Genomic DNA, 110,011 nt, shown 5'->3' on the forward strand with positions numbered 1-110,011 from the left:
CCACCAGGTGCGGTTTGATGAGGTCATCAATCGCACGCTGGCAAACATCTCGGGACCCCACAAGCGATTCCGGCGTATTTGGTGAAACACAGGCATTGCTTTAATGGGTTTTCATTATCAAAGGAAAAACTGATAACGATTCTCACCGATATTACATAATTGTGCTGATATTGGGCCGATAATATCGGTCCGCCGATATCAGACATCTCTAATAATAAGAGTCAAATGTATCAAGCCAGTAATAATACAGAAGTAAGCTGTTGTAGTAGGGAGGCGTAGGTTTCATTTGCTAGCTAGTTAGTTAGCTAAGCTGCAGCTAGCTGTCTGTGTATCAAATGGATGGATAGCAAGCTAACCTATGCTAACATTAGCATACTAGCTAACGTTTGTAAACTATCTAACTAGCTCACTTAATAGCTTATGATTTTTAAATAATGTGGTAAGTACTCACTCTACTAAGCTATACGTAACAATTTTTTGGCAACAGTTAGCTCCTTTTGAAACATTTTGTTTCCTTTTGGGCACCATGAAGGCAGAACGTCTTTGATGAAGGTCACTTCACAAGCCCAAAGAATGAACAAGGCAACATAGCTAAGAGGTGGGCAATAACTGGTCCGTCCGTGTTCATTCTGGTTTATGATTGGATGTTGAATCTACTGGAGATGGAACATTATAACTCTAACTCTGTTTGTGTTTTGGGAGCTAGAACCTTTTTATCCTATGAATAACAGGGACCTCAGGACAGACCACTGAGGAGCTGGTAGGAACCACTGATCCATACCGGAGACCATGGTCATGGACAGACCACGGAATTGGCTACAACCCCTGCTGCATTGTTGCCCATCAAAAATCATACACCTTTCTTTCAGTGTATTGGTTTGGCACAAGTAGAACGAGCTAGCTATTCATTGTAATGTTAAATTATGCTAATGCCCTATTCATTATAATGACAAGTTATATGCTAATGCACTATTGGGTATAATGATAAATTATATACTAATGTGTTAACACTGTAGAGACATAACGTGAGGATATTAACATGGAAGTAGTTTAGCATGAGCATGTTAACATATCCAGAACATCAGTCAACTAGTCACTATAATGACACCATGACGATTGTTATGAGTTACTGAGGTTGTTATGGTTTGCTTTTGTCATTTAATACATGCATGCACCTGATACACAGTGAGGAACAATACTGCATGAAATATCCATGCACATATTTGTATATAGTGTGGAATAAAATTACTTAAATGTTTTTTTGAAATGTTTTTGCACTTGCTTACTGGTAAAGTACAATGGGCTACTCATATCATATGTGGTTCAAAGCCCTGATCTGGATTTTATTTACTTTTTAAATTGTAATAACAATAATAATAAAAGCCCACTTTGTGTGCTGCTGAGTTTAGTCTTCTATACTATTTGAGTAACATTATTGTTTATGGATAACCAGTGAAAACTTTCATCACAGATAGACAAATCATCATTGTTTCAAGGGGGTGAATTTAGTGCAGAGAGCAAAAATGCATCTTAAAACTAATAAGTGAGCCGGCGAGATGACCAGAAAAATAGAATGAGGGTGGATACATGGATACAAGTCAGAAAACTCATTGGTGGAGGAACCAGATTTATTGATATTTCCAAGAGAGCAACTAAAAGCAAGACTCTGGCACGTGCTACAAAACGGTTTTTCCCTAATGAAAAGTCAATGAAGGGAAAGTGGGAAGAGTTCAGTCACGAATTAGTGGACTTTCAGAAAACTTGTTGATGTTATTGTGAGAGACTTATATGAGACACACAAATTGCAGTTGTTAAGCTCCTATTTGTTCACAAAGACCCTCACCAGAGATTAAACAGGGGAAGGAGCTGATAAACAGATGAGCAAACTGAAAACACACCAGTCTGGACAAGAGAAACACACAATGGAAGAGCAGCTGACACAGAAGACAAAACAATTAGCATCAAATACACTCAGTGGAAGATGATGAGCAAAGCACTGCCACAATGCCAGCTATTGTCCCTATTGATCTTACATCTTTGTGTGATAGATCAGAGGTAATTTTTGGTCCTTTGACAGGTGGGCCGTTTTTAGGTGACCTTGATGATAGACTCATACATCCCTGCCTACATCTCAACTCCTACTGATGCTGAGACAGCTTCTGCTAGACCCCCAAGTCCTGCCAGTAAACTTTTGTATGTGACTGAAACTTCACAGAGTGACTTTCTTAGATGAACTGACTGCCCAATTCAAGGATGAAGCAATGAGCTACTCTCTGAAATACGTATATGCCACCTTTTGGACAGAATTTCTCGACTGTGCTGCAGATGGGACAGATGTTAGGGTACCATTATTATCCCCAAAATGGCAAGAGAAGGAACGGAAGTCTGTTGGCAGGATATTGGCTGAAGGACCATGGGTATTTTCCATTTTGGCTGGCACAAGCCTTTACAACAGCAGTCATATTTGGTGAACAGACCGTTTCATCTGATTTACTGGTTGACTCCCTGATGTTAATATTGAGAGTGTTTGTGAATCTTAACATTAGAAGGTACTTTGAGGTGTTTTTGTACTAAAATCACAGGTTGCTCTATCGTTTTGTACAGCTGTCTTCAAACAAATTGTGTCTTTACTGTTGATTCGTGTAGTTCAGTGGTCCTGCTACTGCTGTTTGTTATGGGATGCTTGTATTATGAAAGGTTAAAGTTATCAAATGTGTGTAAACTAAATAAAAAAGGAAGCATGCCTTAATTAAAGAAAACATATGCTTCATTTGTTGAAAGTTTAATGACAACTGTACTTCAACATAAATTTGTAGAGTGACATTTCACCTAGCTACACAAGCAAAGTTGATCTGTTTACATGTTAGAGAGTTGACATATCACCAACTAATTTTAGATACATACAACATAGTCCTACATATCACCAAATTTTGTTACATGCAATTGTTTGGATTCAATTGACATACACTAACTTCAGACAAAAAACAGGAAGGCATATTTCCTAAATGCTTTAATAAACAATAACTAAATATCAAAAGAGAAAAAACTTTCACTGCTCAATATTATCAGGAGTTCTGTCTGTAAGAGCTATATTCGAAAGTCAACATAGACACCATTGAGGACAAGATATTTTAACCCATTTGATTTTTAGTTTACAATGGCTGCCCTTTTTACAATGCACCTAAGATTTTCCATGTTTTCACATGTGATATGTGATGCTATATTTAATATGCAGCAAGAAAGAAGAAGTACAAAGCCCAAATGGGAAATGTCCAATTGTAAAGAGTTCAGCTTTTCACTGTTTAAACACAATACCATGAAATTCATGGTCCATAAGATTTCCCACCCTAATGTGGATGCTTACATCTAGTCATTTGTTCCAGTAGAGCACGTTGTGATCATTAAATTTGAGCTGGTATATGACCATGTAAGAACACATAAAGCTCAATGGCTTCCTCTGGAAAGGTGGGTGGATAAAGACTGTTTTCTGCCATGGCAAGGCAGCAAAAGTCAAACACTGTGCTATCACAGGGATATGGTCCTCTCTGAAGGATTGAACCTTTTGCTGGGATACCTCTTTGAGGTGCTCTCTGGCACCAATTAATTGGGGTAAGTTGTACATCATCACTGGGCACCCACCTGGAAACACAGCATTTCTTCATGGGCAAATTCAAAATAAAAAGTGAGAAAATCAGTTCATACATTTGCAATACCAACTGCAGTATATATTATTATGCATTAAATTAGCCAATAATGTAGTTGAAATCAGCTCAACTTTAAACATCTGTAATAGTAAACTGTAAACATTAGATATATAGTAAAACACTGATAGGTAACATTTTACTGCATCATACTTCAGTAGGCTACTAAAGTAGGCTACTTTAGATATTATTATGCTTATAATACTATCTTTTTACTTCAGGTTTTGAAGTAAAGGTTTTGAATATAGCTTACTTTGTGTGTGATTCACAGTATAGTGTTAGTTCCAAAATCAACTGGATATTTGTGGTACATCTTAATACTTCAACCACTGGACACATGACACCTGCGGTCAAGCCAACCATCTCTTGTTTTTGCATAGTCAAGCCAGGTGCTCCAACATTTCAAGTGCGCCCATATTGCAGTAAATACACGGAAATGACTGAGAAAGTCACCACTAGTATACTACACCATGTACAAACTCCCGGTCTTCAAAATAAAAACGTGAAAGGCGATAAAAATGAGCCAACGTTAGGTGGGTTTGACTCATTAGGTCACATGACCTGGAAGCTATTGATCTTAAGTGATTTTTTTCATTGAAAATAATATCAAATATGAGTAATATTAAAATTTAATGAAATTGGATGTGTCTTAACATGCCAGTGCATTAAGATTGTAATAAATGTGGGTTTTACCTTGGGCAGTAAATGCCACAAATGTCAGGACCCTTGAATAAACACAGAGGAGGATGGCATACAAAGGAAAACAATCTTTATTAATCGACAGTTAAAATAATTCATAAAACTGATGGGGAGTTACGGCCAGGTAGGGATGACAGCCACGGGGGAACACAGCAGGCTGCCTTTAAAACCTGTATTTTTGCAACTCAACTGAACTTCTGCGGCTCAAGAAATTTTCAATATCAAATTTTCTTGAGTTTTAGGGTATGTTTTAGCAAAAAAAAATAGCTGTCAAAGAGGGAGGGGAAAAAAAGTATGTATCGCCAAGAAATGCAATGGGGCTCTCGGACTGGTGAGTGCTTGAGCCCTGATAATAAGGACAAGGGATCCAATACGGCTCTCGTGCTGTTGAGTCCTCAGGCCGTAACAATAATGCCAAGGTATGCAAAAGGGCTGTCATACTGGTGAGTAGTGACGGGAAGTTGAGATCTTTTAATTGACTCAGATCTTATAATCTTCTTCAGTAAAATGAATAAATCTTTAAATAAAGTCATTTGTTCATTGGAACCAGTAATGACTGAAAGGGCATGTCTTTCAAACACTGAAGCGCAACATGATTTGTTTCACTTGGCATATAATACACAAGTTTGCTTTTGCTAAACTATTGAGCGCCCTTTTGGGCCATAGCCAATTGAAGTTGAAAGTATGGATTACGTAGGCGAGCTCTCTGCCTCTCATTAAAAAATTCCCTTTATTCACTTTAGCCTACTTTGTCACTGAAGAGCCATAGTGTATAAATTTGTTCCAATGGAAAGACAAATTAAACATCCATCCCATAGCTAAGATTAACTTTCGTGCTAACCTCAGATAGCTCTCCTCACCAGTAATAACAGCATTGGTCACGTCACTGCTGTAACCACATGATTAATGAACAAAAGACCCAAAGACCAATACTTATGAGTCGGGAACAAATCACTCACTGAGATGACTTGTTACTTCTGAGTCATGCAAAAGATTAGTTCAAAATTAACAAATTGTTCACGAAAGACACATCACTACTGGTGAGTTCTCAGGTCTGAAATAAAGCTGCAAGCAACAATAAACAGGCCATTGACACCTGCGCAAGTCAGAGACCTTTGGACTCGCCCCCATGCAAATGCATTAAAACTTTAAATGTTTTGTTGTGTATGACGTGTGTACAACATATTCTTCTTCTTCACAGTGGGAGTCTGAAGAGGTGCACAAAATTTGGGGCAGATTTGTAATTTTGAGTTATAGGAAATTACTGTTGAGTGTCTACTCTGTGACACTAGAGAATATCCACCAATCTGATGTTTTATCATGTCGTAGTGTAGGATGTGGAGAAGAAACTGTAAATATAGTGAAAATCAGATTATGTTTGTGCATTATCCTGATATACTGCCTCTACTAGGTGGTTTCCTTGTTGTCAATCAGTAATAATAGATAGGTGTGTTCAGGATGGTGCCCTGATCATGCGTTGCAAATTTGGGGCAGCTTGGACAATGTATGCTTGTGTCATGAGGACTTACTCTCTTATGGCGATTCTTCAAAATTGGCACCACACCATATTCCTGAGGAGTATAGGGAAAAAAAGATTTTCTATCTTCTAGGTCTTGAGATGATGCTGAGTGAATATGAAGTTATTTGGATGAAAACTGAAGGAGGGGTTGGTTAAAGTACAACGCGTGGAAATCGACACAATCTGCCAAAAATCAAAAATCTAAATTTCGAATCAAAATGGCCGACTTCCTGAGCGAAGGGCTCAAGACCATGCCAGCGCCATAGTCAAGATCCAGAGGTATTGCAGCAAACTAATGATTGGTGCTGAAACTTCACTTGTTTTATTCAGTCATACATTGCCTTTCTTTCTTATAGTTAATTGAGAGAGCAACATTTGGCAACACCGGAGGACCCTCTGAAATACTAGACAGCACTCAGAACATTACATCTTACATTACTGAAGCTTGCCTGCAAGTATCTGTGCATTCAATTTCATTTAATATAACATTTTCTAAAGCTGGGCTGCTGCTGAGTCAGAAGAGGGGTAGAAAAACACAGTAGAAAAAACATGTGAACAACAAAATCATTGTCAACTTTCCTCTCTATGACTAAGCATTCCTGATGCGAGGCCCCAAATAACTGATAAACCATTAACTTAAAAAAAAAAAAAAACTCAACTAAAACTAAAAAAAGCAAGATGTTTCTGTGTTCATCATAACACCATAATAAGTTGCAAAGCAGAAGCCAGAAAGATCTCTTGTTGTATGTTTATACTTTTGAACAAAAACATCAGCAGATTAAAACAACACCAGAGTATTTTCTTTTATTGCTGTTATGGGATTGAATTATTGTCATTGTTAGCCCTAACAACCTATTGTAATTGGTTTACTGAGATCCTGTGATTTACCATGTCATGGTAAATGGTGAAATCCCAGAAAATTATCTCTTGGAATATGGACATGAGGCAGGTGAAGGTGTGAGATAGATGGTGAGTTTAGGGTTAGTTTAATGTTCTAAGGAGGCAGACTATGTTGTCAGATATCTTCCTGCTATAAATTAAGCTATGCAATAAATATATAATGTTAAATATAAAATAACAAATATAATACAAGTAAGGTGAATTTATTTGTGTTTGTTTAGAGAGAGACAGTCCCTGCAGAAGAATTAGAGGTTGAGATTTAGAAATCCTGACTTTTTAATATTGTTTCAGAGTTCATCTCATCATACACCTTTTTTTACAATCCAGACTTGCTGTTCATCAATGTGTTCCTTTCAAAACCTTTTACATTAATTTTGCTACGGATACTGCAATAGAAACAGAGGGATTCCCCTCTTAGACATTTTAAATTCATTCAGTCCTGGCGTCCACTGCAGTGGACATCTAATCTAAAATCTAATAAAAACTCAAGTTGATCCAAAAAATCTGACTCTATACTATATATAAGAGTGAAAATCAGCTGGATAAAAAGTTTTTCGCTAAGTAGAAAAAATCGGGTCTGAAGGGGTTTTAATTTTAGGTAAATAAGCGGCAATCTTTTGTGACGCAGAGAGTGTCAAATGCTGCCGGGACTCTCTCCGCTTTAACTAGACCAGCTCATACGTACGTCATTTGATAGTGAACAGGCACGCGCGGAGTTTCTAAACACGTTTGTAAACAATATGGCGGCAGTGGAATTGGTTCTGTTAGCTTACTGATTCGACACTGAGTTGTCAGACCTCGTCATTCTGGGCGAAGCGCGTCCACAGCACCGCACCTAAAGCACCAGCGGGTAACGTTTCGTTTCTCACCGGAACACAACGAACAAGACCGACGGGCTGACAGACAAACGGTAACGCTCAGTTGCTAGCACCATAAGCTAGCTCTAGAAACACCCAATGCGTACTATTGGACAGAAACCGGGTGACTGTTCATCGGTATGTCTATAGCAGATGGCCCATTCACTAAGCCTATATCTGTAGTTAAAACAGATGGGATCGTCCTGAGAATATTCTAAACCTATGTTTGTACACCAAAAGGAAAGTGTGAGATAATCTCGTAACACTGTTCCGCTAGGCCCTCTTCAGTGCATGGGCTCTCAGTCCAGTTCTGGGATGTCTGGTGGAAGAAATTCTTCCGGTGACAACCCAGCTGAGCGGTCTGAGGCAGTGGGACCGAACCGTAGCAGAACGGCAGACAGGCAGCAGGTGGGCGGACAGGCAGCAGCTGAGGAGGACGTCGACTTGGCTGAAGTACTGGCTTACCTATTGAGAAGGTGATCTGTCTTGTGCCCTTATTTATCTAAATTGTTGAGAAGTTATTGCAATAATAATACATGCCGCCAATGAGCCAAAACTCACTGGAGAAGTTATAGTTCTCTGGACTCAGACTCCCAACAAAGCAGGACGTTTACTGAATGAGCAGAAAAACAGGATATGGCAAACTGTACGTCATGCATTACTTTATACAGGTCATTTGGGGTAGCAGAAGCTGGTAAGGCTCTGTATTTCATTTATGTAATGTTAGTTAATCACTTTACATTTCTTGTGCATCACCATTAATATGTAATTCATATAATTTATTTTGTTGTACTCATGATATTTAAGAATAGGGGACTGCCCACACAAAAAAAACAACTATTCTGTTACTTGTTGTCAACTCTTCAGGTGTTCACAATACAAGAAGCAGTGATGCACAGTGTTATGTTTATTACTATATTACTCCGTAAATACCAGCTGTAAAGTTGGGGTTCAGTTGCTGAAAACAATGGTTATGACTAGTAGGGCCTGAGTAATAACATAGCAGATGAGTCAGAACTTAAAGGCCATAAACTATGTAGGAGTGAACATCAAGCTACCCTGGAGCAAGCTGCTATTCCTCAATCTACCAGGGTGGAACTATTCACCAAGAGCAGAACAAGACTGGAGCTTTACCTAAAATCTGGTATCTGTTGTGCTGGTAGTCCCATGGCGCACCCAATCTTGGCTGTTCAGTCTGTCCGTCAGATCTGTGAATGTGATTGTTCAGCTTTTAGCTGCTGGTTGTTAGGCACATGACTATCAGTTGTATAATTTGTGTCAATTGATATGTCAACAACTTAATTGTGTATGTGCAGGGGCCAGGTTAGACTGGTCCATGGCAGTGGAGCTACAGGGCTGCAGTTGGTTCAGTCATACTCTGACTCTGATGAAGACAGCGATGGAGCATGGGAGGGTCGTCTTGGAGACCGCTACAACCCACCAGGTAGCCTCAGTGCTGACACTGTCTATGGTCATAGGAGGGAAAACAAAGTCACTCCTCAACTGAAACACACAAATTCAACAGTTGCACACTTAATGTAGCAGAAAACCACAAATGCTTACCCTGACTGTTTGTGCTGCACTGCTAGTAGACAACCAGCCCGACACTCTGGAAGTGGACCAAAGTGAGATCCGAACTCAGATTCTACTAGCCACCGCCTCCTCTGCCCTGAACGGCAGACACAGTTTTACCTACCTACTAACAGAGGTCAGACCACTAAAATCCATCAGTGTATATATATATATATATATATATATATATATATATATATATATATATATACTGATGGATTATACAACATACATACATACATATACATACATATGGCAACATATGTATGTATATATATGTATATATATGCAAAGACCTGAACAGAATGCAGATTCTGCTTCCCATCAGTTTCCCATCAGTTTCATGAGTAATATGTGAATAAAAAAAGCTGCAAAAGAAACTGATTTCAGTCATTGTTTTCAGTCTGTTTTCTAATATGTTGCTTTTTCTAATGAACTTTGTTTATTAGAGGGAACAAGGCAGATGTAGAGGCTCAAGTTTTTCTCATGGGGAGTGCAGTCGTATCCGCACACAGTAAGCTGCCCAATTTCGGCATGTTGGATATTTCTGAACAGATTAGCAAAGGAGAGAGCATGAACGAGTTAGTTCAAGGCCTTTAAAAACACTCTCAGCTAAGTGCCATTTTCTGATATATTTATTTGACTTCATACTATTTAACTTGTATGAAAATAACCTAGACATGTGAACCAGAGTACTTTCTGTCAGGTCACACTTAACCTTGTGTTCTTTTACAGTTTCCTGCCAAACTATGTGTCCCAAAAAGATACATACCAGCAAAAAGCCTTCTGTGGAGTGTACAGTGAGGACGGTAACATGTTCCTCTCTGCCTGCCAAGGTAAATGACTCCACACATGCCAGCCCAAAGTAACAGTTCAGTTATGAGACTGGTTGTTAGAGTTGGTTTAAAAATGCTAAGAAATCAAGAGGACCATACATGCAGAGACTATCTAACTGAATGATTGTCTGGCTGACTAACTGAACTGGCTGAAACCAATTGACAATAGACTAAAAACAGCTAATACTAGACTATAAGTATAAATACAGAGATTATGAGGTCTTGAATATGAGATTATTAATGTTAACATTTCGTAGTCTGTCATCTGTGCCATTATCAACTCTCGAAAAATTACATTACACATGATGGAGAACTCCTGTAAACACTGGGTGAGGAGCTGGTTACACCTCAGTTAGAATACCTCCTTAGAGTTTTATTAAAAACTTAATTTTAACCCACCTGTTTCTGACAGTACATACTGAAGGTTTATTTAATATAGGCATGATTTTAAAATGTTTTTTGTTGTTGTTGTTGCTTGCTGCAGACCAGAACATACGCATGTATGACACCACCAGGGGGCGTTTCAATCTACAGTACACAGTCAAGGCACGTGATGTGGGCTGGAGTGTGCTGGACGTTTGTTTCACCCCTGATGCGCACCATGTTCTTTACTCCAGCTGGTCAGACTACAGTAAGGATGAAAGCCTTTTCACTATATTGGAAAATAAGATATTATCAAAAGAGTGTTTTACTGCACATCAACATCAACTCACAAAGAGCTACATATTCAGGTCCACCTACAGGCCATTAACATGATATGAGTTGTTCCAATTCAAATTATTGCTGAATGCTTTTGCGCGTTCAATTTGAGTATGTTGCTTTAATTAGTGAGACTAGGTTTTCCTATACAAACCACCTATATGAGTAAGGTGACACCTGCACTGTCCCGATCTCCGTTTAAGCACTTCACATAATAATGTTAATGTAATGTTAATTCAAACAACTTATTATTTAGTTGGTTAGACTGTAAACTACCTCATGAATGTTTCTGTCATAATTTATAATAATTTTAACACTAATGATATTAAGGAGGGTATGTAGCCAATTTGAAAATAATACAACTATGTACTTCAGAAAAAAGAACCTGATCTCTCTTTTAGGGAGTCATACTGACATTGTGATTAGCACTAGCCTTTAGTAACTAATAATTTAATCATTAAATGTTCTGATGACTTGTTATCTATATATCACAGTCCAGAAGTTTGTGGACAGAACGTTCCTGATTAGGCGGTGATCCCCCTTATTTGAAACTGTTAGGCTGTTTTTCTATTATGTTATTATTATTATTATTATTATTATTATTATTATATCTGTCGCAAAAGGCACAAACATTAAACTGTTGTTCTGTTCTTAGGCTGGCAGCAAAGGTTGACACAGAGCCAGATCTCTGTCTATATACAAGGGAGAGCTCTCATAATGTGACAGATGCCTGTGATAGCTGAACGCTGTTGCAATATACTATGTAACATCATATACTTCCTGTTTTAAATCACCATGTTTACCTTTATTATGATTCAGTGTAAACAAACAAATGTATTTATAGCAGCTACACACAGCTAAGTCTTTGTCATCTTTCCTCATCAGACAGTATGTGGTTTTATTCATACATGTTTTATCCTTGTGTCTTCCCTACAGTTCATTTGTGCAATATAGAAGGAGACACTGAAAACCACACTGCCCTGGACCTCAAGTTAGTGTTTCCCTCATAGTAACTAATAACATTTGAAAACAGGCAATCTCTCACTGTCTCTGAATGAATTATCCTGTCAGAACCATCCTTTTTTTTTTTGCTCATCAGCCAAATCAAACTCAAAGTACAACTTACGCTAGCATTATGTGGCTGTATCAAACATTATGGTGTGGCATCACATAGGGTAGAGACCATAGTTGTAGTGTATAGTTGCACTATTAATTTGCATGCATGTGTGCCTTTGTAGTCCAGATGAGAGGAGGTTCTGTGTGTTCTCCCTGGCTGCATCCACAGATGGCAAAGAGATCTTAGGCGGGTGAGCCTCGTTTACATTATTTTTCAGGACATTGAGTAAACCAGTGGTTCCATGGCCTTACAATCCTTACCTGTCATACACTTTAAAACACTTTATTCTGTTAGCTCTCTTGTATAAAGTCACCAACAATGCCAGTTACTGAAGATGAACCTTTTGTATCTATTCTGAACACTACTTGTTTTGAATTTATTCATCTTTCCTCTTCTTCCAGGGCAAATGATGGTTGCCTTTATGTTTTTGACCTGGAGCAGAATAAACGCATGTTGAAGGTTGGTGAATCTTTTCCATTTTTTACCAATTGCTCCCTTATGCTGCAGTAAAGACCAGTTAAATTGTATCAGATCACTTCAGATTAATAATTCTGTTTGGTCATATAAATTAGCTTGCAGTGAGGAGGTCTGAAACCTTAGGCTGTATGTAAAGATGAGTGTAGGCACTATGATGTCACACTTAAATGAAGAGCAATTTTGAAACTTGTGTCGCAGTTCTGTGGTCACCATCTTCCCAACTCTGACAAACTCATTGATCTAAAATTGGCAAACAGGATGGGCATGTTGGCAGCTGAAAGGCAAAATTAGCTCTAGAGAACCAAACCATTTTAGAAGACTATAAGCATGATTATTTCATTTGTAAATTTTGGCATTTTTACATGGGACTCCATGAGGATTGACTCATTTCGTGAGCCAAGTTCAAGTGGCCATTTGATGTTGGTTTAATTTCTCAGCCTTAGACATTACAGCTTGGATGAAAATCACCAACCCTTTATGTACAAAAACTCTGTATGTCTGCCACTCTGACTTCACTGATAACAATGAAAAGCAATTGCAGGCTTGGTGCAGCACGGTGGTACAGTTCCCATACCTGGGTTCTTTCTGTGCAGAGTTTGCCAGTCCATCACAGAGCCATCAGAGACTGATAGAGAGCTGAGAGCTAAGCTGACACCAAAACAGTCCGCAGCTGTGACAGCCTGGCTCAGGCCTGGCACAAGGAGAAATAAAACACACAAATGTAGCACTCAGAAACTAATATAACTCACATTGACCAGAATATGAAATAAAAGGTGCTGTGTGAAAGTAAGACAGATATCAGTTTTGTTAGATGTGTATGGACGAGTGATGTTAGGTCCGACACATGCTGGATGGTGCAGCAAAACAAAGGTGGCCAAGAAGGATGCAGCAGGTCAATTTGGGAGAGAGACTTATTCTGTCCTTATACTTTCTGGAAGATCCCCAGTAAAGGCAACAATCCAGACTCCTACCACCCAGCATCTTACTCCCCTTGTCTGTATAAGAAGCATAGTAGAATAGGAGCATAGGAAGATAAAACAATATCTCACAGATGTTTAAGAGCTGAATGATTTTTAAATTTCACCATATTAGTTTTAACTTTTTACTGTCAGCTGATTATCAGGACACACAGGTGCTGTAGCTCTACTCATACTGACTTCACCTCCTGTGTCTTTTATCATTCCTCATTAGATTGATGCCCACGAAGATGACGTGAACACAGTGGCATTTGCGGATGGTTCATCCCAGCTGCTGTTCTCTGGCAGCGACGACGCACTGTGCAAGGTGTGGGACAGACGAACACTCCGGGAGGACAGGCCACAACCTGTTGGACAGTTGGCTGGACACAGAGATGGTATCACCTTCATCCACAGTAAGGTAAGCATCCTGCTGGTGCCATCCATTTCATGTCAGAATTAGCCCAATACCCACACAATATATTGGTCTCAGACTAAAATATTCTTGACCCCTCTTACTGTGTCAGGGTGATGCACGCTATCTGATCAGCAACTCCAAGGACCAGTCAATCAAGTTGTGGGATGTCAGGAAGTTTTCACCCAAAGAGGGCCTGGCAGCTTCCCGTTTGGCTGTCACCCAACAAAACTGGGATTACCGGTGGCAGCAAGTTCCCCAGAGAGGTGAGTTGAGGAGAAGGGAGGGAGATATATTGTGAGGACCCCTGAATGTGTCTATATGTTTACCTGCTGTGCTTTTGTCCCTCTCAGCCTTGAAGAGACACAAGCTGACAGGCGATACCTCAGTGATGACCTACCGTGGTCACGGTGTTCTGCACACCCTCATCCGCTGCCGTTTCTCCCCAGAGTTCAGCACTGGCCAGAGGTTTATCTACTCTGGCTGCTCCACTGGAAAAATCATCAGTGAGTGTCATTACAAGCCTGGAGTGTATGTGTTGATATTTCACAGGTGATATTCAGCTGAACCTTGTGTGTGCTTGTGCGTGTGTGCAAGTACAGTTTATGACGTCCTGACAGGCAGCGTCGTTTCCAGATTGTCAGGCCATGATGCCTGTGTGAGGGATGTAAGCTGGCACCCATATGAGGACAACATCATCAGCAGCTCTGTGAGTGAACTTTTAAAACTGTTGGACTGAATGTACAAGAAGTAGAAATTGGGTTTGTGTTTGCAGTGTTACCGCAGTCTGTTCTGAAGACTCATAAGGTTTAAGGTTTTCGCATCTCCAAATATTTAGACATGATGATGACTCCTGGGTTTTAAATGTAATATTTGTGGTGTTGCCACATCGTCATTATTATTATTAGTAGTAGTATTAGTAGTAGTAGTCGTTTTACTATTATTAATATTACCAATTAAATAATAATAATAATAATAATAATAATAATAATAATGCATCTAAGAGAATTATAAAAATATGAATGATGAATGTCACAATAGGCGGTTAGATCCACTGTTACTGATGGACTGATCACAGTTTAAAATCAATTACAGATTGAATTAGCTAGAAGATAGTTTTTCCGATTCTTTGGTTGCAGATGAGCAGTAAAGTCAACAGGGAAAGTAATCTTTTATCTCTGTCCTTCCTCTTTGTCCACAGTGGGATGGAGCAGTGCAAATGTGGGAGCACAGACAGACCCATCCTCTGGAGGAGGAGAGAGAGAGGGAGAGAGACTAACAGCAAGAGAAAAGTAGGTGATGTCAGAGGAAGAAACTTGACCACAGCCTGGCTGAGCCTGGGACAACCAGAGGATGGCAAAAAGCTCAGAGAAACTGGGAGAGATGCCTTCTAAATTCATTGCTGGGTATAAATTACAGTGTAGAGGTCATGAGGTGGCATCATAGACTATTGGTGTAGAGGTCAGAGGGCACTCTGGGACTGCCACTTCTGGTTCCTTCAGATATTTTCCCTCGGATTATGAAGGCCAATGCTTTTTCTGTTTGGCCGGAAAATTTTCTTTGAAATTGTGCTGAAGCTACAGCATTGCACTTACTTAATGAGTTGTTGACACATAATGGTAAAATAGTTCTATATAGTTGTGATGAGACTGTATAAATGTATAATCTTGTGATGGGATGTGTTTAGGGTGTATGTGTATATTCACTTTGGTGTTATAAATTCAGGGCTGACCCAAAACTGGTGCATATCCTCAAATCATCATTTATTTTCCAGCTACCACAACTTTTAACTTCTGAGAATCTCCCACTGATCACACAGATGACTTATTTGGTGGTCTAAAGTTTTTGATCCTGAGACAGTGCTTGCCACTGAAAACCACATGTTGATCCTTTGGAAACAGTGTTTTGTTTGCAAATATAATTGTTAGATAAATTGAACAGATTTTAATGTGTTAGAACGTCAACAGGATGAGGAAATGCGGATAACACACGCTTATCTGTTTATGCAAATTTCAGGTGTTTACATTAAAGTTCATGTTTCTCTCTCATTCACAATAAAACCTTTATTTAAATATTCCATGCAGAACCTGCTCTGTTGGTTGTCTTTGAAATCATACTTAAAGATCAATAGGGTTAGGGTTATGGTCTCATTGCAATAGGTGTTGAAGAAAAAAAAAAAAGGCCCCATTTCTGAATTCAGTGCATTTTTCCTCTGTTTCCCGTGTTGTGTTGGGTTCGTTGACAGACAACAACGACCATTTTGAGTTTGCTTTGCATACTTTACTGGAGCGTATTATGCAGTACATTTCCATACATGTAATACGCTAACCGTGTACCCTGGCCTGTGGCTCGTGAGCAACAGTTCCCGCCCCCATGATGTCATCGTCATGCCAAACGTTTAACTGATAACGCCACAGCGCGCACACTTGGAAACTTTTCAACTATCATATTAAAATAGAGGCAAGACCCACTTTACAATCAAAAAACATTGACTTTTAAAATGTGTTACTTGTCAATTACTCTGGAAATCGGTTTTCATGATTTTTAGACATTAACTGTTGAGAAAACAGTTTAGTTTAAACATATTTGACAAGGGGTCGGCTCCCAGCGGATCTTCAGCCTCCTTGTAGTGGCTCCCTTTCGCCTTGACAAAAAAAAGGATGAACACGGATAACGGTTACTTTATATATATATATAGTACACTTATCTTGGATTTCAATGTGAAACTTTAACATTGAATTTTAAAACATTTTTAGAATTTTTCAACTAAAATATGTCACATCCACGTTGATAGCTCTCGCCTTTCGCCTACCAACAGGCGGCTTCTTGAGTATGCGACCCTTGCAGTAAGCTAACGATGGAAAATCCCAAAAAAGAAGTCTCGGAGGAAAATAGAGTTTTATTCTGCATGAACAGATTCAATTGCCTTCAACAACAACAATACAGGATTGGCCGTGTGCTTGATTTGTAGCGAGAAATTAGCGAGCAAAACAAAAAAATCCGACATTGAAAGACATTTTTAAAACAAGCAGTCGTATTCGCTGAAAAGTACTGTTGCGTTCCCAAAGTGAACTCGCACATTCGTTTGATTAAGGATGCAGACCAAATCAGTTTCACGTGTTGTATTATAACATCTAACAGCAAAATAGACTATAGAAAAAGAGATCGTCGACAGAGCTCTGGACCAGACTATGTCTCCCTAACCTGCATAGAACTCCAGCGTCAGCTCACGAGGTCTAATGTTCTATCTTTCCTTGGCCCAGTTTATGTTACTGTTAAACAAAGGAAATGACGTATGTGGCTGTTCCTCTGCTCTCACACTTCAGCCTCGTGATATCTGGCTCCTCTCTCGCGATCAGCCCCTGGCGGCCGTTGATAGTCCCTGTTTTTGTGCAAAAAGAACAGACACCAACCACAATCCCCACAGCCCCAGTGCATCTCCTTCATTCAGTCAGCAATTAGTAGAAAGTCACAGTTGCATCATATGCTGAAAATTGATACTTCATAAAAGATGTTTTTCACTCATGTCTGTAGATTCTATCCCCATTACATTGTGCTGCTGTTACTTTCTTTATTCATATAAATGTCACTCTTTACATCATCATAAGCAGTTCATTAAGTTCAAACAATACAATCACCAAAGAGTACAAAAGCATGTAAGAAGCTTTTTCGGAACTTCTGAGAAAAGTTGAGCAGAGCAAACTTACTTTCAAGAAGTGGATCACCTCTCCAAGCACTTCTACAGCTGATAGTTTTGTGGCAGCTCAGGAGATCGTAAGGAGGGGGAAGCCTTTCACAGACGGCGAGTACATGAAAGAATCGTTCATAAACATATCAGGGCATCTATTCTCCGAATTCAAAAACATAACGGAAATTGTTCAGAAAATGAGAGAAATGCCTCTCCCCGCAAAGACCGTCAAGGACAGGATCATTAAGATGGCACCAAACATCACAAACAGGGCTGTCAATAGGGTGGTTCGGGAGGTTTCCCGAACGGCCGGTCTGTTCCCAGCCGGTGGCCGTTGAGTTTGTTTTTTTGTTTGTTTGCTTGCTGTGTTTGTTGTTGTTGTTGTTGTTGTTGTTGTTGTTGTTGTTGTTTTACCCAAAAGCAGCGGTGGTTAAGTGCAGCAGTCTGCCCTCACAGCTCGCAGCAACAGGGAGGTGGGCGAGCGGCCCTTCCCACTTTGAGCATATCGTTTTTCCTGTAAAAAAAAAAAGGAGAGGAGAGGAGCGAAGCCGAGGAGTGATAATAAGTAAACACGCCTTAAAAAGGCAGAAAAGAGATGAGTGGAGTGAGTGGAGCAGGAAAGTGTAGGGCCAAAAATACAAAAGAAAGCTCATACAGGATGCAGCCAAATGCGCCAAATTGACAGGCCTTTTCCGTGGCGGAGAGGTTGTCAGCTTTGCCACTGAGGCAGGTGACAGTGACGACACAGGAGCGAGCAGCAGCATGGCAGGTAGCACGCACTGTCTATATGGCCCTATCTGATCATCCCAGACCACAGTGTGTGCGTGTGTGTGTGTGTGAATGGATGTGTTCAGGGCACACAGAAGTCAGTAGAGTCTGAAGTAAAAAGGCCTCTCCAACCCCCTAACCCTAACCCCTGATCACAAGTAAGCAAATTGATGACATAAATTCAGCTCCAGCATATTAAATTTTCTGTGATGAGTCAAGTGATGTAAACGACAATGAGCAGACAGCACTGTTTAAACAGACATGTGAACTCATACCGTTAAACGGCCAAACACGGCCAAACGGGACAGAACATTTGTGAGGCTGTTGTGAGCTGTCTATAAGTTAAAGACATAAACACCACTCACCTGTTACCCAGTATGAGAGGAGCACAGAAGGGCTTTGTTGACTTACTTCAAAAGCCGCTGGATCGAGACCTGATGACGTTTCACTGCATCTTGCACCAAGAAGCACACATTTCCCCCTGAATGTGTGGAAGCAATGAACCTCGTTATTAAGATAGTGAACAAAATAATTGCAAACAGGTTAAACCATCGACAGTTTTACTCACTGTTAGATGAAGTCGACAGCGCATATTCAGATCTCTTGCTGCACAACAGAGTCCGGTGGCTGTCCATAGGAGAGGTTCTGAAACGCTTCGCTGCTTGTCTTGAACATGTGAAAACCTTCTTGGAAAGCAAAGGCATCAGCTATCCCGAGTTGGAAGACCTCGATTAGCTGGAAAGGTTTTACTTCATGGTGGATATAGCAAGTCACTTAAACACGCTGAATAAAAATCTCCAGGGAAAGGGAAGCACGGCCCTGCAGATGCTGGAGAATTTTTGGCGTTTGAGCGCAAGATGACAGTGTTTGCCGGGGATGTATAGAGAGGTGCACTCTCTCACTTCCCCACCCTGAGAGAATTCAAAGAAAAGAAAAACCACATACATTACGATTATTTACATCGTGCAATTGTGACAATGCAGGTTGCTTTTGGAAACAGATTCAGCGAGTTCAGAAAGGAAAAAAACAATGTCCTTCCACACCGCTGGACATCGACACATCCCAGTTGCATATATCCGCATTCACAGTAGTAAGTCAGCCCTATCTCAAAATTGAACTGGCCGACATAGCAGATAAAGACTTGGGTGTCCAAGTTCAAAAGTCTGAGAGCGGATCGGCCACTCTAGCTAAAGAGCACAAATTGAGTGACATTGACAACCTCCCCAAACCAGACAAACTTGTTTTTGAAACATGGAGTGCATGCAGCGAGCTTCATAAACAGGCGAAAATGGACTGAAATGTGCTTGTCACAAACATTCCTAATGTAGGAGCCACATTTGTTTATTTGTCTGTCTTCGGGTGTTGGGTCAGGTCTTCACAGGTGGCAGTATACCATTTTTCTATATAAGCACGGGTGCTGGTGATGGAGGAGGAGTTTGGAGGTGGAAGGTCATGCGGTTTTTACCGCTCACACAGCCGGTTTCTTTTGTTTGGTTTTCATCATTGTCCCAACGTTATTATGTTGACTTTTTTAAAGCTGCTAAACCTACACATGCACACTGCACTTCTGTTGGGTGTATTCCATTGTTGTAATAGATAAAATTTTAAAAAAGATTTAAACTTTTAAACGTTTATAAGCTGTATTATGTTTTTCTTCAGTGGACAAGGGGACAAAATGGTTCTTTTGAAAGTAAAGGTTGCAGACCCCTGCCATAGATCATAATATTTTACTACATGGGAATGGTTGCTTGGAAGAGTTTCAGTCGGGATTTTGAGCCCATCACAGCACAGAAACAGCGCTGGTTAACATCTCCAATGATATTCTATTAGAGTTATGGAGTCCCACAGGGTTGGGTACTTGGACCAATCGTCTTCACTCTTTATCTGCTTCCTCTAAGCAACATTATCAGGAAACACAGCATCGATTTCAACTGTTATGCAGACGACAATGAAGCCAAATAAATCAGTCATATAGTCAGACTGCAGAAATATCTCTAAGATATAAGTCTGAATTACCCAATTTTTTTTACTCCTTAAGTCTGACAAAACTGGACTTATTGTACTTGGCCCTAAGCACCTCAGAGAAATGTTCAGTCTAATCAGTCTAATCAAATCAGTCTGGACAGCCTTACTTTGGCTTCCAGCTCCACTGTAAGAAACCTTCAAGTAACTTTTGACCAGGACAAAACAAATCAGTAGGGCAGCTTTCTTCCACCTGAGAAACATTAGCAAAATCAGAAACATCCTCTCTCAATAGGATGCAGAAAAACTAATCCATGCATTTGTAACTTCTAGGCTATACTACTGTAACTCATTACTATCTGGATGTACAAGCAAATCACTGAAAGGCCTTCAGTTGATTCAGAATGCTGCTGCACGAATATTAACTAGGAACTAGGAAAAGAGATTACATCTCTCCTGTGTTAGTTGGCTGCCAGTAAAATCCAGAGTACAATTTAAAATCCTTCTGTTAACATATAAAAGCTCTTAATGGCCAAGCTCCATCATATCTCAGAGTCTTAGTTCCTTACTGTCCTAGTAGACCACTCCGTTCTCTAGATGGAGGTTTACTTGTGGTTCCTAGAGTCTCCAAGAGTAAATCTGGAGGCAGATCTTTCAGTTATCAGGCTCCTTTTCTATGGAACCAACTACCAGTATCGGTCCAGGGAGCGGACTCCTTAGCAATTTTCAAGACCAAGCTTAAAACTTTTCTGTATGACAGAGCTTATATTTAAAAATTTCAAGTCTGTCTACTGTTTAGCTATGTGGCTATAGGCTTAGACTGCTGCAGGAAGGACTGACCCACCCCACCACCCCTTGCATGCACTGACAATAACCATACTTCTCAGAAATCCCCATTTCTCCAGGTTTTAAGCATGTGTACTGCATTCACTAACCACATTTTCCCAAAGTCTCTGTCTCTGCCAGTTCCTCTCCTGTCTCTGCGTATCCTCATCCTGCAGGTGATGACTCATTGCCATCTCATGTTCCTACAATGCCTGCTGCTCCCATATCCTCTTGAATTCCATACAGCATCATCTCCATGAACTTCATGCAGCATCATGTTCCTGCCTACACCTGTTTTCAATATCCCCTTCTCCTGCTCTCATTCTCTCCCTACACTACCCTCACCCACCGTGCCTCTCTTGCTCTTGTTTAGGACAGGTCACCCAAATTGGGGATATCTGGTCACCCTAATCTCAGATGATCTTCTGAAATAACACAAAAGTAAAATGCCAACATTTTTATGCAACTGCTATTTTCCCACCAACTGAGGTGAACAGAATAGTATGGGACCGATTTCAGAAAAATATGCAAGCATTAGTACTCCCTATTTCTGACACACAAGTGCTAAACCAACCATTAAAGCAATAGTATACAACTTTGGCTACGGCATGCAGGTTACTTAGGGGGAAAACCAGAGGACATTTTCTCCATAAAATATGACCCACACTGTAAAAAATGTCTGTAGAAATTATGGCAAAATAGCAACAGTAAAATACTGTAAAAAATGAAAAATTGTGTATATCTGTAGTAAATACATTGAATTACTGTAAATAACCTTAGATTTTATGGTCTTACTAAGTAGAAAATACTGTGAATGTTATAAAAATTTAGCAAAATTCACTGTAAAATACCATAATGTCAGAAGCATGTAATTACCCTGAAATTGATGGTCATGATTTCACAGATTTTGCTGGTGTTTACGTTTAAATTTACAGTACACAACCATTAAATCATACCATAATTTCCACAAAGTAAATTGTTAAAAAAGTATGGTATATTTAAGCAATACATCAAAACAGGCTATGGTATGTGCTCATTATATCACAGTTAAGGGGCATTCAGGGGCCAACGCCAAGCACATAATGCAATAGAAAACTATATATGTTGTATTATTGTCAAAACACAGTGAATTAATAAGATCAACTTTATTGTCTCACAAAGTGGGAGATCTGTCTTGGGCTCTTCACCCATGCTGTAGCCATTAAAAAGACCAGATTCATGAGAACATAGGCCTACAACAATCATTTTTATTTTTTTATTGCAACATTGTTAACACATCCTTTTTAAATAATAGTATATTTTATAGTGTATCTTTCTTTTGTACAGTGAAAAGACAATTTCTATTTTTATTTTATTCTTGTACATGTACATTTTTTATTATATGCAAAACATGACAATGAAAACGTATGTCTACCATGTCAATAAAGCTTTATTGAATTGAGGAGAGAGAGATGACATTCTGAGTTAACAAAAGCTGGAAATTTTGAATTTCAGTTCACCGCCATTTCTCCGCGCCCTCAAGAGCGGTCTCTTCTCCAGGTAAGCACATTCACAGCTCATTGACGTTTCTGGCTGATGGTTTTAGACTGTCCGGTAGAACACATTAACGTTAGCTAGCCGCAAGGCTACATTAGCTCTTACTAATTTACTTTCAAGCAGAGGAGTTCTGGTATATCTTAAAAGTTGTTAGATGTGTCACTATCTGCTTTTTGAAGAATAGAACAGTCGTTTAAGGGGTCTTAGAAGTCGCTACAACTAACGTTGCTAAGTTAGTAATGCTAGAAATATGTTTTGCTGTAATTTCTTTGACAAGTCGGTTGAGACTTTGAGGGGTTATGTGCTTCATTGCAGGCTTAATCGAAATGAACCACGTTGTTATTTAAGTGCAGTGGAACCGGTTGCAAGCAGACATTTAAGATATGGAGCGTTTAAGGTGCATTTTTACTGGAGGCACAATGTATCTCTTCCTACTACCATGACTGTCGGGACGGCTGTTAGCGATTTTAAATGCGCGATGGCGTTGTGTGAGCGCCAGATACAAAAGATCTGATAGCTCACTTGAAGGAGTATATTGTGGAAGGACGTGCTGTGAGATGTCCAGTCAGGAGATGCACAAATCAGTATCAGTGACTTATACAGAGAGTCTGCTTCATAATCATCATCTGTTCAAACTGAATCAGATAACTTTGGCGCTCAAGTGAATGACACAAGTACAGGGACAGGTAAAGATAAGGGTGATATGTATATATCAGAGATATCAGATTTCAGTGTTCTTTTTCTCAGAAATGTCTCTTTATTCTATTTGAAATTACAGGGTGAGTTCCTACTGCCTGCTTTGACCATACAGAACATTGTTGAGGAGATACAAAACATACATGAGTTGGGTCAAACATATAGTTTGAGTAAACTTACGGCCCATCTAAAAAATTACATTATCAGATGAGGGCCAGACCAAAAGGCTGAACTGAATTCTACATAATATTAATTTTATTTCTTACGTTTTTGATATGTTGGTAAAACTGGTAAGAGTATACGTTATGAGCAATAAAAAAGGTTTTCTTAGGAGAAAATTACATTTACTCAATAAAATTTCCCAAAACAATGGTTAACAAAATGTGAACGTTTTGCACCCGCCGTGTGCTGCTCAAGAACTTAAAAAAAAAAAAAAAGTTCAACTATGTGGAGCCGAAGAAAATGTTTTTAGGAAGAGATGAGAACAGAAAAGATAGGTTTGCCTACTATGTGCCTGTGAGAGAGACTTTGAAATGTCTGTTAGAGTCTGACCTGTGGCAGAAATCAGAGGAGCATTCAACTGAGTCTCCCTCAGATGTTCTAAGTGACAACAGTGATGGTCAGATATTCAAATCCAAGGCGTGAAAGTTATGGTGCTCCTTCTTCTCTCCTGCTTCGATGAAAAAGAGGAGAACCTCTTCCACTATGTGGAGGATACATGTCTGGCAGAAGAAGTACAAGTGGAAAACTTTCCTGTGACACCATGCATCGTTGTATGTGGTAAATTGATTTTCAGTTTTAATCTAAGAACCTAAGATTAGAAGGAAATATTACATAAAATGTGCTACTGTAGTCATGATACCAACATTACCAAGTTTAGTATCATGATACTCGATACCTAATATCTGTGTACTGTGCGACCCTGTTTGGCTGGTTATTTGGTCAGGGCTGTCTGTATTTAGGCTGCAATTCGACAAGGGTGAAACAAATACTGATGATCATTTCTTCCTGGAAAGTGACTGTTTCTACCTTTCACACTAATACAATAAAATAAATGAAATACTCCTGATGACCTGCAAAACTATATTCCAGAGCGCTGGTTTCATTTTATGTATAGCTCATTGGAGCTCAGTTTAACCACAAAAGGCTAAATTTATCTCTGTGGGTATCATGCTCAGGCACTGCATCAATCTAACCTTTGATTTGTTTCTGTTTTCTGGCTGCAAAGAGGATCATGCCACTCTACAGTGGACACCTGATGGACAACATATGAGTCTTCAAGCAGAACTGGTGACTCCTGAATGCTTTAAGTTCCAGTTTCATGAACACCATGTCCATGTTAAGAGCCCTCTTCAGCTAAGTCTGGGCTCAGTGACTCATTACTGTTGATCAACCCAGGGCAAGTGGTTCCTTTTTTCATGATGTTTTCTTTCTTCCACCATGGACTATCCTCCATATGTATGGACACACACTGTCTTTTCAAGATGTCAACACTGCCTTGTGGGTATACTGAACAAGTTCTGCTTTTCACAGAGAATGTGTATATGCAAAGAGACGTGTTTAAAGTTTATCAATTGTAGTCTGTACTTTGGTTTACAATGGGCTTAATTGGTTATTTCCTTTATAATTTCCAATTTCCAGTTGCTGACTGTAAAATCTACTCCAACAAACTGTAATTCCATATGTGTTGTACGGTGAAATTCTGGCAACCACAGCTGCCAGTAATTGACTGTAAAGTTGAACCTTGCAATAAAATACTGTACTATAGCTTACAGTTTTACCATGTTTTTTCACTGATAGACTGTAATTAGGCTTACAGTATATCTTTTATTTTTAAAGGAATTTACCGTCTACTGGTTTATATGTTTACTTATGTTTACAGAAAATTACTGCAGACAGGTTTTCATTATATCAGGTTTTTTTTTTACAGTGCAGTTTTACTAAAGTTGCTGTTTTGTACAACATATTAACGTGCATGGTTAGTGTTGCTTTAACAAACACTACATATATGAATAAAGTATGTGTCTTCACATACAATAATTGTGATGTCATGACCCAGTGATGTAGCGGAATAAAAATGGTGCACAGCCTCAAACCAAGGTGAAGCCTGAATTTGTGGTTTCCTCTGGTGCGCTGAACAAATACTGGGACACTGAGTGAGCGCTCTAGCCATGGAGCTGTCATTTAAAAACTCATTGGCCAATGGCGATGCACCTCTTAAAGAACCCGCCCAACCGAGAGGTTTGTGTCAGAACCGCAAGCAAAAAATCTGGAAGCTCAACGGAGACAGCTTGGTGCGAGAAAAAGGGAACTGTAAACAATGTCCAAAGGACATGGAATGAAAAGAGTAAAAGACCAATACTTTACAAAATGACACAGATAATTTGTTTGTAAATCGTGAGTTTTCATTTCGAGATTACTTTTTTTTGTTGTTTTTGCTTTGGTGAGTTTTACTCTAAAATTTTTGTATTTTTGTTTGATATTTCTAAAGTTTAGTTTGAATATTTTGGCTCAAACGTAATTCCATAGTAGATGTCAAAAAAGAAAAGTGAGAACACAGAAAGCAACTTGCATGAGAATAAGTGCAAGCATTTCCGTAAAACCGTGATCGAGAAGAAACTTGTAAACAAAATGGAGGTGCTTCGATTCTTTAAGCTGAATATGCTTTTTAAGAAAGTTGTCCTGGAAAGGGAGGGAGTTAACATTCCAACATACAAGGCTCACTTACTCAATGCAAGACTTAAAAAGTCACATCCTTTTTTGAGATTTCAGAAGGCATCTACAACCTATCAGGTGTTATAGCCTATTTTAATGCATTTTTAGCAGCAGGGAGGAAGTTAGCTGATAGATACGGGGTGTATCCATGTTATCACAGTTTAATCGGTGAGTACCCCATAATACTGTGTGATCATGTTTGCTGATTTTCTTCGCGTGAAGTTCAGTGTGCTGTACTCGCCCGTTGATTGTACGTATAGTGAGTGTGCTGCGTTATTCAGTGGGGGCCGGTGTGTCTGAGGGCATTTGGAGTATTTGATCAGTTCTATTCGGCCTACTATGAACGTGCTGTTGTCCTATGATTTGATTAAGTGTATTTTTTTGATATGTCGTTGTAAGTGTGTCTTCTCGGCTGACACCGGACCATGTCAAGGAAAAAAGGCGGGGGCAGCAATAATTGTATAGCTTATGCAGTTATTTATCCCCATGTTGAGGTTCATTACAATATAAAAATATGAATTTCCATTGGAATTCCATTCCAATCTCAATTCCTCCGTTGAACAGCTGTGCTCAGTGAAGCTAAATCCGATAGGCTAAAAACGGCCCTCCTCGAAATCTTAAGTGTTCTATTGGTCAAACTATTATAATAGACTGCGGCGTTTCCCTGCATATTAAAAAAAAACTTTAAATTATAATTGTGGACAAATGTGCAATAATCGAGTGGCAACAACCCAGATCTGATGAAGAACAAAATAAACTTTACAATTTTACAAATCCAGGTCATCCCTGCATAAGGATCATTATTTTGTAAAACTTGCGCAGATGAACGGCTTCGGCTCGCTACCTATATGTAGAGGTGTTGCAACGTTTCCCAGGACATCCTCATTCTCTGCTTGTGCTTCCTGCTGCCGGTGGAGGAACTGTCTGCCTTTTCCTCCCAGACTGTCCAGGCACGTTGTAGAATAATTTAAAGTCATCTACCTTGTGTGTGTAGTTCTGCCTGCTACGTGAACGTTCCTACCACTGCGTTTGCTTGCACACTTACTTGGGGTACTTGAAGTACTTGGGGTGGAAATTATTTTATCACGGATGGCGCAGACTCAGTGTGAGCTGGTATACCAGAAGACAGACTCATTGTGTCCATGACAATTAACAAATAGCCACAGTTATACCCAAAGTAAGATGCCTATAGTATTTTAAAAGGTAAGAGGGTCTCTCATGTGAGCAGAATCTTGCAGATGTAAAATATCATATGCAAACTCTGCAGAGGGGAATACCAAGGTCCCCTCATTAGAAGTCAATGTTCATGAAAAATATTAGGTTGAATTACTATTCAGACAAACTGAGATGAGACAAGTAAAATCTGGATGCTTTATTTTGTAATCTGAACCAAAACCCATTGACTCTAAGAAAAGGGATTCAGCTAGAGTGGGTTCTGTTACATGAGGAGACACAGTTGTATTTGCTCTGGTGTCCTACTCAGTAGATTAGAGCCTTCCCGTCTCCTCTGGGTTTCTTGATCTTGTCATAGTTCTTATTAATTATGTCAAACAGCACAGCCTGAGGGAGAGATAAAGACACAATTGTGTGATTTAAGAAGAATTCATCATCATTACCTAAAACACTGGCTATCGAAGATTATCCACATTGGCAGGACAACATAAACGGTATTGAGGTATTAGGTACATTCATCCTTCCTCACAGCTGAAACTGCTGGAGTAATTTATAGATTTTTGGTATCCAGGGAATTTACAAGAGATGACTGGCAAGGTTCAGCAAATGTGTGTGGACATGACTGTGGTTATATGATCCTACCGTGTTCACGTAATCACACAATGGGAGAGCAACAAACAGTGTTTCTTACGTATGTGTTGCGGATGTCCAGGACCACCAAGCGAAGCTCACAATACTGATACTGGTCCAGTTCATGGACCAGCTGTCTGTAGTCTCCCTAAAGTACAAACAAACACACTAAGTTTACAGGGAAAAGCAGAGATGGCCATCAGTGTGTGTGTGTGCATGTATGTATGTATGTATACACACATACATATACATACTGGTATATATGTATACCAGAAGACACACACACATACATTATATATATATATATATATATACACACACACACACACACACACACATATATACACACATATATACATATATATATACATACACACACACACACACACACAGAGAAGACCCCAACCCACAACTGAAGACAACATACTGACCACGTGAGCTTGTTTGGAGGCTTTGGCCACAGCATCCCCTCTCTCACTGTAATATCTGACAAAACAGAGGACACAAAATTAATGTAAATGCTTCTCAGCAGGCTATATTCCAGGTGCCAGTTCAGTTTTATTCGAGTTAATCTTTCCCATTGTTAGTGTTATTACTCCTTTTAAAATTAAAGATTAACTTTAATATTTAATATTTAATATTTAATATTTAATATTGATGATGCATCTGTTTTATGGTGCCTTAGCACACAGCATATTCTGAATATTAAGAGAAAAGATCTGTAACTGGTACAAACATAAGCATAACATAAAATATGTTCTTACTTTGAAATCTGGGTTTGGAAGCCTTCGATTTTGGTGCGAGTATTGGTCAGCAGCTCAAAGACTTTTTCCTGCCAGACAAAAACAAAGCTCAGCTTCACCTGAGAGGAACACCATCAAAAATCAATGAGACTAACCTGCACAGCCACACCAAAATTATTCCCATCCTCAATTTTGGGGATTTGGAGCTGTACCCACATGGAAACCTGAACAAATGACAAGAAAATCACCATGACCATACAAATCATACATCATATTTTAGTCTGATTCAATGTGTATTAAGTATACCAGAAGACTCACCGTGTTGAGTTTCTCCTTCAGGGTCTGGATTTGAGGCTTCACCTCCTGCAGGAGACTCTCCACCCGCTCATTAATGCAGATTGGACCACAGGGAGGCCCTGAAGGAGAAACATCACTTAGTAATAGTCTGTCAGACCTTTACCTGGGCTCTACAGCCAGTGGAGGGAGGAAACACAAGGAGGAGACATGTCTAAGGTATTGTTAATGATCTTGTCAAATGACAAGGGAGGTAGGGGCATGGCCTGTGTCCTGAAATTGTGACACACACTGACATCAGAATCCTTGTGACCTCTTAGTCTCCCCGTCTTTACCTGCACCCTCCTCTTCTTTCTCGCTGTCCTTCTTTGTGTCATTTGCTTCCTTCTGCAACAGAAAAAAAGACTTGTCTGCACTGGCACATTGCTCCAACCAGATTATGGCAGATGTTGAATGATCCCGGATACACTGGACTACTCTGGACACTGGAAAATACCTGCAAGGTCTCACAGGTCTCTGACTTCAGGAAAACTAGCAAAACCTTCATCCAAACCATTTGCACTTCCCCAACCAATTGTCACCATAATGCCAGGTCTATTATTGTTATACTACATTATTCCTGTCTGATTTTCCTCTGTTATGATGCACATGTGCTTTGGCAGTTGCGCCCTCAAAATAAAATCAGTGTTTGAGTTCTTCATAAGGCAGAAGCTGAAACATAAGGAGGGACTAACCTCTTTCTTCTTGCATTTGGCCTCTTCTTTTGATGGGTCCGGAACTGGGATGTCCAAAGGAGCCTTAACTGATGCTATATCATCATAGCTGAAAGATGTCTGACAGATAAATAATTCAATCAGAACTAGGCCATTCTAAATCTGTCCCTATCCCCAAAGACTCCTTAGATGTTACAGACCTCAGTCTATGTGATAAAATAGATTGATACCTTTAGCAACATCTGCAGATCCTCCATTTTATCAGGAAAGAACTTGGATACAAGGTCCTCTGCCTGTGGTAAAACATCATCATATGATATATTATATATTTCAGCCGAGCTGGAATATATGTATGTCACATGTCATTCTCTCAGACATGTGCAATGGGAAACTGTAAATCACCTCAGTTGTGAGCTTCAGGCAAAAATCATCAACCTGCATAGAAGAGAAATGGTGAGTTATAAATGTCCCAACTTCACAGACAAAAGACCTCAGACCTCGAAGACCCGCCGTCTATCTCTAGATGTAATGGACTAAAACATTTCTTCACTGGTTGGTTCGGTAAACTAGCTCTAAAGGCTCAGTGTAACATGCTAACACCCAGCGGCCCTCACCTGCTTCTTCGAGCTAAGGTGAATATCCATGGACGCCATGAGTAGTCCGGGGGTCCGCGCAGTTTCTAAAGATTAGTGTGAAGTGAATTTACGCCTGAACATAAACCTAGACCACTGGAAGACGCTTTATCTTTTAGTTTAGAACGAGCACGACGTGGGCATTACTCCACTCAGCAACAAAAGGGAAAATGAAAGTTCTCTGACTCTTCCGGACTTTCCCTTTAAGTAGCGACAGTCCTGTTGCATTGTGGGACTTGTAGTTTATTTGATGTCCCATCTCAAGATCCAGTGATAAGCTAGAAAATTCCTTGGCAGAAATTTTGAGAGTGACTCGGGGGGCTGCTGCCGGGACGGGGACGTTGACTTGACCTGTCAGACTGAGGCATTAGGAATTGATGAAGCCCTTTGGATAAGAAGCAAAACATCTTAGACAAAATCTAAGTCCCGAGTTCAGTTGCTCTCGATTCAATTGTTGGCTGCATATGACTATGGCCTGTGTAAATGAGAATATACACAGACAGACGTGTGTTTTTACACCTATATTTATTTTTTTCAGACATCTATTTCACACATACTGCCTGAGACACTATTGTAAAAACTGACAAGTACAGTCTAACTGTTGTGTCTGTGTGTGTCAGCTGTGTTTCTGTTCGTGTCTCTTCATGTGTATTTCTGTGTGTAAATTTGTGTGTCTGTGTGTTTGTTTATTTGTCTGTGTGTGTGTCTGTGCGTCTGTATATTTGTTTCTGTTTGTGTCTATAAATATGTATGAGTGCGTCTGTACATTTGTCTGTGCGTGTGTGTGTCTGTATATGTGTTTGAGTGCATCTCTATATCTGTCTGTGTGTGTTTTGCAGCTTTTAATTAATGTCAGTAGTAACAGCTGATCAGCTGCTCTCATATCAGAGGAATCAGGGGTGAGTACATCGATTTGTCAGAGTCAGAGAAGAAATCAGTCAAACTGATGGCCATAGTTATAATGTTCATCAGCTGTGTGTTTGTGTCTGTTTTTTTTGTGTGTCTGTATGTATCAATGTGTGTGTGTCAGCTGTGTGTGTTTGTGTATCTGTTTGTGTTTGTGTATGTGTTACTAGGGCTGAATAGGGCTGCATAGGGCTGTCTTTCTGTAGATTGGTGTCTGTTTGTGTTTCTCTGTGTTTATTTGTGTGTACATATACGTGTGTGAGTGCATCTGTAGATCAGTCTGTGTGTTCTGTAGTCTAACAAAAATGTCATTCGTAACAGTTGATCAGCTGTTTTTGTGTGCATCTCTATATTTGCCTGTATGTGTGTGTGAGTATGTCTCTATATTTGTCTTTGTGTGTTTGTGTTCATGTCTCTGCATATTTTTGTGTCTGTGTATGTCCGTATATGTGTTTCTGTATGTATGTATGTGCTCATGTATAGGGCTGACTGTCTGTATATTTGTGTGTCTTTGTATGTGTCTGGCTGTGTTTTTGTGTGCCTCTCCGTCTATATGTGTGTGTGTCTGTGTATGTCTGCATATGTGTGTCTGTATGTATGTATGCATCTGTATATCAGTCTCTGTGTGTGTCCTGCAGTCTAACACAAATGTCAGTAATAACAGCTGATCAGCAGTCTGATGACATCACTGACTGCAGCTGTCTGTCTGAGTTTGGCTTGCATCATCCTTCTCAGAAAGCCCATTAGAAAACAGGTCGCTGAGCCTCTCACCCTGGGGCAATTTGTGACAAAATGGTAATCCCTATCAAAAAACTGAGCAAATGCTGAACGCCACAACAAGTGTCTGAAGCTATGTGTGTACTAGGATGTAAAATGTTGACATGGGTGCAATTTAAAAAAATCTGAAAATACATGGGGAGGAATAGGAGAGATGTCCTTTAGAGGGGCACAGTTCAAATTTGGTTTGTCTGGCTGTTAAAGTAAACACATTTTTCAAGAGAGGACAAAAATCTCTACTATTTTGGAAAAAATGGCGCAATGTACCTCAAACGATGTGCGCGGGTGGCCGATTTACAATTTTTTTCCCCGATAATCATTACCTCACAGACGCACTCTAACTGAAGACACCAACATTCAATGGAATACACACACGGGAAACTGAAATTTTCAGAAGAAAAGAAATGAGACAAGCATGAGACTTGAACAATCACTGATGAAAAAATATAAGAGATATCAGAAAGATGAAATTATGACTTCGTAGACATATTTTCCTCCGTTTTAAAGGTTAAATGGACTGTATAGCTGGAAGTATGCCAAAATAAGTTTGAAAAAGCTGAAGATTTTGTGGGATTTTCACCATCTCTTATTAGAAATGAATGGGGTTTTTTTTGGCTGTGTTTTCACCATTTACAGTGCCAAAATATCGTATTCTACCCAGAAAAACCATAGCACACCGATCCCAAACAGGCCCTGGATGATGGGGTTTGGTCCGTGGGAGTGAATTTAAAGCCCTTCAACGAGTTTGTAATCAAAATTCTTATGGAGGAGGAATAATATTAGGTTAGCCCGAGGAGCCCGAGTCACTAATGATAAAAGGTGCATTTTACCAGTCAGTTAGTTATTGATCAGTTAATGACTCCCATCATCACAGCTGTGCCCTAATTGCACATCTGTAATTTGGTCTCTCTTGTGATTACATCTGATCCACATCTAAAGTTTCCAGCTGTGTCCACCAGGCGCCGCTGCTTCTACTACAGGTGATAGCGCCAAGAGAAAGACACTACAATAAGCAAACATACAGTTTGATGTCATGTGTACAATGTTGTCTCTCCACACAACAGCTGCAGAAAGCTCAGACACTCTTTTAAGGTCTAGGTCAAAGGTCACCGGCTACAATGTGGACTGAGGTGGAGCATATAATGAAGTTCTGCTGAGCTCTGCTTGTTTCATTAGTAGGACATGTAACGTTCATCTCACCAGGATCCAACAAATGAGTTTGAGAAATTAAGTGATCAGCCTGGCAACATCAACCACCCAGTAGTTGGTGTTTCATTCAACGCTGCTTAATATCTGTATTTACACAGTAACTCTTCCCTCTGAGATGTATAACTGAAGGTTGAACCCAGAGGGCAAAGGTTAATCATGTTCACAATGACACCATTAGTTATTGATTGTGTGATTTGATTGAGTTAGTGAGTTAGTGATTGAGTTAGTGATTCCAACTGTGGTGTGTGTTTCTGAGCTCAGAGCAGATATTAAAAAACAATGGAGCACAAAGGTTTTTTCACTGAAGGAAGGAAAGGAAGGTGGTAGAGGAGAGAAAGTCTTGTGTTCTTCTCAAAAACACACTCTGGATGTGGATCTCAGAGAGAAAGTGGTTATTTGTAGAACAAGTGTACAACTGAACAAAATGAATTTCCTGGATTCTTGTCCTATTTTTTTTGGCTTTGTGCTGCATTTCTGAAAGTTGCCTTTCATAACTGTGAAATGCCTGATTCCATTGTGAGTGTGCTTCTGTGTATGTTATCTATTTGCGTTGAGAGTAAGTTTGGTTGGCTGCTGTCTCTGCAGGTACTCTCTGAGAGAAATGAGAAAGGATGAGCTAAACTTTAACACTGGGAAAATATACTCTGGTCAGATGAGACCAAAATTGAACTCTTTAGATGCCATAATACACACCATGTTTGGAGGTCAAATGGCACAGCACATCACCCCAAAAACAACATACCAACAGTGAAGTGGAGGTGGGCTATAGTATGGGGCTGTTTTTCAGCATATAGCAAACGTCATGTAATTGATGGAAGGATGAATGGGAAAATGTACCGGGACATTCTTAATAAAAATCTACTGCCATCTACCAGGACAATGAAGATGAAACAAGGGTGAACATTTCAGCAAGACAATGATCCCAAACACACAGCCAAGGAAACTCTCACTTGGCTTCAGAGAAAGGAAATAAAGCTGTTAGAATGGCCTAGTCAATCAACTGACTGGAATACAATAGAATAGCTATGGAAAGAACTAAAGATTAGTGTTCATACAAGAAGCCTGCAGAACCTTCAAGATTTGAAGACTGTTTGAATGGGCCAAAATCATACCTGAGCAATGCATGCAACTAGTTTCTCCATACAGGAGACGACTGTTATTAACAACAAAGGCTTTTTTACAAAGTATTAAACAAATTTAAGTAAGCGTGTTCAACACTTTTTCCCTGTGTCATTCCATTTTATTACACATAACTTAATTAATGGGCATCTAAGGTTTGATTTCCTTGCATGTGTGGGTTGCATGGGTTGTTACTGACATCTGGTGAAAATTTCATGTTAGTAGCACCTTTCAAACTGTATTTACTGAGAAAAATGGTGACGTGTTCAATACTTATTTTAATCACTGTACTTTAATCAGTAAAGGAAGTTAACTGGCACCTTCAAGACAATAGAATCCCATAGACAACCTATCATGTAAATACTGTGAATTCCTTTACCAAGTTTCCAGGGACACTCCAGTTGTCTTTGACAGACTTTGCTGTACCTGTCCATACAACCAGGGCCATGCCCACATTCTGTTCACACATTCTTTTTGCTGATGTTTTTATTTTATTTTTTTTCTGCACAAATCACTCAAATCATACTCGGAGACTAGCCTGTAACTAGGTTGTCACCAAAAACCTACCCCACAAAATTCCTACATCTTGCATGAGACGGCAGTCTTTCAGTCTTTTCCAAATCTTTCAAATCATCTGACGTATGGGTACCTTGAGAGAGTCTGAGAAATTGTGACTGATAAACTGAAACTGAGACACTGAGAGACAGAAATTCCACACTACAGCATCATCTCCATGAACTTCATGCAGCATCATGTTCCTGTTTTGAATGTCCCCTCCTCCTGCTCTCATTCTCTCCCTACTCTACCCAACTTTGCCTCCACTGGTGAGTCTCTCTCAACCCAACCAGTCGAGGCAGATGGTTGCCCCCCCTGAGCCTGCTTCTGCCCGAGGTTTCTGCCTCTCAAAGAAAGTTTTTCCTTGCCAGTGAGTGCTTGCTCATTGGGGGATCCGTTATGTCTCTTTAAATTGTTTTATAAAGAGTTTGGTCAAGACCTGCTCTATATGTAAAGTGCCTTGATGTAAATTTGTTGTGATTTGGTGCTATACAAAAAAATCTAATTTCATTTAGAAATCATGAGACTGGAAAACTGAGATTAAGAGAGATGAGATATTGAGAGACAGTTACTGTTACTGAATATTCCCTCTATCACCAACAAATTGTTCATACTGAACGATTATCTCATCATAAATGAATTGGACTTTCTGCTCCTCATAGAGACTTGGCAAAGTAATAATGATTATGCGTCTTTGAATGAACTTTGTCCTCTGGGATGTTATTTCAACAGTGCCCCTATGACCAAGGCAAGGCAAGGGAGGGGGTTTAGCTAATGTGCAAAAGAATTGCTTCAAAACTTAGAAAGTGAACTCTGGTGCTTACTCTACATTTGGACTTATGGTAACCAAAATCTGGAATTTTCACCCCATTTTATTGCATTTTTGTTTACTGCCTCTTGTTATTTTCAATATTTTTTAAAACTCTGATTTTAGTGATTTCTTTTTGCTTCTATCAGAAAAAGGGAAAGAGGTGACTTCAATTCTTGTCACTTCTGACAATTTAGCTCGCCATTCATTCATTTTCTACTGCTTATCCATGTCTGGGTTGCAGGGGCTGCTGGAGCCAATCCCAGATGACATTGGGTGAGGACGGGGTACACCTAGACAGGTTGCCAGTCCAGCAACAGGTCAACACATAGACATAGACAAAGATGAACAACCACTCACACTCAAACTAATTTCTGCGTGCAATTTAGTGTCAATAAATTAACCTAAACTTGCATGTGTTTGGATGGAACCTCGAGGAAACCCATGCAAGCTCAGGAAGAACATACCACCTTCGCACGGAGAGGCCCCAGGCCCAGGAATAGAACCTACGACCTACTTGCTGTGAATTAACAGTGCCAGCCACAATTGAACTATTAATTTCTATAACATTACTGAATCGTTGAATTTTACCCAACATGCTCATATTAGAAGTAACACTCTTGACCTTGTTTTTATGTTTGGTCGAAACATTGCCAGTGTTCAGTCTGATGAGCTGTATGTGATGGGCCATATCTGTGCATTTTTCAAACTATCTTTTAAAACATATTGTCTGTCTGAGAAAAATGTGAAATGCTCGCATGTGGTGAATCACCTCTTTGCAAGCAGCAGCAGTTTGGTTCTTTTCAATCATGAAAATATTGATTGCTTGTTTAGAGGTTAAGGATATAAGGGTCTCTTATTTTGCAAATCTTATCTCTTCTAATAGATAGAATCTGGCTGTCCATAATTATTTTGGCTCTTGCTCAGACCCTTCTTAGAACCCCTAATCTGGGCCCATCTTTGCCCAACAACTACAGACCTATATCCATGCTCCCTATTATTTCAAAGGTTTTAGAAAAGGTTGTTGCCAGTCATCTTACTAATGCTTACTGATTTGATACATTTTGGTCTGGCATTTGTCAGAAGCACTCCAATCAAACCACTATCCTCAGAAACTCAAATAATATAATAATGTTCTCTGTTGCTGGCAAATTCTCTATCCTGAAGCTGCTTGATCTTAGTCCAACTTTGGATACTGTTGATCATGGTATCCCAATTGCCTTATCCTGTGAGATGCCATATGATTTGGTTTTGGGTCCAGTTTTTTTTTTTTTTGCTTCCTCTGGGAAGCATTTTTATTAAGTTTAGAGGGACTTCATACCACTACTATGCAGACAACATTCAGCTATATTTTTCTTTTAGTCCTGATCAGATTAATAATTTCAATGTTATCAGATTGTCTGCCTGCAATTAAAGGATGGATGGCCAGTAACTTTCTAAATGCTCATAAAGCTGAGCTTTTGGTTGTTGCTGCCAACAGCACTATTTCTGGGGTGGTGCACAGTATTCCGTTAAATTCTGTTGCATATTCTGACCTGAAAAATGTTGTGTGGTGTAAAATTTGATCAGGCTATGACTCTACATAAACATGTCAAACACTTGATTTGTCCATGTTTTTTCACCTAAGAAATATTGCAAAACTCAAGTGTGTTGCATCCCAAATCTGAGTTAGAAATGATTATACATGGTTTTGTTTCCTCACACCTGGATTACTACAACTCACTTTTTACCTGTTTCAGCAAATCATCCATTGATCAACTACAATTGATTCAGAATAGTGCTACTAGACTTCTGACTAAAGTCTACAATCTAAAGTCCAGTCAAGTCACCTCTGGGGGGCTTTGTCCCATTTTGAAAATAAAAGGGGACAGAGCTTTTGAAACAGTGGCCCCTAGGTCGTGGAATGCCTTGCGTCCTGATTTTAGAGTGTATTTCTGTTGATTTATTTAATAAGCAGCTAAAGGCTAATTTTTATTTAAGAATTTTATTAGGCTGTCTTACTTTGCTTGAGACTGAGATAAAGAAACTGAGACAAACCAACTGAAATGCAAATAATGAGAAACTGAATAACAGAGCAATGGAGAATTAGACTCAAAAGAGAAGACTGAAGACTAGGCTAGGAAAAATAACATATCACAACAACTATAATATAACTGTAGTCTATTCTCTTTCGCATAAGTCTCTTGTCATTTGTTGTCTCAGATTTTCTCTTAGTCTCTCAGTCATCTGAACTAGTTTCAGTCTCCTAATCTGCATCTCTCTGTCTCAGTCACTTAGCCTTTAGTCAGATTCTCAGTCTGTCTGTCAGTCTCAGGACCCTCAGTTTTTTTTTTTTATCTCTCAGCTTCTCCATCCATCCTAGTCTCAGTTTCTTAGTCTTTCTGTCCCATTTTTTGTTTGTTTGTTTGTTGTTGTTGGTGGCGTTTTTTCTGTCAGTTTCTGTGTTTGTCTCAGTCACATTGTGACACTGAGAAACAGGAATGGTAAAACTTACCATTCTTCTAAATGCTCATAAAGCTGAGCTTTTGATTGTTGGAATGGTAAAACCATTCCTGTTTCTGTCTCCCAGTCTCCCTTGATGTCTCTGTTTCTCTCTCTCTCTCTCTCTTACTACCTATCTCTCAGTTTCAATTTCTCATTCTCATTTGCATTCTTGGTTTTTGAGTCTCTCTGTTTTAGTCCATCTCTCTCTGACTCAGTTTCTTAGTTTCAGTTACAGCTCCTCCAATTCAGTCTCAATCTTCTGTCTCTTGGCCTCTCTGGACTCAGCCTGGGACAATTTATAAAGAACAGAGACATGAGACCAAGTTGATTAAATCATCATGTTTGAAGACTAAAGCTGGATGAGCACTGGATACTAAATCTGTGATAATAAAACATCACAAACATTGAGAATAAATAAACAAACAAATAAGTAAACCGACTCTCAAAGTAACAGAACACTAATAAATACACAAAAAAGTATACAGTAGAGGTTTCTATTACTGTCTAATTAATAGACTGTAGGTGGTATCCAGTGCAGAAAAACATTAACATTTCACAGATTATAAAGTGATTGAAAAGTTGTTTCTGAACTTCCCTTTCACATGGTTGAAATTGGTTCAAATTTGTTTAAGATGGTGTTGGGGATGGATCAGGGGGCTCAAGATCCGTTTCCGTTTGCTCGTGTTTCCGGGTTGAGGCTCCATAGTTAGTTTTTGGTGCACCAGTCGGCCGGGTCTGTTGTGGGGAGGAATGACCTCCTAGATCCGGATCTGAAGTTTGAAACGCTGGCCGTTCAGGTGCTACAGCATGTCACGGGGAACAAAGTGCAAAGTCTGAGTGCGCAGATATGAGCAGAGAACGGCTGTGACAGCGTTCCTCACTACACCTTCAACTCACATGCAGCCACTGTTTGTTCTATATGATCCTTTGTGCAAAGATGTCAAGTCTTCTCCTAGGAGTGATCCGGAGGTGAGTCCCCGAGTCTGGGTCCTAGTTTTATTTTAGGTCGGGTTTTAGCTTCATGAACTTTATCATTCAATTCATTTCCTTGAGACACGCAGCCGCTCTGTCCCTTAGACAGCGTATCCACTGAACTCACGATGTAGCCCGTGCTTACACTGTTTTCTTTCCGTTTTCCTCCTGGGGTGGACTGCTGTTTCAGGGTCAGTGGATTTAAACTTATTTAGTTCAATGATTATTTAGATGTTTTGTTCATTCATCCAGCTCATCTTAAATTAATTTTGTTATGACACCTGGTTCCAGAAACTAGTCAGACTTGATCTACGGACGTCATGTCAGTGATCCTTAACACGTCTTAACAAGTCCAAGAGGTAATAATAGAGCAGCGCAGCCCCCCCACATCTGTGGAAAACACACAGTGGGTGTCTTTATTACAGCTGCGTTTTAATGATACCGTGGTAACACACGTGGGTTGTGTAGAAGACCCCTTTGTTTTTGTATTTCTGCATGAGAAGCTGTTAGTGACTGCAGTCATTACTGAATGCTTTGTGTGCTCACTCCCTATGTACCCTGTGTTCTCAGTGCAGGCTGTGTGTGTGTGTGTGTTCCTTCCCTAGATCCATGTGTAGACTATGTCCTACAGGGAATGTGGATCAGGAGCCAACAAGGTGGTGAGGGGGAGTGTAGGTGTGTAAGCCTTTCCCTGTATGAGGATTGGTTGCTGATTTGGAGGTGTGTTTGGAAGAAAACCTGTTGAACTTGAAGCAACACATTGTCAGTGTGTGTTCATGTGTGTGGGTGATAGTTCTCATCCACTGTGGGGAAGGGAAATGGGTAGGTTGGGACAAAATGTAGGGTGGGTGGGTCAAAGTTCATCAGTCTGTTTAGGCAGAAATATACAGCTAACAGAAGCTGACATTAGCACCCTTCCTCAGATTCTCTTTTCCACCTTGCAACCTCCTTTCTGTCATCCTGTCTTTCTTCCACACCCTTAAGCTTCTCCATCTTCCTAGCTTTTTTCTTCCCCTTTTTCTTTTCAATCCTCTTTCTTATTGAAAAAAATCCTTAATCTCATCCATCCAATTTTCACCTCTACTTGCCTTCCTGAAGTCCATACTCTGTCAAAATAACCACTTTGTGGAACTCAACTCACAGAAGCTGTCAAAATGTTCTGTATGAAACCTGATCACACTGGAACTATAAGGAGGATAATTCAGATCAGATACATTTGTTCTTATGTCGTGGTATAATGGGTCTTTGGCTCAGACAGTGAGACCTCTGTTCAGCTAAATTTGGCTGAAGTGCCTCTGAAAACGTGTCATAATGGCCAGGGTAATACTGTAAGCTGCACAGATAAAGAGTAGTGTGGACACATGCCCAGGGTCTGTGTGTAGTTGGTACAGGAGGTCATGAGAAGGCTAGTGTTATGGACCCAAGACCCTGTCCTGCTAACTCCTTACCATCAAAACATCACCCAGATAAGAAAGAGAGAAGGAGATAGGTACCAGATTAGGTACCATCTATAATCAAACATGTAACCTTGATGTGTCCCATATAATTATGACTATAGATTTAGTTAGTAGGTCATCAGATGGCATGTATCAAGTACAGTTATGAACTGATTGGTTTCAGCTATTCTATTAAGTATATTTCAGTGGTTGAATAACGGATTGCATGGAATGAGAAACCATGATTTTCCCAGTTCATTATAGATAATAACATTTCTGTTTGTACTTATTGGTCCATGGTGGAGAACTGATAATTGAGCCATGTGTTTGTGGATGTCCTTTTGTTCATCTCAACTTGATGATTTACTCTTCAGAGTACACACAAGAAACCTCGGCTACAAAAAAATAGACCAGACTCAGTGACGAGGTCCCTAAGAACAAACTTTCGCCCTGCCCTATGTGCCCTAAAGATAATATCTAACTAGGCCAGTGAGCAGTGCTAGCTAACATGTCTTTGGGGCCATCAGGTGGGACTCTCCTTTCACCAGTGTTTCGTCTAGTTAATCCCACAACATCTCCAGGAGGCTTGACAGTGATCACTGGCATCCCAGAGTCACCCCCCTAATGCCAGCCATCACTGCTCCTCACGTCAAGACAACTATCTCAAACAGTACTACTGTCAACTACTGTCAACTTAGAGTTCTTCAAATCTTGCCCTGCGATGGACTGGCAACCTCTTAAGGGTGTACCTTGCCCTTGAACAATGTGAGCTGAGATTGGCTCCAGCACCCCACGCAACCCAGAAATGGATAAGCGGTAGAAAATGAATGAATGAACTTCTTCAACTCTCTTCTCTTTCTTTTCTTCACACTTACATGTGAGGAGAAGAAACTTTTTCTTTAACTTTTGTGGTTTTATTCTTTTCTTTACTTTTTCCAGTTTTTTTAAATATGCTCCTGACTTTTGCTCCAAAAGACTTTTGAAGGTTTTTGTGGTGTTTGGCCAATGCCCTACCCTTCTGATCTCTTTCAGCTCAGTAAAGTAATTACAGCCATGCTGATTCATTCCTTCATTGACTGACCCAGCAAAAGCTGACATCTGCACATCTGCTAAACCACAACCTGTGGCACAGTGGTCATGACCAGGGACCTAAAACTGGCATACGTCACTTCTACGCAAAGGTTGTGATCTATAAAAACCAGACTTGATGGGAAAACGTGCACACCCCTAAGCAAACTCTTACCCATGCATACGCACAGTTTGGAGGAAAAGGGGAATTGGTGACACAGACAGTGCGGTGGTGAACTGAAGTCAGATTGAAGAAATGAAGCGTGGGAAGAACGCTTATTATTGCCCTTCACACATTTCATTTGCGTTGGAGCCATGTCATCAGAATAATTTAATTCATAAGCGTTAGTTTGCATTGGACTAGGTAATTGCTGCAGAAACACCTAACAGAAAGTTCAAAATCTCTTCTCTATATTTAATCACTGCCGTCTCTCCGTCATATTGTCCACTCTCGGGGTCACAGGAAGAGGCGCAGCCGCATGGAATAAAGCATCTGCCTAACGTGTAAATAGCATAAAAATTTCCTTTGATACTGTGAACACAATCAAATGCCAATGAAATCCTAAGTGTGGAAAACAAAGCCATTAACAATCATTATACTTTACGGTTCTCAGTTCGTCAGCTCTACTTGATGCTTTTCATAACAAACCAGGCATAAAGAAAAGGGTTGTGTTCACAAACTTAAGTGTAAAGAATATTTTTCGTGGTGGGGGTTAGCATGGACTGATTATCAGTTTGATTATTGTAAACCTATAGATACGGCGCCATGGCACTGCTGCCACTGCCAGAGAACTATGCCAATGGCAGAATTAGGAGGGAGGTCTTCAGGGACCATGACGGCCTTTGGGTCTACGATGATGAATGTCTTATGAGCCGTTTCAGATTCCCTAGAGCAATGCTCTTGCATCAGAGGGCAGACTTCTTTACCAACCTGCCAAAGTGTGCTGTATTATAGCGTGTGCCGTGTTACACAATGTGGCACAGGGGAATGGTATCCCTCAAATTGTTGTCTCACATGTTTTTTTTTTTTCATTATTTTTTTTATTCAGAACAGAAAAAACACTTACAAAAGCTGTCAGTAGGAAGCAGTATAACATCTTTGCAACACTGTCAACTTACCAAATTATTATTATTTTTTTTTTTACAACAATCCCACTTAATTTTACACTGGTATTTACGCACTTAAGTAATTTCCATAACTAAGATCAGTGCTCAACATCACAAATATAAATGCCAAAATAATAAATCCTTCCAAACTTGCTTTTTTCTTTATTATTTTTCCTCTTATTCCCTGTTACCTTGCTTACAGTTTTCATAACATATTGAACAATGGAGAGTACAGTAAGCATATTACACAGATTTAAACAGGGTAAAGCCCAATCTCTTTCCTAAGGTACTCAAAGCCCTGGTGAGGGCTTTCAGTTAGTAGAGTTTAAAGAAATATCTCCTCAACACCACCAAAAAGAAGGAGATGGTCATAGACCCCTGTAGGTCCAAGTCTCCCCCACTGCTCATCAGCATAGATCGTGCTGACATTGAGGTGGTGTCCAGTTACAAGTACCTGGGTGTCCACCTGGATGACAAACTGGACTGGTCAATTGACACCACTGCCATCCTCAAGAATGGATGGAGTCGGCTGCACTCATAAAACATGAGCATCCTGGCACATCCCAACCATCCCCTGTACAGCACTGTCTCCAGACAAAAGAGCAGCCACAGCGACCACCTTCTATCAATGCACTGCAGGACTGAGTGCTTCAGACAATCCTTCATCCCCTCAGTTATCAGACTGTACAACTCCTCCTCCGCATAGCTCTCATATGCACATGCACAGTTGCACCTATTAATTTATTTGACTTGTTTTTATGTGGTTACGTGTGACAGTGTTGTAATGTGATCTTATGTTTTTGATGTCTTTATGTATTTATATGCTTTATATGAGCTGCTGAATACAAGAATTTCCCCACGGGGAGAAATTAAGTATCTATCTTTCTCGACAGTGGCTTGGTCAAGATATCTGCCTTCATATCAGCTGTTGGACAATACTGTACTAGTATTTGTCCATTCTATCCACATTCACAAATGTAATGGTAGCGAATGTCTATGTGTGTAGTTCTTGAATGAAATGGCTCCTTGATTGTCCTCCAGAATCACTATAGGCAAATCACTCATTCCAAGTTCAGTAAATGGCTCCTTGATTGTCCTACAGAGTCACTGTAGGCAAATCACTCATTCCAAGTTCAGTCAGTAATCACTTCAGCCAGGTACCCTCTTGAGCTGTTTGGCTGAGTGCAATATACTCGGCTTCTGCTGTTGAAAGTGCAACTGTTGCCTGTTTCTTGCTGAACCAACTCACTGCTCCTCCACTCAGGAAAAATATATTTCCAGTTGTTGAGTGGCAGTCATCCTCATTCCATATTTCTGGAGAGTGGTTTCAATGTAATGCTTCTGATGAAGAAAGACACACTTCTTTGCTCTGTCTTGAACAACAGAGATGCCCAGGTTATAGGACAGCTCCCCATGTCCTTCATCTTATAGCACCTTTTGAGAGCTTGTTTCAACTCATCCATGCTTTCTGTTGATTCTGCGATCAAAATCAGATCATCAACATACACAGCTAGCATCTCTAGCTCCTGTTGAGATATCACAAACACACATGGGTCTGATGTGCTCTGTTTAAAGCCAATGTCTTTCATTGACTTTGTGAAAGCTTTGCTCCAACAACAAGGAGACGGTTTCAGCCCATATATTGACTTCTTCAGTTTGCACACAAGATGTTCCTATCCTAGTTTGATATCACCCCCTGGTTGCTCCATGTAGATCTCTTCCTCCAGGTGTCCATTTAGGAATGCAGTTACTACATCCATCTGGTGTACATGTGGATTATTCTGGACAGCAAAAGACAGTAATGTACAAATCGAGCAGAATCGTACCACAGGTGAAAAAGTTTCATCATAATCAGCACCATACATCTGTGAGTAGCCTTTAGCAACGAGTCTACACTTGTGTCTCTCCACTCGTCCGTCACTGTGATGCTTGACTTTGAACACCCACCTTGATCCTATTGCCTTGCAATCCTTTGGTAAATCCACTAAGTCCCATGTCTCTTTTTCTAGCAGTATCTCATATTCCAAGTCAGCCACCTCCTGCCATTCCATTGCATTAGGACTCATTAATGCCTTTTTTAGTGTGCTTGGCTCTGTAACACAATACACATTGGCAATATAATCAACAGTTACTTTGTCAGCAAACTCATCATATCCATATCTCTTTGGAGGCTTTCTGATTCTGTTGCTTTCTCTAGCATATTCACTGACAGTGGCCTCGTCAGATAGTGTTTTCTGTTCATCTGTATTGATGGATATTTGCCCTTTGCATTGTTTGCGTATGCCATGAAGGGAACCTTCATAGCTTTCTTTCCAGTTTTCTTCTTTCTGTGTCTGGGACATGCATGTGACTCATGTCTGGCTTTTTGCCACTCCACTCTGGTAGGGTGTTGCTTTCATCAGAACAGATGTGGGCAACCTGTTCTGTATATATGCTGCAGTTGCTATAGCCTCTGCCCAGTACATTTTTGGAAACTTAGCATGAGACAGCATACTTCTGGCTCCTTCAATCAGTGTTCTGGTTTTCCTTTCAACAACACCATTTTGCTGAGGTGTGTGAGGTACCGTTATCTCCTGGTGGATACCTTGAGTATTCTTGAAATTCACTGGATATGTGTTCCCCACCATTATTAGTTCTCAGCCTTGTGACTTTCTGTCCACACTCATTGAAAAATGTTTTTTCAAATTCCTTGAATTTGCTAAGAACCTCACTTTTGTTTCCTTGCAACATCTGGAATAATCATCAATAAAAGTCACAAAGTACTTTGCTCCACCTATTGACTCAGTCTACATGGGACCACAGGCATCACTATGGATCAACTGCAACTTATTTTTGGAGCGAATCTCTCCCACTGGCTTGTGTGGTTTTCTAGACAGCTTGACCTCCACACCAGCTTCACAGAAGGTAGCACCTTTCTCTGTAGTAAATTCCACTCCATTTACCAGATTTTGAGTTCCTTTAATTTGCTGTCGTGACTTAGACGCTGATGCCGCAGGCTGGCTATTACTGATGCACTTGATGCACCATGATTTGCGTTGACATGGCTGATGCACCACCCAATGCAGCTCCTTTATCATCTGCTTGCACTCTCTTTTGTTCTTCATTTATTAATGCTTGCTGAACAAACTGCAGTGTCAAGCTGTCCATCTTTCTCTAATGCAGTGACAACTGTAGCATAGCTTGATGGCAAACTACCCAGGAAAGTTACAATCTGGTCTTCCTCTTCAATTATAGCATCTATTGCTCCAAGCTTGTCAGTCAGTTCCTTCATTCATTTTAAATATTCAGTTAAACTTTCTCCTTCCTTCATTTCACATCTGAAGTATTTTTTTTTTAGGAACAGTTTATTTGCAAGAGTGTCTCTCTCAAAATGTCCTCTGAGCTTATCCCACACTTCTTTAGGGGTCTGACAGCTTGTTATCAGGTACAGTTGGGGTGTACTTAAATTCAGCACCAAGAATTTAAAAATTTGGTGAAAAAATGGTGATGTGTTCAATACTTGTTTTACCCGTTGTATTTTAAGTCAGTCATTTCCTGTGTGATCTGTTATAGAGATCAATGTTGAGAATTCTTAACTTTAAATAGTAGACTGATTTATTGATTTCAATCAAATCGTTATAAGGTTAAATCATATGTCGCTCCTAAAGGAGCTGGTTCCCCATAAAAAGGAAAAATATCACACAGATTCTGGCCTGTTAAGACAAAAGCAGGATGAATAATGGATGGATAGATCTATTGCAGTTACTGTCAGCTTATTGCTAAATGCCATCTTATCTCAATGGTGATGTGTGTGTTGTGCATCTCTGTTGAGACGTTTAAAACAATTCAGAACCACCCATCCTCATGGAATAGGTGTATTGTAATGCCTCAAATCAATAAGCGAGGACCTTGTCTTACAGACAGCGTGGTATTTGGGCCAGTGCCCGAGTCCGGTCCCTGGCCTCGGTATGCTCGCTGCCCCCAGCAGTGGCAGAGTTTGTGAAAGGAGCAGTGGAAGAATGTAAACCTTCTGGAATACATGTGGTAACGGGAACACCAGAGGAAATGGCCAACATCCTGGCAGGCCTAGAGAAGGAACGAATGGTCAAGAGGCTTCCCAAATACAACAACTGGTAAGATCAGGAATGTGTATATTGACTCATCTATGTTCAAGTGTAGTACTTCACAATGGTCATGCGTAATCTTTTCTTTGTTCTCTCTGCAGTTGGCTGGCTCGTACAGACCCAAAAGACGTAGCCCGGGTGGAGAGCAGGACTGTGATTGTGACCAAAAACCAGAGGGACACTATCCCCATCCCTGCTAGTGGGGTTAAGAGCCAGCTGGGCAACTGGATGAGTGAGTCAGACTGGGAGAGAGCCAGAGAGGAGCGTTTCCCTGGCTGCATGGCAGGTACTTTTTCTGGACTTCACCATCTTCCCTCTGATTTAAATAGAGTCTGATTCTTAACCAACAGCTTAGGACCAATTATGAAAGGTGTGGTGAGAAGTGTGCTCTGTCATGGGCTTCTGAACTACACCAGTACATCCTAGCAGCAAAATGAGAGGAGAACGACTGGAGACCAGCGCAGATCAGATCTGCAAAGTGTTGTTACTGTGTCCCTGTGATGCTGTTTGACAAGACGTTTCCACTCTGTGTTTGTGAACAGACCCTGTTGAAGTGTGTGACTGTGGTTCACTTGCATTAGGGAGTCAGTTTTACTACAGCCAAACTAAAATCATGTTTATACTCTCAGATTCCTTCACATTTAGCTTTATTTGCCCTTTTCTTCTTTATCTTCTTCTTGATGGTGATTATGATGGAGTGAAACCCAGCAGGAACATGTGTAGTGTGTCTAGTGTGTCCTACAGGTACAATGCATTGATGAGTAATCCTGTCTCCTATGTGTAGGTCGAACTATGTATGTGATTCCCTTCAGTATGGGTCCTGTGGGCTCCAACCTGAGTAAATATGGAGTCCAGGTAGAGAATACAAGATTGTAACACATTAAAATCTCTATTGTATATTGATGTATTCCGGAGCTGACAGTATTTGATTGCTAACTGCTCTGCTTACTCCCAGGTTACCGACTCTCCATATGTTGTAGCCAGTATGGGCATCATGACACGTATGGGGGCCACTGTTCTGCAGAAGCTGGCTGAAGGAGTGGAATTTGTGCGTTGTCAGCACTCATTAGGACAACCTTTACCTCTCAGAGGTACAGATCTGAGAAGCTAAAATATCCCTGCCCCAGCTTTGAGCACTTTTTAAAGGGTTTATCTGCTTTCCCTTTTCTGTTCAACTCCAGCCCCTCTTGTGAACTCTTGGCCCTGTAACCCAGACAAGGTGCTCATCTCTCACCTGCCAGACACCAGGCAGATCCTGTCTTTCGGCAGTGGCTATGGAGGAAATTCTCTCCTTGGGAAGAAGTGCTTTGCCCTCCGCATTGCTTCCCGAATAGCCAAGGATGAGGGCTGGCTGGCAGAGCATATGCTGGTGAGGGTTGAGGGTATGGTCCTGAGACTGGATCGCACTGGCATTAGTAAACTTTAGAAGTCTCAGTCTTGTATGGAGTCAGTTTGGCTACTGGAGGTGCTTTTTTTTATTGTACAAGTGTCTCTGTGCTGTTGGGTGGAATCAGGAGATTCAGAGGGCCAGAACATATCTGATGCTGAATCTAGTATTGATCATCAGAGAAATTACTGAAATACTAAAGTGGTCTGGATTTTGGAGTTTGATCAGGAACAGCTCTTTCACATGGACTCTGGTTTTATCTGCCATGTGTTTTTTATTTTTATTTTTATTTTTTTTAGATGTATACGTAAATTATGTTTAATGGTTTTAATAGATAGGTGGAGCTCTGTATATTCAGACTGAAGAGTGCTCATACCTATTACTATCAGATCCAGATCCATATGAGGCTGGGCAATAATGATACATCCTTTGCCCTCAGATTCTGGGAATCACCAACCCTCAGGGAGTGAAGCGTTATGTGGCAGCAGCCTTCCCCAGTGCCTGTGGTAAAACCAACCTGGCCATGATGAAACCAGCTCTATCAGGCTGGAAGGTTGAGTGTGTGGGAGATGATATTGCATGGATGAAATTTGACAGTCAAGGTAAGGAGAAGGAAGACTATTAGTACATTTGCATTGTGGTTTCTTTTTAACAATGACGGCTGATGTGTCTGCAGGTAAACTGCGGGCCATCAACCCAGAGAATGGCTTTTTTGGTGTAGCTCCTGGAACTTCAGATAAGACCAACCCTTATGCCATGGCCACTGTTGCCAAAAACACCATGTTTACCAATGTTGGTGAGACCAGCGAAGGAGGAGTGTGGTGGGAAGGACTCGATCCCCCTGCAGCTGGAGTTACACTCATAGACTGGCAAGGCAAAACCTGGAAACAAGGTATTATCAGCTAGAGGGAGCATTCACATAGGTGCCTGAAAGTGTCCTGTACATCTGCTGATGTCAGTGTTAACTCTGCCAACAAAGGCCAGACAATTACACTATTTTTCATTTTCCCAGTAACGTGTACAATAATCAGCAGTCACCATGGCTGAACATATAAACAAAACACACAAATGTCTTCTGTTTTCACATTGGTAAACCAAACAAAAGATAAGAAAGGGGGAAAAAAACACTTAGATGTGGATGCATCTGTGAATGCATCTGTGGTCATCATCAAGCACCACTATAAGAACAGAAAAATATCCTGACTGCATTGCCCAGGAGTCAAATCAAATGTTATTTATATACTGTTGTACAGTAACAAAGATTTATAATAGAATCATTTGAAGAGACCCAACAACTCCCACCATGGGCAAACAGCTGACAGTAGAAAGGAAAACCCATGCTCAAAGTGGGCTGCCATCTGCTGTAGTAGTTCGAGAGAGAGAGAGAGAGGGAGAGAGAGAGAGAGAGAGAGACTTAGACTTTGATAGCTCAAATCAAATCAGATTTATTTGTATAGCGCTAAATCATAACAAAGTTACATCAAGGCACTTTACATAAAGAGCAAGTCTAGACCAAACTCTTGATGAAATGATTTAAAGAGACCCAACAGATCCCCCGATGAGCAAGCACTTGGCAACAGTGGCAAGGAAAAGCTTCCTTTTAAGAGGCTGAAACCTCAGGCAGAACCAGGCTCGGGGGGCGGCCATCTGGGGGGAGGGAGGGAGAGGGAGAGGGAGAGGGAGGGAGAGGGAGAGGGAGAGAGGGAGAGGGAGAGAGGGAGAGAGAGAGAGAGAGAGAGAGAGAGATTTGAAACACGTGTAGGCAGGAACGTGATGCTGCATGAAGTTCATGGAGATGAGCTGTAGTATGGAATTCATGAAGATATGGGAGTATCGGGCACTGCAGGAACGTAGGATGACAATGAGTCACCACCTGCAGGCTGAGGACCGGGAGAGAGAGGAGAGGAGCTGGGCAATTAGTTTTACAGTTGACAAGAACATAAAAAAGATCCAAACCCTGTAACAAACACATACAGTAGCACAAACCACAGCATCCTCAACATGGGGATGATGATCCGCCATGCAAAACCACAATCAACAATAGGATGATGAATCTTGGCACTGAAAGCTAATTTTGTCGGCTTGTATTTGCAATATCGCTCTTTCTGTCATCACCCACAACTTGTGATCATAGGCATTACTGGGCAAGTTACTTCAAAGCTGTAATGCATTATTTATTACTTGTTACTGTCATTTCAAAGTAATTCATTACATTATAATATTACTGTATTTGAAATGTAACACATTACACTACTTTTGCGTTACTTCTAAGTTACTTTCACAAAATTAACCAGAAATATGGATTTTGGATTCTAAATGTAGCTCATTATGCTCAATTAGCATGCCACATGCAGTGGAAGGTGATATGTGATTGAGCTAGATTTAAGGCTACAAACTGTATAATATGACAAACAACTCAATAGTCACAGTAATTTAAAATTACTGGTTCTATTTCAGAAAGTGGACAGATCTTTAGTTTTTGCACACAATATACAGTAGTATAGCACAGTATAGAAAAAAACCTCACCACTTCAATCCAGGTTAAAATGCATTGTAACGTGCACTACTGACATTTGTACAAAGTAAAATATTATCAACTTTTTTTTGTAATGCCTTACATTACTGTGCTACAGCAAAAAGTAATGCATTAAAGTAATTAATTACTTTTGCAAGGCGTTACTCCCAACACTGATCATAGGTAGACGGTGGAACGTAGACAGACCTGAGACAGAATTGAGAGCTTGACCTTGTGGCTCAACTCCTTCTTTTCCACTATGGACCGGTATAGCGTGCACATGACTGCAGATGCTACCTCAATCCATCTGTCCATCTCCCACTTAATTTTTCCCTCACTGGTGACCAAGACCCCAATATATTGCAATTATTCCTCTTGATGCAAGAGCAATTCCCAAACCTGGATGGACACTCCACCCTTTTTCTGCTGAGGGCATTGGCCTCAGTCATAGTGGTGCTGAGTCTCACTCCAGCTCCTTCACACGGCTGCAAACCTTCCCAGCGTGATCTGGAGGTCGTTCGCTGATTAAGCCAATAGGACAACATCATCTGGAAACATCAAAGATGGGATTTTAACACCACCAAAACTAACCCCCGTCTGTCACTTGGCTGTACCTAGAAATTATGTCCTCAAAAATTATGAACAGAAACGGTGATAAAGGTCAGCCCTGATGGACTTTAACTCTAACCAGGAATGGGTCTCATTTACTGCTGGCAATGCAAACCAGACTTTGACGCTGAGAGTACAGGGATTGAATGGCCTGTAGCAGCAAGCTGTCCACCCCATAACCCCTGAGCGCCTCCCACAGGATGCCTTGAGGGACACAGTTGTAAGCTTTATCCAGATCCACACATATAGTTTGCCTGGGCTAATTTCCACACCTCCCTTTTCAAGGTATAGAGCATGGACATTACCAAGGAGACTGAAGAGTATGATCCCCAGACCCCATTTTTCTCAGAATTCCTGTTGGTGGAATTAAGGAGATCCTTGAAGTATTCTTTCCACCACCCAAATACTTTCTCCAGTCAAGGTCAACAGCTCCCCACCAACCCTTTAAACTGTCTCACTTTCCGCTTCTGAGACACCAAATGGTTTGTCACAATTTGTTCATACCCGAACCAGGATACAATCATATCCGACCCGCAAGATCTTTTCAATTATTGGATTATTAACGGCCAGGCTGTATGAGGCACCCGTAACACTCATACTACAAATCCCATTATTCTTTGCAAAGAAAAGGTCGATCATCACATTTGTACGTTGGTGTTAAAAGGTCTGGACATCACAATTAAAAATCCAAAATGATCTGACATCCTGGTGAGGAAAAGGGGAGTGGGATATCTCAACCAGATAAAATTTAAGGAACTTAGATTACCATTACAACCCCTTATTCGTTTCCAGGTTGCGGGGGATGCCGGAGCCAGTCATTAGGTGAGGGCGGGGTACGTCCTGGACAGGTTGCCAGTCCATCACAGGGCAACACACAGAGACTTACCGAAACGAACAGCCACTCACACTCTCACTCAGACCTACGGACAATTTAGAGTCACCAATTAACCCAAATATGCATGTCTTTGGATGGTGGGAGGAAATCGGAGTACCTGGAGGAAACCCATGCAGGCACGGGGAGAACATGAAAGGCCCCAGGCCCAAGAACTGAACCTGTGACCTTCTTATTGTGGGGCAACAGCGCTAACAGCCTTGCTGCCCTGGCCGTAATTTAAGAATTTAAAATTTTTAATTTTTATTTATGCGTTCAAGTTTTCACAAGACATTTTTATGGAGAAAAAAATATTTAAATCGTTTTGTTTTGTGGGGCAAAATATAGTATTCTGTCTATTTCAAGACATTTTTTTTCAAAAGGTGATAGTTTTAGTCACACATAGCAACACATCATGTGGATCTTAGACAAAATTTGACCGTACCAGCCTCTTATACATCTGCTCTTTTAGTACAGGAGGTCTTGTACTTTGGTAAGAGGACTGCAGCTGGAGCAAACTTTGGATCCTCCATCATCTTTTCAAAATGCTTTTGCATGCTGTTTTTTTTCCAGGGCTCTGATGGGTGGCCTGCAGGTCTTACTTGAGCTATCCAGCCTGGTACGTTTGGATTGTAATTGTTGGATTGCTGGCAGCTGCCATCCAATAAAGGTGCTGGACTGACTGGAAGATCACAACATTGTTGATTGGGGGTGGGGGGTGGAAGGGTAGTTGGTTTTCCAGACCCCAGGTTACAAAGATTGTACTTGTATCAAGGAAAACAATATAGTAATTTATATCAAGAGCATCTTGGTCTGCTCCATCTTCATCTATTCCAGTATCATTCAATGCCACAAACACATGGCTAACTTTAAGTTGGATCCAATATCAGTTGTGGTTCTTGCAACTTTCCCTCTGATCTTGTATTGACAATGGGCATCATCATGAGTACCAGTAAGCATGTCACATGTGTGAAACCCTCTCAATCTTTTGCAAGCCAATGACACAGATCTTTTTTTCAGGGACTCTTGCTCTATATAGTGGTATGTGACAAGGTACCTTTTCTGATCAGCTGACCAACAATCAATGGTGGTAGCAACAAATTTGACTTTGACTCCTTCATGTGATCAGCAGATTCATAGATTCTACTGACAGTGGGTCTGGAGGTAACTTTTGCTTGAGGTTGCAATCTAGTAAATAAATATTTGAAAGCTGGCTGCTCTACCAGGATGTTTCTGATTCCCTAATGTTTCGCAGATGAAAGAAAGCTGCCCTACAGACTTTATGACTTTACGTTTTATGTGACGGACAAAGGACACGTCCTGGTCAAAAGTTACTCCAAGGTTTCTTACAGTGGAGCTGTAAGCCAAAGTAATGCCATCCAGACTGAATAGATGATTAGATAGCATTTCTCTGAGATGCTTAGGGCCAAGTACAATAACTTCAGTTTTGTCTGATTTTAGAAGTAAAAAGTTACGGTTCATCCAGACTTTTCTGTCTTCAAGACATGTCTGCAGTCTGACTATCTGACTAACGTCATTTGGCTTCATTGATAAATATAGCTGAGTGTTGTCTGCATAACAATGGAAACTGATGCTGTGGTTCCTGATAATGTTGCCTAAAGGAAGCAGATATAGGGTGAAGAGGATTGGTCCAAGTACCAAACCCTGTGGGACTCCATAACTGACTGCAGTACATCGTGCTATTGTTAACATGAACAAATTGATGTCTATCTGATAAATAGGATTTGAACCACCTTAGTACAGTTCCTTTCATCCCACTATCATGTTCCAGTCTCTGTAATAAAATATTGTGATCAATGGTGTCAAATGCAGCAATAAGATCTAAGAGGAGAAGTATGGAGGCTGATCTATTGTCTGAAGCCATTAGAATATCATTGGAGACTTTAACCAACGCTGCTTCTTTGCTGTGGTGGGCTCTAAATCCTGACTGAAACTCTTTGAGCGAGCCATTCCTATGCAGATGGTCATGGTTTGCTGCTGCATTTTACAAATGAACGGAACATTCATTTCTAAAATCTCCCTCTCTCAACCCAAGACAAAACACAATAGAATCTATAGACAATAGAAAACAGCTTAACAATAAGGCTTGTAAGTATGCTGGAAAGACAGGGTGATACCAGTTGATTGTGGTAATTCTCTTATTCCATCACTATGTATCCTATCTTTCACTCTGCTCCTCTAGATTCAGGCTGTTCAACCATTGTTGATCCTCAACAGCCTAGGAGTCTGTTTTTTGTGCCCTAAGATGGTACTCCACTGATGTTATTCACCTTCATATTCATCCTATAGCTGTCCTTTGCCTCCCCCATCTTCTTCCTTAGCTCCTTCTGCACAGCCTTCAGTTCCAGCCTATATCCTGACCTTTTCTCCTTTAGGAGAGTCTTTATGACAGGATTAATCCATGGTTTGTTGTTGGAGAGAAAGTGTACAGTCTTGGTAGGTATGGTGTACTCCATATAGAAGTTGACTGACTGTCTGACACTGACTGTGATACAGTCAGTGTCAGACAGTCAGTCATTGTCAAAACAGTCCACTTCACTGTGTGTCTCTGGTCCAGCATGGAATGCAAATGAAGAAAAGCTAGGATTGGAGAAATGTGATCTCTTTTTCTAGTTTCATGCAGCAGCAATTTGGATCAACTGAAGGCTTTTCAGAGAATTGTTGGGGCATCCTGATAGTAATAAGTTACAGGAGTCCCATCTAGATGTAACAAATGCATGCAGTAGATTTTCTGATTCTACTTGGGACAGAATGTTTCTGATATTTTCAGTATTGCATAGGTGAAAGAAAGCTGTCTGAGAGACTTGTTTTATGTGTGGGGCAAAGGACTTGTTCCATAAAAAAATGACTAAGATTCCTAACAGTGGAACTAGAGGCCAAGATGATGCTGTCCAATGATTAGATGATGAAATAACGCTTCTCCAAGGCTCAGTTTTATCAGAGGTTAAAACTGAAAGGCTCCAAATCATCAAGGCCTCTATATCTGTAAGACGTGCCTGAATTCTAACGAGCTGATTAGTTTCATTCCACTTCATTGTCAAATATAGCTCAGTATCATCTGCATAAAAGTTGAAAAAAGTCTAAAGAGAAACCTGGGGTTGCTTTTGTTTTCTTTTATCAATGTTGAATAGGGTTTGGAACTTCTTGTGAATAGCTTTTTTTTTTTTTTTTTTTTAACTTTCTTTCCAGGCTAGGCATGCTTCATCTACATTACTGGACCGCCATTTCCTTTCCCATTTCCATGACATCTGCTTTGAATACGAATTTGAGTTATACCATGATGCCAGCCTCCTATGTTTCATTACTTTATTTTTCAGAGGGTCACCAGTATTGAGATTTGAACACAGTGAGGCCTTGGTGCTATTCACAGGGTGATCAATGTGAATAGAGGGAGAAGTCCTCTTGTTACTTTTATTCATACTTTTATACTTTTTTTTTCTTGATGGGAAATGACAGGCTTCTCCCAACAGTTAATGAGACAATGTACAAAAGTCATTGTGAAAAAAATTCTCAGCTTTTTTTTCCATTTCAACAATAATTGGCATATTCAAAATTATTCATACCCTTTTCAATAATCAATAGAAAGACTATTACAGCAATCAAATGCTTCCTATAATTGCTGACCAGCTCCTTGTATGTCTCCACTGGTATTTTTGCCCATTCATCTTTTGTGATGAGCTCCACTTCTATTTGGTCAGGGGGTTTCCTTGCCAGATGAGCTTCTTCAAAGGCCAGCAGAGCTTTTGTGTGCCTTATCTAGAGAAATTGAGTCATCCTTGGTCTGTGTCCGTGGAATCCAGCAGTGTGCATAGTCTGTAGGACTGTCTGCCTTGCAGGGCCTGTATTCTCCAGGATGGCCTTGGTGGTGATCCTTTGATTCTTATTCACTTCTCTCACTATCTGTCTGGCCAGCACAGGTGTCACCTTTGGCCAACCACTTTCTCTGAGATTTTCAACAGTGTGGAATGTCTTGTATTTTTTTAATAATACTTTGCACTGCAGCCACTGGAACTTGAAAAGATTTAGATATGGCCTTATAGCCCTTTCCTGACTGGTTATCAGCCGCAATGTGCCACCGCAGGCAGTCATTAAGCTTCTTTGTCTTCGCCATGATTGTCCACTAACCTACTGCAGACAGTAGCCTGTTGAGTTGATAAAATAGCTGTTCCCAATGAATCACGGTAGTCACGATGCTTGAGAACAACTTGGACCATTTGGAATGGTATAGAACTTGGGATTTTCCCGTAGACTACAGGAGTTTGCAATTGCTATGAAAATTTTTGGACATGCTGGTTTTTCTTCAAATGTGAATAAAAGCTAAGAATTTTTTTTTCTGCAATGATTCCTTTTTTACATTGTCTATAGTGAAAATAGTGAAAAATTAGGTGCTTAGCTAACTGGGGATTGAATAACAATTAAATGAATAACAACCCTGCTGTAAATAAAAAGTGAGTGGTAGAGATAAACCACTGAGATCAGTGACACGAACCCATCCTTCACATTTGCCCTTTCCATGAAGCGATGGAGCCCCTGGTGAGGCCAAGAGCCACATGATGCCCATTTCAAAGAATATGAATTGCAGCAAGCTCTGGTTCACTTTATCAAAAGCGACTCAGAAGTCCAGCAACATAGTAACTGAAAAGGCCCTGCAGATTCTGTTTTCCTTGACTGTTGGTCAAATGATCACACTGACCACAGGGTTCAAACTGTTTACAGTCGTGACAGTTAATACGTCCTTTAAACCCATAACCTTCAGGTCACATTTTAGCTGAGTCTTTTCTGGCACAGTACATGGTCTCAGTTTAGACCAGTGAAGAGCAACAGATGACCAGAGCCCTTTACAGCACCTCTGGCACTGATCAGCATCACTACAGTACAATTATTTTGTTTGAGTATGGTTTTAACATACACACAAAAAGACAGGAGAATAATTTCCTTGACAACTGTTTGGTTAACTGAATCTCATTTAGCACAGGTGTATGCTAGTGAGAAACTGTCCCACCTTTGTCATACACATGACATATACTTAGCAGGATGAGGTTGGCTGCAGTGACCCAGCTGACAACAAAAGTCTTCCCTTTCAGGCTGAGGGTTTATTAGATATCAGTGGGTCTGTCTGCAAAGAGCATATATACACTAAAGTAACTGATAAGACCTCAGATTTAGCTTGGACCAGCGACCCGGTGTTTTATAACTGTCATCTCTTTAGATAAACTCAGAAGCTTCTGATGAAAAGACAACATCAAGTTGTAAATACGGTGATGTCAGTCTGAGCTCATTTTGTCTTTAACACACTTAAGACAGTAATCTTCTTACTATACTATTGTGTCTTTGTAAACAGGAGCCTCAACAACCTGTGCCCATCCCAACTCCCGCTTCTGTGCACCAGCAGCTCAATGTCCCATTATTGACCCCCTGTGGGAGAGTGAGGAGGGAGTTCCTATTGATGCCATCATCTTTGGTGGAAGGAGGCCAGAAGGTTGGTGCCATTTCCATAAGATCCACCTGAGGAGTTTTTTATTTGACCAGACTACAAGTTTATCTGAGCCAAGTTCCAGGTCACCAGGGCCTTGAAATGCCTTTATAGTCCAGTCTTTAATATTATGACTGACAAGCAATGGTGTTTGTGTCATCACAACCGTGATTTGTGTTGGATGAAATGAACATGAACATCTGGGTCTTAAAGTTGATTTGGTCTTGTCAGGAGTCCCTCTGGTCTATGAATCCTTTAACTGGCAACATGGGGTCTTTGTTGGAGCTGCAATGAGGTCCGAGGCCACAGCTGCTGCTGAGCATAAAGGTGCAGGTTGTCATCCTTTAGACCTGTTATCAAGTCAGCCATGACAGAATCAAGATTATTGTTTTTCTTTTTCACAGTCAGTGTTTAATGTTTTCCCTCAGGTAAGATGATCATGCATGACCCCTTTGCCATGAGACCATTTTTTGGTTACAACTTTGGTGACTACCTTGCTCACTGGCTGAGCATGGAGAGGCGAAAGGCTCCTACTCATCTACCCAAGATCTTCCATGTCAACTGGTTCAGAAAGGATGTTTCCACTGGCACTTTCCTCTGGCCGGGCTTTGGAGAGAATGCCCGAGTGCTGGAATGGATCTTTAAACGCTGTGGCAATGAAAAGGAGAACGAGGCCGCCAAGAAAAGCATTATCGGCTGGCTGCCGCAGGATGGCGCAATTGACATTGATGGCCTGAGTGAAAAGGTGGATATCGGTGCCTTGTTCGATGTACCCAAGTCCTTCTGGCTGAAGGAGACCAAAGAATTAAGAGCCTACTTCACCCAGCAGGTGGGAACTGATCTCCCAGCAGAGGTGGAGGCTGAGCTTAAGGCGCTAGAGGACAGAGTCCACCAAGACTAGGGCACTGACTGGATTTACGCACACACACCCATGCACACAGAGTTGAAAACCAGGTTCCCCAGAATTGTTCTGAATACTAGTTCAGGTGATTGTAGATTGTAGATGTGAAATACGGTCAACTCAGCCCAGGCTGCTGATGTTTACAGGATCTGAATCCAGATAATGTTTTAAGTCTGCATCATTCATCTCATGTGTTTCATTTAACACTTTGATCATAACTGATGCCAATTTTTACATACAATATGTGACTTAATGGTGCAAAAATGATCATCACAAGCCTTTTCTTTCCAGTACAACAAATAAATATAAGTAAGACAGGGTTGTTGTTCTGAGTTCATATATAAGAAATTATTATACAGGAAAGCAAACTGAACACAAATCATTGTATGCAGTCTGTCACACACTGAAAATAATGATACTTTGGACTAACTTAACAAATTCATGTAATTTGTCACACCTAAATTAATAAAATTTTTTCAAATTCTATTTATGATTTCACTGAACCAAAAATTTTGTATTTAATATAAATCAAAAATCAAAAATATTATAATATAGTAATGGCCGTAAAATCATATTTTTCACTTTGCCTCAACTTATTTATTTATTTATTTTTTCAGTTTGGCACTTCATATTTATCTTAAATCTAAGTATGACTTTCATTTTGGAACAAATTAATTGAATTGCTGTAATTTTGTGACAAGCTCTTTCATTAACTTCTCTTAAGTTAAACTTCTGATACCCTCACCCCTCGCCCAATATGAGCTGGGATTGGCTCCAGCAGCCCTGGGACCCGAAAACGGAAAAAGAGGTAGAAGATTGATGGATCGATGGATGGTAACGGATAAAGCTCTTAATGGCCAAGCTCCATCATTCCTCAGAGAGCTCCTAGTTCCCTACTGTCCTAGTAGGCCACTCTGCTCTCTAGATGGAGGTTTACTTGTGGTTCCTAGAGTTTCCAAGAGTAAATGGGGAGGCAGATCATTCAGTTATCAGTTATAATGGCTGTATGGAACCAACTTCCAGTATCGGTCCAGGGGGTGGACTCTTTTAGCAATTTTCAAGATGTGATGGCTGCCTCGTTCCCCTGCTCACTGGTGAGGCCCGAGGGGTTTATGTGGATATGGATGTTGATGATGCATGTACAAGGTAAAAGCTGTCATCCTTAAAAAGTTTGATATAAACCCTGAGACCTACAGGCATAGGTTCCGGTCCTTAGATATTGGCCCTGCAGAAAATCCCAAGGAGCTGTATGTGAGGAACTGTAAGGTAAATGGATCCAAGCCCGAGGTAAAACTGTTAAAGAAATTGGAGAACTAACGTATTTTGCGGACCATAAGGCGCAGTGCCAATGAACGGGTCTATTTTCATACATAAGGTGCATGATAAAACATATATATAAAGCAAAACAAAACAGTCAGGTGAGTTGAACTTTATTCAAATCATTCACAACAACACTCACAATATTGTTCAGTTGTGACAAATACAGAAAAATACACTCACATTTAAAATTATTCGTCTTCCACAAATCCATCAAATTCCTCATCTTCAGTGTCTGAATTTAACAGTTGGGTGATTTTGATTTCATACACACAAATGTACAGTAATATTTTTTTGAAGCACAACACGTACCAGTATTACAAAAAGTGACAGAGGTAAACGATAGGTTTATCGTTGTCAGCGATAGCAAACACCTGAAGTTAGTGTGATGTTTACCAAAGTTGCATTGAAGCATTTTGACAGATTTTTGAGCGCAGTAAAATTGGTTCGAGGTCAGTAAGCACAACAAGAATTCATACATAAGGTGCACTGCTGATTTTTGAGGAGGATGGATGAAGTGCGCCTTACACTGCAAAAAAAAACAAACTGTAATCCTCTTGGAACAGTTCTTATGGATGTTATCACCTGAGCTGCAAGAGTGGGTAAAGAATCATGGTCCAGAGTCAGCTGCAGGCCGATGTGTTTGTGTCTGTGTGGAGAAAGGGCCAGCCATGGAGCAATACAGCCTGCAACGAACAACCACAGGCCTACACACTCCCAACATCATTAAAGGTCAACACCAGGTGTGAGTAGGCCTCCTAAAAAGAAAAACCCACAATAGGCACAAAAAACTACAAATAAAGTGCCAATTTGTTACCTTTGTGGACAGGAAGGCCATACCAAACCCATGCGTCCAAAGAATCCTGCTAAGCTCACGCAAATGTTTTGCTCCACAAAAAGGTGATATTAAACCTCAAAGTATCTCTATGAAAGTGACCACTGTAAAAAAAATTGTGGGAAAAAACTCAGAGCTCTGGTGGATACTGGCAGTACGCAAACGCTGGTGCAAAGGAAATATGTGCCTGCGAACACTATCTGCACTCTTGAGACCATCCCCATTTGCTCTGTGCATGGTGATGAGCCTTACCCCACTGCTGACATTTATAATGAGGTGCAGGACCAGGCATATCTGATAAATGTTGGTGTTGCCGATAATCTGCCCTTTCCAGTGATTTTGGGTCCTGATTTACTTTTTCGATTTGTTAAATCCAGGAAAGAGCTACAATGTTGCAGTTACCAGAGCACAGGCTAAACAAGCAGAAATGGAGCCCTCAGCCCTCAGTGCCTTGCCTTTTTGGGGGTTGAGCTGGAGACCAAGTCGCGGAAGTCTCGTAAGCAAGGAATCTTATGCTGTCCCTTGGAATAATCCAACCGTTAAAGAGTGAGTGGTGTAATCCAGTAGTTTTAGTTCCTAAGAAGGATGGGACAGTAAGATTTTGTCTTGACTTCAGGTATATTGATGCCATCTCAAAGTTTGACTTGTATCCTAAACCACAGATCGATTACCTTATTGAGCACCTTGGAAAAGCTAAGTACCTGATTACAACTGACTAATGGCTACTAGCAGGTCCCCCTGACCCAGCAGTCTGGTCAGCTGACAGTGTTCCGGACACCCAGAGGACTCTACCAATTTACGGTCTTGCCATTTGGGCTGCATGGTGCCCCTGCAACATTTCAAAGACTGATGGACCAGGTACTTTCCTGACTCTCTGATTTTGCATGTGCAAAATTGATGATAGTGTGATCTACAGTGCCACCTGGGAGGAGCACTGTTCACTGTTCTCAATGGAAGTCACACAGCTCTTCATGTGAGCAAATGCTGCACCTCTTCAAGTGGAACTGGTTCTGGTTCTGAAAGAGCAGTCCTGAGGAAACTGACCCTGCCACTTTTTCTGACTTTCTAAGTCAGCCTTCCCAGGTCTGAGGAAAGTAGCCCTGTACATCATGACTGTGGGGAAAGCTCCACAGTAGATAGCAGTTGCCGGTCAGAAGGCGATAATATATCTTAACCAAAAAAAAAAAAAAAAAAGTCGAGCAGAACATATTTGTTTTTATTGATTATAAATTCTGAGTGTTATTCACATCCATTATGCAGGTATAATGCAAGTTCATACTTTGCTTCCTAAAATATATTTACACAATGTAAAATGTAAAATAGTGCTCTGTTTAAGCTTTTATTAAGGTTTCTTTATTGCTTTTTTTTTTTATTTTAATTTATTCTTTAAGGGGAAGCACAGGATTTTTGTCAATCAGACGACCTATTTTATTTTGATACACATATTTGTACATTAGCAGGAATGTAGCACTATATGGATGTGAAAGCAGTTATAACGAGCCTACTTTATGTGACAGTAAAATTTATTTTGTTTAAAATTGAACAAATAATCGTTATAATTAATCGTGATTTAATCGTGAAATGTGATATTCGTCAATATTGATGAAAATAATCGTGCAGCCCTACTTTTTCCTGAAAATCTTTGGTGCTTTTGGTGCAGAAAGAAAGTAAGTACTTGCAAGAAAAGAAACTGACATCAGCTTTCATGTTGGTTGAAAAATGTACACATCTGCCAATCACAGAATTCTATTTCATTGCTGCAGGAGAGGAGTGGAGGAATAAGAGAGAGAGAGAGAGTTTTGAGATCTGTGATAGATTTGTGATATTTAGCATGTTTAAAGTGGATTCTTTGAGCTGCACAGCCTATCAAATTATTTGTGTACCTGATTCTTTTGTTAAAAAAAATGGCATGCAGGTATTGGCTGCATTTTCCTGTAAATAGTTGTCTACACACACAACCTTCTTGCTGTGAGACAACAGCGTTAATCACTATGCTGCCAAGAATATACAAAGAGCTTAAAAAAAAAAAGAAGCATTTAAGAGGTCGTAAAAATTTTATTTAGAAATTAAGAAAAGAGAAAAGATTAGTGGGCAGTGCAGCAGCATATTGGTTAGCGTTGTAGCCCCACAATAAGAAGGTTGCAGGTTCGGTACCCGGCATGGGGCTATTCTGTGCGGATTTTGCACTTTTTTGCACTGTGTGGGTTTTCTTCCCACCATCCAAAGACATGCATATTCGTGTTAATTGTTGACTCTAAATTTTCCGTGGCTCTGAGTGTGAGTGGTTGTTGTGGTAGTCTGTGTGTGTTGGTCCTGTGATTCACTGGTGACCTGTCCAGGGGGACCCTGCCCTCACCCAGTGTGAGCTGGGATTGGCTCCAGCAACCCCCATGACCCGGAAATGGATAAAGCGTTTGAAGATGAATTAATGAATGAAAAGTTTAGTAAAAGCTAAATTAAAAAGGTGGTTTCTCGAGGCTACTTTTAAAAATCTTGAATGTCTCTGTGGACTGTGGATCCAGGCTTTTCCAGAGAAATTAAATGAGGTTTCACCATAGGCTTTCATTCTAACCTTTGGAAAGAGTATTGGATGACCTGCTTGAGAGAGAGAGGCAGAGTCCACGTTTTTAAGACAGTCAAAAAGAATGACCAGGTTTTCAACACATTATGATGGTTTGAAATCTTGAAGTTTTGGCAGAAGTTTCTGTCTCTTGCCTTCAGGAACAATAACTAAAACCTCAGTTGAGCTTGATGGGCAGGTCCTCTCCGTACTTGCGGAGGAACTTGCTGGGGTTGTGGTCAACACACCAGAGAAGGGGGAGGTGGCACGGCTGCATGGAAATGAGGAAATGCTGCCTCCAGTGACGGTCCACGTCCATCAGACCCCACAGGCCCCATTAGGCATGAGCTCGCGCCACCTTCAGCCCGTGAGGGATGTACGCCTCATTGAAAATCCTGATTTCCAGGGTGGCCACCTGCAGCAGAGCCTCATCCATCAACTTTTGATCAAATCTTGCAGTTCTTTCCGCCACTGTTCTGGCAGGCCGTCCCCAGCTGTGAGCAGGGCATGACCTGCCAAGCACACCCGCCATTGTCCTCCAGTCCTCCAGGAGACAGACCCCCTCCTCACAGCCCTGACGCAAACACTTTGGGGAGCTGCTGCTTCAGGAAGCTGCCGTGCACGTTGGACGTGGCATGGCAGTTGGTGCAGAGCAGCAGGATAAACAAACATAAATATGTTGCCTTGAAAATAAATATAAATACGAAATCAAAATAAATAATAAATCTTCATTTGTCATATCTAACTCTTGTAACATTTACCACAAAGACTGGAGCTCCTTTGAATAAGTCTCCTTTAAACATGCATTTAAATTTTATAAATCAGAAACAAAACACTTAAAAGTAACATTTCAGACTCACTATAGCAGTTTTACTCCCCCCCCCCCCCATCAGTCACCTGAGCTTTAATGAAACACTTTGCTTGCGTTTGCTTGTCTTTCATAAGCTTTGATAGGTCTGGGGACAGTGTGGAAACAGCTGTTAGCAGGCTGTTCTCCACATCCAGTCTGTTCCTCTGCTTGGTTTTGATGTGTGTCAAAGCTGAGAAGGTCACCTCACACATGAGTAGAACCAAAAAGTTCAAAATCAGTGCATGTTTTCCCAGTTCAGGATATTCCTTCTCCACTCACACTCCAAAACTCAATGTCTTTCCAGCATATGCCATTTTCAGCCCACGGTTTGACGATAAATCCATCAGATGCTCCTGCAGCCTTGCAGGAAGGTTGTTGCTGCTCTCACTCACAATGAATGGGACAAAACCCCCACTTTTCAGTCTGACGACACAGACTCCTGAACAGTTATTTTGGCTGGTTTGATGCACTAACTCAGACCCACCATTAAACCCCTACAACACCAGGATGAGCAGGTTCTCTGTCTGAACTCAGCTGATATACATCAGTCCCTGAGGCGAGTCAACCCACGGAAAGCTGCGGGCCTAGACAATATACCTGGCCATGTGCAGACAAACTGGCTGATGTATTTACAGACATGAAACACCTCACTGAGCCTGGCAAACATGCTGCCCTCCTACAAGAAAGCCACTATCACGCTGGTTCTGAATGTTAAGGAGTGGTGTGGATGTAAGTACTGGTTGCAACAATGCCACCTGGGGTATTTCACCCCAGGAACTACCAGGCAAAAAACACAAGATTAACGAGAGATTAACAAAATAAGACACAAACAGGTTCCTTGCTGAATAAATAGGACAGACGTGTAATAAACAAATAATGATCATTTTTATTTGAAATAGCAGGCTGAAAAGGGAAAAAAAGAAAAGGATTAAAGCACATCAAAAACCAGGATGGCAGTTAAAATATATTAACCCTAACCCTAACCCTCTTTAAAATGTTATAAAATGTTAACACTGCCAAAAGTAAATTGTAACTAAAATAAGTAAGTTACAAGAAATAAAAAAAAAAAAAAAAAAAAAAAAGAGCTAAGCTGAGGTCACTGAGGAAGGCAGTCTACAATGAGGAGTGCCAGGGGTGCCATCAATACTCACCACCTTTAGTGCAGCACATCAAACTCACAGCAAACTAGGTGGAATCCACACGTGTCTCTGGTGACCTTATTTGCACGCACACACAAAGTGAAGGGTCCCCAACATAAGTGCCTTGCCTTCCTTCAGATGACGCTTGGCTTGCTAAAAGAAAAATTTTACAAAGTTAATACAACGAATCAAACAAACACAACCCAGTCAGTCAGAGGAAATAAAATACCAAAACAAAAGACATAACTAAATCAAAACCAAACAAAAGAACCAAAACAACGTAGGTGTGGACAAAACAGCAGCAGGTGAACCTACAAAAACAAGAAAACACAAATTATCCAGGTTCACAATGCTGTAACTGTGGGATTGTGCAAGTCATCCTACTCACCACCTTCAGTGACATCACTGCTTGATGTCATGGTGCATTCTGGGCCAATAGCATTGCTGTCAGACCAGATCAGTTTTTCGTTCAACCCCTTGATGTCCATGTTCATCATGTAGTTGTCTCAAGACCTGGCTTTTAAGGGACAAAGGCAGCACCAGCTGGAGAACCTCTCCTCTTTCAGGGTGGGAGATTTGATTTCCTGTATCCTGTCCCACTGTTTGACCAGTAACAGTGTTTCTTTAGAGACCTGATGCCGTTCTGCTGTATCAGGGCTCTTCTGTCTGGTCCAAAACTTCAGAAATTCCCTGATGGTAGGGTCAGCCTCCTGTAAAACACATAGGTCAGAATGCATGAGAAGGAAAAGCTGATATGATGGCCTGAGTGCCAGAAGCTGCATATTCAATCATACTTGTACTGGCTGGGTACTGCCAGGAGAGGGCATCCGCATTTTGATTACTTCTGCCAGACCTGTACTCAATGGTGAAGTCAAATGCAGCAAGTTGAGCCACCCAGTGCTGTTCTGTAGCTCCCACCTTGGCTGTGGAGAGACGACTGAAGGGATTATTGTCTGTGTACACCACACATTTCTGTCCCTGCAGGCCCATTTAAGGGCCAGGAACTCCAACTTCATAGAGCTATAGCTACCATCACGCTCCATAGGCCTAAGGCCATGGCTGGCATAGGCTACAGGTCTGACCTTGCCATCCTGTAGGCCAAAACAGGGGAAGACACCAACCTACTTTTAAGGCCCTCAAAGCTCAGCTCACACTCTTCTGTCCATAAAGCAGGTAGACCTCCTGTGGCAGGTTTCTGGGATTTGGTGCTGGTCAATTCAGCTACCAAGCGGTGCAAAGGAGCAGCCAGCTTTAAAAATCCCTTGATGAATCGTCTGTAGTAGCTTGCAAATCCTAGAAAGGAACGCAAGTCTGACACGTGGTTAAGGCGCTGCCACTTGGAGACCACTTCTGTCTTGCCAGGGTCTATGGACACCCCATCTCTGGAAATAACATGGCTCAAGTAGCTTACCTCTGGCTTGAAGAAAGAGCACTTTTCCAACTTTGCCTTGAGGCCCTCTTGCTGTAGGTGGCCCAGCACATCATCCGACCATTCCACATGCTCTGCTACTGTTGAAGAAAAGACAACAACATCGTCCAAGTACAACAACCATGACTGACCATGCTGATCTCCAAAGATCCTCTCCATTAATCTCTGGAAAGTACCTGGAGCATTGCACAAACCAAAAGGCATTCTTTTCCATTCAAACAACCAAAAGGGAGTGCAGAATGCAGTCTTCATTTTGTCTTTTTCTGTAACTGGTACCTGGTTGTAGCCTGCAGCTAGGTCCAACGTTGAAAACCAACGAGCCCCAGACAGGGCGTCGAGGGAATCCTCAAGCGTCCTTGTGGGTCTTACTGTTCCAGAGCCGGTAGTCCACGCACAAATGAAGGCTGCCATCTTTCTTCTTTACCAGCACGATGGGAGAGACAAAGGGGCTACTACTTTCGCTGATAACCTGTGCCTTAAGGAGCTGAAGGATGTGTGCCTTGACTGCCTCATACTCTGAAGGGGGGAGTTGCCTATACCTCTGACATACTGGTGCCTCATCCACTAAAGGGATATTGTGAGAAATGAGATTAGTGCAACCTATGTCTCCCTCATGCTCAGAAAACACACCACTATACTTTGGCAGCAAGGACCTGACTCTGCTCCTGCTCTGTAAGTGCTGTTACTCACACTGACCAGTGCTGGAGACACTAAGAGGCCTGCAGGTAAACCTTGGCTACAGGGTTAAAATAAGGTCTCATTTTCCAGGTAATGTTTGGAACAGGTGACTGTCACAATTTTCATGGTACCCCCGGAACCCGACATACTCGTCTACCCTTCACTTTGACCTGGCCAGAGCAAACACAAGGTGCTTTGGCTTGGTGACACTGCTGGAGGGCCTGTTGAATTTGGAGGGGAGCCTGCAACCCTGAGGCTAAGTCAAAGAGAGCAGGGCCATGCAACACAAACAATTCCCAGTAACATTCCTTGATAATGTTCATACCCAACACACCAGGAACCGAGGGAACACTGTGTAGTGGGTCCTTGAACATCAACACCCTGTATTTGGGAATTACTCTGTCACAAAGCTGCACATCCAACTCAAAGTAACCTATGTATGGTATTGCTAGCCCATTAGCAGCACTTAGCCTCAGCCAGTGGAGTTTCTCAGGGCCCCAAGATTCAAAGTGCTGTGCAAAGAAACTTTCAGTTACAATTGAAACCATGGATCCTGTGCCAAACAAGCACAGAACTGGAATCCCGCTCATTGAAATGATAATATGTGGGCAAGTTGACACCAAATTTTCAGAACTATCCACTACAGACTCTGAGCCAGAGGAGCCCCCACCCAAACTTTGGCTCAGTAGTTCAGGGGGTGAGAGTTTCCCCAGTTCTATGGGCAATCTTTGTTATTAGAGGTGATGCGGGCTGCTACCGAGACTGGCTGGGGCCTTGTAGCTACATACTTGCCTCTACACTCCCTAGTATAGTGATCAGGCTGTTGGCATCGTCGACAAATGACAGCTTCCCTGCAAGTTTTAGTGCCATTGCCAAAGATGGCAAAAGTTCTGGTGAGTTGGGCCAACTACTCTTGCTGATTTCTGAGGATTTCTTTTAATTCACTCAGCTCAGCGCTAACAGAAGGGTTACTTGCCTTTTATCAGAAAAATGGCCTCTCTGAACTGTGTGCTGAAAACCAATTGCAGAGGGGACAGAGTAGCTTCTACCCCTTCCACCCCCTGGCATCCCTTCTCTCTCCCACCTAATGGCCTATCGACCTATCAATGTGGCGGCAGGATGATCCCGGACAAATTGTTTCAGCTCCCTGTGTAGAGAAAAATCAGACACATACTCCACAAACTGATCTGAGTAACACTTTTTCATTCACTAGCCCATTAGGGGCCTTTTTCGATTACTTTACTTTGATTATGCAGTAAAGCATGAGAAAATTCTTGCAGTTTTTCCCCCTCTTGTTGCTTTCTGGAAAAGAAGTCTTTCTGTAAGGACACATATGATCTACTATACCCATACAGTCCCTGCAGTATAGTCAGTATTTTAGCTGGATCTTTCCTCTCCTCCCGGGACCGGTATTTAAGTTCTTCCCTTGCCTCCCCATCTAAATGATCATACATAAAAAGCGCTTGTTCAGAAGGAAGCAGGTATCGAGCCCGGGTACAAGCCTGGACCTCCACTCAGCAATGTTCAGACCAGTTGTACCTCTGAACATGGGACACTTCCTGTCTCTTGTTCAGGGATCTGTCGGGAACCCGCTGCTGTTCACCATCAGCAAGTAATGGACCAGCTGGGTTGCAAAACAACAAAGAATACAAAACTACATGTCCTTGCCTTTACAGGATCCTGCTGACAATGCCAGAAAGTAGCGGAGCGGTGTGGATGTAAGTACTGGTTGCTACAACGCCACCTGGGGAAATTTCACCCCAGGAACTACCAGGTATAAAAAAAACAAAAAACAAAAAAACAGAGATTAACAAAAGAAGACACAAACAGGTTTCTTGTTGAATAAATAGGACAGAGACGTGTACTAAACAAAAAATTATCATTTTTATTTAAAATAGCAGGCTAAGATGGGGAAAAAAAAAAAAGATATAAGCACATCAAAAACCAGGATGGTAGTTAAAATATATTTGAGATTTCTTTAAAACTATTTCTTTAAGATGTTATCAAATGTTAACACTGCCAAAAGTAAATTGTAAATAAAATAAGTAAGTTACAACAAATGAAAAAAAGAGCTAAGCTGAGGTCACTGAGGAAGGCAGTCTACAATGAGGAATGCCACCAATACTCACCATTACATGAAAATTACCTACTGTCACTTGCCTTAATGACTAGTGCCCGGTAGCATGAGTACATGAAGTGTTAGGGGTAGGGTTAGGCTGGTAAAGAATCACAGTACAGCAGCACTTGTCAAAACACTCGACCCATTACAGTTTGCCCAGCGCCACAACTGCTCCACTAAGGACACTGTATCCTACACACTCTACCTGAGCCTGGAACACCTGGAGAAACATGTCCATATGTTGGTGGACTTCCATTTTGCATTCAATACCATAATCACTGGATGTCAACAAGACTATGGAAGTCATTGTTGACTTCAGAAGGAAACAACCCAACCATAACTCCTCTCTCCATAGGGGGACTTAGCTGTGGAGATTGTACAGAGCACCAAGTTCCTGGGGATGCACACCTCAAATGGCCTGACCTGGTTCCACCACACATTCTCCCTGATGAAGAAATTTCACCATTGGCTTCACTTTGTGAGACAGTTGAGGAAAGCACATCTCCCCCTTCCCATCCTTACCAATTTCTACAGGGGGATGGCGATGCTCTGCCTCAGTGCGAGCTGGACTGCCTCAGACCAGAAGAGAGTGGTGAAGGCCATAAACATCCAGCTGTTTATATATGGTTATATCTGTACCCATAGTACTTTTTGTATTTAATTAGTCTTTTAGTCTGTTTTTACATGGAGCCAATGGTAATGACATTTCATTCCTCTTGAGACATAGCTCAGTTGAACCAGTGATCCCCTTAGCTCTAAGCAGTACTGATTTTATTAGTTTTTTTTTTCAGACAAAATTCTCATGATCAGAGAAAGAATTTATCAGCTCTTGCCTACGTTAGATAAAAATCCCCTTCTGAAGACGGCAACTGCTGAATCAGCTGCGGCGCCTCTTTTACATCTGGAATCATTCTCACCTCTTAATCTCTCAGAGCTAGCTTCTATAGTTTCATCATCCAGACCGTCTACCAGTACCAACTAGCCTCTTTAAAGAGATCTTTTATGTAATTGAGCCGTTCATTCTAGATTTGGTTAATCTGACTTTATTTCTGGGTTATGTACCTCAGGCACTTAAGACTGCGGTCATCAAACCCCAGCTTAAAAAGCCTAATCTTGATCCAGATGTTTTGGCAAACTATAGACCCATATCGAACCTTCCATTTCTTTCTAAAATCATTGAGAAAGCTGTAGCAAAACAACTACACGAGCATCTGTGTGGGAACAGTTTGTTTGAAGAGTTTCAGTCAGGATTTAGAGCCCATCATAGCACAGAAACAGCGCTGGTTAAAGTCTCCAATGACATTCTAATGGCTTCAGACAATGGATCAGCCTCCATATTTCTCCTTCTAGATCTTAGTGCTGCATTCGACACCGTAGATCATAATATTTTACTACAGAGACTGGAACATGAAATTGGAATTAAAGGAACTGCACTAAAGTGGTTCAAATCCTACTTATCAGATAGACATCAGTTTGTTCATGTAAACAGCTCCTCCTCATGTACTGTAGTCAGTCACGGAGTCCCGCAGGGTTCGGTACTTGGACCAATCCTCTTTACGCTTTATCTGCTTCCTCTAGGCAACATTATCAGGAAACACAGCATCAATTTCCACTGCTACGCAGACGATACCCAGGTGTACCTATCAATGAAGCCAAATGAAGTCAGTCAGATAATCAGACTGCAGGCATGTCTTGAAGACATAAAAGTCTGGATGACTGGAAATTTTTTACTTCTCAACTCTGACAAAACAGAAGTTATTGTACTCGGTCCTAAGCACCTCAGAAAAATACTATCTAATCATCTCATTAGTCTGGACGGCATTACTTTGGCTTCCAGCTCCACTGTAAGAAACCTTGGAGTAATTTTTGACCAGGACATGTCCTTTGTCCCTCACATAAAACAAGTTAGTCGGGCAGCTTTCTTCCACCTGAGAAACATTAGGAAAATCAGAAACATCCTTTCTCAGGAAGATGCAGAAAAACTAGTCCATGCATTTGTAACTTCTAGGCTGGACTACTGTAACTCATTACTATCTGGATGTCCAAACAAATCTCTAAAAGGCTTTCAGTTAATTCAGAACGCTGCTGCACGAATATTAACAGGAACTTGGAAAAGAGATCATATCTCTCCCGTGTTAGCTGCTCTTCATTGGCTGCCAGTAAAATATAGAGTAGAATTCAAAATCCTTCTTTTAACGTATAAAGCTCTGAATGGCCAAGCTCCATCATATCTCAGAGAGCTCATAGTTCCTTACTGTCCTAGCAGGCCACTCCGCTCTCTAGATGGAGGTTTACTTGTGGTTCCTAGAGTCTCCAAGAGTAAGTCTGGAGGCAGATCGTTCAGTTATCAGGCTCCTCTTCTATGGAACCAACTCCCAGCATTGGTCCGGGGGGCGGACTCTTTAGTAACTTTCAAGACCAGGCTTAAAACTTTCCTGTTTGACAGAGCGTACAGTTAAAAAGTCCTCTACTCTTTAGGTATGCTGCTATAGGCCTAGGCTGCTGGGGGAAGGACTGAGCTTCTCTCTCTCCCTCTTTCTCTCTAACTCCCTCCTTGCATGCACTGATAAAAACCTTCCTTCTTAAAAAAAAAAAAGTTTCACCCAGTTCTAAGCATTTATACTGCATTTACTAACCATGTTCTGCCAAAGTCTCTGTCTCTCCCAGTTCCTCTCCTCTCTCTCCCTGTCCTCATCCTGCAGGTGGTGACTCATCGCCATCCCATGTTCCTGCAACACCTGCTGGTCCCATATAGCATGAATTCTGTATTACAGCTCAACTCCATGAACTTCATGCAACAACATGTTCCTGCCTACACCCCCCCCCCCCCCTCTCCCTCTCTCTCTCTCTCTCTCTCTCTCTCTCTCTCAACCCAACCGGTCGAGGCAGATGGCCGCCCCCCCTGAGCCTGGTTCTGCTCGAGGTTTATGCCTCTTAAAGGAAGTTTTTCCTTGCCACTGTTGCCAAGTGCTTGCTCATCGGGGGTATTTGTTGGCTCTCTTTAAATAAATTTATAAAGAGTTTGGTCTAGACCTGCTCTATATGTAAAGTGCCTTGATGTAACTCTTATGATTTGGCACTATACAAATAAATCTGATTTGATTTGATTTTGATTTGACTTGTAGCTGCCTGGCATTTATTGTGGAATGACAAAGAAATCTTTCTTTCCTTTAAAAATTTTAATGTTATTCTAATTAGTTCATGTTTCAGTTTACATTTTTCTCATTATAAATTTATATAGCATTAAAGTTTCTATAGTCAGATTGTTCTTACTATCTTTAAGTTATATATTCTATGAATTATTGATAAATTATTTTACCTAAAGTTTAACTCACCAAATTCTGCACATAGCCTACTGGGTACTTGGGTTCTGCTAAGAGCAGTCAGTTCTTTGCTGGCAGCATATTGTTATGACCTCATGTTTCAGTAATGTGTGTGCATGTGCACATGCCTTAGCACCTCATTATGAGCCAGAGCTGAGGTTACAGCTTCAGTAAAAATAATCACTGAGTGCATATGCATTCAGCTTGTTGATATCACTTGTGATGTGTTATTTGATGGTGATGCCCAGAAATGTCTTTTTGCTGCTACACATGATGCAAAAATACAGTATCTCAAACAGGTAGCAAACTTTTTCATGATGTGCTGTGCGGGGAACAACTCATCTCTCAAACCTGTAAGAGGGTTAGGAAACAGAAGGTAGACAATGATGAGCACAGGAGCAGATTTGGCTCAGTAGGTCATTTCACAGTACACAGTCATAAATGTGTTGGTCAAGCTTAACTTAAAAGTAATCAGATTGTCATAGTTCAGTCCCAGAGCAGAAACAGTAGGTGAGGACTTCCAAACTGAGCTCACTGCAATCACACACTCAACCAAACTGATTTCACAATGATAATCCCAAGAAACTGTCCATCAACCCTGGCAGTCTAATAAACCTAACATCTCAGTACCACATTACACAGTGTCACTCCAACTGCGTATAAACAGCCAGGAGGCATTGCACACCCACACCTTCCAGAGACTACCCACAGAAGAATCATCAGCAACAGGAGAGCAGCTACAGGAAACAGCCTGTGCAGACACGAGGTCTGGAAAAAAGGGTTAGAGATCACAAGATTTTACATTCTACTTTGAAGTAACAATATAAGAGTCAACCTGGCGGCAGATGAGACAAAAAGTTTGTTGGAAGAGATACAGGCCAGTACAGATCATGCCTCTGGGGGATTGGCCAGACAGTCACCCGGGCCCCATGGTGAGAAGGTGTGTGTGGAACTGGAGTGGGAGATCCCCATGTCAGTGACACTACCCATCCTAATGCAGCCAGACCACGCATACCAACCCTTTCCCTTCTTGGACACAACACTGGCTGACCTGGGCATCCAAGAGTGAGCATGCTTTCAGTGTGGGGGCTCTTCACAAGCAGTTTCAGTTGGATTGGTTAACAAGTCGCTGTCTGTGTACAGGTCTGAGGTGAATGAAAGGGTTGTGTGGGTTGACACAAAGAAGACACAGGTGAAGAACAAAGCAGGGAAGCTCAAGGAAAAAGAGATCACCATCCTGGAGGTACAACTTTCAGTTTGTACAGAGGAATGTGACAAATTACTTCAATGTAATTTGTTTTGTAGGTGCGAGTGAAAGCCCAAAAGCCAGGAGACAAAAGGGTCCAAGAGGTCATGTACAGCACAGAGGCTCACTCTGACCGCTCCTTCTGCCGCACGGGAATGAACATCCTGCCCTGGAAAGAAAGGTGCACAGGTTTGGGAGCACTACATATTTGATTATTCTGTTAGTAATAGATTAGACAAAACGGTCAATAGCAACAGGTGTGACTAACTACCTAATGTGTAGTTGGTGCACACTTTAGTCAGGCAACCACCTGCATGATGTCTCTCCAAATCTGAGCACTTCCTCATAAATACGCATCTGAAAAGATTCTATGTCTGTCAGGGGACATCACATTGACACCAGTGCAGATGACAATGGCGTCGGACATGGAAACAAAGCAACCAGACTCCACTGAGGCAGAGATCTGAGGAGCAGCAATTTTTATCTCCGGAGTCAAAGCTTTTACATATATTCAATAATTCAACTAGTGCAGAGCAAAGCGAGTCCAACTCCTTTTTATTTCAAGAGGGCAGGTTTGAATTTATTTGTTTATAAGATGAAATCGGCGTTGACTGAAATTCTACTAAAACAGAACCAGGTTCTTGCCTATGTCACATCAGTGTCACCTGTTAGCTCAATATTTGTAGTCATTCAGGGTGCTGAATGTCATTTGCTTTGATGAAGTACGGCAAAACTAATAGAGGAAGGAGCTACATTGACTTACACTGGTAATGAAGATAAAAGCTTCAACCTTTATAGAAAACCAGAACAATGCTAACAACAAGATGGTGAAACAGAACTAGTAATAAAACTTCCACATGCACCCATGAAAACAGATCAGTAAACACTCAAGATAACTGTTGTAACCATGTGGGAATCATTACCAACAACAGTCCCATTTCACTTCCTCTATCAAAAAAAAAAATATATATATATATATAATATATATATATATATATATATATATATATATATATATTCTCATTATTAATTTTCAGAATGTTGGTGGGCTATGAGGCAGAAATGGCCACGCTGAGTTTAGACTGTTGCTCTCCTGGAAGTGACATCACTGCTGACTGGAAATCTTCTGAATGATGTTGGGAAAATTCTTTTATCAACACAGCCACAGTCTTCTGAGTGTCTGTGGATGAGACAGTAAAAAAGGTTAACAATACTACAGAGGCCAACAGTGGGTCTTCACAGAGGATAATGTTTGTACTATTAATCTTCTCATCCATATATCTCAGGATGCCATCAATGGCTTAAGCATATAAATGCTACAAAGTTGCGATCTTGATTTTACCAATAATATTCACCTTCATCAACATTCTTGTTGCCCAGGACATAACTGCAGGCAGCAACTACTTGCTTCATCAGCTTCACCATCTGTGTGTGTGTGTGTGTGGGGTAAACGTATAACATTCAATCAAACTCATGCATCTCACTCACTCACTCACAAACACACAAAGTTGCATTGCACAGATAATGTTATTCAGATCATGGTGTCAGAGAGCTTCAGGTACTGAGACATATATAAGAATCTAAAGACAAAAGCTCAAGAATCTTCATTTGTAGGCCATTATCAATAGCAGCCAAATGATATGTATGTTTTTTTCTGCCTCTTATAGGTAGTTTTTCCTTGACACTGCCACTAAGTGCTTGCTCATCAAGGGGATCTGTTGGGTCTCTTTGAATAATTTTATAAGAGTTTGGTCTAGACCTGCTCTATATATAAAGTGCCTTGATATAACTTATGATTTGGGTGACACAAATAAATCTGATTTGATTTTGATTTATATCAGCTGGTAAACTTCAAGATTACACTGTGTAAGATAAAATTGAATAACAATAATGCAAATTTACTGCACTGTAAATTTACCTGATTGACTTCATTATAGATTCAACATATTCCTTCAAGAGCAAGGACTTGGCGATAGTGGCAAGGAAAAACTTCCTTTAAGATGCAGAAACCTCAGGCAGAACCAATGGGAAGGGAGTTGTAATGTGCAATGATAACTAAAAGATCACTTAGCAGAGATGATTGAGCACCTGTCGGGGACAGGAAGAGAGGATGGGAGGGACAAAATGCACTATGGGAGGAAACCAAGAGGTATGTAATGTACATGCATGTGGGAGACAGCGAGAGAGAGGTGCTCAGTGAAACCTCCAGCAGCAGGCCTATAGCAGCACAACTAAAAGAAAAAGAGCAATTAAACATTAATTTTTTAACTGCAGGCTTTCTCATAAAGGAAAGTGTTAAAACTGATCTTGAAAGCTGCAACAAAATCCAAGGCATAGACATCAAAGTTTTCATGCCACTGGAACAGTAAGCATTTAATGTAAATGGGCTGTGCAGTGTACCAGAGCAGGACTGTGTGTGTAGAGCATGGCCAGGCAGATGAACACTGTCTTGTTCTCCTCCAAATCCTCTTTAAGTGGAAGACAAGCCAAAAGTGCAGGAACAACCTGTCACAGAAAACATGTGTTCTGACCCAGAGATGTGCAAACTGCAGATATATTGTCTTAAGAGCTTGCTATTTCTTCATACATCATGTCAGAGGCTTGAATTACTACTACATGTCAGAGTGATGGGTTATAAGATCTGAAGTTACAAGTTCAACGTTTTAATGAAAAATTCAAAATCCTCACCATGTAGTCATTTTCAGGCACTGTGTGAAAAGATTGTTAACTGAGCATCGACTGCACCAAGACAACATGCAAAGCTCTGAAGGTATTTAACAGCACCTGCTCCAGAGGGACAGCATTGACGTTGCTCATAATCATCCTGGACAGGGCAGCACACAAGTTGTCAATCACCCTAGAGTCTGACTCTTTGATCAGCAGGTTGGAAAAAACAGACAGCATCATGGGATAGTCTCTGTAATGCACTTCAGTAAGGAATTTATTCAACACTGCATTAATCACACTGTAATGATTTACATGATGCCAATGTTTGCTTTGTTTTTTTGAAAAACACGGTTTGCCCTTTTCCATTAATTTAGTGTAAACTGGATTTTTTTTTCCTCAAAACATCAGCCTTGGCTCTATCAATGATTAGCAATTAGAATATATTGATTGATATTGATTAGATGCATTATTTTTGTGCAGTAGCTCGTCTAAAATTTACTTCTCAAATTTCCAATTGAAAACATAAATAAATTTTATAAAATCTCTAGAACTATTATCTAGAACTATCCGAGTCATACAGTTTTTGTCCATTAATGACTTAAAATGGTCCTAAAAGAGAAAGTACATTTCCTGTAAAAAATGTTTGCTTGAGCTAGTTGGGGAATGGCATACATCAATATGTGTGGATGATCAGAATGGCAACACTTCCGCTTGAATTGAAGCCCATGAAAACCCTGCATATATTGCCAATTTTATTCATTTAACATTTCCTGGTGGGTGTTTGGTGGTGTGCTTATGTAAATAAGTCACTTTAATAAATTGATTTTTTAAGCAAGTGTACTACTCCTTGTTACATGGCGGAATTCTGAGCTAGTTCGTGACAAAAACTACATTCAATTTTCCACACAAAACACACTTGTAAGGATACGATACAATGATGGGTCCAGCTGCCTCAGCCAGACATCCTAGTCCAAAAACACTATTGTTGCGAACCTCAGGGTCTCCATCCTTAACTCCAGCTACCAGCACAGGAAGCAAACGATTGGAGAGTCGGCCTGCCACTTCTCTGCCCCCAGATACCCTGACGAGGGCCTGCAGGATTTCTCCGATAACACCCACAGCGAAGGAGCGGTCTGCCACTGTGCAGGAAGATTTCTTTGAAGTGAACATAGGACAAACCAAAACAGGAGAAACTTGTTAAAATGAAGCCCCATTGATGCAGAAATTAAGTCTTGGAACCAATAGTAATGGTGAGGAAACACTGTTGAACTTTTGGGCTCACACCCATCACGCATCTGAATAAGCAGAGCATTATCAAAGAGCATTACACTAGGGCTGTGTCCGAAACCACCCCCTCACTCCATAGATAGGGAGATTAATGTAGTGGACTATATAGTTAACTTGTTCACAAATGACGATTGCTTTTGGACACTACTTTTGGTAATTGCATCACTGCTGTTGCGCAATTATAATATACCCAATTCCTGGCCAAACTTTTCTGTTTATCACTGCATTACGTTAAATGCTTTTGAGAATCTTGCACTGAATTGTAATTTTTATTCTCGTATTTGGACTTATATTTTATTTTTTATTTCTATATTTCATATTTATTATAGTCTGTGGGATTTTCCATTTTTGCCGTGAGCGCAATGCATCATGGGATATCTTGCTTGGGTTAGTGACCATTTTTACAGCGCATTGTGGGATACTTTCAGTGTACTGCATTTCGTCGCAAAAGATTTCGGACACCACTAAAAAATGACGAGCTCCTCATATAGTGCACTAATTAGTGATTAGGGAGTGTAACATAAGCTATTTGATGGGCGTTATAGTCACATGTCTGTCCCAAATATGTGGGTTAGGAGGGCTCTATTAAACATACTGGTAGGTCTAGCAGGTCTAGGTCTTTTAGACGACCCTGTACCCCCCACCCCATTTTTTACTTTTTTATTCTCTGATTCTGAGTGGTTTGGGACGTTAGCAGAAGGTTATATTAGCCTACAAACGATCCTCTGCGATCGTTGCCATAGTGAAGACACAAGCTGAAGCCGTAACATAAGCTCATCAATCGGCGTTATCCTCACCAGTGTCTTTGTTGGTAGATTAAGCGACTATTTCTGGTGTTAATGGAGGCTTTTATGGTGTAAACTGATGTGAAAGGCCACATCCCTCTGTAGGAGCAGCAGCAGCAGGTGCTGTTCTGTGCCCTCACATTGGCCTCTTCCCAAATTCAGCCAGAGTAGAGGGGAGCTCCTCACCCCTCAATGAGCACCCAGACTGCAAATGAATTAAATCTGATACCACCCTGGATATAAATACGGTTTCCCTGTGACAAGACGTTTGGTCAATTGCAAAAAAGAATAAAGAATCAACAGAATAAAGTTCATTTATAGCTCTAAACACATTTAAGATGTTTTTTTACTTACTTTTTTGTCTCTCCCACGACGTTAGACTCTCTCCCACAGTGTCTATTACAATTACATGCCTATCATCATGCATATGCAAAATGATTGATTGACTTTCCTTACTGAGCAGCTGGCGTCTGTCCTAAACATACTAGTAGGATCAGCACTCATTTAATGACTCGTCCCCCCCCCCCATTCGGACAGAGTTGGTGGAACCCAGTGGGGACAGAAAGCTGGTATGGGAATGAGCTGTCACGTGACTGTCAAAGTGGAAAATGCAATATATTGTACATACACCCAGGGCTTAAAGGAGAGGTGAAACATGCATAGTCTTGGCAATGCTGGTGCTCAGCTATATTAAAATTAATTTAAAAATTACTTTCAAAAAGCTGTAAAACCGTAGATATTATGGATGTATTTCCTAAGTTTAGTCTGGTTATTTAGCATTCGAGTTGCCATGCTGGAGTGACATAAATAGCTACGACACCTGGTTGGTTAGTTGCTTTGCGGCTGGATGGTGAGGCTGAACCACAAAGGAGGAATTTATTTTAAATAAAACATTCTTGGAAATGAACAAAGACGAGCTGGACAGGCCCCTGTCCCACTGCCGATGCCTTTCAGCCCATACAGCGAGTTAACCAGGCCAGTAGTACAGGAGGAAGTGGAGCAGATTGTTTGGGGTGACCCTAATCCTAACCGGAGGGGTTTACTACGAAGCTGGGCTTTCTTTGGGTGAGCTAGCTCGACAAAAAGCTCCAACCAGAGATAACGAGTATCACGACGGTGGTTATCAACTTGATTTGTCGACCCAGGCTTATCTCATTAGGCTCTGTGTGTTATCACAATTTGACGCCATTTCCACAGAAAAATTGTCCGATTATGTGCTGCATGTTTCAACCAAGAGGAACAGATTATGATAAATGTTGAGCTATGATGAGTTCAGACCAATAACAGCTAAACTCAACACTTTTTCTTCAAACAAGGCAAGAGAGGAAGCCTGACAAAAAAATTCAGATTGTGTAAGTTAATATAGCCAATATATCATTATATAACTTTAATTCCCTCCCTGACATTGTCTCACAATGAAGAATACAAGAAATTCACTTAGATTAGGGCCAAATCAAAGTTAAATTCATTTGATTTGTCTTTTTCGTGATAAATAAACAAACTTTCTAATTGGTTGTTCTATTGGTTGTAGTGCCAGCAGTGCAAATCTGGTCCCAACACAAAAATATAAAGTGGTATGCATTTGCTGTGCATTTATCACTCTTTTAGTGGAATGACAATACACTGCGTAACATATTAAGTGTTAATATTATTTTAAGCAAACAAAGAAAAATTAGAGGAGAAAGACTGGAGGGGCACGCTCCAGCATATTACACAGCCTCAGAGGAGCTGGCCCTTGGAAATAATGAAGGGCGGCCGATCATGGAGGGGACACAAGGAGGTCAATCAGAGCCTGTTGCTGGCAGCTCCCACCAGCAAGTTTTTGTCCAGGGTATGTATATGTGCTTTGGTGGTAAAATATTAAGTGTAAGTGTAATACAGTTAAAGGAGACACATTAGTGTTGTTCAAGCTGACAGCAAACATTAAAATTAAAAACAGTAGGCGCAGCTTCAGGCTTTAGTCTGTTGGTCCGACGGACAATTTGTTTGCCTGACTCAAAGGTCTTCATCTCTGTATAATCTTCCTCCATAAAAATGCTCACTGCAAACCCTGGAGTCAGCGCCCATTCTCCCACAGATTCTCCCTCTTCATTGCCGCTAGCTAGCACCACAGTACAGCTCTCCGCACCAATGGCAGTTTACGTAAACTGACTGTTTTACCCTGAGCTTTCTCCATATAAAATTATTTTGACAACCAGGTGCAATAGAGGGGTGGCCTCCATTTTGTTTTCCGTGTTGTTGTGTCTCCTCCTTTCACGATCAGTCATAAACAACCACTGCTAAAATCGTACCTCCTGCGCCCCAACCAACCCAGTGACGTCACAGGTTACTGTGGTGAAAGATGGCGGCATCCATGCTACAAAACACATGACCGAACAAAGCTTTTTCTTCTTTGTTTACATTTTCAATCTTTCTTAGATAATTTTTTAATAGAGTGAACTTCCTTTTAGCAAATCACCTTAACCTGCTTCAGTGCTTCCCCTCCCCTTTAAAGTAAGAAAAAATCCTCAGCCTGAATTTTTTTTCCCAGGAGGGTGCAATCAAACTACGTAATTCTTATTCTAAATACAAAATGATAAATAACCAAAAGGCTTGTCTATTGTTAGGACGTTTTCCCCTGGCATCATCTCCAACAGAGACTTCAATGAAGGAAAAAAAACAAAAGAACAAAAAAAACCACAAAACTCAGAACCCAAAATTCTATACTCCAACTCGGAAATTTCCAACTTCTGATGTCATAGTGATTACGCAACAGGTTAAAACAGAGGAGAAAAAACAAGTTGTCATATTGCCATAGTTTTCTGGACGCCAAAATATGTACAGCAGCCGTTTGTTTATTTTGGAGGCAGTAATTTCCGAATTTGACAACTTAGAGCTTATTTTTCCCTAAATTGTTCAGAATACAACAACACCTGCTGCTGGATCTCAAGCAAATTCTCCCAGACACACCCACCCTACTTCTCGTTGACTAGTGATGTTAGACCAGAGGTGTCCAAATCCAGTCCTGGAGGGCCACTGTCCTGCATGTTTTAGATATTTCCTGCTCCAACACACCTGATTCAAATGATCAGCTTGTCTGAGGTCTGATAAGAAGCCACTCATTTGAATCAGGACCAGATTTGGACACCTCTGTGGTAGACTGTTTGAGAGCGAAAGCTGAGTTACTCTCATTCTATTGATAGGCAAACTCAATTGACTGCTTGAACCTGACAATATCCCACATCAACAGGTTTGTTTCTTTAATGCTGATCTTTTATTAATTGCAGTCCTACTACACTCGCCGGAGATCCAGTACGGTGCTGGAATAGTTTAAGCACTGTACACTCACAAAACAAAACTGTCGTATATGAGCCCTTTGTGAAAACTGGGGGTACTAAAGTAACAATATAATAATATACAACTCCAAAGCATAATATGATCGGGGTGACCTTTGAAGACTGGAAAATGAATTGTGTACTTATTCCGGCAGCAGCCCCCCGAGGCAATTTCAAAATTTCTGCCAAGGAATTTTCTAGTTATTATTCCTCTTCAGTAAAAATTTCAGTTGCAAACTCCTCGGAGGGCTTTGAATTTACCCACACGGACCTAATTCCATTATCTGGGGCCTGTTTGGGAATGGCGCACTATTGATATTTTGGGTAGAATACGATATTTTGGTGCCGTAAACGGCAAATGCGGCCAAAAAAAAAAAAAACTCCATTAATTTCTAATGAGAGATGGCAAAAATTCCCCAAAATGTTAAGCACTTTCAAACATTTCATACTTAGGTATACTTAAAGCTACACAGTCAATTTAACCTTTAAAACGGAGGAGAATATGTTCTCTACTAAGTCGTGTATTCATCTTTCTGATATATTTTATACTTTAAGATCAACAATTGTTCAAGCGTCATGCTCAGTTTTGCTCATTTTCGGGTGAAAATTTTTGTTTCCCCATTGCATCATGAATTACAGTGCGGTCGAGGCGATGATTACTGGGGGAAAAAAAATGTAAATCTGCCTCACAGACACAAACATAATTTTCTCTACATAATAGCAATTCTTGTACTCTCTTGAAAAAAATGGTCTATCTTAACAGTAAAGAATTTGACAAAGAATTTGAACTGTGCCCCTCTAAAGGACATGCCCACCCCTCGTGTGCAACCTCTTTCTACGTAATTTCGCAGGAGAGAAGGATAGCTATCCATATTTTTCATATGTTTTTAAATTATCCATCTTCATCCCGTGTCCACATTTTACATCCTAGAAACACTAAAATACACACACAGCTTCAGGAACTTCTTGTGGCACTCAAGAGTCTGTTCAGTTCTCTCATAGAAGTTACTGTTTTGTCACAAATTGCCCCAGAGCGAGAGGTTCGCAGAGGCTAAAACTTCCCTTTTTAAGTTGGCTCACAGAGTTGAGATGACGCAATCACTGATGTTTCCTGTTTGTGTAATGTGCAATACACACATGGGAGATCTTCAGTTGGAGTGGGGAGCAGAGGTGATGATTACAGTGAGAACCGAATTTGAGATGTGAGCCTCTAAAAGACATGCTCACCCCCTTGTGTGTGCCACTTCTTTCAATGTAATTTCTCAGGAGAGAAGGAGAGCCATCAATATTTTCCATACGTTTATAAGTAGCTCCTGCGTCCACATTATACATCCTAGATTTAAATTGATTTCACAAACTTTTATGAAGGCACACTGCAGGTAAGTAATTCAAGTTAGTACATTAAGACTCACAGCTTTGCTGATGATGAGAGGCAGCAAGTCATCAAGGAAAGGGGCAAAATTGCCTGCAGGGACAGAAGCAGCCAACAGCGGGATTCCCTCTCCAGCAAATTCCTGGAGCATGGCATCATATTCAGCCTAAAAATAGAGCACAGCACCAGGAAGTAGAAAATTATTGGACAAGAATCTGGGCACATAATTACACCATATTCATACCAATTAGGGACTCACTCACTCAAAAAAAACAAAAAACAAACAAAACAACAGCAATAATGATCAGCTACAGTACACTAGCATTGAAATCATGAATGATTGGTATTGATAGCTTTAAGTATGTCAAATAAACAAAATCTACACCATTACACATGCATCTGCATCCAGGTGCCCAGCCCATTAAGATTTAAGAACAGGCAACATTACACCAGTCTTAAACTTGATGAACCTGTGAGAACCTGCAATCAACTGCAAACACTCGTTTAGAATGAGTACAGTTTGAAATTTGGTCTGGGCCATATTGTAATGGACAGAATCAGCAGCCCCATTGAATTTCAATGACAAAAGGTCAGAGGATGGCAGTTCAGAGACACTTCAAATTCATCTGACTGCCCAAATGTGGTGTTAAAGGCTTATACAGCATATTGATTATTATTATTATTATTTTTTTTTTTCCAAATATACAGCACCAGTCAAATCTATTCACACCTTCTACCGCATGAAGCTGACAGAGAATGTCAAGTGTGTGCAAAGCTGTCAAAGGAAAAGGGGGATACATTGAAGAACCTTAAATATAAAAATCCTCGTTTGTTTAATCCTTGTTTGCTGGATAATTCCATGTGTTCTTTCAAAGTTTTGATGTCTTCAGTATTAACCTACAATGTAGAAAATAATACAAAATTAAAAAACCCTGAATGAGAAGGTGTGTAAATATTTGGCTGGCACTGTATCTAAAACATTTTTAATTTTATTTTGTTAAGAGTTATTTGGTGTAAATTCATGGTAAATTCAACAAAGGTGTACGAACACAAAGGAAAAAAGAAAATCTTATATTTACACTAACATGGAAGCAGTCATAAATAGGTCACTTGTATACTATGTGCATTTAGACTTTAATGCTCATGACTTATCAAAAGGAGATTTAACCTGTTGGTCTTCATCGTCAGCATCATCCTCACCAACATCCTGGCAAACAGTCTGAACAGACACATAACAGCATTGGTAGCATTACTTACACCTCGGAAATATCCTTTATGAAATTCTTTCATCAACCTTAGCATTGCATAATGACATCTGATTTCCAGCCCTCATCAGCCTCCCATCCTCTCACCTTCTTCTTGAGTACATCACGAATGACAAAGCTGATCTCCTTGAGGCGTAAAGGATTTATGAACACCTCCTCCTTGCAGGACTTGATGACATTGTTCAAGGATTCTAGGACACCCATCACTACCTGGCGCTCATTTTCAGTTTGAATCGTTTCCACAAAGCAAGGCAGCACTATGTCCAACAACTTTAGTAGGGCTGGGAAATGGAGGGAGAATGTGGAGCAATCAAGATAAAATTATTTCTTTTATACAGTTTTTATACAAATTGAGCTTGGGTTTCTGTGACTACTACTACACTTCATACAATTATGAAAAAATATTTGGTTGCTATAGTTTATCTCATGAATTATAGTCACATCTCACAATTTCCATTCAGGACAGCTTATGATGGTAAACAATCAAGCTATCTTTCAATAATCATAATGTATGGCTGATAACTAACATCATTTTTATATTGAATTTCACAGAGGTGTTCAAAGAATGGTCCTCAATTGAAGAACTGGTCAGTGAACAGGGGGGAATGAAAAATTTGAAAATCAAGTAAGTGCTGCTAATGATTTAGAATCAATGCAATTGGAAGTCAAAATGCATTGAAATCTTCACAGACGTTCGTGGTCGATTACTATCCTGCAGTCTGGTTCACACTAACATTGTCCCTCCACAAAAAAAGCCACTGTAGTCACTTCCTGGTTAGGCTTCTTAAGCTAGTAATGTACACAGGAGTGGTATGGCATTTATATAAAAACTCCATACTTGACATGAGCTAAAAAAGGAGGGAGCATTTATGCTGGGAACACACATTACAGAAATTAGTTAATGTGAATGAAACACAGCGTTTCTGCCTGAGAGAACACAACAATGGATACAAGCACAGGGACATTGCAATGCTTCAATTATACTTAGAGTTTTGGTAGTTATAGGTGATAATGTGGGTATCAAGGTTAGGCTGACATGACTAGACTACTTACCTGATGGACAATGTATTCTTTCAACATTCACATAACAAACAGGTATTATGATTGTTAAAACACAACTAACAATGATTTCATGTAGAATATTTGAAAAAAGAAAAGACAAATAGGGTATACCTAAATATACTGTGGTTGTCAGTTTATTAGAAATCTAAACTCAAGATAGCTGTGCGCAGGGCATGCATAAACTATTACGCAAAAATAGGACTGGACGATGATCATCTAATATTCTATGCATTTGTGCTTTTTCTGGACAGATATTGTGATTGAGATTTAATTGGTGATTTCATTTTAACTTTTTCAAGCCCTGGTGGAGCTTTGTTGTATTTGGGACATTCGTAGCATTTGGTGCCATTAGAGTTGTTGGATTTCTTCTGATGTGGCTCCCAGTTATTACGGTGTCAAACATTTGACCACTGAGAAATAAAGTCGATGAAATCACTGTGTTTGACGTTTGGTGGCTAGAGAGGTATCCAAGCCTTGGATAATCTGGATTCACTAAACCAGCATAAACAAGTTACACTAACATTGCATTGGTTACAACTAAGCCAGCACCGCTTGCAGGTTTTGCTGTCAGCTCCAGCTCCAGCAAACTGGAAAATGTGGCTCCCCAAAAAGCACCTGTGCAATTCAAAACCTGAATACCCTTTTTGTATTTAAAATAACAGTACAGTAAGCCTTACCATGGTGATTGTCATCTGTGGGATTCTCCTTCCACACTTTGTGCTGAGCTCGACAAAACTGGCCCATTGCTCCAAATGCAGCCCTGCGGACATCCTCGTGGGGAAACTTAGTACAAGTAGAAGGGCATACACCAATGTTGTAGCACAAAAACACAAAACAAGTAACAAGCTTTCATTGAATCTAAATTAAAGTATGATTAATAATTTTTTAAAATATCGTTTCTCAAAATTGAAGAAACACAGGAATGGAAAATGGTTGAGTCTTAAGACAGGATTTACAATTTTGATAACTCATCCTGTCATTCTGATCAATATACCACAACACTAGCATACGTCTTACTAGATAGAAAAACATCAGTAACAACATGTCCAGTTGCCTAATAATGTGTAGAGGCCCCCTTTTTCTGCCAAAGATTGCTCACCTGCCAATATATGTAGAGTCCATACAAGCCTTTATCTGGTATGGACCCCGATAGACCTCTGAATGCGTGCTATGGTGTCAAATTCTCCATTAAACAGTATACCTGGTCTACAAATATGGTGATGTAAAAGTTTGTGTGGTTCAGTTGCAACGGCCATTCGCCCACATGCCAATTGTAGATGCTTTTAGCAGTGGACAAGGGTTAGCATGGGCACCCTAATAAATTTTAACCCATTTGTCTAGACATCAAAATTTGGCCCTTGTCCAAGTTGTTCACATTTTTTTGCTTAACCTTTTTCCTACTTACATGAGATCAATCGAGTCCAAAATGTTCACTTGCTGCTGAATATATTCCACTTTATATACCACTTGAAAATGTCATCAGGCATAGCCTAAGTACTGCTATATACAAATACTGATTAAAAACCTGAAAGTATTTTGCACTCCTCCCATTTTATCAATGTATTAGCTGAATACATTACACAACCAACAGCAGAATGGTAAAGATTATGAACTAAGGTCAAAGCAGACTCAGTTTTCATCCTTAGAATTGATTAAGATTTTATATCTTTTCAGACAATTACCAGATTCTGAACACACATGGTCACTTCATTTAAGTAATGCCTGTTTTGATGGTTGCTCTAGCATCTATAGAGATGCAAGGATCATCATGCCAGTTGAAGCCAGTCAGGGTTATCCTAGTACAGTAGTAATTGTAAGGTTGTATAAATGTAACTGCTTATTAACATATTGTTTAAATAAAAAATGTGTAATTGCTGTCATTACAACAATAAAAAAGGTGTAGCCTATAAGGTGCACCTTTTTTCATTGAAAATGAGATTCAGATAGACTAAAGTTTTATATATAGGCTGTATGAATTACAGGCCTGCATTGTTTATACAGACAACAACTCATCCTTAGTCTTCTAATAATGTTAAGCTCTTAATCTCGTTTTAAAACAGAGCCTTGGAGGCCAGCACGCAATGAGTTTCTCAAATCGCTTGAGAATATGAATTAAGGAGTGGATATGTAAAAGTCTGTTGGGTGATGAAGTGTTAACACCTCTGCTGAGCAGAGCTGCTTTTATTAGGAAGAATGCTGTTGGTTCAACTAAAAATATTCATAATTCCTCGGGGCCCGGGATGCCTGATGTAAGTATCGGAGCCTGTACTTACAAACAAGGACTTACATCTCTCATCTTGTAAACTTGCTGGAAGCTGGACTCAAGGAAAGGATGAAAGGCAGCACTGTCAGAAAGACCACAGCAACAAATTAAGAATGCATCGAGAGCATCTTAATCAACTAAACTGAAATTAAAAATGTCACTCATTACCAAACTGTAATTTAAGGCACAACTGCAACAAATGATAATTAAAGTATAACAACATTTCTGAGACAAGACACACTGGAAGAAAAATTAACAGAACAAAAACAACACACCAAGACATAAATACTTTGATCTGTTAAAAGCCTGACCCCGTGTTGAAAGCTATCTCTCCAAGTGCATCACAGGCATCCTCCTTCTCATCAATATAGCTGTTCTCCACACTGAATCTAAAAGACAGAGAAAAATTGTATTAGAATGAGCAGTAAATATCCATGAGTTATCTTACTTCCAACACTCCATCCTTATTTTCCGGGCTCTAATTCTTCAGGTTACATTCTAGAAAGACCCTCATAATTTTAGTTAATGTTTTACTGAAATTATAGCTGATAGTGGCCATTTACAATGCTTGGGTGACAAAGTTTTTGTAGATATGGACACAGAATAAGGCATTAACTTAATGAAAATGTGACAAAGGTCACATTACAAAGAAAGTGGCTGTTCAACTTTTGACAATGGTCACATTTTAGTGACCAAAGATTTTGACAAACAAACCTTAGAACAACTTAGAACATAGTTTAGCATTAGTTGAGGTAAAATACAGAAGAGTGCTACAACCATGAGATACATATAGAAACCCTTCTCAGAAAACTGGAGTTGTACTACTTCCCAGCAGGGATGTGCATTTTCAGCAAAGTTGCTTTTCGATTGTCACTGGGAACTATTCAGCTTTCAAGAGAAAGTGGCTGTTTGGGCCTGAATTTAGGCTTCACAAAAGATTTTTGTTAACATGTAAGGCTCAAATCTGCACAATATAAACCTTCTCATATAACATAGTAACCAATTATTTCCGTGTGCTGCTGTGAACTAAAGAAATAAAATGACACCCACTGCAGACAAAATGACCACCACATGAACTTTTAGATTTTTATATATTATATAATGCTATATATTGATTCAAAATCATTGCTCATTCCTATTTCAAACCACAGAACCCTTGGTGAAAGATCTTTTGTTTTGGAATTTTATATTTGGTCTTCACTGGATGTGTGTGCACACTGCTACCCTGCAACATCATGGACATCCATTTCAACCTCATCTTCTGTAAGGTCTGCATCTACATTTTGTTCTTTGTCATCCTCATCATCATCCAGCAGAACAAAGGTCTTGTCCTGCTCAAGGTGTGCCTGAAGAGAGACAATACATGAAGGTATGAAGGTTATATAACAGACTCACTCTCTCCCAGTTTTAAGGGTCCTGTAAGGTGGGTACAGATTTTACCGTGATGCCTTCATTAGACTTAAGGGCAAGAAGCATGACTGTTGTAATGGCGGTAAGGTGAGGGGTTAGGCAGTCAGGGGTGACTGTTGATACAGCAGAATATAGACTGTACCTGACAGGTAGACAGAGAGAGAAAATTTTCACCCTTGTTTCTGAAAGCAAATTATTGTTTGAATATTTATTTTCTATTTATTATTTTATTTAAATACAAAACCCATAATAACTACGCATCGACAAATCTAAGTTACTTACGTGCAGCGTCTCAGGTCAGGATCATCGATGGTGTCAGTAAGGTTGAGGCCTAAATGAATACACTCAGCAGCAAGAGGACTAAAGACATCTTTGCCAATGGTACGGGCCAGCACAGAGAGGGTATCTGAGAGCAACAACCTTCATTAAATCATGCATCTGAACTTGACGTCATGCACAGTATTTCTCTGCCTTCTGCACACAGCGAACTAAAGAACTGGAGTGATTTTTGCATATTTTTCCTTCAGATCACTGGGGTTTACTTACCAAAAGATTGAGTTTGTAGAGCCCTCATGTCCTCTGTGGTGGTGGTCAGGAATCCCTTCAGACTTTCGATAACTGGAGGGAAGTAGGGAACCAGCAGCTCTTTGGCAGCATTGGCTATAAACATAGCAATTCACATTGATCATGGCTCATTAGAATTAAGAATTCAAAGTAAGACTGAATTTTATGGAATGAAGTTTGAGATAAAGATATACATACACACACGCACACATTTATACCAGCCACAACATTTTTCACAACATAAGGTTAGTAAAAATAGTACGAAAATCTGTTAATTGTACATCAATTGATTTTTAGTAGGGAACTACCGTAATTTTCAGATTATAAACCGCTACTTTTTTCCACACGCTTTGAACCCTGCAGCTTAAATAACTGAGGCTAATTTATGGATTTTTACGGGTAACAAGCTTCACGCCACCAATGGATTTAGCGTCATATCAGACCAATGAAATTAACAGGCAAGTCACAGTGGACCAGTGAAATTGTTCAAATTAAATTAAACGCACAGTAAATTCTTCAGAACAGTCATTTATTTTGCACTTCATGCACACACCCTTATCATGGAAAACACTCAAAGCAATGCATATGATGCAGCTTTCAAGTTAAAGTTGATCGATCTGGTGAAAAGGCGAGATCTTTGTGTAACATAATTCCTGCCATATGCCACTTCCTCCCATATTTCCGATACCTGCGGCTTAGGGTTAGGGTTAACAAGTGTGACCTATATATGTACAAAACAGTTTTTCTCTTTAAATTTAGCAGGTGCGCTCTATAGTTTGGAAATTACGGTATATTAATGTTTTCTGAAGCTGTTAGCAGTGCATTCATCTACATTCTTTGATTCTTAAATGTCATTACAATCAACTATAATCTCACCTGTTTCAGACGATTTAATTGTTAAATGATTTCATGTGAAGTAGCAGCAGCTCTAGGCCCTTTTTCCTAACTTTTTCCTTTGGCTGGCTGCTGTACACTGGCAATGTGTTGCCACTTTTGTTGCTCCGCTTAATCTCTGACTGACTGAGCGTACACAGATAATTACATTTTTAAATGCTGAGTGAGGGTGAATAGCCAGAGACAAATTAAAAATTTAAAACACTGTACTTTTTGTGTGCTTTACTGTGTACAACAGCAATCATTTATTAGTGATGCAAGCATGAGGCATATTTTAATCAGCTCGCCAATGGCAAGTGAGCCTAATATTTTACCCAACAAAACATTTTCTTACCCACATTTTGTGAGGGGTGTGTGCTAATTTTCCTCATAATAAGTGAGATGAGAGAGGGTAGACAGGCCCTAACAAGGGGGGATGGGATGGGGTCAAGATAGCAGTTGGTGAATTTCATTGTGGAGATGAGTTTGGAGACAGGAAGAGTACAATGAGAGCCTTCCGCTGGGTAGCAGTTTGAAATCTGTTTCATAAGGAGTGAGAAGGAGCAGAGGAGACGTGGTTTGAAGTTGTTGGTGTACTGACAGGATTTTGGAATGGAAGGAGGATTTGATGTTGAATCAGCTTGTTGCATTTGTCAGTTGTGAGGGTGGTGGTGAACTTCTTTGAACATCCCTGGGGAGGAGTTTGAAGTGGAAGCAGGTTAACCTGGATCACATGACTAGTGCTCAGATGAAGTGTAGTGTTTTCTCAGCAGAGTGAGGGATACTGTTTTCGCCAGTGAAGTTACAGAAGAATCGGCGTTGTGAACCTCGATGGATGTAGGGACTTCACCAGAGAAAAAGTAATAAGAGGGTTGAGGGAAGAGGGAGTTGAGCGAGAGAAGCTGGGAGGATGTGTACCGAAGAGACATGGCTGGCGGGAAGCAGTGGGGGAACCTACGCAGTGTTGGCAGCAGGAAGACCACGCTGTGACAGACAGCGAGCCTGTTGGGGTACAGTCCATGACCGAGGGTGGAGAGGTCCACTGGAGCATGTCGTTGCTGAGGTCTACAGAAGTCCAAACCAGCAGGATAAGCAAGATACTGTCCCTTGCCCTGATGGCTAGCAGCAGCAGCCAAGCAGTGAGTGACAAAAATCCGATCATCAAAAGTAGTGTGTTTTTAACGTTACTTTGCAATAATTTTATTTAAGATTATTTTGTAAGCACTTTGAGTAATTGCTCGTAAATTGCTCTCAACTTTTAAAATGCAAATAAAGAATATTTTGTTAGGATTATGGAAATTTTGCAGTTTTTGTGGGTAAGGTTACAAGGAACACTTTAAACATAAATTAGTAAAATCACAAGCTGATGGAATGTTATTACATGTTATCATTTGGATATGGATCAGTGTGCTACTGTAGAGACTAATACATATAGGCATTGGTGAAATGACTTTAAATCGGTAACATTATTTTATTATCTAGCCATCAGAACATAAGTTACTTGGTTGAAAGCTTCACCTGAAACAATCAAAGGCTTCCAAGAAGGCTCTATATTAACCTTAAGTCTTATATTCCATTTTTGTGAATGAACAAGGCCACGGTTTAAGGTCAGTTAAGACATGTGCAGCGTCACATTTACATAAAGACAAAAAGACATTGAACATCTGCAGGATGCTTTTTGATTCACTGCAGATTTCTTTGTTAAACTAGGTATCAATTCTAAAAATACAAAATGTATGTGAGCATCACTCGTTCTCGATCGAAGGGAGCGGAATATCCTGACATTGACCTGGCCTGCTAAGAGAGAAACATGGTGCTTCTTTAACATTTTCTGCAATCCGAGTGTCTAAATACAAAGGCTAACTAAAATCTGCTGTAGTTGCAGCTCATTTAGAAAGTTATGTAAACGTTAACACCCAGCTTTGCCATATCTTTCAATTAATTGATGTAGTAGTGGATTTTATTAAACATGCCCTTAAGCAGCAGTAATATGCAAGAAAGTTATCTAATTATCTATCTAGTTATTCTAGTTATTCTAGAAGTTATCTAATAGTTATCTAGCTAATTATCTAAGCTAGCTTTCATCTCCAGTAGCTCAAGCTGTTCAAATGTAACAAGCTGTTTTCTTGTGTTTCAATGTAAATGTACAAATAAAGAAATGAAATAAGAAAAACAGAAAAAATAAAGACAACATGGAAAGGTTTCTAGTATGTTACTCAATGCATATCCTGATTGATGAGCTAAATTAAATATCAATCACAATTTTAACCATTTCTTCTCATTATATGTCTTGCATTAGTGATCATCTGATCTTCAAGCTTTTGAAAATGTAAATAATTTCAACTGGATTATGCAGAACACAAATATTGCTATACCTCACCAGATCTGTTGGTGTCAGTAGTGGTAAGGTGTTACTGTTGACTTATGTTCTTGAGTTGATGCACATTTATATACCCCTGCTATAGATCTATAGATCTTCCATAGTCTGTCCAATTATGACAATTTTTTTTTATCCTGAATGAGGCGAAAGAATTGTATTGAACTAAAGCCTTAGTTTACACAGTCAGGCTCTTAATTCTTACCTATGGCACCTATGGCAGACACAGTGAGCTCTTTAATCTTGAAGTTTTCAGTGTTGTTGAGAGCAGACAACATGGTGTCCATCAGGGTGGGCAGATAAGGCTCAATATCTGACCCTATTCAGAGAGAACAGAAATTAGGCTCTGTAGTTTTTACTCAAGAGTCACTGAAAATGGTTTTGATTCATGTCAACAAAGTCTGTTCTATTTTGTATTTTTCTGTGTCAGTAAATTTGAACCCTTCTTTTATTTTACCTAGGTTCTCCATGAAGTTCTCCAAGGCGTAAAAGGCCTTGGTGACATGGCCAATCTTAGCTTGGTTCAAGGATGACAGGTATCCCAACAGCAATGGCATCAAATCTGCATAGTACTTACTCACTTCTGGCTGGAAAGCATAAGTGAAAACAGTTAAAGAGAGTTCATACCTGTGCCAAGGCTTACTCATATGGAGTATTTGTTTGGACAGAGCTGTTTATAAGTGTTACACCTTCACACACACACACACACACACACCTGCACACACACCTAGTCATAAAAATGAATACATTTATGAAATGTGAGCACAGAATGAACATGCTTTACATATTATATCCTGACTCACTTGTAAATGTTCTGAGAACTGCCCCAGGGCAAACAGTCCTGCACAGCGCACCACTTGATCACTGTCAGAAAGACTACAGCACACTGTCTGCAGCACTGATGACAGCATCCTAACAGACACAGATTCATACACTCAAATCTTTGATGGTTTGCCCAGAACCAGCCCTTATATGAAAAAGTACATAAATTGGAGAGAAATAGGACTGACTTGGTGCGTATATGGTCAGCACATCCCTCAGCCAGCACAGCAAGGCACATAAGACCGCCCTTCCTCTCATAGGGGTTTTCATGAACAAGACAGGTTTCGATGCGAGGCATCTAAAACAAAGAAAGAAATTGTCAGTAAACAGGTAAGCGTGTGGGCAAAGTTTCTTACATCTGCATTGAAAAACATAATGTTAGCATAAAAATAGCTCACCAGCTGTTGGAACAGTTTCTCTGGGGGCATATGGAGAGCCATAGTGTCAATAATCTGTAAACACATTTCAATTGAACAAGATATTACTTGGATCTTCAAATATCAACTCAAGCTTCTGAAAAAAAAAAAAAAAAAAAAAAAAAAAGGGAATGTCAAAATCAGGACACTACAGATGAAAACAATGACATAATTTCTCCCCACCTGAGCAGCACAATGTTTGGGATTGTCATTTTCTGTACAATCGCCGCTGTCATCCTCATTGTCCTCTGGATCCTGCTCACCAGGTGGAGGAGCTGCAGTTAGTATTGGGAAAATGGCCTGCAGGATTGGGTTCATCAGTTTCTGCTTCAGAACAGTCTATGAAGCAGAGAAAAATAATTTGTTTTTTGACAAATGAAAACAAACTTAGTCCTTTGTTTCTTGTCCAGCATTTTGATAAAATTTTAAAGAGTTTAAACTCTACCAGCACTGGTGGGAGGACTTCACTCGTTTATAAAAAAAAAAAAAAAAAAAAACACACACACCAACCAATTTGTTCCAATAAACGATTCCACTGAAGTTAATGTGGTTTATCTCAATGTTGACCTTTTTTTTTTTATTATTATTATTATTTTACACACATACACCAACCCCCCCCCCCCCCCAAAAAAAAACAAAAAAAACCCCAAAAAAAAACACTTAACTTAAAGTTTGTTGACTAGTTGACAGGCAGCTACCCCCCATCTCTTCAGGAGATTCAAAGCAAGGATAACTGTAAATACACTTGTTTACTAACCCTAACTTTTGTTACAGCAATTGAGGATTGATTTCACCTTGCTCTTCAACTTGATGAGGAAGGCTATGGAGGAGAGAGCTTTCACTCGCACCAAGTTCCCCAGTGTGATGTCACTGCCCACCTAATACGAAAACACAATTTAGTGCTCAGTTATGATTCAAAGCATTCAGTTGACATGAAATTCATAGGATGCAAAGACATCATACAGACATTGAGCTCCCACCTCCAAGCAGAAGTGGACAACATCAGCAACATGATGGACTATGATGGACACCTCACTCTCCATGAGCTCATTAAGGACCTCCATGGCCTCACTAGCTTGGTCCTGTCCAGACCAGCAAATCCAACCATTAGCCAGTAACACTGAAACTGAACAGAAACATCACTTTTCGAAACTCTAAATATTTACCTGGTTTGCTTTGATGAGGTGTTTCAGAGCAACAATCAGACTTGGGATAATTGAGCGCATCAGGTTCTGTATAGCAATAAAATGTCAGAATCATACCTATCACTCAATTTGGTCAACACATACTGTGATAAAACAAACCAATATGTGCGTACGTGTGGACTAGGGATGTGCATTTCCAGCAAAAATGTAAACAGGAACTATTTCACTTTTAAATCAATGATCGTCCGTTTCACATAAACTGAACACCTGACGCATCATACAGATGTGTATCAAGAAGTTTAATAAAATTTATTAAATTATCACATGAATTGTTTTATTCTAAAAAGTTATTGAAACTCATTGCCCATCCTTAGTGTGTACATACATGCAGTCCACACACACATGAAACATTCTTTCAAAGGCCTCACCATCTCCTCTGAGCCAGTGTATGCAATTATAACTGTGAGAGTTAGGATGCAGTAGTACACTGCAGTGGGGTTGTTGTGATCCTGCAGTACAGCACTGAACAGCTGCAGCACCTGGCAGAAGTGAGGTTTGAAGGGCTCAGGATTGGAATCTATCACTTTATTCAGCAGCAGGAGGCCCACCTGTTAGTTCAAAAGAGTAGTGCAATGATGTAATGGTTTACATATCATGTATATGTCATGTATATCAGTCATAACTAAAAATATTGGCAACCTTACACTTCTGTCAGAGAATAATTGAAAAAAAACAAAACAAAACAAAACTGAAATTCTTCAGTATTCACGTCTATTTCCTTTGGTTGGCAGAACAAAAATTAATAAAATAGCCAATTGATGAGAAAAATTATTTGATGTTGTTTCACACACACAACTCCAAAAAAATGGAGTGGACAAAACTATTGGCACCTTCAACTAATTGATATGTCCTTTCAAATGGATAACTGAGGTAAATTTCTTCCTATAACAATGAAATTGTTTCTCACATTTGTCAACTGGAATTTTCAGAATCAAAGAGAACTTTATTGTCCATTGCATGGCAATGGATATTCATCTTTGACGGAGTTCAGAGAATAAAAAAGAACGTTAAAAAAAGTCATAAGACAAAAATTTAGTAGAGCAACAGAACACATAAAAACTAAGGAACCAAGAGAGTCCAGCCCTTGGGGTTTATTTATAATTTTGATTGCGGTTGGAATGAATGAGTTCTTTACTTTGTTTTTGCCTACCTTGTACCAACGGCAAGATGGGAGGTGCTGAAATAAACTACGGAGTGGGTGTGAGGGGTTGTGTATGATGGTATTGGCTTTTCGTTTGACTGCCTATGTGTGGAGATCTGTCAATGAGGTCTGAGTAGTGCCTGTTATTTCAGTAGCATGTTTGGGGACATTTACGATTTATAATTATTTGATTAAAAAAAAAAACCTCATACTTTTAGATTACTCAATTTCCAACTTGCTCCAGGTATTTCAGTATCAAAAGGTTCCTCCTCCTAACTGAAGCGCTCTCTCTGTTCTATGGGTTTCAGTCTGAAATCATTGCTGCCCGTTTCAAGGCTCTCCAGCAATTGGTCTTTATCCCTTTGTAAATTTTTTTTGAAATATGCTTTGGGTCATTGTCCTGGAGGAAGGCCTATAAACTGATACAGAGGCAACTTTGCTGATGCAGGTTGAAAGACAGCTTTGCATGCAAATTTCTTTTTACCCTCTCAGATTGCCTACTTTGATGGACTAGCGACCTATCCATGGTGTACCCTGCCCTTGCCAAATTTGAGTAAGGATTGGCTCCAGCAGCTCCTGTGGCACGGACATGGATAAGCGGTAGAAGATTAATGAATGAATGAATGATTGCCTAGTACACATATTGTGTGGTTAGGTTTGCTGGGGGTGAGATGGTTATTGCAAAGCCATTGATGAAGAGATGTGTCCATACCAGAAACTCCAATAGGACCAATCATTCCACAACAATGGCGGCTCATGGATAACTTCCATATAGTGGCTAGTCACAAGTACTGTTTGTCATTCTTTGAGGTACATATGAAATATCCCAAAATGTACAAATGTGAATCAATGATTTTTTTAAATATTTTTTTTATGTGTTAGATCAATAAGCCTGATGCTAAGTTGGAGAGCTATGTGATTTTGCATGCAGAGGCCCCACATTTAAATCCCAGCCATAACGCAAACCAGTGGTAGGCTTGTGCTGGTCCCAAGTCCAGGAAAAATGGGGAAGGTTGTGGCAAGAAGGGTATCCGGTGAAAAAACTGTGGCCAAATCAATCATGCAATTTACAGAGCAAGGGAAAGCAATTCATTTCAGTTATCCATTCTGAAGATGTGCTACCAATAATTTTGTTGAGGGTGCCAATAATTCTGTCCACTCCATTTTTGGTGATTCAAATGAAACAAGAAATTTAAAAATGGGAATATCAAAGCATTTGTAATTGTGATGATTTGTTGGGAGAATTGGTACATTATCTAGCAGAAGTATAAGGGTACAAATATTTCTGGCAAAATTTCTGTGACTATACACCTGCACCTGTCTGTCATGAGGATTACTACTCTTGGTGGACTGATTGAGGAACTGCAGCAGAGCAGGCCATCGGTCTGGTGTCTCATGTTTAACCATCACTGCACACAGCTGGGAGAGTGAATGCTGCACTGCGTGCCTATAAAAGAAACATCAAGACCCTCAAGCATACATAGCTACATTTGTTATATGCATACCCTAGGAGACACTTGTGCAATTTATACCAAATGAAATCAAGACAAAAACTATTATTGTAAATATTGAGGAGCTTACTCTGTTTCCTGCATGAAGGCTTGCAACACATCCGTCTTGAGGCTGTATTAGCAAACAATTATAATTACATCATCTTTACTATATCCGAGTGTGGTGTGACAATAGTGTGAATGTTGTAAACCAACCTCTCTTTGTCATTTAGGCCAATTTTCTTCCAATGTTTTTTTACTTTCAATCTGAGCATCACTGCAGCTGATTGACGAACCTAGGAGGTGTAAAAACCAAAAATTCAAATAGATGAGAATATCGGCACTTAATTTGCCAACCATTCAAAGTGCCATTTTTGCTGTAGAACTCTTCCATTTTTACAACAAATTTAATCACATGGATTCTCTTTGTGTCTCTCCTGAAACTCCTCTAGCCAGCAGCTACATGACCACATTATAAATCCCTGGGGCCATCTGACAGCAAGTTGGCCAATATAGTGACTACACGAAAGAGAAGAAGAAACAGAGCCATAAGAAGATGAGGGCTGGGTTCAGTTATGTTAGCTAGGGGCAGTAATAGATTAATAACTAACATCCATGCTTGTTAATCAGTGCGACAAAATTATCAATTTGTGCTACATACAGTCAAAGATATGACAGAATAAAATATTTAATGTTTGAATAATAAGAGACTGAAGCATCCTAACATTTTGTTCCATCAGGATTGGGTGAGAGATATGGAGAGTAATTTGGAGGGAACTATAAGGTAGGAAATCCCTTCTCTTTTCTCATTTTGAGTGAATTGTACACTTGGCTGTCTCTGGAAACCAAGTTCCTGCAACTCTCAGGATAGGCTGGGGTCCTGGATTCCTTATTCTCTTCCATTCCAACTACCTTTGTAAGTGCAGATTTTTCACTTTGGCCATGATTAAAAGCAGGGCTGCAGGTGCTATGGACTTTGCACAGAAGTGGAGGGCTGAATATCCAACATGGATGCCATAATTCAAAACTGATAAATGTCAGCAAGCTGAGCAACATACACAGACACTTTATGGAAGCGGATAGAAGCCGCTGCAAGATCAGACTGCTAAGTTTAAAAGAAGGCATTGAGAACGATAATATGATCACATGCATTGAAAGGGTTGAAGGGGTTCAATATGGATACTCATAACAAACTTCAAATTGAAATAGCACACTGCTCCCCCAGAACCTATTCAGATGATGGTCAGCCTTTAAGGCTGACAATAAAACCACTGTGCTCAACTGTGGAACAAGGTCCTTAAAGCCGTGAAGGAAAAGGGGGAGTTGTGAGGAATGAACGCAAGATTTACTTTTTCCTAGATATTGCCAGGCAGTTTTGATAGAAGGGAAATTTTTCAACTGAATGACAAGATCCTATGGCTTGGTCCTGTGGTTTTCAAGTCACCAGTTAGATGGTGACTTGAAAACAGCAAGAAGCTGTTAAATATCTTCTTTCATTGCAGGTGCCATTCCCACACTGGTCTATGGTTGTAATCACACGAACATCTGCTCTTTTCTGCTTGCCACGCAGAGGGATGGAAGCAACAACTGAGATGTGTCGTCAACCTCGGAAGTGGTGTTAAGGTTATTAGTTTGGCTAAAATAAGTCCGCAAAGATATTGTCACTGCCATTGGTTAGCCTGATATTAAAATGAGACGAAACTGGCATCCTTTGAAAACTGTCATGTTAGCTTGTCGGTAAATAGTGCAAAAATAGGCCAATGAGCAAGGGGTCCCTTATTCTCTTTCAAGATACCTGAATGAAATTGTATTCATATGGCCTAACCATTTACAGATAAATCCACTCTGCTCTAATCTCTTGCAGTTTTGTGCAAAACCCACACGGTTATTTGGCATGCAGTATTTATGTAATTTTGCCTATTCCATTTCATTATTCCTGCTTATTGGGGTACTTCAACAGTATTGCAGTTAGATAAAGTGAGGCTGACCGGAAAGGTGTGACTTGTGGAGTCAGTGAGCTATTCATGTGTGTCAATGCATGCCATGTATTTACACTCCTCATAATAGTCATACCAAACAAAGCCGGATAGACTTAACTTGGAAAACCAGCGCCTACTAAAACTGATCAAAAGGTTCAGAAAGTGTTCTGCTCTCTCAAACAAAATTCCTGCTTTATATTTATATCAAATTTTTCTATACATTGTCAGAAGTGTGCTTTGAATGTAGATACTTTATACAGATTAATCAAATCTATTGACAACGCAATAAAACATCCATCAGTTAAAGAGTAATTATGAGTAGTTTTTGAAAAAAGTACTTTCTACTTTTACTCAAGTATTTTTTTAAACACGAATATTTTTACTTGTAATTGAGTACAATTTAACCAATGTAACGGTATTTGTTCTTGAGTACAAATTTGCAGTATTCCACCACTGGTCAGAACCACCTCACCACCATGCTCACCATACCTGAGGGTGATGCGAGCTGCTCATGACAGCACATAAAGCTGGTATCACGGCCGGGTTTTTGAACGCCTGTTTCAGCTGAACTGTGGCCTAAAGGGGGAGAAACAGATCATTTAAGTTCGATTGCCTGTCGCGAACATGTCTGTAGTCAATTAAGCAAACAAACCTCAACCGAAACCATATGTTTCCTTTAACTGATTCAGCAGCTGACTTAGCAAAGTTAGCTAGCTTTTTTCGACGACTGTTAGCTGTAGCCGTCGAATGTCTAAATTAGTCAGTCTAACTAACTCATGTTAACTTGAAGAGGTCTTTGTCTTTACCTGCTGAATGGCCGCATTATCCGGCTGTGTCAGCTGTAAGAGAATTTGCTCCAATTCCGCTGACATTTCGATCAGCTACTGTAGACCGGTGTTGCCGTTTGTGGTAATATTTCTGATGATCCAATCCACTAACAGTTGGGGCTGTAATATTGAAATCACGTTGCTTCTGTGGGAAAATCTAACTGCCTGCTACAGCGATAACCGCAAAGAATTAGTATGAAGGGGCACGACGTTGATGAAAGTATGGAGTGAAACAGACCCTGTACGTTCCAACTGCCTGCACGTGGAACAGCAAGGGACACAAGTTCCAGGTGCTCTTCTTCGTCTGCTTTTAAGAGGTTGACTTCCATGCTCTTGTATATTACCGCCACCCTCAGGCTCGATGCTGCAAGCTGGGGGATGAGTTATCCTTCCACAGTAGAGTATTCATATTCATTACTGTGCAAAAGTTTCAAGAATGGCATGACAAAATCTATAAAGTAAGAATGCTTTCAAAAATCCATTAACCTCTACCTGATGACATTGTACTTATTAAAAGCCATTTTGCACACTATCATTCTTTGCACATTACCACTGCTGCTGCACATGTCACAGGTTGTACTGTGACTGTGTTTTTGTTAGTTACTGTGTTACTTTAGTAATTCCTCCTTCTTTCTTTTTTGATCTCTTTAACAATCGTAACATTATCTACTTTTTCTCAGTGTTTAGTAATATTATCCTATCTTCCATAATCCTTTCAGTTTTCCCTATTTTATCTTCATTCATCATTTACCTACTGCTTATCCATTTCTGGGTTGCAAGGGCTGCTGGAGCCAATCCCAGCTCACATTAGGCGAGAGACATACAACTACTCCCAACTATGGGTAATTTAGAGTCACCAATTAACCTAAACATGTATCTCTTTTGACAGGAGGAGAGGAAACCCATGCTGGCACAAGGAGAACATGCAAACTCTGCACAGCAAAGGCCCCAGACTTTCTTTTTGTGGGGCAGCAGTGCTAAGCACTATGCTGCTCCCTAATTTATTAGATTAGATTTTATTTATTTTTGGTTGCACTTTATTACTGCTTGTTCTTGTTGCAATTATTGGGTCCTGAGTCATAAATTTCATTCCCATCTCATGTAATTGCGACTGGAATGTCAATAAAAACTCCTTAATTCCTTGAAATAGAAGTGTAGTTAGTTTATTTTTTATCAACTAACAAAATGCCCCTCTCTCTCTCTCCTCCTTGCATGCGCCGACATACATGCTTCATGCAGCATTATGTTCCTGCCTACACCTGTTTTGAATATCCCCTCCTCCTGCTCTCATTCTCTCCTTACTTACTCTACCCCCCGAGCCTGGTTCTGCCCAAAGTTTCTGCCTCTTAGATGATATTTTTCCTTGCCACTGTGCCAAATGCTTGCTCATTGGGGGATGTGTTGGGTCTCTTTCAAAATATTTATAGTTTGGTCTAGACCTACTCTATATGTATCAAGTGCCTTAATATAACTTTGTTATGATTTGGCGCTATACAAATAAATCTGATTTGATTTGAAAATGTAAAGTGAATGAACAGAAGAGAAATCAAAATCAAATCAATATTTGATTTTAACATATTATTCCATCTTTGAAAGCACTTTTTCATTCAAACATATTGAAATTTTGTGTCAAATCACTACATCATTACATCAAGGCACTTTACATATAGAGCAGGTCTAGACCACACTCCAACAAATCTTTCCATGAGCAAGCACTTAGTGACAGTTGCAAAGAAAAAATTTTAAGAAGCAGATACCCCAGAAAGAACCAGAGTCAGGGTAGGTAGATCCATCTACCTCAAACAGTTCATTTGACAGCAGTGGTGGTAAATGGTTCATTTTATGGCCTTGGGTAAATCTGAGTCACTCAGTAAAGTGATCTGGTTCACTCAGTCTATACCACCACAATTAATAGTAATAATAATAATCATCATCATCATCAATAATCATTGTAATGTCAAGAAATGGATTTAAAAGCACTGTCTTGCCCACAGCCACCTAAAAGCCTGAACCAGCGCTAATGTTTGTTTGTTTTTTCCCACAGTTTGCAGTGCACTTGAATGCACCCTGAAGAGGTGCAGCTAAAAAGTATTTGGTAATTAGTGTGGAGCATGAGTGTGTTTTAAGCTGTGTTGCAGGCATTGATGAGAAGTGGGGCATGATGCATGATACTGCAGAAGAGGACAAAGGATGCAGGCTCTTCCCACCTGGAAACCCTCTCGGAAGGAGCTAAGGCTAACCAGCCAAATGATGAAGGAATGTGAGCTATTTGTGCCCCCCCCCCCCCCCCCACTAGAAACTCTCTCAGAAGGAGCTAAGGCTGACTAGTCAGAACATAACAGAAGTTGTTCTATTTGTGCTCTCCATTTACTCACTTCAAATTCTTTGATTAATCACAAGGCTTCTACCATTCTTTTAAATAAATTACACTTGGCCTTGTATCTGCCTTTGTGTCTGGTTTTTGGGCTAATTTGGTTTCCAACTGGTCAACTGCTTCCAACTGCTGGAGCCAATCCCAGCTCACACTGGGTGAGGATAGGGTACACCCTGGACAGGTTGTGAGTCCAGGGTCAACACACAGGGACAGAGACAAACAACTCAGACCTATGAACAATTTAGAGTTCATTTAGAACTAACCCAAACATTCATGTCTTTGTATGGTGGGAGGAAACTGGAGTACCCGGAGGAAACCTACTGGGAACTGAACCCATAACCTTCTTATTGTGGGCAACAGTGCTGCCCTCAAAGACATGCATGTTTGGGTTAATTGGTGACTCTAAATTGTCTGTAGGTCTGAGTGTGAGTCATTGTCATCGTCTGTCTCTGTGTGTTGGCCTTGCGATGGACGGGCAATCTGTTCGGGGTGTACCCTGCCCTCACCCAGAGTGAGCTGGGATTGGCTCCAGCACAGGTGTAAATTAATGGTATATAATTTTTTGTGCCGGTTTATTATTAATTTGTTTATTATTTGTACCGGTGTTTGAGATTTGTGTTTGTGCCTCTTTGACATCATGCAGTTAGTACAGGTGAGCTGGCCTGTGTTGGAGTGTTGTTTGAGTATAAGACCATTTAGGTGAGTTTAGTTGCTGAATCTATTAATGCAGCTTGTATTGCCTCCACCTCCTGCACCCTCTATACTTTCATGTCCCCTACCCGAACCAGGGTCTGTATCCCATCCCTACTTTTATCTCCACCTCTTCTATTTCTCCCCCCCTACCCGAACCAGGGTCTGTATCCCCACCCCGCTTTCACTGGTGCAGTTGGAGAGAGGTCAGAGTAGGTGATAGCAGTGCTGTTTGAGATAGTTGTCTTTGTGTGAGGAGTGGTGACGCTGGGACGCCAGTGTTCACGGTCTAGCCTTCTGGAGGTGTTGTGGGCCTAACTAGACGAAACACCGGTGAAAGGAGGTTCCCACCTGATGACCCCGAATATAGCTACCACCGCTCACTGGCCTAGTTGGATATCATCTGTAGGGAGCATAGAGCAGTGTGAAAATTTGTTGGCAGGAGGGTGTTCACTGAGTCTGGTCCATTTTTTTGTCGCACAAGTTTCTTGTGTTTCTCTAAAAAAAAAAAAAATGTAGAGGATAAGAATATCAACAAGAAATTCAGGTGAAACAAGTGTTATAAATTGATTTGCATTTGATCAAGCGAAATAAGAATTTGATCCCCAAGCGAAAGATGGCTTCAGTCTTTGTGGAGAGATCCTTGTTGACGAGCACAGAGGTCAGATGTTTTTCTGGTAGTTGCTCAACAGAGGCCTGTATCATGAATCTGTTTTCACCTTAGCAAGTTACTTCAGGGTTATCCCTGGGTTTTCAGTCTGCCATTGACATTGTAACTTACGCGCAACGCCTAACCTCCCCCAGAGCAGCTTAAGTCTTCCTCAAATGGGTCCAATGACTGACAAAACTAACACCTCCAATAACAGTTGTTTCCTACATTCAAGCTCTAATGAGCCAATGACATTAAATATCGTGGATAACAACTCCTCTGAGGCTATATATCTGAGTTTCATTACTAGTCAGTCAGACTAGCTTTATCTAGTCAGAAGGCATGAACTGAGGAAGTCTCTTGGATGAGAGGTGAAACATCAAGGATAGAGAAACAAGCCCAGTTGCTCTTGACTTAACTCTCTTTTTGATAACTATGACCTGGATGAACAAGAACCTTCAGACATCTCTTGCCCTTTCCCAGACAAGCCCATTGATGAGGGGGTTAGAATTGTGAGTGCAGCTGTCAGGAGAGAGAGAGAAAAAGATTGTGGCAGACTTGATATATTTGATTTTCCAGATGAGATGAACTGACTTGCTCCCAAGTCCACTTTGCTCCACTGAGGTGAATGAGGATAAAATTGTGAAAAAAAAAAAAAAAATAAGCAGTTAAAAACAAAACAGAAATAAAATTTTTTGGGACACATATTCTGTAATTCTCACCAGTGTGGTGGGGATTTTATATTATTATCCTGCCAATTTATGGATTGACAGAGTCAGTGATTTTTTTCCCAGCATTCTTTGCAGCTTCTAGCAGTTTTTTTTTTTTTAAGTACTTTATTTAAAGTTTTTCAACATTATAAAACTGTACAAAACACGCCACAATAGCAAAAACATTACAGAAAACAGGAGAGGAAAAAAAAGGAGGCTGCCAGACAATTACAAAAAAAATAAATAGACTTACAGAAAAAACACAATTGCAGTAATTAAAGTAAAGCAAGTAAAAGTTTAGTCTGATATCACACCTGACATTGGGCCAGAAAGGGTCCCCATATTCTCTCAAATCTGTTCTGTTCATTAGGCTTGTGCAGGCGCAGTCTTTCCATTTGGATAACTGTTAACATTTCGTTGACCCAATGAGCAAAAGTGGGTGGAGTGGTAGCCTTCCAGGTTAGAAGAATGAGTTTCTTAGCCACCACCATCCCTAGACGAAGAGCTACCTGCACGTCATGTAGAAGGTCCAATGTCTCAGCAGAACATCCAAGGATGGCCAAGCCATGGTCAGGCTGAATATCTCCAGAGTAAACCTTTGAAAAGTACACAAATATGGCTGACTAAAAGTTATGGAATTTAGGACAGAACCAAAAAAGATGCGCTAATGAACCATCAGCAGTATGACACTTATCACATGTAGGGGACACAAATGGGAAAATATGATTTAGCTTTATTTTTGAGTAATGCAACCTGTCCAACACTGAATTAACCTGTAACATGAGTTAATAGAACAAAAGTGAACCAGAGACAGTGCCTCTTCCCAAAACTCCATTGATATTTCAGAGTTCAGATTTTCGGCCCAAGCTTTTCTGATAAAATCAGAGGGAACTGGCTCAGAAAAACAACCCACAAACTTTGATATTAACTGTTTGGAGTCTGGAGGGAGCAGAAGCATCTCAAGAAAAGAATGAGTGGTGGGGGTAGAATCTAAGTGTGGCCAGTTATCCTTGACATAGTATCTGACTTGGAGATAGCGAAAAGAGTGAGGGTTTGGGAGACTGAATTTGTTGCTCAACTAAGCAAATTATGCTAATTGGCCATTAATGTACAGATCTGAAAATGTTGTAGTACCCCTCTCCCTCAAGAGGGTTAGGGTTAGGGTTAGATCCAACTGAGCAAGCAGGAATGAATGATTTTGACATATGGGCGCATGAATGGAGACATTAGGAACCCGGCAAGCCACCTTTATCTGTTTTAAAATTTGCAAGGAGTTCTTTACAGTGAAGTTTTGTTGAATAAATTTGGCTACTGGGGCCGACTCCGAAAATAAAAGGGCATGAAGTGAGGACTTTTCAACTGCAGCAGCGTCCAACTGTAGCCACAAAGGATTCTCCTCAGTTTTTGTACACACACAGGCAAGAGCCCTGGAGTTGGCTGCCCAGTAGTAATGTTTGAAAACAGGCAGTCCCAGGCCACCCTCTTCGGGAGGTTTTTGAAGATGAGCACTGGATATCCTGTGTGATTTGTAACCACGCACAAAGGGCAACACAATAGAGTCAACCTTCTTAAAAAAAGATGCATTTAAATATATAGGCAGGTTCTGGAAAAGGTATAAAAACCTGGGGAGACATACCATTTTAATTGCATTTACCCACCCGATCATAGACAGGCAGTATTCTCCAAGATTCAATATTTGTTTTGAGTTTTTGTATAGATTCTGTAAATTTGGGCATTTTGGGTTAGGGTTAGGTTTTTTGTCAGTTTGAGCACTAAATAGGTGAAACAGTCCATCACTCTAAAAGGCAATTTTGTCAGAAAGTCATCAGTCAGTTGGTCTGTTAAGACCAATTTATGGTGTAGCCGGAGATGCTTCCAAAGGAATTTATATATTCTAATAGGACAATGATTGAGACCACGGGGTCAGCTAAACAGATCAGAAGGTCGTCTGCGCAGAGTCACACGGGTCTCGGTGCAGCCTGACTCAATACCTCTAATGGATGGATGTCTCCTGATACCAATAGTCAAAGGTTCAAGCGCTATATTGAACAGCATGGGGCACAATGGGTCCCCCTGGCGGACACCACATTGCAGGGTAAACAGATCAGATCTGTCCCTGAAAGCTGCATCCAATTTAGAAAATGGAGCGAATCAAAGAAGTGATCTTTTTTGACATTTTGCGTTCGATGGTACAAAAAGATATGCAAGGACGACAAAAAAGTGACAGTCAGATACGGCGTGCTGTGAGGAGCTCTAGAAAACACGTCTACTATGCTCGCATCCCACTAGCGCGCCCCCACCCCACAAACTGTGTTACTTTTTGCTAGAATTGTGTGTGTGTGTTGTGAAATATGGTCTCCATGGTCTGTTGGTCATATGCGGCAAACACCGTCGCTTTTAAGTGAATGTGCATTAGATGGGAAAATCCTGGGTTCAGTTAGCGAGCTGATAACCTGCTTTGTGAGGGGGATTGCTCATATCTGGGTAAATGAAGCCAGATAATGAAAAGGGTTTAATGTTCATCCATTTTTGTGATACAGGCCCCAGGTTTACACACAACATCTCCGGGGAGATGTTGGCTCACTCCTGTTTAAAGATCCTCTCTAAATCCTTCAGGTTTTGAGGCTGTCACTTGGCATCTCCAAGGTTCAACTCCCTCCACAGATTTTCTATAGGATAAAGGTCTGCAGACTGGCTAGGCCACTCCGTGACCTCATTAGGCTTCTTCCTGAGCCACTCCTTTGTTGCCTTGACAGCTATTTTTGTGTCATTAAGCACGTTTACACGCTCAGTTAAGTCTAGCTATAGTTATAGCTCGATAAGCTGGATAGAGTCTCCAAGAGTAAATCTGGAGGCAGATCGTTCAGTTATCAGGCTCCTCTTCTATGGAACCAACTCCCAGCATCGGTCCGGGGGGCGGACTCTTTAGTAACTTTCAAGACCAGGCTTAAAACTTTCCTGTATGACAGAGCGTACAGTTAAAAAGTCCTCTACTCTTTAGGTATGCTGCTATAGGCCTAGGCTGCTGGGGGAAGGACTGAGCTTCTCTCTCTCTCTCTCTCTCTCTCTCTCTCTGTCTCTCTCTCTCTCTCTCTCCCTGTCACCCTCTCTCCCCCTCTCCCTCTTTCTCTCTAACTCCCTCCTTGCATGCGCTGATAAAAACCATCCTTCTTAAAAAAAAAAAAAAAAAAAAAAACAGTTTCACCCAGTTCTAAGCATTCATACTACATTTACTAACCATGTTCTGCCAAAGTCTCTGTCTCTCCCAGTTCCTCTCCTCTCTCTCCCTGTCCTCATCCTGCAGGTGGTGACTCATCTCCATCCCATGTTCCTGCAACACCTGCTGGTCCCATATAGCATGAATTCTGTATTACAGCTCAACTCCATGAACTTCATGCAACAACTTGTTCCTGCCTACACCCCCCCCCCCCTCCAATGCCTGTCTCTCTCTCTCTCTCTCTCTCTCTCTCTCTCTCTCTCCCTCCCACTCTCAACCCAACCGGTCGAGGCAGATGGCCGCCCCCCCTGAGCCTGGTTCTGCTCGAGGTTTCTGCCTCTTAAAGGAAGTTTTTCCTTGCCACTGTTGCCAAGTGCTTGCTCATCGGGGGATCTGTTGGGTCTCTTTAAATAAATGTATAAAGAGTTTGGTCTAGACCTGCTCTATATGTAAAGTGCCTTGATGTAATTTTTATTACATCAAGGCACTTTATTTTTATGATTTGGCGCTATACAAATAAATCTGATTTGATTTGAATTGATTTGATTTAAAGCCATCTCATCTCTAAAGACTTCTGTCCATCTCCCAGTATACATGCACAGGAGTGAAATCAATTAATTTTCAAAATCATGTCGTCTCCGCTACGATAGGTGGCAATATACACTCTTTTGGCTTGCTGTGGGTAATGGGACACTACCAATCGAACTATGACGTCACAGACCACAACAGAGGTGGAAAGAAAAACAGACTGGTGAGCTAGTAAGTTAGCCTCTGTATCCATCCAGAAAGGAGCTTTTGCTGCGGACTTTGCCATGTTCGAAGTTCAAAGCTAATCGGCTTCTTTTGTCTGACCTCCTATGTTTGCGTTTATGTTCTAAATGCTGTTTCACTTATGGGTTATAGCTTAGTGCGACCCTTTAGCACATACGTGGATCACCTCCTCCAGCTCCAGTCCAACTGTCCGTATACATGCAGCAGTAGATCAACTTATCTGGGTGTGTTAGTCCGATAATTTTAAGTTCGATTTCAGACAAGGTAACGTGTTTACATGTACTTTAAAAGTCCAGTTTTGGTCGGACGAAAGCAATAATTCTTTTAGGTGTCATGTTATATGCTTCTTGTCATGCTGGAAGACCCATCTAAGAGCCATCTTCAGTGTTCTGGCGGAGGAGAATGTTTACGTCAATGGTAATTGGTAATGGTTAATGGTATATGGCCCACTCCGTCAGACCAAAAAGCAAAAGATTGTTCTCATTTGACTACTCATGTCCTCTCATCAAGCCTTCTTGGCATCATTTAGGTGATCATTGGC

The 110,011-nt window shown here is 40.5% G+C and overlaps 4 protein-coding genes across 7 annotated transcripts; 2 read left to right on the forward strand and 2 right to left on the reverse strand.

Moving 5' to 3' along the window:
- The first annotated feature begins 7,517 nt into the window (after positions 1–7,517).
- dcaf11 (ddb1 and cul4 associated factor 11) lies at positions 7,518–15,834 on the forward strand. 2 transcript variants are annotated; one of them, XM_029529066.1, is made up of 15 exons: positions 7,518–7,814; positions 7,954–8,152; positions 8,993–9,120; positions 9,266–9,384; positions 9,698–9,762; positions 9,984–10,084; positions 10,569–10,715; positions 11,720–11,774; positions 12,022–12,090; positions 12,302–12,359; positions 13,569–13,754; positions 13,861–14,014; positions 14,102–14,254; positions 14,351–14,457; positions 14,950–15,834. In XM_029529066.1, exons 2-15 carry the CDS (start codon positions 7,968–7,970, stop codon positions 15,025–15,027), a joined length of 1,605 nt encoding a protein of 534 aa, XP_029384926.1. In that variant the 5' UTR covers positions 7,518–7,814; positions 7,954–7,967; the 3' UTR covers positions 15,028–15,834. The 2 variants fall into 2 exon arrangements, with proteins under 2 accessions (XP_029384926.1, XP_029384925.1); XM_029529065.1 differs by having other exon boundaries at positions 7,518–7,729.
- An 11,461-nt stretch (positions 15,835–27,295) lies between these two features.
- On the reverse strand, positions 27,296–30,314 carry psme1 (proteasome activator subunit 1). Its single transcript, XM_029528963.1, has 11 exons — positions 30,106–30,314; positions 29,894–29,926; positions 29,722–29,784; positions 29,513–29,611; positions 29,114–29,165; positions 28,803–28,900; positions 28,640–28,708; positions 28,506–28,573; positions 28,173–28,227; positions 27,803–27,889; positions 27,296–27,498 (listed from the first exon to the last, which is right to left on the reverse strand). Exons 1-11 carry the CDS (start codon positions 30,142–30,144, stop codon positions 27,418–27,420), a joined length of 744 nt encoding a protein of 247 aa, XP_029384823.1. The 5' UTR covers positions 30,145–30,314; the 3' UTR covers positions 27,296–27,417.
- Positions 30,315–38,684: 8,370 nt separating this feature from the next.
- On the forward strand, positions 38,685–58,762 carry pck2 (phosphoenolpyruvate carboxykinase 2 (mitochondrial)). 2 transcript variants are annotated; one of them, XM_029529239.1, is made up of 12 exons: positions 38,685–38,950; positions 39,559–39,628; positions 46,464–46,676; positions 46,769–46,953; positions 47,452–47,522; positions 47,623–47,758; positions 47,849–48,036; positions 48,494–48,656; positions 48,731–48,946; positions 57,412–57,549; positions 57,775–57,870; positions 57,972–58,762. In XM_029529239.1, exons 2-12 carry the CDS (start codon positions 39,588–39,590, stop codon positions 58,442–58,444), a joined length of 1,920 nt encoding a protein of 639 aa, XP_029385099.1. In that variant the 5' UTR covers positions 38,685–38,950; positions 39,559–39,587; the 3' UTR covers positions 58,445–58,762. The 2 variants fall into 2 exon arrangements, with proteins under 2 accessions (XP_029385099.1, XP_029385098.1); XM_029529238.1 differs by lacking the exon at positions 39,559–39,628.
- Positions 58,763–74,478: 15,716 nt separating this feature from the next.
- ipo4 (importin 4) lies at positions 74,479–101,348 on the reverse strand. Of its 2 annotated transcripts, XM_029528831.1 has the most exons (31): positions 101,039–101,348; positions 100,722–100,808; positions 98,470–98,549; positions 98,345–98,386; positions 98,081–98,210; positions 95,991–96,170; positions 95,584–95,649; positions 95,398–95,499; positions 95,212–95,295; positions 94,601–94,756; positions 94,400–94,453; positions 94,190–94,299; positions 93,983–94,091; positions 93,637–93,766; positions 93,385–93,498; positions 89,912–90,025; positions 89,648–89,771; positions 89,396–89,507; positions 89,180–89,301; positions 88,267–88,344; positions 87,980–88,037; positions 86,370–86,475; positions 84,718–84,911; positions 84,534–84,584; positions 83,406–83,531; positions 77,536–77,762; positions 76,725–76,857; positions 76,341–76,445; positions 75,296–75,365; positions 74,951–75,120; positions 74,479–74,917 (listed from the first exon to the last, which is right to left on the reverse strand). In XM_029528831.1, the coding sequence occupies exons 1-30, from the start codon at positions 101,102–101,104 to the stop codon at positions 74,990–74,992; spliced, it is 3,261 nt and encodes a 1,086-aa protein (XP_029384691.1). In that variant the 5' UTR covers positions 101,105–101,348; the 3' UTR covers positions 74,479–74,917; positions 74,951–74,989. The 2 variants fall into 2 exon arrangements, 1 of the variants encoding a protein (XP_029384691.1); XR_003842290.1 differs by lacking the exons at positions 74,479–74,917; positions 74,951–75,120; positions 75,296–75,365; positions 76,341–76,445 and adding an exon at positions 84,174–84,262.
- Positions 101,349–110,011: the final 8,663 nt, after the last annotated feature.

Source organism: Echeneis naucrates, chromosome 20 (assembly GCF_900963305.1).
Source record: "Echeneis naucrates chromosome 20, fEcheNa1.1, whole genome shotgun sequence".
Taxonomy (NCBI): Eukaryota; Metazoa; Chordata; class Actinopteri; order Carangiformes; family Echeneidae; genus Echeneis; species Echeneis naucrates.

What these genes read in the sequence shown, in the direction of transcription:
- ipo4 (XM_029528831.1), bottom strand. Translation starts at nt 101,104, where the DNA reads ATGTCAGCGGAATTGGAGCAAATTCTCTTACAGCTGACACAGCCGGAT. An exon ending in AAGTTTACAAGATGAGAGAT is followed by an intron (nt 86,476 to 87,979) that starts GTAAGTCCTTGT and finishes ACTTGTACTAAG; the next exon opens with TTTCCCCACGAGGATGTCCG. An exon ending in CAACAAGAATGTTGATGAAG is followed by an intron (nt 75,121 to 75,295) that starts GTGAATATTATT and finishes TCTCATCCACAG; the next exon opens with ACACTCAGAAGACTGTGGCT.
- psme1 (XM_029528963.1), bottom strand. Translation starts at nt 30,144, where the DNA reads ATGGCGTCCATGGATATTCACCTTAGCTCGAAGAAGCAG. An exon ending in CCTCCAAACAAGCTCACGTG is followed by an intron (nt 27,890 to 28,172) that starts GTCAGTATGTTG and finishes TTTGTACTTTAG; the next exon opens with GGAGACTACAGACAGCTGGT. An exon ending in TGGACATCCGCAACACATAC is followed by an intron (nt 27,499 to 27,802) that starts GTAAGAAACACT and finishes TCTCTCCCTCAG; the next exon opens with GCTGTGCTGTTTGACATAAT.
- dcaf11 (XM_029529066.1), top strand. Translation starts at nt 7,968, where the DNA reads ATGGGCTCTCAGTCCAGTTCTGGGATGTCTGGTGGAAGAAATTCTTCC. An exon ending in TTACCTACCTACTAACAGAG is followed by an intron (nt 9,385 to 9,697) that starts GTCAGACCACTA and finishes TTTGTTTATTAG; the next exon opens with AGGGAACAAGGCAGATGTAG. An exon ending in GCAGCAAGTTCCCCAGAGAG is followed by an intron (nt 14,015 to 14,101) that starts GTGAGTTGAGGA and finishes TGTCCCTCTCAG; the next exon opens with CCTTGAAGAGACACAAGCTG.
- pck2 (XM_029529238.1), top strand. Translation starts at nt 38,901, where the DNA reads ATGATCCTTTGTGCAAAGATGTCAAGTCTTCTCCTAGGAGTGATCCGG. An exon ending in TTTCCCTGGCTGCATGGCAG is followed by an intron (nt 46,954 to 47,451) that starts GTACTTTTTCTG and finishes TCCTATGTGTAG; the next exon opens with GTCGAACTATGTATGTGATT. An exon ending in GGCTGGCAGAGCATATGCTG is followed by an intron (nt 48,037 to 48,493) that starts GTGAGGGTTGAG and finishes CTTTGCCCTCAG; the next exon opens with ATTCTGGGAATCACCAACCC.